At 41.0% G+C, this 144179-nt stretch overlaps 1 protein-coding gene across 1 annotated transcript; it reads left to right on the top strand.

Annotated features, from left to right (window-relative positions):
- Positions 1–50002: 50002 nt before the first annotated feature.
- On the top strand, positions 50003–135379 carry LOC124789806 (methionine--tRNA ligase, mitochondrial). Its single transcript, XM_047257287.1, has 7 exons — positions 50003–50159; positions 50236–50513; positions 67525–67756; positions 90681–90933; positions 93228–93439; positions 133791–133982; positions 134147–135379. Exons 1-7 carry the CDS (start codon positions 50021–50023, stop codon positions 134497–134499), a joined length of 1659 nt encoding a protein of 552 aa, XP_047113243.1. The 5' UTR covers positions 50003–50020; the 3' UTR covers positions 134500–135379.
- The last annotated feature ends 8800 nt before the right edge of the window (positions 135380–144179 follow it).

Here is a 144179-nt window from a genome sequence, read left to right as displayed (position 1 = left end):
TTGAACTTCACTGTACCCAAGCGCTGGATAGGCCGCAAGGGGCCCAATGACAGAGCTTGCTTTGCATGGTCTCCACGTTCACCCAACCTAACGCCATGCGATTTTTTCCGTTGGGGCTTCATCAAGGATCATGTGTACGTGGCTCTGCTACCAGCAGACCTCCCTGAATTAAAAAACTGGATTGAAGCAACTGTTGCTACAATCACTGAAGACACACTCATCATTGTTTGGGAAGAACACAGCTATAGATTTGATGTGTGCCATGTGACAAATGGTGCTCACATTGAACATTTATAAGGTTCTTGGTAAAATTGTTTGAGTTGCTCTTTCATTTGAGATATCATTTATAACTGTAAGTTTAATATAATAAATATTATAAAGTGTTAAAACCCCAATATTCATTTACAAACACCCTGGTGTTTTCGGAATTTACATTGCAGGTTTAGTTAATTTAATAATAGCATATTCTATGATATTCGATGTTGTTCACATATAATATCACCTTCCAACATAATCTAGAACTCGGGTTAATCTACAGACCAGTGTCACCACAAACAAGATTTTCAGGGGATGAGAGAGGGGTAAATACTTCATTCTAACCAGTTTTCATTGCAACACAAAGATACAATTTTTGCAGATTAATTAAAATGTCAGCCAATGGAAACAGTTTAGGTCATTCAGATTTAAAAAATGTGTTTTTTTCTCACAGACCCATCAGTGAGTATTCACACAGTCTGTCATGTCAAGTCAACTTAAGTCATATGATCTCAACTTCTATGGCTGTTCTCCACCGGTTTTGCGCCGGAATTACAGTCTTTGCAAGATGATTCTCAACAGATTTTACGCACGAAGCACACATACAGAACACAATAGCTCATATTTGTGGATGCTGGAATCCACACTGGTACCAAAATGACATTTATTGGAGGATAATGCTTCGTAGCTTGCGGCAGGAACAGCTTGTATATTAAAGAAGGAAAACAGAAGTGTGAAACAACGAAAAATGTCACATGATCAGAAGTGAATTCCAGGAAGACGAATCTGCATTTTACAATTTTTTTTACAAAGTCGAGCACCAATTTTTTCATTTCTTACGTCAAATTGCATCCAGAATTACTAGCAGGAACACAGTTTTGCCAGCTGCTACCACACCACCTGAAAAATTGATTTCTTTAAAATTAATAGTCTTTTTTTTTTATCATCACTCTTCCGATCGGTCTGCTGCAGCCCAAAACGAATTCCTATCCTTTGCCAATCTTTTCGTCTCGGAGTAGCACTTGCCACCTACATCCTCAATTATATGGTTTATGTATTCCAATCTCTATCTTCCTCTATATTTTGTACATTCTACAGCTCCCTCTAGTATCACACAACCAAACCAAATTTTAAGAGAGGTTAGGACTGAGACAAACCTTCAGTTTGAGAAAGAAACCAAAAAAGAATTCTAGCTTATTTCATCAGCATAAACAGTTATTGGTTAAAAATTTTCAACGGTCTGCAGATATTTCAACTCTACCCAGTTTTAAATCAGTCAATGTGAAATGTCAGATATCTTAATTGCATCAAAATATTCGAGAACTGGGAAATAAAATTAATGAACTAATTATCTGCATAGATGAATTAGAGTCCCCCAACCCAGCTGACATAATCTGACTCTCTGAACATCATGTAACCATTCGTATTGGACTTTTAAGTGTTACAGGTTTAGGTTAGCATCTCACTTTTGCAGAGAAGAAATGGAGAAAGGAGGAGTTGCCACATTCACCAGGAACTGTCATAAATTTAAGAACATTTACATTCATAAAATTTGCCTAGAACAGCGTATAGAAGCATGTGCAACAGAAGTAGAATTTCACAAAAAATCCTTCATAATATTAATTGTATATTGAGCACCTGCAGGTAACTTTGATCTGTTCGTAAACCACCTTGAAACTGTACTGGCCCATTTAACGACCAAAAACAAAGAAATAGTGGTTGCTGGTGATTTCAATGTAGATTTCTTTAAAGACTCTACCAATAAGAACTTATTTGAGTTAGTTACACTATCATTCATCTTAATTCCCACTGCAATGTTCCCCACTAGTGTAGCCAATTGCTCACAAACAGCCATTGGTAATATCTTTATAGAAAAGTCCAATGAACAAAATTATATTACAAAGCGAATAGTCAATGGCCTCTCAGACCACGACATGCAGTTCCTTCTGTTAAATGTTAATATGGAACAGGACATAAAATCTGTTAAACTTGAGCTCAAGAGGGTAATCAATAAGCCAAAAATTGATTATTTTAGGACACTCCTCAGAGACATTCACTGGACTGATGTATACAGTCCTCATGGCATTAATGAAAAAATGAACACTTTTCCTAATAAAATGGTTACCTTTTTTGAACACTGTTTTCCCCCAAAACTAACCAAGGTTAGAGCGAAGTCTACAAAGAAGCTATGGATTACTCAAGGAAGAAGGGTATCATGTAAAACAAAAAGAAAACTGTATATGTCAATCTGAAACAGTTCTGATGTTGATGCTATATCACATTACAAGAAATACAGCTAAATATTGAGGACTGTAATACGGACATCAAAGCAAATATATACAAATATATTAGAAGGAAAAGATAGTCATATCAGATAACAAAATAAAGACAATATGAAACTTCCTGGCAGCTTAAAACTGTGTGCCGGACCGAGACTCGAACTCGGGCACTTTGTCTTTCGCGGGAAAGTGCTCTACCAACTGAGCTACACAAGCACGACTCACGCCCCGTCCTCACAGCTTTAATTCCACCAGTACCTCGTCTCCTACCTTCCAAACTTCACAGAAGCTCTCCTGCATACCTTGCAGAACTAGTACTCCTGGAAGAAAGGATATTGTGGAGATATGGCTTAGCCACAATATGGGTTATAGTGAAGGAGGAGACCGATAGAACCAGACATGAAGAGGGACAAATAGCATTAAGAATAAATGGTACATTGGTGAAAGACGTATATAGTGTTGCAGAACTTTTTGAAAAACATTTTATAACTGTTACTGTAAAGATGGGTTTGTCAGGTTCTGCAGATGCTGCTATGGAATACCTCAGACCAGACATTTAAAGTAACTTCCATAATATGAATTTGACCCTACCCCAGCAGAAATAATGTCCATCATAAAATCTTTAAAATCAAGAACATATAATGGGTATGATGAAATATCAACAAAGTTAATTAAAGAATGTGATTCTGAGTTAAGTAACATATTAAGCTATCTGTGTAACGAGTCGTTTATCAGTGGAATATTTCCTGAATGGTTGAAATATGCTAAAGTGCAGCTAAGGAAATAGCATCAAATTTCTGTCCAATTTCACTTTTGCCACCATTCTCAAAAATTTTAGAATAAGTAATGTACTTTATAACCGTCTTATCTCAAATAACATACTGTCAAAGTCGTTTTTCAGATATCCAAAGGGTTCTGATATTGAGGAGGCTATCTACACCTACAGTGAAAATGTGCTTAATTCATTACACAAAAATTGCAGGCAACTGGTATCTTTTGTGATCTGTCAAAGGCATTTGACTGTGTAAATCATAATATAATTTAAGTAAATTAGAATATTATAGTGTAACAGGAAATGCTGCAAAATGGTGCAAATCTTATATCTCTGGCAGAAAACAAAGGGGTTATTAGGAAAGAGACATGTATCAAGCTATCAGGCATCATCCAACTGAGAATTAATTACATGTGGGATCCCACAAGGTTCCATTTTGGGGCCTTACTTTTTCTTGTGTATATCAATGACCTTTCATCAGTAACATTACCAGATGCCAAGTTCGATTTGTTTTCCAATGATAATAAATTGCAATAAATAGCAAATCAAGTGTAGTCTTAGAAATATCGGCTAATAAAATACTTGTGGACGTTAATCACTGGTTCCCAACCAATTCCTTGTCACTAAACTTAGAAAAGACACACTACATGCAGTTCAGAACTTGTAAGGGGCTTCCCACTAGTATATGCCTAACATACGATGACAAGCAGATAGAAGAAGTGGACAGTGTTAAATTATTGGGATTACAGCTTGATGATAAATTCAACTGGGAGGAGCACACCGCAGAACTGTTGAAGCATCTTAACAAATCTCTATTTGCAATGCGTATTGTGTCAGACATAGGGGAAATAAAAATGAAAAAGCTGACATACTATGCTTCCTTTAATTCCATAATGTCATATGAGATTATTTTTTGGGGTAATTCATCAAGCAAAGCTAAAGTTTTCCGGGCACAAAAACGTGCAGTATGTGTTATATGTGGTGTGAACTCAAGAACATCCCCATTCCCAATATATTTATTCCTTAATAAAATTTGTCATTAAAAATATATCACTTTTTCAAACCAACAGCTCAATTTATGGAATCAATACTAGAAATAAGAATAATCTTCACAAGGATTTAAAGTCACTTAGTGTTGTAAAAAAAGGTGTGCATTATTCAGGAACACACATTTTCAATAACTTGCCAGCAGCCATAAAAAGCTTAAGAGCCAATGAAATTCAGTTTAAGAGAAGCCTAAAGGATTTATTGGTGGTCTACTCCTTCTACTCCATTGATTAATTTCTCAGTAGAACCAACTGAGGTGCAATATATCTTCTGCCCAATTTCAGTGCAGTAATGTGTTCATTGTAAATAAGTATTATAGTAGTTGTATTACCTTATAAATAAATAAGAACTTTTTTATTTTAAATTCAGTTTATTAGTGTTTGTAATATTATTCTTTCATAGAGTGGTCATTAAAAAATGACGATCATTCCACTTGGGATCTGTCGAATGATACATTAACTTATTTGTTTGAGTTGTAAATATTTGTAACGTATTGATGTTTTTCTGAAATGTTCTACATCATCGATGACCACCTCACTATGGATCAATTCGATTGAAAGTAAATCTAATCTAATCTAAATTACCTGATGTCACAACAGATATCCTGCTATCCTGTCCCTTCTTCTTGTCAGTTTTTTCCATACATTCCTTTCCTCACTGATTCTGTGGAGGACCTCCTCTAGCTTACCTTATCAGTACAACTAATTTTCTACATTCCTCTGTAGCACCACAATTCAAATGTTTCGATTCTCTTCTTTTCCGGTTTTCCCACAGTCCACATTTCACCACAATAAAATGCTGTATTCCAATGATAATAAATTGCAATAAATAGCAAATCAAGTGTAGTCTTAGAAATATCGGCTAATAAAATACTTGTGGACGTTAATCACTGGTTCCCAACCAATTCCTTGTCACTAAACTTAGAAAAGACACACTACATGCAGTTCAGAACTTGTAAGGGGCTTCCCACTAGTATATGCCTAACATACGATGACAAGCAGATAGAAGAAGTGGACAGTGTTAAATTATTGGGATTACAGCTTGATGATAAATTCAACTGGGAGGAGCACACCGCAGAACTGTTGAAGCATCTTAACAAATCTCTATTTGCAATGCGTATTGTGTCAGACATAGGGGAAATAAAAATGAAAAAGCTGACATACTATGCTTCCTTTAATTCCATAATGTCATATGAGATTATTTTTTGGGGTAATTCATCAAGCAAAGCTAAAGTTTTCCGGGCACAAAAACGTGCAGTATGTGTTATATGTGGTGTGAACTCAAGAACATCCCCATTCCCAATATATTTATTCCTTAATAAAATTTGTCATTAAAAATATATCACTTTTTCAAACCAACAGCTCAATTTATGGAATCAATACTAGAAATAAGAATAATCTTCACAAGGATTTAAAGTCACTTAGTGTTGTAAAAAAAGGTGTGCATTATTCAGGAACACACATTTTCAATAACTTGCCAGCAGCCATAAAAAGCTTAAGAGCCAATGAAATTCAGTTTAAGAGAAGCCTAAAGGATTTATTGGTGGTCTACTCCTTCTACTCCATTGATTAATTTCTCAGTAGAACCAACTGAGGTGCAATATATCTTCTGCCCAATTTCAGTGCAGTAATGTGTTCATTGTAAATAAGTATTATAGTAGTTGTATTACCTTATAAATAAATAAGAACTTTTTTATTTTAAATTCAGTTTATTAGTGTTTGTAATATTATTCTTTCATAGAGTGGTCATTAAAAAATGACGATCATTCCACTTGGGATCTGTCGAATGATACATTAACTTATTTGTTTGAGTTGTAAATATTTGTAACGTATTGATGTTTTTCTGAAATGTTCTACATCATCGATGACCACCTCACTATGGATCAATTCGATTGAAAGTAAATCTAATCTAATCTAAATTACCTGATGTCACAACAGATATCCTGCTATCCTGTCCCTTCTTCTTGTCAGTTTTTTCCATACATTCCTTTCCTCACTGATTCTGTGGAGGACCTCCTCTAGCTTACCTTATCAGTACAACTAATTTTCTACATTCCTCTGTAGCACCACAATTCAAATGTTTCGATTCTCTTCTTTTCCGGTTTTCCCACAGTCCACATTTCACCACAATAAAATGCTGTATTCCAATGATAATAAATTGCAATAAATAGCAAATCAAGTGTAGTCTTAGAAATATCGGCTAATAAAATACTTGTGGACGTTAATCACTGGTTCCCAACCAATTCCTTGTCACTAAACTTAGAAAAGACACACTACATGCAGTTCAGAACTTGTAAGGGGCTTCCCACTAGTATATGCCTAACATACGATGACAAGCAGATAGAAGAAGTGGACAGTGTTAAATTATTGGGATTACAGCTTGATGATAAATTCAACTGGGAGGAGCACACCGCAGAACTGTTGAAGCATCTTAACAAATCTCTATTTGCAATGCGTATTGTGTCAGACATAGGGGAAATAAAAATGAAAAAGCTGACATACTATGCTTCCTTTAATTCCATAATGTCATATGAGATTATTTTTTGGGGTAATTCATCAAGCAAAGCTAAAGTTTTCCGGGCACAAAAACGTGCAGTATGTGTTATATGTGGTGTGAACTCAAGAACATCCCCATTCCCAATATATTTATTCCTTAATAAAATTTGTCATTAAAAATATATCACTTTTTCAAACCAACAGCTCAATTTATGGAATCAATACTAGAAATAAGAATAATCTTCACAAGGATTTAAAGTCACTTAGTGTTGTAAAAAAAGGTGTGCATTATTCAGGAACACACATTTTCAATAACTTGCCAGCAGCCATAAAAAGCTTAAGAGCCAATGAAATTCAGTTTAAGAGAAGCCTAAAGGATTTATTGGTGGTCTACTCCTTCTACTCCATTGATTAATTTCTCAGTAGAACCAACTGAGGTGCAATATATCTTCTGCCCAATTTCAGTGCAGTAATGTGTTCATTGTAAATAAGTATTATAGTAGTTGTATTACCTTATAAATAAATAAGAACTTTTTTATTTTAAATTCAGTTTATTAGTGTTTGTAATATTATTCTTTCATAGAGTGGTCATTAAAAAATGACGATCATTCCACTTGGGATCTGTCGAATGATACATTAACTTATTTGTTTGAGTTGTAAATATTTGTAACGTATTGATGTTTTTCTGAAATGTTCTACATCATCGATGACCACCTCACTATGGATCAATTCGATTGAAAGTAAATCTAATCTAATCTAAATTACCTGATGTCACAACAGATATCCTGCTATCCTGTCCCTTCTTCTTGTCAGTTTTTTCCATACATTCCTTTCCTCACTGATTCTGTGGAGGACCTCCTCTAGCTTACCTTATCAGTACAACTAATTTTCTACATTCCTCTGTAGCACCACAATTCAAATGTTTCGATTCTCTTCTTTTCCGGTTTTCCCACAGTCCACATTTCACCACAATAAAATGCTGTGTATCAAACGAATATTCTCAGGAATTTCTTCCTCAGATTACAGTCTATGTTTGTTACAAGCAGATTTTTCTTGGCCAGGAATGCCCTGTTTTCCAGAGCTAGTCTGCTTTTTATGTCCTCCATGCTCCATCTGTCATGGATTATTCTGCTGCCTACGTAGCAGAATTCATTAACTTCATTATTTCGTGATCACCAATCCCAATGTTATGTTTCTTGCTGTTCTCATTTCTGCTACTTCTCATTACTTTCGTCTTTCTTCGATTTACTCTCAGTCAGTACCCCACACTCATTAGACTGTTCATGCTATTCAACACATCCTATAATTCCTTTTCATTTTCACTGAGAACGGCAATGTCATCAGTGGATCTTTAAATTGATATCTTTTCATCTTGAACTTTAATCCCACTCTTGTATCTTTCTTTTATTTTGGCCATTAGTTCTTTGAGGAGTAGAATAAATAATAGGAACGAAAGACTGCATCCCTATCTTACACCCTTTTTAATGTGAGTTAGTTGTTTGTATTGTACATAAATCATTTTTTCCTACAGCTTAACCCCATTTTTCTCTGAATTTCTAACATCTTGCACACTGTGACACTGCTGAACGCATTTTCCACATCCTCAAATCCTGTTTGTGTGTCTTGATTTTTATTTAGTCTTGCTTCCATTACAACCACAGTGCCAGAACTGTCACTGTGATGCTTTTACCTTTCCTGAAGCCAAACTGATTGCCATTTCTACATCTACATCTACATTTATACTCCGCAAGCCACCCAACGGTGTGTGGCGGAGCCTCAATTTTCTTTCCCGTTCTTCTGGGTATTATTCTTCTCAGCAGCTTGGATGCATCAGCTGTTAAACTGATTATGCGATAATCCTTGCACTTATCGGCTTTTGCAGTCTTTGGAATTGTGTGTATGATATTTTTCTGAAAGTCAGATGGTATATCACCAGATTAATACATTTTAAAAACCAATGTGAATAGTCGTTTTGTTGCCACGTCCCCCAATGATTTTAGGAATTCTGATGGAATGTTATCTATCCCTTCTGCCACATTTGATTTAAAGCCTCCCAAAGCTCTTTTTAATTCTGATTCTAATACTGGTTCTCATATCTCTTCTATGTCCACGCCTACATTTTTTTCTATTACCTGATGAGACAATCCCCCCCCCTCCCCCATAGAGGCCTTCAATCTATTGTTTCCACCTATCCGCTCTCTCCTCCGCATTTTAACAGTGGAGTTCTTGTTTAACTCTTGTTGTCCACCCTCAATGTTCACTTTTCTAGATGTCGAGTCTGTCCTTCCAACCATCATTTCTTTTTCGATTTCTTCACATTTTTCTTGTAGCCATTTCCCCTTAGCTTCCCTGGACTTCATATTTATTTCACTCCAAAGTGACTTGTATTTCTGTATTCTTGAATTTCCCTGAACATTTTTGTACTTTCTTCTTTCTTGATCAACTGAAGTACATATTCTGTTGCTCATGATTTCTCCACAGTTACTGTCTTTGCACCTATAGTTTTCTTTCTCAATTTCTATGATTACCCTTTTTAGAGATGTCTGTTCCTCTTCAACTGAACTTCCTACTGAGCTATTCCTTATTGCAGCATCTATAGCCCCAGAGAACGTCAAGCTAAGCTCTTCATTCCTTAGTACTTCTGTATCCAAGTTATTTGCACAGTGATTCTTCCTAACAAGTCTCTTACACTTCAGCCTACTCTTCATCATTTCTAAATTGTGATCTGAGTCTGTATCTGATCCTGGGGTACGCCTTACAGTCTAGTATCAGGTTTCAGAATCCTGCCCGACCATGATGTAATTTAACTGAAATCTTTCCATACCTCCTGGCCTTTTCCAAGTATACCTCTTCTTTTTATGATTCTTGAACATAGTATTCGCTATTACTAGCTGAATTTTGTTGAAGAACTTAATTAATCTTTCTCCTCTCTCATTCCTAGTGCTTAGCCCATATACTCCCATAACCCTGTCTTCCATTCCTTACACTACAACTACATTCCAACCCCCATGACTATCAGATTTTCATTTCTCTTTACGTACTGAATTACCTGTTCAATATCCTTGTAAGCTCTCTCTGTCTCTTCATCTTTGGTTGTCAGCCCAGCATGTATGCCTGAACTATCATTGTCGGTGTTGGTTTGCTGTCAACTCTGATGAGAACTACCCAATTACTGAACTGTTGACAGTAACTCTCTGTTCTACCTTCTTATTTGTAACGAATCCTACTCCCGTCATACCATTTTCTGCTGCTATTAGTATTACCCTATACTTGTCTGATCTGAAGTCCTTGTCTCCTTTCCATTTAACTTCAGTGACCCCCACCATATCTAAATTTTCAGATTTTCTAGCTTCCCTACCACATTCAGACTTCCGACATTGCATGCCCTGACTAGAAGAACATTATCCTTTCGTTGATTATTCAGTCTTTTTCTCATAGTAACTTCCTCTTGGCAGTCACCTCACAGAGGTCTGAATGGAGGACAAGTTCGGAATCTTTTGCGAATGGAGAGTGCATCATCAATTACAGGCTACGTGCCCTGTGTATACACATTAAGTGTCTCCAGTGGAGTGGTTTTCATTGTCTTCTGCACCCTCATGCCATTGATCACTGATGATTCTTGAACCTTTAGGAGCAGTTTCCCATCCCAAAGGTAAGTGAGTGCTCTAAACCTCTGTCCACTCCTCAGTGCTCTATGAGAAAGTCATTGGCTGAATGAGGGGTGACTTATTATGACAGAAGTCTTTGGCCGCCATTGCTGACGATTTTTATTCAAAATTTAAGCAGTGGTGAGGTCAAACACAGGACTGAAGGAGTTTTGATTACAAATCAAAGATGCGCCCCTAGACCGCAAGTGTATATCTCCATCACAATCTTCTCCTTCAAGAATTATAGGTTCTGTTTACATATAATATTTGACTTAAATAGTTCAAGTGCATTATATGTTCCGGGGTTAGCTAGTGAAACCATATAAGTACTGATCTCTGGTGCTTGCAAAACTTCCACACAAAATTCAGAGAGCTACTTAACAACAATAAGCCTACCACAAACACATATTTAAACAAACAACTGTAATACATGCTTCACAGAAAAAGAATTTTGACACCATTGCATTGGCAGAAAGTTTCAGTCCATCTCTCTGTCAAACATTAAAAATACCTGACAATATACAAATAAATTCCTTTTAATAACCTACCTTATTCCACTCACAGTAATTTTATCACTTAAATTAGCAGCCATATTGAATCCATGCCATTGTAAAATATTAAGAATGTTACCAGTATGTTTAAAAAACCACTTTATAAATGTAGTAGAGGGCACGTAATTTAGTATGTTCATGTGATTCAAGTCAGACTGGCATCTCACTGCTTCAATTAACCATTCACCATTCATTATAAAATTAGGAATTTTAGCAAAAGAAATAATGAAATAAAACCATTTATAACTAATAACAAAAATAAGTAATGACAAAAACTGATATCAACCACAAAGGGCATGATGAAAATAAGTATAGAGATTGTGGTGGTACACAAAAAAAATTTTATTTGGTGGTGGGTATAAGGGCTCCTTTGAAAAAAAATATTTTTTCTTACTACTACTACTAGGCTAATAACTGTTTAGCTCTACAGGACCTTTATACTGAAATGTTTCCCACACCACCTTGTATTGTCTTTCTATGTGTGTGAGTAACTGTATGTTCACTGTTTTGGGTAAATACATACAGCATACACAGGGCGATGTGTGAAACTGATAGCGATTACATGGTTCTGCTGCTGTAGAAATCTGCTCCAGATGCTGCAGATACCGTGTTGAGCTGAAAATGGCAACCAAAGTATGGAGAAATATTCTTTGGGGCTCTGTTGCATAGCAATAAGATTGCTTTCAGTTCTGAGAAATGTCCAGGTACTATTGTGGATTTGAATGATCCATGAAGTGACTTCTTTTCCGTAGAAAACATCGAACTATTTCACTAGAACTGAACTCTCCCATCAGAACTGTTCTCAAGCTGGTATTTATTATTAAATCACAATAGAAGTATACACTTGGTGTAGAATAACACATACCTTCTTGAAATGAACAATATTTTATTGTTCTATTAACTGATTTCCTTCCATATACACATATATTTTACAATTTGAATAAAAAACTCGCAATGGCGTCGATTTTTACATCACAAGAATGGCTCTCTTCTTGTAAAATTTACTCTTAACAAGAACAAAAGCTCTATATCCAAAGAATAATTATGTGAGCGCTGACCGCCACAGAGTAATAAACAATATCTTTGTCTCTCTCTCTCTCTCTCTATCGCACTGTCACAGCAAGTTACGCTGCATGATACATCATATATGCCCCTCTTGTGAACGAATGTTTCTGGGAAAAAACAAACATAACGTTCACACAATACTATATCGGTGATTGTTCATGACACTGTATTAATGTCCACTAGAGTATTAATGTCCACTATATTTCTTATGATATTTTGGTATTAGTGAATGACTATCAAAATGGAAATTATAGATTTGGGTGCAAATACTGCTGACAAAGCCTGTGCTGCATGAAAATTACTGATGCAGCTTATATGCATAGCTTACTTGCTTGCTTTTATTCATTTGTTGAGGATGGCATGAGATGTGATCATTAACCTTTTTCATCATCACTCAAAGCTTGTGTCACACGCCTTGGGATGTCTCAAATGGGTAATCTAGCCATTCAGCCAAGCCCCACAAAGGAAAACCAAGGAAAACCTCGAGGTAGATTTACCATCCTCGTATTTCTCATTTTCAAAGAAAATTAATTGAATTGTAATGGAAAAAAGTATTTACAATATGAATTTTTTTAAATAAATTTAAACACTGTTCACAAAAGAAACACAACACTGTTAATTTCCTGTGTCTTCAGGTGAACTGTCGATGTGTTGGTTTACGTCCATCTACGATTCCCTTCTATCTGTCATCTCCGGGTAACTGATTGAATTCTATTCCCATTTCACCGTATCCTCGTGGGTATTATAGTTTTCCGCATATGGTTAACATGAAGATAAGAGTCAGTGTAAGTTCCGTGGAGAAGGTGTTTTATCTACGCTGAGCTGAAATAGAATCTAAGCTAAAGTTCTTTCTAATTCTCTGTCCTGAATTCGAAATATTCGCAAGTCGTAAGGTGTTCTTCATTTCTATCAACAACCATAGAATGCACTATACACTAATCCAACTGGTGATGCCATCTCAACTTATGCTCGACATCTTTCAGATGGACTTTAACACTTGTTATGTGCTTGTAACTGATAGTTCAGTTGGTAACTACGTGAGCAACAATTGACATAATATAATTTACATAGACAGGTATGTTACAACAATAGTACAATTATAAACACAATGTCCATCACAAAAGATTGAAACAAAGTAATAGGCGTTTTTTTTTTACTGAGAACGGGTTACCCCTTCTGAACAGCATGACTTCAGCTCAGCAAGTAAAAAAAAAAATACAAACACACACTGACATTATCAAATTGACATAAGAAAAAAATCTTGGCATCGATCAGATTCATTTGAGTCACTACCCATGGTCATTATGCATTGTGAAACCTGATTGAAGTTACTGTCAACTAAATAAAAAAAATTTAAAAGAAATCATTCATACTATACCTAAATTCTTTGCATACTGAAAAAAAACTTATCATTACAGTGGAAAACAAATACATGATGTCTGCATATCTCTCGTACATTACGCCTGAAAAAAAAACTAACTACTAAATTGCAAAAAGAAAGAAACTATCGTAAGTATGATTCGTAGGTTTTATGAAAATTGTCTAATCAATATTATTTGATAAGAATAGTATCTTCAATCTTCAGAGTCTTCAGTTATCATGAAATTGCTTTAACAAGTGATGAGGATACATTCCTTTTACCTTTCAATTCTTCACATCCTTCAAAACATAAGTTCCTGGATGGGGTATTTTGGTAATAACAAATGGTCCTTGATACAATAATTGCCATTTTGTGTTCTTCCTCTGTATAAGTGAAGCCTTAGGATGAGTTTTTACTAAAACTTGGTCTTTCACTTTATATGTTTTTATTTTTCCTTGCCTTGTCCATTATATTGAGTAAAGATTGTTGTACTTTATTTTAGAGGTCCATTTCGTTAATAGCTACTTTAGTAATTGGTCGAATACAATCATTCTGTTCCTGTTTTCCAAACATCAGTTCGTATTGTGTGTATTCTGACGTAGTATGTGGGATATTGTTTACAATTTCCTGAAAATCGTCCAGATAATCGATCCATTTGGGTTGCTGGTTGTGCCAATATGTTCTCATGAACCGGTTTAATTCACGAAAAATTCGTTCCATGGGATTCGCCGAAGGATGGTACACTGATGTCAGAATTTGTTTTATACCACAACTGGTTAATGTTTGCCTCCAACGAAATCCAGTGAACATTGACCCATTGTCAGAAAGAATAGCCTCTGGTTTGACTACCTTGACTATATAATCCTTGACCAGCTTCTTGGCTATGGATGCACCAGTAGCTAATTTTAACGGATAAAGTTTGACATACTTAGTGAATATATCAAGAAGAGCTACAATATATTTGCATCCTCCCCTTGATGATGGCAGAGGACCACAGACATAGACCAAAATGATTGACAGCGGTTTAGTGGGTATAATAGAGTGTAGGAAATCTTTCATACAAAAATTTCCAGGTTTGGCTAGCTGACAAATTTTACATGTCGTTAACTGCCTGTGTACTTTCCTGCGAATATTTGGGAAGTAGCAGTATGCTTGAATCTTCCGAGTACACTGTGCGTGTTCAAAATTAAATCATTCTCATTCTTCTCGGGAATACACACCTTCCAATTATCTTAATCAAGATGCCCTTTGAAAAATAAGACGTCGTCCTCAACTTTGTACAGTCTCTTCAGATCATCGTTTCCAGGCTTTGCTGAAGTTTTCTCTATTGAATACCAACAAGGACCTTCATTCTGTAGTTTTCCCATGTTGTTACACATGTCAAGAAAATGTTTCCTGTATATTCTATCAGTCATTATAAGATCTTTAAATTCAGATGGATTGTTCATGATGATAGTTGACAAATCTCCATCTGGCATTTTAGACAGTGCGTCGGCGATGAAATTATCCTGTCTGCTTATGTATTTAATTTCAAACTGAAACTCTTGAAATGAGAGCGTCCATCTTGCTAGTCTTGGACGTAATAATTTACATGTTTGCAAAAAACTTAACGCTTTGTTGTCACAGTATACTGTTGTCTTCGCTCTGTATAAGTAATAGTAAAATTTCTTAAATGACCAGACTACGGCCAATGCTTCCTTTTCGGTAGTCGTATATGTTCTTTCACAAGCAGTTAAGAGTCGGCTAGCAAAAGCTATTGGACAGAAAGTTGACTTTCTATCTATCATCTTTACTTGGAAGAGGCATGAACCTATTCCAATTTCCGAAGCATCTGCCATTAAACCGAATTCTTGGATCATATCTGGATGATATAATATTTGTGAATTGACTAAGGCATGTTTTATTGCTCCAAATGCATTCTGACATTGTTGCGTCCACACCCACGGAGTATTTTTGCGCAACAAGCTGAACAACGGTTTTGCATTAATGGAATGGTCGTAAATGAAATGCCTGAAAAAAGAGACAACTCCGAGGAAGCCCTTTAATTGTCTTTTTGTTGTTGGAACTGCAAAGTTTTTGATTGCCTTTAGTTTCTCGGAGTCCGGTAAGATGCCTTTTTCATTTATAAGATGACCCAGAAGTTTGGTTTTATCTCGAGCAAAATCGGATTTTTGCAGATTTGCGGTTATGCCTGCTTCCTTAAAACGTTCTAACACTCTTCTCATTAAATCAACATGTTACTTCCATGTGGTTGTAGCTATGAGCATGTCGTCCACAAACAAAGTTATATTGCTTTGAAGTGCAGGTCCCAATGCGTAATCTAGAGCATTTATAAAAACTCCTGAGCTCAAGGATTGATAGCTTCTACTTGCATGTACAAACGCAGTGTACTTTTTTGATGGTTCGTCTAGTGCCACCTGCGAAAATGAACTTTCCAGATCAATATTTGTTACGTATTTTGTCCCCTCGAACTTTTGAATTAACTCATCGATATTTTCCGGATGAGTTCCCACAGGCACGATAATCTTATTTATCTGCCGTGCGTCTAGCACGAGACGAACTTTTCCTCCTCTTTTTGGGACAACATGAAGCGGACTACAGTATGGACTCGTCGAAGGTTCGATCAAATCCCATTCAAGCATCTGTTGGATTTCCGCATCAACTGCCTTTCGTTGGTACCACGGTACTGGATTAAAAATACGGCAGAAAACTTGGTGTGCAATCACATCTATATGGCACGTGTATCCCTTGATTACACCAGGTTTTTCTTGAAAGACTTCATGATATTCCTGTAGAAGATCATATAATTGCTTTCTTTGATGTTGTTGCAAATATTCAGGTTCTTGCACCTTTTCGTATACCATATCTTCAGGTTTTAAGACTGGTTGCAAGTAATTAATTTGGTAATCCGTGCAGGTTTGCTATGTATCCACTTTATTTGCAGCTTTCGTCCCTGACAATACTTTCCATGGGTACTACATTCCCTGGGAAGATTCACTTGATGTTTCTGATCCATTATTGTAAAACTGGCATGGCCTAGAGAAAAATTGATATGCCAATTTCTCTCTTTAAATTCATCTATACCCAGGATACAGTCCTCAACCAATTTTTCTATTACAAGGAATGTGCAATTTATAGCTACATTTCCTATATCTAACTGGAGTTGAGTCTGCACTTTAACCTGAGATGACTTATGAGCAATAGGGCCTACAATTCTACAACACTGAACAGGAAAAATCGGTGGATTTGCTTTCTGAAGTATTCTTTGAAATAACTTCTCAGAAACGACATTTACTGCTGCTCCTGTGTCTAAAGTAACTTGCACAGTAATGCCTTCAATTGCCACCTGAATTCTTGCAACAGGTTCAGTGATATGTTCTTGTTGACAAGGCATCATATCTTGCTGAAGTTCTTCTATTAATAATCTGCCATCATTGTACCGAAAAAAATTGACACTTGAATTTTCGCCCCTCAAAACTTCCTCGACTGCACCGTCGGGGCTTCTGACAGTCGAGTTTAGTTTGACGATTGTCCATTATTAGTAGATGTCTGCTCCATTACGTCAGTTATTATTGGTGGTTGATTTCTCCATTCGTTTGCATTAGCATTTGGTACCCAACCTGAAGTTTGTGGTTGGATGTGATATTCTAGGGTTGGTTGCTGATATCAGCGTTTTTGCTGATAATTCCCTTCTTGATAGTATCCTTTCCTCTTCTTATTATTCTTCCTACATTTCCGTTTATATGTTTGTTCACATCGTTGGTCATGATTACACTGGTAGGGATTTTCGTTACCAAATTTCACGTTCTTCTGGAAATAATTCACCTGTGGGTTTGGTGAATTGTGTGCAAAAGGTTTGTTTCCATACTGTTTGTTGTTACTATTGTATTTGTTAGGTTGGTAGCTTGGTTGGTTATAGCGCACACGTGATTCTTCGAACAGAATGCCTATAGAATCCAATGTGGCTAGAAAATCTTCCACATGCTGTTCAGGCACATGTAGAAGTTTTTCTTTAACTTCAAGTGGAAGTTTGCCCTCTAATATTCGAATGATATCCTGCGTCGGGATTGGTTCATTGCTTTTATTTATATTCTTCTCGAAATACTTTCTTAAAGATCCATTTTTGAAAGAAAAAGGTTGTGGGTCAAAAACCTCCTTACATAGTCTTTCATGTATTCCCTTATTCCAGTATTTGTGCAAGAAAGCACGTTCAAATTGGTTATAATTTTGACACCAATCAGATGCTTCTGACGCCCACATCGTTCCATCTCCATGTATGAATCCTGCAACGTACATAATTTTTTGTTGCTCAGTCCACATTCGTGGCTATATGCCTCTAAATTGCTTGATAAATACCACGAGATTGATCGACTTACTTTCGGGAATAAATATCTGGAATTGACGATATTTAAGCATTTTTTCTTCATTCATAGTCACAGGTGTATTCTGGTGGCTACTTCGCGGTGAATGATAATCTTGATAATTTGTTTCTGGTTGATTACGTGAATATGCACCAATACATGGATATTGTTGCGTGGATTCGGATTCACTGGTTTCATCAGGAATAATGTCTGCTTTTGATAAACTGCAAGTAGTATGTGCCCCTTTAGTATTAACTAGACCCTGCTGGCATGCTTTTAATGTATTTTCTATCTTTGCTTTCCAAGCAGGGAATTTATCTCCTGTATTCTCCTTAATCTCTTTAACTTCTGCTTTAAGTTGTTCTTGTGCAGTTTCGTTGTTAACTTGCACATTAGCAACCGTTTCCTTCAAGGTTTGGTCAGCATAATTTCGCACTGTCTCGGTTTGCTCTTTCGCCCAGTCTTCAATGTCCTCAGAGATAGCGATCTTATGTTCATTGAAAAGTTTCTCTATGTGTTTCTCGCCTTCGAGACTGAGAGTATCTATCCTTCGAGTAAGCTCAATGACAGTTTGCTCGTTATCATGCTTAATTATATTCACGTCATGTACGATAGTGTTCTGTACATGAATAACTTCTTGCACTTGATAATTTAATGTATCTTGACGACATAAGATGTCTTTGTATTTGGTTGTTAATTCCTGATACTGTTGTTCTTGCGTAACTATGAGTTGTGCCTGACTGGCAATCAAGTGACTTTGCTTTGTTTCCAAACTTTGGAATTTTTCAGTCATCTTATCATTTATTTCTTTTAGTTTAGTAGATTGCTCCTGAGCCAAGTTAACATTGCGCACTCTCCAATACTTGGAATTTACGATTCATGTCATTTGCAAACGTGGATTGTGCCGTTGCAAGATTAGATTGCGTGGTTTCCAATGCCTGAAATCTACGATTCATGTCATTTTCAAACGTGGATTCTGTCATTGCAAGATAAGATTGCGTGGTTTCCAATGCCTGGAATCTACAATTCATGTCATTTGCAAACGGGGATTACATGGTTTCCAATGCTTTTATCCCTTGTGTTATTACAGCCAAACTTGACATCAGATGGGATAACAAATCGGTATTGTCAGCAATTGACGTTTGCACTGGGCTTAATGAGGATTGTACCGCCACATTTTTCGGTACAGTCATTTCGTTCTCGCACGCGTCTGTGTCAGAGATGAAATTCATGTTGTTTGTTGGTTGCTGCATATTTCTCTGGAATTCATTCGACATATGAATGTCGGAACTAGCAACCGTTTGTGTCGACGGCGTGAGCGCATTAATTACTGCTGGTTGCTCTTTGTCTCTCTCTCTCTTGCACTGCTGCAGCAAGTTACGCTGCATGATACATCATATGGGTAAAACTATTACGTAAAATTGTAATTTCGTTTTTCTATTGTGGCACTTGACTTAAAGAGAAATGGTCATCATTAGCTTTGGGTTCTAATTTTGGCTAATATGAGACTGTTAAGCCAGCTCAATACCACCAGAAGCTTTTACACAGACCTTGGATTTTCTGCAGTACATACATAACAATTTTTGAAACACAGTGTGCGACTCCTAGCCTTCTACAGTTAGGTTTGCGTGAGTGGCTGGTATTATTAATAAAAATCTGCATATATTACGTGGAATGTTGTAATAAAAATTAGTTTCAAGGGGGCCTGATGGCAACTGCTTTAATTATGCACCAATTTTAAAATGACAATTAATACCTCAGAATTGCCGTTTTCATGATAAGTAATAAATTGCTGTATTTATTTTTCATTAGCAAGGCAAATCTTAGGAGATTCTCGTCATCTACCAGACTCAATAAAGCGATGATTTTAATTATTGAAGCTTTAATTTAATTTGGAATATTGGATGAGAAAAACAGAGAACTCTCCTGCATTTACATTTACATTTAATAAATGATTTAGTAAGAGTAATTGTTTTGCTGGCGTAATGGCCGACCTGTGCTGCAAGAGAAATGGTGGTCCCATCTGAAGCACACGCTAATACAACAAATTTACACAAAATATTTATTAACTTACATGAGAGGTGCGAGCTGTACAAAAAGTAAATGTTATTACATGGAAATGTTATTTATATTCTGAATAGTTTTACAGAACTTATACACAATTATATGCAGCGCACAATGGCTCCTATTATCCATATAAGAAACGAAGACAAGAGAGTGAGTCACATGATACAATGTCTCTGGTCTTTTTTCATTCACCAACACAGACAAAATAAAGAAGGTTGGATATCATTATATTTAGTTCTCTAGATTTTTTTCCAAATGTTACTGTTTGGTGCACAAAACAAATCGCACTTTAAAACTTCTACCGTCACATGACGAATTATTAATCAGAATACATAAACTCCATTTGTTTTTTTAATAAATATATGTGGCGTTCCACCAAAAGTTGATTGCATAGCTGTGTATGAGGAGGAAATCCGCCTTATGCAAACACAATATGCCAGAGCCGCTGGATTCAAATCTCCACAAGTGACATCAAATTTTTATTTTTAAATCATAATCAAAATAACTATGCTTATTATCTCGATTCAGTTAATTTGTTTAAAGTTAATTATTTTCATTTTTAATCCTTAAATATGTAATTTTAATCATCATTCTTTATTTCCTTTCTTCTTTTTCTGTCGATCATTCTTCTTTCATTCTGAATTATTGCCCATTTGATTATAAGTATTTTTTATGTATTAGCTTCAATTTCATTTCTTCCATTTCATCATTTTATATTTTTGTCCATATTGTTGCATTCGATATTTATATTCTTCATTTTGCTTGAGTTCTGTTTCATTCATAGTACCTTCTTTCAGTTAAATCATTATCTGGGTTGTTTTGCTGTAGAGGAACAAGAAGTTACGTTTTAAATGTTTTTATAATGATTAGCATCCAAAAATTCTCAGTTTTCAGGTCTCTCTTCTCATTCTCATTTCGTCGTTCGCACTTCTCAGTTTTCGTGTCTGTTCTCGATTTTCAGGTTTTCCTTCCCTGTTCTCATTTCTTAATTCTCGCTTCTCAGTTCTTTCTGTTTTCGGTCTCAGTGTCACTTCCCATTTCTCATTTCTCAGTTCACACTTCTCAGTTCTTATTTCTGTTCTCAGTTTCGGCTCTCGCTTCTCAGTTCTTATTTCTTAATTTTACTCCAGAGCTCTGAGTTGTGTATTCATGCCGGCCGCAGTGGCGAAGCAGTTCTAGGCGCATCAGTCCAGAACCGTTCGACTGCTACGGTCACAGGTTCGAATCCTGCCTCGCGCATGAAATTGTGTGATGTCCTTAGGTTAGTTAGGTTTCAGTAGTTCTAAATTCTAGGGGACTGATGACCTCAGATGTTAAGTCCCATAGTGCTCATAGTCATTTGAACAATTTTTTGTGTATTCATTTCCTTTGTCTGAAAGGAGACAAACATTTCTGGTACTTAGACTTTTATTTGTGCCTGCTGCCTTTTATTACACGCATTCAAGCAACATCACTGATGTTTTATTTGTTAAACAAATTAGAACATTGAAATGAAATATGTCTTAAAACATACAATATTTTTTCAACATCAAAATCATAAAAATACAGAACATAATATACGATTAACTTTCAAAAAATATGGTGTAAATGCAAGTCAGTAATATAGTTTGGCCGGCAGGAGTGGGAAAGCGGTTCTAGGCGCTACAGTCTGGAGCCACATGACCGCTGTGGTCGTAGGTTCGAATCATGCCTTGGGCATGGATGTGTGTGTTGTCCTTAGGTTAGTTAGGTTTAAGTAACTCTAAGTTCTAGGGGACTGATGACCTCAGCAGTTAAATCACATAGTGCTCAGAGCCATTTGAACCAATATAGTTTGCAAATAAGTTTTCATAAAATAGTGAAGTTGATTAAGACTAACGATATGGAAAGTAACAAAAATCTCTGTGGGTGCCTCACAAATGCGATCAAAAAAGCTGCTGCTAAACATAATTGTCATTGGATCTCTGTAAGTCCAGATGTCGAAAGCGAGCTATGAGCAGACATTTACAGTGTTGGGGTAGGGTCAGCACTTCCTGTAATTTAAGTTGCTGTTTGAGTGTTACAGGAATATGGATTTTAATATCTGTTATAAATGGACTATCAGATCATGACATGCAGCTCCTTGTTTTAGATGTAAATTCTAAGCAGATTATCAAGACTGCTAAATCTGAGTACAGGAGAGTAGTCAATCAACCAAAAATTGAGTGTTTTAGAAAACTGCTCAAAGATATGAACTGGAAAGATGTTTATAGTGCTCATGACATGAATGAAAAATATAACACATTCATGAACAATTTCAGTACCATGTTTGAGAACTGTTTTCCTCTAAAAAAAAAAAAAAAGGCTCTGAGCGCTATGGGACTAAACATCTGTGGTCATCAGTCCCCTAGAACTTAGAACTACTTAAACCTAACTAACCTAAGGACATCATACACATCCATGCCCGAGGCAGGATTCGAACCTGCGACCGTAGCAGTCGCGCGGTTCCGGACTGAGCGCCTAGAACCGCTAGACCACCGTGGCCGGCTCCTCTAAAAGTTACTCAAATTAAACAGAAGTCTATAATAACACCATGGATTACATAAGGAATAAAGATTTCCTGTAAGACAAAAAGGAAAATGTATCTGTCGACCAAGAATAGCTCCAATGCTGATGATTTAGCTAAATACAAGGAATACTGTAAAACATTAAAAAAATTAATTCAGACATCTAAACAAATGCACTACGAGACGAAGATAGCAATGTCAAGGAACAAAATAAAAACAATATGCGATATAGTGAAAGAGCAGACTGGTAGAACCAGGAAGGAACAGGAGCAAATAGCACTAAGGGTAGATGACACATTAGTAACTGATGGGCATAGTGTGGCAAATCTATTTAACAAGTACTTTATATCCGTTACTGATAGAATGGGACTTTCAGGATCAGTAAATAATGCCCTTGAATATCTGAAACTAGCCTTCACAAATAGCTTCAAGTACATGAATATATCACTCACTTCACCAAAAGAAATAACGTCCATAATAAAATCTTTAAAAACAAAGCATTCTAGTGGGTACGATGAAATATCAACAAAGTTAATTAAGGCATGTTCTTGTGAGTTTAGTACAATTCTAAGTTACTTGTGTAATCAGTCAATTATAACTGGGGCATTTCCTGACTGGCTAAAATATGCAGATGTTAAGCTTCTATTCAAGAAAGGGGATAAAGAGATACCATCAAACTACAGACCGATTTCACTTTTGCCAGCATTCTCAACAATTTTAGAAAAAGTAATGTACAGGCAGCTTCTCAACCATCTGACCACAAATAACATATTATCAAGAAGACAGTTTGGATTTCTGAAGGGTTCTGATATTGAGAAGGCTATTTACACCTACAGTGAAAATGTACTTAATTAATTAAATAACAAATTACAAGCAGCAGGTATTTTCTGTGATTTGTCAAAGGCATTTGATTGTGTGAACCACAACATCCTTTTAAGTAAATTAGAATTCTATGGTGTCACGGGCAGTGCTGCAAAATGGTTTAAGTCATACCTCACTAACAGGAAACAAAGGGTGTCAGTGCAAGGGACTAGTGAATTAAGTCATCAGTCATCATCAGAATGGGAAGAAATTACATGTGGTGTCCCACAAGGATCCATCTTAGGGCCATTGCTTTTTCTTGTGTACATTAATGATCTCTCATCAGTTACACTGCCAGAAGCAGAGTTCGTTTTGTTTGCAGATGACACAAGTATTGCAAATAAATAGTATGTCAAGTGTAGTTCTAGAAAGATCTGCTAATGATATTTTCATGGATATTAATAAATGGTTTAAAGCCAACTCACTGACATTAAACTTCGAAAAGACTCACTATATGCAATTCAGAACGTGTATGAGGTTTCCACCCAGCATATGCATAAAGTACGAAGAAGAGCAGATAGAAGAGGTTGACAGTCTTAAATTCCTGGGACTATAACTTGAAAATAAATTCAGTTGGGAAGAGCACACCACAGAACTGCAGAAACGCCTTAACAAATCTGTATTTGCAATTCGAGTATTAGCAGACATAGGCGACATAAAAATGAAAAAGCTTGCATACTTTGCCTACTTTCATTCCATAATGTCATATGGTATAATATTTTGGGGTAACTCTTCAAGTCAAACAAAAGTTTTCAGAGTCCAAAAGCGTGTAATACGTATTATTTGTGGAGTAAATTCACGGAACCTCTTCAAAGAACTGGGTATACTAACTACTGCCTCTCAGTATATTTACTCATTAATGAAATTTGTCCTAAATAATATATCTCTTTTTCCAACAAACAGCTCAGTTCATACATACAATACCAGGATTAAAAATGATCTGCACAAGGACTTAAAAGCACTTACTTTAGTGCAAAAAGGGGTCCACTACTCAGGAACACTCATCTTCAATAAATTGCCAGTAAACATAAAAAATTTTGTTACAAATAAAGATCAGTTTAAAAGGAGCCTGAAAGACTTACTAGTGGCCAACTCCTTCTACTCCATTGACGAATTTTGTAATAGAAACAAATGATGTATATATTCATACTATTAGTATTGTTATTTCAGCTTTTTAAAAAAAGAATTGACATGTTCCACATCCACGAGGATCTCCTCAGCACGGATCTATGGAACGAAAACTAATCTAATCTAAACATTGATAAGAAAATCCTTTGGTGTACCAGAATGATTATAATAACCACCAAATTTCTAGTCGTGCGGTATTTGTACATGAAAACTAGTGCTAACAGAAATAACACATGACATGTGATACGTAAAGATCAGTTCACACTGCCATCAAATCGCATGGTTGTCCTCAACCGTTTTTTTCGTGGCAACTGCGGTCTGTGCAAGATTATTGTCAACTATACCTATGTGCTAAGTTCACATACACAACACAGTAGCTTATGTATGTGGATGTTGGAGTCCACATTGGTACGAAAATGACATTTACTGAACACAAATGGCTTGCAGCTTGAAGGGATAGCCTGTGTATTAAAAGAGTTAAGCATAAGCGCGAATAAATGTGTGGTGTGATGACTGGCAGTTATCTCTCAATATTAGTAAGTGTATCCTACTGCATATAACAAAGCGAAAATCCCCATTAACGTACGAGTGCAAAATAAATGCCCAGTCTTTGGAAGCAGTAACATCTGTCAATTATCTGGGTGTGACTATTCGAAATGAGCTCAATTGGAATGATCAGATTACACAAGTAACAGGCAAGATGAACTCTAGATTGCGGTTTATTGGTAGAATCCTGAAGCGATGCAATCCTTCAACAAATGAAATTGCTTACAATACGAAACAACCTGGCAGATTAAAACTGTGTGACCGACCGAGACTCGAACTCGGGATCTTTGCCTTTTGGAAGGTAGGAGACGAGATACTGGCAGAAGTAAAGCTGTGAGGACGGGGCGTGAGTCGTGCTTGGGAAGCTCAGTTGGTAGAGCACTTGACCGCGAAATGCAAAGGTCCCGAGTTCGAGTCTCGGTCCGGCACACAGTTTTAATCTGCCAGGTTGTTTCATATCAGCGCTCACTCCGCTGTAGAGTGAAAATTTCATTCTTGCTTAAAATACATTAGTTCGTCCAGTAGTAGAGTATTGTTCATCTGTATGGGACGCTTACCAGTTGGGTCTGATTCAAGAGATTGAGAAGGTCCAAAGAAGGGCTGTAAGATTCGTGACTGGTACATTTAGCCATCGCGAGAGCGTTACAGATCTCATTGAAAGTTTGAAGTGGGACACACATGCTGATAGATGACGCTCTAAATGGAAGGGGGTGCTCACTAAATTCCGAAATCCGATCTTCGCCGAGGATGTAGAGCATATATTATTACCACCAACTTTCAAATCGCGCAATGATCACCATTCAAAGATAAGGGAAATTAGAGCTCGTACTGAGGTGTTCAGACAGTCGTTTTTCCCTCCCGCGATCCGCATGTGGACCAGTGGGGGGGGGGGGGGGGAAATATGACTTTGGCGCGAACTGTGCCCAACGCCACACACTGCTTGGTGGCTAGCGGAGTATATATGTATATATGTAGAACACTATAAGGAGAGAGGGACTGAAAAATGTCATTATGCCGTACAGAATGGGAATTTCACACACTCTTCAACCAGCGAGAGGAAGAGAAATCTGCATTTTATAAATTTTTTAGAAAGTCGAAGCACCAATTTTTTTTCATTTTTTATATCAAAATACAACCAGATTTACTAACGGAAACACAAGCTGCTGTCACACGATCTAAAAAACTGGTTTGTTTGATATTAAGTTTAATTACGAGGCCAGCAAAAATTTTTGTGCATTAATCATGTCTCCCTCAATACCTTTTACTTCAGGATTTATAAATTTTCTTTACACCTTGTATTTGACTTAGCAGTTTAAGTGCATTATATGCACTGGGGTTAGCTAGTGAAACCACATAAATATTGACCACTGATGTGGGTTCATCCACTTTCCCGGTGTAATAAGTCTTGCAAGTCTCTTCAGGTTTGCTGCCGGGTCCTAAACTCAACTTGATTCAATATTTCGGTGCTGAGCGGGACTCAGCAGCAGAAGCAGCGTTCTTCTGAATCTGGCGAACAGTTAGATCACCAAAACATTGAACTGAGTTCATTTTAGGATCTGGCAGCAAACTCGAAGAGACTTTCATTGACCACTTGTGCTTTCAATACTGTTTCACTCACAATCCAGAGAACTACTCAACAATAAATAAGCCTGACACAAACACATATTTAAACAAAGAACTGTAATACATTACTTGATGTGTACTTCACAAAAAAAAAGCATTTTGAAACTGTTGCAGTGTTTGAAGGCTTCAGTTCCTGTATTTATCAAACGTTACAAACGCATGACAGCATACACACAAATTGTACTCACTAATAAATCTGATTCTATCCTCAGAATTTTTTTCATTTAAAGTTGTAGGCATACTGCCATCCATTTCATTCTAAAATATTAAATACAGTACCGGTATATATAAAAATCCACTTTATAAATTTAGTTGAAGGCAAGTAATTTAGGACGCTGATGGCATACAATTCAGACTGCTGCCTCACAGCTTCAATTAACCTTTCATTTTTCACTATAAAATTGTATATTTTAACGAAAGAAATAACAAAAATGAAAAAATCATGACTAATAAAAGAAACTTAGAATAACAACTGATGCCTGTGGTATGCCACAACGTAGGTGCGCTCTCGTAGGTTAGCACCACGATAGCAAACAATGGATGCTGACCACCACACCCTCTAGCCGGCGCTGTGCAGCTCTACGAGCGCCGCTCCAGATTCAGCCCATTCGATCACGAGTAGATGGCCAAGCAACATTGTTTCTATTTCATAGTGGGTGAGCCACTACAGATTTGCCTTTGTAACTTCTAGTAGCTGTTAGCTTTGATACATGAACAGCTTCACACCTACATGCTCATCTGTACGAAGTTAAGTAATATTATAATTTGTATATGTTCATACACCAGTAAAAGAGCTTTAACCTATACTCAGTACCGAAGTACGTCATCTTTTCCTGCTCCTACTCACGTCCTTCACTCTCAGCCTATTTTGCAGAAGCAGTTCATAGGAGCAGATCCACGCGCCGCCTGTCCAGGCGGGATACAAAAGAGTGGCGACGAGCAGGGACACAATTTTTTTTTCCTCTCCTCTTACGTTTTTTGCTCGGTACTGCTTTATTTTATTGTGATAGCCCGGTGTGACTGCGTGTATGATTGCTTCCACTCTTCGCTCTAAGACTTTCATTTGTATCAACCATGGCTTCGCCACAGGAATGGGCTTTGCTGTTCGATCTCGTACTTTTTCAGGCTCAGCAAATGACGCAGCTGCTTGCTGCCATAAATGGACTGGTCACACTGCAAACTGCAGCTACTATGGCGCCTCCAACGTCTCCGCCTGTACCACAGCCGACGACGCCTCCGGCGCCGCCATTTCGTGCCTTCAGTCCTGACTTTGAACGCTGGCCAGAATGCATCGCCCAGCTCGAGGCACATTTTGCAATATACAACAGACCAGGTACAGAGAGGTTTGCCTTTTTCATTGCCAACGCGGGTGTTGTGTTATACCGCGTGCTCGTAAAATTGTTTCCCACCACCCGCCCAGAAACTAAGACTTACGACAAAATGTTTGATGCTTTGAATTCCCTCTTCCGTGACAGTGTAAATGTGGTAACTGCACGCTGCAAATTCTTTCATCTCCGGCGTGGCCCTACTCAGTACAATAAACCTTGGTTAGCGGACCTTCAGGGACTAACATCTGATTGTGACTTTAATTGCTCATGTGGACGCTCATATGCGGATATAATGATTAGAGATGCTATTGTGCAGAATATGGCGGACCACCGCATCCGCGAGCAAATCTTACGATTTAAAAACCCGTCTTTGCAGGAAGTAGTGGACTTGCTAGACAGACAAAATACGTTAGATATGGCTACTTCCGCGTTCGACGTGACCCCAGGAGTGTTACTGTTAGTACGACACAACACGTGGCCTTCCGCCCGGGTCCGGCGCAGCACGCCACGCTGCGCTGCTCGCTCGCAAGTAAACAAGTTTCCAGCCTGGCACCTACTCAGAAACTGAAATCATGTCCGAAATGCTTTCGTGCCCACGCACGGAACAGTTGCCCATCCCGTCAAGCACAGTGTTATTTTTGTAATAAGAAAGGACATGTGCAAGCTGTGTGCAGTAAGAGAAGCTCGAATTTGCAGCATGTTTCCGTTCGTGTAACTCGCGTGGGCGTCACCACAACAGAAACCGCCGTGATCATGATTCATATCAGCCTATGGACGTTAATGCCATTTACTGAAAGCCTTCTGCTTCACGTGCTTCTACATCTCATTGTGTGAATCAAGTTTTGCCAGACACCCTCTCACATTCAGCGCGATGCGAGAAAACGTTTTGTGACTTTGAACATTTGTGGACGTTCCATCAACATGCAGCTGGACATTGGTGCGTCAGGTTCTTTACTGCACAAATCAACATATGACTTGCTTGGTTCGCCCCCGCTTCGTTTCTCGCATTTCACGCTGACTGCATTTACTGGACAGGAAGTGTCAGTGCTCGGCGTGTGTAGTTTGTAAGCCACGTATGGTGCAATGACATGTACAGTGTCTTTCCATGTGCTCCACTCTAGTGATGCTCCAAACATTTTTGGCATGGACGCATTTGAACTTTTTGGCCTCGCAATTCACTTTGCACTAACGCTACTGACCTAGCAGACAGTGATGCCGCACTATGTGATGATTTTGATGAACTCTTTTCTGATGGCCTTGGTTGTGCCACCGACTTTGCAGCGCATGTTGTAGTTAAAGACAATGGCATCCCTGTTTTTTTGCACGCACGCCCGGTACCGCACGCACTGTGCGACACCGTCGCTGCTGAACTTAAGCATTTGTAAGACAGTGGTGTCATTGAACCTGTTTCTGCTTCGCCAAGGGCTTCGCCCATAGTATGTGTGACAAAACCACACGGTCGTCTCCGTATTTGTGCTGACTTTAAGTCTACCTTAAATCCCCAAACAGTGGTCGCTACATTTCCCTTACTGCGTTTTAAAGATATTTTTGATAAGCTTGGTGCGGGAAAATTAATTTCCACGATTCACTTACGGGACGCCATACTTTCAAATTTCGCTCGACTAACAGTCGCAGCGCTATTTTGTGATCAACACCCACCTTGGCTTGTTCAAGTTTCGCCACCTTCTGTTCTGCTGTGCTTTGGCGCCTGCTATTTTTCAGTCTTACTTGCAGCAGTTGTGTGCCACTGTCCCTGGTTGCTCAAATTATCTGGACGATATAGTTGTGTCGGGTGGAGCCCGTGACGAACATTTGCAGAATTTACGTGCCTTATTTACTGTACTTTTGCACGCAGAACTCAAGTGTAACAGAGACAAGTGCAATTTTTTTCAAAATGAGATTCGGTATTTAGGACATGTGATTAATGGACAGGGTATCCACCCCTTACCGTCACATCTCTGTGCGATTAAAGACTTGACAGCACCACGGAACTTGAAAGAACTTCAGTCTGTGTTGGGTAAAATTACATATTATATTCGGTTTATACCAAATGCAGCACAGATTGCAGCGCATTTGCATCGCATTCGGCGTAAGAACGTTCCTTTTGTTTGGTCTTCGGAATGTGACGCTGCTTTTCACAAGCTCAGATCTGCTTTGTTGAGTGACCGCTGTTTCATTCCGTTCGATCCCTCCAGACCAATTGTTTTGGCTGTCGATGCATCTTCCCATGGCATCAGAGTGGTTCTCTCGCACCGCATTAATTCTGTCGATCGCCTGATCGCTTTTGCGTCTACGTTGCTCAGTTCTGCCCAGCAAAACTATCCTCAAATCGAGAAAGAAGCTTTAGCTATTGTATATGGAGTGACAAAGTTTCATGATTTTTTGTACGGTCGCAGGTTCTATTTGGTCACCGACCATATAAGCCTTTGACGATGTTGTTTCACCCGTCAAAGCCAGTTCCGGCCTGTACTGCACAAAAGTTGCAACGTTGGTCTTTGTTTTTGCCCAACTACAATTAAGAAATTTTGTTTCGGCCTATGGTCCAGCATAGCAAAGCCGTTGCTTTGTCTCGTCTGCCTATCGGTCCTGACGAAGTGTTTGATTCTTCCGAATTGTCATGCATGTTTATTGATTCGCAAGATAAGGAATTAGCTGATGGTTTTCTGGTGCATTTTCGTCGCATTGCTTCTACTACAGCCGCCGATGCTTCTGTGCAGATTCTTTTGCAGTATATTCGTTCTCAAAGGCCTCCATCTGCTACCCAGATTAGTTATCCCCTTGTTCGGCGTTACTTTGCGCAACTTCACAACTTGTCCGTACACCACAGTGTTATTTTGTTACGAACAGACAATGATCAGCCTCGTGTGGTTGTACCTCGCTCGTTGCAGTCGGAAATCCTCAGATTGCTGCACGCTGCTCATTGGGGTATTGTGCGGACGAAACAATTAGCGCGTCGTAACTGCACATAGGTCGGCATTGATAAACAAATTGAGACTTTGCTTGCTATCTGTCGCTCTTGCGTGGATCATCAATCTGCTCCCCGCCAGCGCTTCTTTGCGTGGTGACGCCTACTACGCCTTGGCAGTGCGTTCATATTGATTTTGCTGGTCCTTTCTGGGACACCCGCTGGTTGATAGTTATTGATGTGTACAGTAACTTTCCTTTTGTTGCACCTATGTCTTCTACCACATCTGCCAGTACTATTCGGGCATTGACATCTATTTTCTGCATTGAGGGCCTTCCTGAAGTTATCGTCTCCGACAATGGCCCACAATTCGTGTCCTCAGAGTTTGAAGCGTTCTGTGCGGCTAATGGCATTTGCCATCTGACGTCAGCCCCGTTCCACCCCCAGTTGAACGGCGAGGCTGAATGCTTTGTGCGTACATTTAATTCGCAGATGAGCAAGTTGCGTGCCACGCACTCTCACGAGTGCTCACTCTGGACTTCCCTTGCTTCATATTGCACCCAGCCGCGTGGCACCGGTTCCCCAGCGGAATTGCTACACGGCCGAGCCCATCGGTCGCTCCTGCAGCTGTTGCACCCACCGCTGCGCGCTCTCGCTGTTTCGCCTTATTCTGGCTTGGCGCCGCATGCTTTGGTGTTCTATCGCGTTTTCTCTGGCAGGCAGCACTGGGAGCAGGGGCGCATTCTTCGCCAGCTTGGACGCACCTTATTTTTCATTTCTGGTCCCTCTGGCACTGTCAGGCGACACCGGAACCAGATCCATTTGTGCCGCCCTCGATTTTCTGTCGCTGGTTCTTTTCCGACAGAATTGGAGGCTTCGCGGCTTCCCCCACTTCAGCCCAGCGCCTACGCCGCCGCCGCTGCCGCCTCCGCCGCGGGCTCTCCTGCCACCACTGCCACCGCTGCTGCCGGTCCGGACTTCTGCACTGTGTGGGCGGCTCTCGCCGCCGCCACGGCCCCACCTCCAGCTGCCGCCGCCGTCGCAGCCGCTGTGTTCCTCTGTGGTGCTGGAACCGATCGACACTGAGGCTGCCGTCACGCCGGCGCCGCCGCCGTCGCCCATGGTGGTTGTTGCTCCACCTCCTCATCCGAGCATACCCAGTGGCAGTACACGGCCTCGGCAGGTTCTCCACAGGGCGTTTTCCTCGCCCCCTCAAGAGCAATTCAGGGTTGTGGGTGGGCAGCACGTCCCGGCAGTTCTGCTGTCCGCCCCTTCAGCTGCGCCACCCCTGGGTCCCTCCATCCGCCGTCGGAAGCCATCTCAACGACAGTGCACCGTTTCAGGGGGAGGGGTGTGGTATCGATAGCTATGATGCTACAACGTAGGTGCGCTCTCGTAAGTTGGCACTATGAGAGCAAATGATGATTGCCGACCAGAGCGCCCTCTAGCCCGATGCTGTGCAGCTCTATGAGCGCCGCTCCAGATTCAGCCCATTTGATCATGAATAGACGACCAAGCAACATTGTGGGTGAGCCACTACAGATTTGCCTTTGTAACTTCTAGTAGCTGTTAGCTTTGATACATGAACGGCTTCGCACCTACGTGCTCATCTGTATGCAAAGGTAAGTAATATTATAATTTGTATATGTTCATACACCAGTAAAAGAGCTTTAACCTATATACAGTACCGAAGTACATCACCTTTTCCTGCTCCTACTCGCCTCCTTCACTCTCGGCCTATTTTGCAGAAACAGTTCACAGGAGCAGATCCACGCTCCACCTATCCAGGCGGGATACAAAAATACCGACCTCGAAAAGCGTGACGAAATGAAGCCTGGAGATGAATGCATTGTTGTGTATGAGGAGGAAGAGTGCTTGGGAATGATAAAAAAAAGTTGATGACATCAGCCATCAAAACTTGCTTCCCAAGAAACTTCTACAGTGCTGTGACATGTTGTGTTATGTGGTGGCCAATGTGGATGACACCATTTGAAATGCATTGCAAAATGTTTTGACAGGACACGATGTGACGTTATGTGACAACCAGTGTGAATTAGCCTTGAGATTGCAATAGTATGCAAGTCCAAATGAATCTATGGAAGTATATTTCAGCATATGTTGGGTAGGTTTTGAGCAGTTTTAACCTGACTACATACCATCTGAATAAATTTACTATAAGATCGTCCTAGAACAGTTATGCGGGGCGAGGGCCTGGTGGTAGTTAAAAAACACTGACATGTTACAAAAACGACCGATATTAGTGTCAGAGCCACAATTTTTTAATGCCTAGGCCAACCGATTTAATACTTGAGCTTATTCAAACATAATAATAGAACATTCTAAAAATATTTGCAAATAAACAAAAATTCTTATAGAACATTCTCAGAATATTAAGAAATGAACAGAATTCTTTACAGAACGCTTCCTTGTTTTAACTTTAACTCAACTGCATATGGAGACGCAAGTATGTGAGTGGATTACTATAAAAAAAGTGTGCTGTATTCACCAAAGTCCTCAGTTCTTTGGTGTTACTTGATTCCTTTCGATTCTTGAGAAGTGAGTTCTCGATTTCTTGAAATTCTCGTTTCTGTCCTCCAATTAGGGCAAATAAGCTTCGGAGCCTCTTGATAAACATCAGATGATGATGTTAACCATCAAAACTTTTTCCCAAAGAAGCCTTAATCATGCCGTGATGTGAAGGCCAGTGTTGGTGCCACCATTTGAAATCCTTTCAGCTGAGTTCACACACATAACTAATGTGATGGCAAAGCTCGTGGCTTTCTGTAGTGACGCCATGGCCACCATTAATACAGGATGCCACAAATTGTAGGTAGTTTCACTGTGTTCACCATGGCATCAACTGAAATCATATAGGCAGGTATTAACATTACAATGCAGGGGAATACCAGTTCACATTGGCAATCATGTTACATCATGTATCGTCCTATTAAAATATTATGAATTCCATTTCAAATGGCGGCATCCATCATGTCATGTCATGTCATGTCACTGCACCATCACGGTTTTTCGGGAAGAAAGTTTTAATTGTTGACTTCATCCATCCATTGTTGATCATGTGACCCCAAGCTCATTTCCTCCTGATATATATTTCGTTTTGTCGTGTTTTTCATGGTTGATATCAGTTGTTTGTTGCTTGTTATTTGTTTTGTCTCGTTATTTATTTTGTTAAAATTTATAATAAATGACGCGAAATTAATTGAAGCAGTGAGGCAGCAGTCTGAATTGTATGACATGAGTGTACTAAATTTCTTGACATACAATACATCTATAAGGTGGATTTTTATACAAACTGAAACTCTATTTAATATTTTAGAATGAAATGAATGGCAATATGGCTGTAACTTGAAGTTGATAGAATCAGATTGATTAGTAGGGTTAATTTATTTGAATATTGTCAGGCATTTGTAATGTTTTATAAAGAAATGGACTGATACCTTCAGACATTCAAGTTGTTTGTCTAAATATGTGTTTGTGGCAGGCTTATTTATTGCTAAGTAGCTCTCTCAGTTGTGTGTGAAACAGTTTTGCAAGTATCTGTGGTCAATATCTATGTTGTTTGACTAGCTAACACCAGTACAAATAAGACACTTGATCTATTAAAAGCCAAATACAAGATGTAAGGGAAATCTATAGAACTTGAAGGGAAAAGTGTTGAGGGAGAAATGACTATCGCACAGAAATTTGCACTGGACTGGAACTAAACTTGACCTTAAACAAACGCATTTTTCACTGACTGCATGGCAGCTCGTGACACTGTGTTCCTTTTAGTAATTCTGGGTGCAATTTGACTAACAAATGAAGAAACGAATGTTTTGACTTTCTAAATTATAAAATGCAGATTCCTCTTCCTCGAACTCCATGTACAGCATGTGAAATTCCTCTTCTGTACCACATAATGCAATTTTTCGGACACCCAGTCTTTCTTTGTGTTGTTTTGAACTCCTGTCTTCCTTCTCTAACACATAAGCTATCCCTGCAGGCTGCAAACCATTTGAGTCCAATAAATGTAATTTTCATACTAATGTAGGCTCCAGCATCCACTTGTGTAAGATACCGCGATGTGTATGGGCACAACACGCGTAAAAAGAGTTGACAGTCATCTTGCGAAGATCGCAATTCCCCTGAAAAAAACTAAAAAAAAAAACAGTTGAGGACAGCCATCTGAGTTGAGATCGCGTGGTCTTGAATTAATTAACCTAATGCGCCATGACTTGATGGTGCCCTGATGGCCAGTATGAATTGGCCTTTATGGGTTTAGAGCTATGACAACAGTTAAATACAAGGAAGCCGGAAACCAAATGTTAGATCAGGAAATAGATTTTGCACAGGGATAAATCAGTGGCCACAAACACATTTCAAATGACATTTGAAGGTGTAAATGATGTGTGCTATGGCAAGCTAACCAACAGCAGGCATGTAAATATTATATGCAGACACTTCACACTTCCAAGATTTTAGAATCTTATTGTATTCATTGATCTAGGCATTCTGAATAACCAGTGTTTTGTTTCACATTTGTCACATCACACTCAGTGGCTATTTCCCACAATTTATACAGTGCTTGGTCTCACAAACCACAAAGTTTAAAAGACTCCCTTTTTTGGCTACATATTAAGTTTATTTATTTGTTGTTGTTGTTGTTGTGGTGGTGGTATTCAGTCCTGAGACTGGTTTGATGCAGCTCTTCATGCTACTCTATCTTGTGCAAGCTTCTTCATCTCCCAGTACCTACTGCAACCTACATCCATCTGAATCTGCTTACTGTATTCATCTCTTGGTCTCCCTCTACGATTTTTACCCTCCACTCTGCCCTCCAATGCTAAATTGGTGATCCCTTGATGCCTCAGAACATGTCCTACCAACCAATCCCTTCTTCTGGTCAAGTTGTGCCACAAACTTCTCTTCTCCCCAATCCTATTCAATACTTCCTCATTAGTTATGTGATCTACCCATCTAATCTTCAGCATTCGTCTGTAGCACCACATTTCGAAAGCTTCTATTCTCTTCTTGTCCAAACTATTTATTGTCCATGTTTCACTTCCGTACATGGCTACACTCCATACGAATACTATCAGAAATGACTTCCTCACACTTAAATCTATACTCGATGTTAACAAATTTCTCTTCTATTCATACAAAAATCTTTCAAAGTTGTGGGGTAGGCCTACATCATTAGTATACGTACACACACACACACACACACACACACACACACACACACACACACACACACAGTAAATTAGACATAGACTTTTGTTGTTGTAGTTCAAGAAGCTGCTAAAGTGTACCTGCAGACCACTGTTTTGATTTTTTCAGTAATAAATCGAAAATACACTGTAATCGAATGGAGTACAGTAGCAGTTATCCATGACAACTGCGACACAATGCTCCTATTTCGAAATTCAGTCACCCAGAAGTAGTGGAGGAAGGAAAGTACAATGAAGTTGAACTCTTTGTGGCATGACAAATGTTGGGTCTCTACAGGTGCACCACTAAAAACTGGAAAATCGCACGTGCAAATGCAGTATCCCATTATTTATTTATTTTATTTTACTTGAGATACATGTTCCATAGATCCAGTATGGCATGATTACGCATGGATGTGGAACGAGTCAAAGCAGATACAATATAGATATCATACAATACAATACATACTGGTATATTACACATGGTAGATGAATGATTCAAAACTGGTGCAATACAACAGAGATATAAAAATACAATAGTGATAAAAAACAATACAGATACAATGACAAAGGAAATAATCTGAATTAATACTCAAATTATTTATTTCTGCTGAAGAATTCATCTAAAGAGTAGAATCATTTTTCTAGTAGGAATTCCTTTAGATTTTTTTGAATAACGTTTTATTTTCTTTTAGACACTTTATATTACTCGGGAGTACATTAAAGATTTTTGTGTTTGTGTATTTTACCCCTTTTTGTACCAGAGAGATTTTTCCGTTCACAGTGCATATCATCTTTCCATCTTGTGTTATAATGATAGTATGCCTCATTTGTTTCATATTCAGAGGAATTGAGAAGTGTGAAAGCCATCAGTGAGAGGAGATATTGTGAGGTAGTAGTTAATATACCTAACTGTTTAAAAAGATTTTGACATGAGGTTCTTGGAGGAACACTACAAATAATTCAGACTACTTTCTTCTGGCTTACTAAAATTTTTTTGAAAGTGGTGAGTTGCCCCAAATATTATTCCATAACACATCACTGAATGAAAGTAGCCAAAATGTGCAGACTTTGATACGTTGATGTCTCCAATTTTGGAGATAATTCGGATGGCAAATGTTGCAGAGCTAAGCTTTTTTAGTGTTTGCTGTATGTGGAATTCCCAGTTGAGCTGGTTATCTGTGTGAATGCCTGGGAACTTTGTGCACTGAACGCTCTGTAACTGTTGTCTCTCATGTGCAATGTTAACACTTCCAACACTGCCCTCTTCACACCCGGCACTTGGCTGTGAACTGGCATATTTAATGAATGTTTGAAATTAGATTGCAAAGTTTTGTGGCGGTGTTCGTAGCGACAAACACTTGGCTGTAGAAATGGCTTACGAAGTCACCGCCACACTTTTAATAGCGGCCGACCGGTCCGCTGGAACAGTAAACAGAAAGATGAAACCCCAAACACTCTGATTAAATAAGTCGGTACTTATCTTTATTCATGAAGATACAGAAACACAGTAGTGAACTCGGTGTCTACAGAAATCTGTCTAGTTCGAGTTGGAGCGGCTAGGTCAGCGTTGGCTGACGACAAACAACAACTCTGCTGCGATGAACACACAACTGACTAACAAGTACACAATTCGGTGGCGAGTATACAACTGAGCGGCGAATACAGAACTGTCCTAGCGCTCGCGACTCCAGCGCTTAAGAAGCAAGAAGCCAGCGGTGGCGCGCGCAGACTTTCCGATTTCCTGTATCGCTGGCGCTGCTTATGCGGACGGCGTCCGAACTTTGATGCTGCCAACCTTTTAGCTCGGGTGGCATTACTGGCTAGGACATAACACTCCTCCCCCCCAAATCGCCGCACCGTCGTTGAATAATGACGTGGCGAGCGTCGACGGCGGGGGAGGGGTCTGGCCGCAGGCGTAGCAGAAGAGACCGGGGCGGAGACTGTTGTCAGTGGCAGTCCCCGGTCCGCACCCCAGCATTGGCCGCGCGGGGCCTCGGGAAACACCGCCTGAAAACCGAGGTCAGGGTGCACGCCTGTGACCACGGGCGCAGCTTCTGGTACTGGACGCGACGGGGCGTCGGGACCCACCAAGGGAGGCAGCGTCTCCTGACGCTGCGTCGACGGCTGCTGAGTGGGCGCCGGACAAGGCGCTGCTGTGTCAGACTCGTTGGGGGTGCCCAAGGAAAGCGGCTGCAGGACAGGCTGCACAGCCACCGCTTGGGAAGGCGGCCCGGCTGAGGGGTCGACGTCCATCAGCTCCGAAGGCGGTGGCGACTGAAGAGGGACCGCAGGCGCCGGAGCGACCACCTCGGGCGCTCCCGAATGGAGCTGCGCGGGAGGCATCAACGGGACGGGCTGTCGGCGTGGTAGCGGCGACGGCTGCTGCTGCTGCCGCCCCGGGGGCGGCAGCGAAGTCGCAAGGCGCGGCTGGAACCCGCCGCGGACCAAATCTGTGGACAAAGAACGAGCGGCAGAATCCGGGCGGCCAGCGCGGCGCAACTGGTTCTGATGCCTCCTGTGCACCCCAGTAGCACCTTGAACAGTATAAAAACCGCGACCCTGGACACGTATCACGGTACCACGTTCCCAACGACGGCGACCGTGATAAACTCTGAAAAAAACGGCGTCGTTGCGCTGAAAACGCGTGCGATGCTCAGAAGCGGCGGGTCGATCCGGGGGGTGCAACAACCGTAGTAGGGTGCGATGACGACGGCCGTGGAGAAGCTCCGCAGGCGAAGGGCCGTCGCGTGGCGTGGTCCGGTACGACGAAAGGAACGTGATGAGGGCCTGCTGACGAGAGTGCGTAGCACGAAGGCGGTCCATATGATCCTTGAATGTGCGTACAAAACGTTCCGCTGCACCATTCGATTGAGGGTGGAACGGCGGAGTAAGAACATGGCGAATGCCATTGGCAGAACAAAAACTTTCAAATTCAGCAGAGGTAAATTGTGGACCATTGTCAGACACTAAAACTTCTGGAAGACCCTCAATACAAGAAATTGAAGTCAACGCCTGTATAGTTTGTGCAGACGTTGTAGACTGCATGGGCACAACAAACGGAAAATTACTAAATGCATCTATCACGATGAGCCAACGAGAAGTCCAATATGGACCAGCGAAATCAATATGTACTCGCTGCCAGGGACCGGCAGGGCGTGCCCACTCAAAAGAGCGTTGAGGCGGAGCAGCTTGGTGTTCGGCACACGTCGAACAATCTGTAGACATCTGCGTAATCTGCTTATCAATGCCGATCCATGTACAATGACGGCGGGCAAGCTGCTTGGTGCGGACCACTCCCCAATGACCTTGATGCAACAAGTCGAGGACCTTGGATTGGAGCACTTGGGGAACCACTACACGAAGCTGGTCATTCTCGGTGCGTAACAGCAAAACTCCGTGCGAAACAGACAACAGATGACGTTGTGGATAATAGCGACGAACCACAGGATCCGATATGTCCTTTGCCTGGGACGGCCAACCACGTTGAATAAAACGTAATAGTAAACTCAGATGAGGATCCGTAGCTGTCTCACGTGCCACCTGACGATAATCAATCGGAAAATCCCGGAGGGATCGATGCTCATCGGCGTCAATCTGATGGCAAGAGTCTTCAGAGGAATCGAAGACATCATCCGCAGCAATCGGCAATCTAGAAAGCGCGTCAGCATTTGCATGCTGAGCTGTAGGGCGATACAGTATCTCATACTGGTATTGTGATAACAAAAGAGCCCAACGTTGTAGTCTCTGAGCTGTCCGCTGAGGAACTGGTTTAGACGGATGAAACAGTGACGTCAGGGGCTTGTGATCCGTTACTAAATAGAATGGTCTACCATAGAGGTAGTGATGGAATTTTGTGACACCGAACACAATAGCCAACGCTTCCTTGTCCAACTGGCTATAATTACACTGAGCTTTGTTTAGCAATTTAGATGCGAACGCAATAGGACGTTCGGTGTTACCGACTCGGTGAGACAACACAGCACCGAGGCCGAAAGAAGAGGCATCACAAGCTAACACCAGAGGCTTGTTAGGGTCGTAATGGACCAGACAACGATCATTCAATAAAGCCTCTTTAAGCTGCTGAAAGGCTGATTGGCAATCAGCTGACCACACAAACGGAACATTCTTACGGCGGAGACGATGCAACGGTGCAGCAATCTGTGATGCATTAGGTATAAACCTAATATAATATGTCAATTTGCCAAGAACTGCTTGCAATTCATGCAGATTGCGAGGGGCGGGCAAATCACGAATAGCTGCTAAATGTGACTGGGAGGGATGAATGCCTTGATCATTAATAACATGTCCCAGATACTCCATCTCCGTAAGGAAAAATGAACATTTATCGATGTTGCAACGTAGGCCTGCCTGAGACAACACTTTAAACAAACACTCCAAATTACGGAAATGTTCAGCAGGCGTCCGACCGGACACAACAATATCGTCTAAATAGTTGCAACACGATGGCACATTAGCCAGAAGTTGTGACAAAAAACGCTGAAAAACAGCTGGAGCTGACGCACAACCAAAAGGCAAACGCAGAAAACAGAACAACCCCAACGACGTGTTTATGACAAAATACTGTTGTGATTGCTCGTCGAGGGGCAATTGCAAATATGCTTCACGGAGATCAATTTTGGAAAAGAAACGAGCTTCCCCTAACTTATCCATCAGCTCGTCCGGTCGAGGCAAAGGAAAAGAATCAATGACAGTCTGAGGATTAACTGTCGACTTAAAATCAGCACACAAACGTAACTTGCCAGACGGTTTCTTTATAATAACTAAGGGAGAAGCCCACTGGCTCGCTGAAACGGGTTGAATAACACCGTTGTTTTGCCAACGACGAAGTTCATCTTCTACAGGTGCCCGGAGGGCGTGAGGCACTGGACGAGCACGACAAAATCGAGGCTGAGCATTATCTTTTAACGTAATATGAGCGGCAAAGTTCGCAGCACAACCTAGTTCGTCTTTAAATATGTCACTGTATCGTTTACACAACTCGGTTATGCTGTCTTGAGGAACAACAACAGAATTAATATGCAACACATTGTCTTGGATAGACAGGCCAAACAAGTCAAAACAGTCTAATCCGAAAATGTTTACACTGTCTGTAGCGCGGAGCATTGTGAATGAAACTGTTTTTGTATTGCCACGGAATGTGGCTGGCACGCTACATACACCTAACACAGGAATTCGTTCTCCACTATAAGTAGCCAAAGAATGTTTTGCCGCTGAAAGTTTAGGGCGGCCGATAGCCGCATACGTAGCACTATTTATGAGAGTCACAGACGCACCAGTGTCTAATTGAAAATTGAAGGTCTTATCCTGGATGCGTAGCTTCACAAATAGTTTATGACACTGTCTCTGGATCGGTGCAGTGGAGGCGGAAGACACAAAATCAGCGCGTTTAGCGCGTGTTCGCTGCTTACGACAACTCGTGGGTTGGGAGGGTGGAACAACAACTCCCGCTTCACTTGCAGTTTGTACATTACTTTTTACAGCGTTTGAATTACGCTTGGGTCGCATAGCAGAGGGCTGGGTGGGTGGCTTATTGCGAACAAGTTTATTACCCACACGAACCGTGGAAGAGTCTTTAAACGTGACCTTCTGGGCGGGCTGGCTTTGAAGAACATGAATATCCATGGGCTGGGCAGCACTAGAATTGTTCTTGCGTTTACGCAAACATACAGTCTGGATGTGTCCTTTCCTTTGACAAAAGTGACAAACCGCGTTTCTTAACGGGCAACGTTCACGAGGATGAGCAAGAACACACTTAGGGCAAGACTTAACTCTATCATTTTGCACACGCGGCTGACGAATGTGTTTAACATGACGCGGCCGGCTAGTGTTTACAGTCTGATTCTGCCGGTGGGGCCGCGGGCGTGACATAACTTGCTTAGCACAGGCAATTTGAGAAATACATGGCTGATCTAACTCACACTCAGCATAGTCAAAAGTATCTTGGGCTTCAATGATGTTCATCACAGTCTCTAATGACGGGTCAGGCAACTTTAAGATAGCAGCACGAATACGAGAATCTGCAATGTTTTGAGTAATAGCGTCTCGTAGCATGACATCACTGTAGGAAGCTCCACACACACAATTAAATCGGCACTGACGGGTGAGGCCCCGTAAATCTGTTAACCACTGTTTATTAGATTGATGTGGCAGTTTCTTTAATCTGAAGAACTTGAATCTGGCTGCTGCCACATGAACTCGCGACTCGAAATACTCAGCAAGCTTGTTAACAACAACGTCATAGTCTAAAGCTTCTGGCTGGGATTCCGGGAACAACTTACAAAGTAGTCGATAGATTTCCACGCCTGCAGTGGAAATTAAATAAAGCTGCCGCTCAGTACCTGTGATTTTATAGACTGTCATGTGCGCCTGCAACTGCGCGAAATATTCTCGCCATTCTTCTCTGGAGTCATCAAAAGCCCGGAACTGTGGTGCTGCCTGTGCTTGTTCCTTTTGTGTTGGAGGATTAGCCGCTTGTTTGGCGACTGCTTCCACCAGACTTTGTATTTGCTGACTCTGTAACAAGATCAACTGTTGTAATTCGGCAGACATAGTGAACACAAATGAAACCAGCCCCCAAAAGTTTATCGCTATAATTAGTATAACAAGAACAAGGTGAACCAGCCCTGCACACGAGTTCGGAAGACCTCGTCGCCAGTTTTGTGGCGGTGTTCGTAGCGACAAACACTTGGCTGTAGAAATGGCTTACGAAGTCACCGCCACACTTTTAATAGCGGCCGACCGGTCCGCTGGAACAGTAAACAGAAAGATGAAACCCCAAACACTCTGATTAAATAAGTCGGTACTTATCTTTATTCATGAAGATACAGAAACACAGTAGTGAACTCGGTGTCTACAGAAATCTGTCTAGTTCGAGTCGGAGCGGCTAGGTCAGCGTCGGCTGACGACAAACAACTCTGCTGCGATGAACACACAACTGACTAACAAGTACACAATTCGGTGGCGAGTATACAACTGAGCGGCGAATACAGAACTGTCCTAGCGCTCGCGACTCCAGCGCTTAAGAAGCAAGAAGCCAGCGGTGGCTCGCGCAGACTTTCCGATTTCCTGTATCGCTGGCGCTGCTTATGCGGACGGCGTCCGAACTTTGATGCTGCCAACCTTTTGGCAGCGGGCTCGGGTGGCATTACTGGCTAGGACATAATACAAAGAACAGGAAAATGATAGGAATATGGTTCTTGCATCATTTAAAAGGAAAAAGTAAGAGCTTTACATGATAGTGAGTTTATTTTACAATATAAAATACAAATGGGTGTTATAAATAAAAAAAGATAACACAAAAATATCGTGGATAAAAAAGTTTTACATGATCTCTCTCTTGAGTAATGCCATTATTACTGTATCTAAATTTAAAACAAAATATCACTTGACTGTCTAACTGCCGATACCTGTAAACTAGAGTATTTTAATAGTTCAGATGTAGTTAGCCTTCGTGTGAAAATCCTGGAAACACTGTGGGACGCAAAGGCCAACGCCACAGTCCTTGTGCCACCATCTACTTCCTTCCTGATGCGTTTACCCGTCTCTTTCTTCCCCCTGTCTGAACATACTTTGCAGTACCTAGTAGTATTCACCTTGTTTGCAGTGGGTGGGACCTACTCTGGAAAGTGCCTTGCAAATGTCCTCTCAATTTGTGAGGATGAAGCGGCTTGTTGCTGAAAAATATTTCCGCCCTTCTCAGCCAATTTCTTCCCTACTCTGTGAATAAAGTCTACGAGGAATACATTCTTCCGAGTGTTTTCTTTATATAAAATAAAACTGTTGACAGTTGACACTATAAATAAGTGGAAAAACAGCTTTTACTACCACTCAAAGTTTTTCGGGCAAACGGGCTCTTCACTTTATGAAGAATTGAGACATATACATACCTGAATCGTCACTTGTACTTTCGTCTGGAGAGTACGAATCCTGTTTGTCAGAATCGTCGACTTCAGATCCTTCATGTCCATAAAGAATATCTAAGATCTCTGCCTCCACCAACTCGCTGCGCGATGTTTTCACGATCGTAAACACCTGTGAATGAACTGCAGGTAACTTCGACTTTGCAGTGCTCACAGCCGCCCCCAGGATGAGATAGCCAATAAGTGCTTGCCTCTTGCGGAAGAAGGATGAAATACGTCCACATTAGTTGACGAAACTGCTTCGGAGACGCGCTAAACGCGCTTACGGAGCCAAATAAAGGCTCACCCGTACGGTATACGTCAGGGCGGCCGCGCCCGCATGGCGTACGGGCACCGTGCTGTAAGTGTTAATCTCTTCTGTGCGTATGTAACTGGATTGGAACTGCATGTAATTTGTTTTACTGAGGTTTATTGCTAGAGAATTTGCTGTGAACCAGTACAGAGCATTTGCAAGTGCTTGGTTGGCATTCAACTCTACGCCAGTGTAGGTTTAGCTGGCTATCACTATACTTGCGTCATCTGCAAACATTGAGATATTGCTGACACTGTTTGAGGACAGGGGTAGGTCATTAATATATACAGGGTGAGTCACCTAACGTTACCACTGGATATATTTCGTAAACCACATCAAATACTGACGAACTGATTCCACAGACCGAACGTGAGGAGAGGGGCTAGTGTAATTGTTTAATACAAACCATACAAAAATGCACGGAAGTATGTTTTTTAACACAAACCTAGATTTTTTTAAATGGAACCCCGTTAGTTTTGTTAGCACATCTGAACATATAAACAAATACGTAACCTGTGCCGTTTGTTGCATTGTAAAATGTTAATTACATCCGGAGATATTGTAACCTAAAGTTGACGCTTGAAACCTCCGACGTTCAGTTGCGTGTTGTAACAAACATGGGCCACGATCGGCGAGCAGCATCTGCAGGGACATGTTTACGTTGACGACCGTGTTTACGAGTGTGGCTGTAGGCCACTGTTGTGGTTTGGTCTAGCTGTCGCAGTGTCCGCATGTAGCACTTGCTGCTATTGTTATATTGCATTCGTCTCCGCACGCAGACCAACTGTAGTACACCGTGTTACCAGACGTCTGTGATAGTGTAGTGTTGTAGGAACTGTGACCATGGTGTGTTCGAACTCTGAAAAGGCGGAGATGATACTCATCTATGGCGAGTGTCGACGAAATGCAACTGAAGTCTGCAGGGTGTACGCAGAACGGTACCCGGACAGAGATCATCCAACGTGCCGCACATTGCAAAACATCTGTCGCCAACTGTATGCAACAGGTATGATCGTAGCACGCAAACGGGTCCGTAACAGGCCCATCACAGGAGAAGCGGGTGCAGTTGATGTGTTAGCTGCTGTTGCCGTGAACCCACACATGAATACACGGGACATTGCGAGAGCCGGTGGACTGAGTCAAAGTAGTGTCGTGCGCATACTGCATCGTCACCGCTTTCACCCATTTCATGTGTCACTACACCAGCAATTACGCTGTGATGACTTTAATCATCAAGTGCAATTCTGTCAATGGGCATTAACAGAGAATGCGTTGCAGTTCTATCTGTTTACCGATGAAGCGGGTTTCACAAACTATGGGGCAGTGAATCTACAGAACATGCATTACTGGTCCGTGGACAATCCGCGCTGGCTCAGACAGGTAGAACGACAGCGACTGTGGACTGTAAATGTATGGTGCGGAATCATTGGCGACCACCTCATTGGTCCTCACTTCATTGCAGGGGCCCAAACAGCTGCAACATACAGAATGATCTGCCATCGTTGCTCGAAAATGTCCCACTGGAAACGCGTCGACGTATGTGGTATCAGCATGATGGTGCACCTGCACATTCCGCAATTAACACTAGGCTGACCCTTGACAGGATGTTCGACGGGCGTTTCATAGGACGTGGAGGACGCATAAATTGGCCAGCCTGTTCTCCTGATCTTACACCTCTGGACTTCTTTCTGTGGGGTACGTTAAAGGAGAATGTGTCCCGTGATGTGCCTACAACCCCAGAGGATATGAAACAACGTATTGTGGCAGCCTGTGGCGACATTACACCAGATGTACTGCGGCGTGTACAACATTCATTACGCCAGAGATTGCAATTGTGTGCAGCAAATGATGGCCACCACATTGAACATCTATTGGCCTGACATGTCGGGACACACTCTATTCCACTCCATAATTGAAAACGGAAACCACGTGTGTACGTGTACCTCACCCCTCATGGTAATGTACATGTGCGTCAGTGAAAAAGACCAATAAAAAGGTGTTAGCATGTTGACGTAATGTGCTGTTCCAGTCTCTTCTGTACCTAAGGTCCATCACCGTTCCCTTTGGATCCCTACGTAATTCGGTGTTCTCCGATACACACGATCGAACAGCAGAGGAGTGGTACTCAAGCGTCAACTTTAGGTTACAATATCTCCGGATGTAATTAACATTTTACAGTGCAACAAACGGCACTGATTACACATTTGTTTATATGTTCAGATGTGCTAACAAAACTAACGGGGTTCCATTTAAAAAAACGTAGGTTTGTGTTAAAAAACATACTTCCGTGCATTTTTTTATGGTTTGTATTAACCAATTACACTAGCCCCTCTCCTCACGTTCGTTCTGTGGAATCGATTCGTCAGTATTTGATGTGGTTTACGAAGTATATCCAGCAGTAATGTTAGGTGACTCACCCTGTATAATGAATAGGAGGGGACCAAGGACTGACCCTTGTGGAACTCCATGATATTCCAAGTCAGACTCTACCTCTCCTACTTGTAGATTGTTAACACCTAATACTATTTTTGTTGTCTGTCTTCTAGATATGATCTGAGCCAGTTACTCATTTGTCCTCAGATTCCATATTGGGCTACTTTTCCTAAAAGTATTCTGTGATTGACGCAATTGAAAGCCCTAGTCAGGTCACAGAATATGCCAACAAGTAACTTTTTACTACGGTATGTTGATGATTTTCACTTATGGACCGTCTGACAGCAACTGAATAAAACACAATTTTAGTGCCATATGCGATTAAAAAAAGCGTTCAGTGCATAGTGCTGTGGAATGCAGAAAAAACAGCAAATTGGCGCTCATAGGAAGAAGAACAAGACCAAAAATGCAACAGGAGCGTAATATGTAAGAAACTGTCTACGCAACCTGCCACTGATGATGCCTTGCAGAAAATAAAGGCGAAACGCGTATGGCACTAAAATTGTGTTTTATTCAGTTGCTGTCAGACGGTCCATAAGTGAAAATCATCAACATACCGTAGTATTACGCGCAACTGAGGAGGACAGGGCCCAAAAATTGAAGTAACTTTTTCTTGTCAAGGCATTCTAAAACATTATTTGTAAATGTGAAAATTGCTTTGGTAGTAGATATACCTGATCTGAAACCAAATTGTTGTTTACTAGTTAGTACAAATTTTTCAAGGTGATTGATGATCCTGACGTATATTAATTTTTCAAAGACTTTAGAAATTGCTGTTACAAGAGAGATAGGACGATAGTTGGAAACATCTGTGGGATCACCTTTTTTTGGAGAGGGGCTTCACAGTAACATACTTCATTCTGTCAGGGAAGATACCTTGATTGAGAGAGGAATTGAATATATGAGCTAGAACTTTAGAGAGTTGATTACAGCTGGCTTTTAGCAGTTTGCTGGAAATATTGTCTACACCCGATGAATTTTTCCTTTTTAGAGACACTTTGGTTTTTCTTACTTCTTGCACGGTTACGAGGGTCATACCTATCATGTCTATAGAGTTAGTTAAAAGTTCTTTCAGAGTTTTTTTTGCCTTTTCTGAAGAGCCTTTGCATGCTGTTTTCTCAGCAACAGTTAAAAAGTGCTCATTTAAGATTTTAGCTACAGTATCTTGATTTTGAACTAGCTTACCTTCATTGTTACGAGCACTATTTTGGATCTTGTTGGGGTAATTTGCACCAGTTTCTTTTCGTATCACTTCCCATATAGTTTTGATTTTATTAGTGGAGTTATTAATTTATGAGCACAGATACATACTTTTTGATTTCTGAATGACTTTGTTCAATATTTTACAGTATTTTTATAGTTATTTAAAATGTTAGGATCATCTGATTTTTTGAGGCAATGTACAACTCTCTCTTTCTCTTGCAAGAAATCCTAATTCCAGTGCTAATCGAAGGCTTGTTGGTGGATTTTTTAGTATGGGTTTTATGTATTCTTTTTGGGAAGGTACTTTCAAATATTAGAGCCACTTCATTACTGAAAAGGTTGTATTTGGAATTGACATTTTCTACATTATATACTGGAACCTAGTCTAGGTTTTGGAAACGTGGTTTAAAGATCTCAATAGTTTCATCAGTAGCTTTCCTAGTGATTTTCCAGTTGGGACCACTATTAATCTCACAAATACTTGAATTGTTAATGGCGAGTCTTTGTCCATCATGGTCAATGAGACCATTCAGGACTTACCTGACAGCTATATCATCAATCTTGCTTATGTCAATAAATATATTATCAATTAATGATTTTGTTCGTGAAGTTATTCTGGTGCGAAAATTCCCAACAGAAGCCAGATTATATGAGGACATCAAGTTCTCAAGATCTATTCTGTCTCTGGAGTTTGTTAGGAAATTTGCATTGAAGTCTCCAACAACTATGACACCTCTACTGAGTTTAAATATGTACTGTTAAGAGTGTACCTAACTGTTTTTAAAAAAAAGGCCAAAGTTAGCAGAAAGTGCCCTGTATAAAGCTACTACTGCTATATAAGAATTATTTAAAGCCAGCTCTATGGCACACACTTCAATCTGTTGATCTATACAAAAATTCAGCATATTAATTACACTACACGTGATGCTGTTTCTGGCATAGATCGCTACTTCACCTTTTTCTATAAATTTTCTACAATAAGATGTTGCTAAGCAGTAATTATCTATAGCAAGTTTTTTCATAGTTGACATAATATGGTGCTCAGTAAAACACAGAACGTGGGTACAATCTATACCTTGTGGCCCCTGGATATTAATTGAGAGTTCATTAATCGTGTTACTCATCCTACAGATGTTTTGATGGTAAATAGTCAAATTTTTATTTCCAGAACCACTTACACATTTATCCCTAAAAAAGAAATATGAGTTGACAGAGTGGGTTTGGTATTTTTACCTATCCATTTATACAAGTTGGTCTGTTTCCATGTAATGGGAGACTGGGAAGAATCAGCTTTACCTGGTGTTTTCAGCAACCATTTGTCCAATGTCGTCTGTCTATACCCATTTCTGCAGTCTTCTTGTGTTGTGGATGACTTATTCTTCAAATGTGTGTGTTTTGAGTCTACGTTGTTCCTAGCATTTACGAAGATTTCACAAATAATGGACGCTAAGTGACTTTTTCCGCGCCGATTGAGGTGAAGGCCGTGAGTGGTGTAATGTTCTCTACTAAAATCTTGCACGTTAACCATTTGTACATTTGCGTAACAGTTGCAAATTTCTGCATATTGACTGTTTGTATATGCTACTGCCCTGTTAACACACGAGAATTGAGGCAAGTCATACCTGTGTGGAATATCGAGAACAATGACGTTTAAACCGAGCGAGGTGGCGCAGTGGTTAGACACTGGACTCGCGTTCGGAAGGACGACGGTTCAATCCCGCGTCCGGCCATCCTGATTTAGGTTTTCCGTGATTTCCCTAAATCGCTCCAGGCCAATGCCGGGATGGTTCCTTTCAAAGGGCACGGCCGACTTCCTTCCCCGTCCTTCCCTAATCCGATGAGACCGATGACCTCGCTGTCTGGTCTCCTTCCCCAAAACAACCAACCAACAATGACGTTTGAGCCATTTAGGTGTGCAGAGACTTTTGTTGCGAGTATATAGCCAGCTTGTAATATTTTGACGGAAGGTGACGTTACGTGACGCCCAATCTGAATTGATCTAAAGTTCTCTGCACCACACACTTTTCAGGATATCCGTGTTTGACAAGATACCATAGTCTGTCGTCGACCGCTCGCTACTTGCTAGCCGTTGTGCACAATCGATATTGCTACATTGTGTTTGTTTATATGTGGTGCGGTACGATGGTGAATGTCAGGTGGTGTAAATTCAGTAATTGTCACAAAGGGTATAGGAATCTTTCGTTATCAACAAAAAACAACAAAGATTGCTATTTTATAACAACACCGATATTCTATGTAAATGCTTGTAAGTGATGAGTACGTACATGTCGGTGTGGTTACACCTGTTTGAAGCAGAGTAGCTGGTATGTGTCTTGTTACAGCACCTCACCTCGGACATTTGTACACTGCTGTCATAGCGGACGCACTTCAAAGATTTCAGCGGTTGGTGTATGGCACAAAGTGCATTTTCAGCACGGGCACTGACGAGCATGGCACGAAAGTACAGCAAGCTGCCGCTTCTGCCAAAATGGATGTGCCGACTTACTGCACTTATATATCGAATAAATATAAAGCTACATTTCATCAGTTCGATGTTGGTTTTACCGATTACGTAAGAACAACAGATGAAAGACATAAAGCAGCAGTTGAACATTTCTGGGTGCGTGTGCAAAACTGTTAATTCCTAAGATGCTAGTAATAGTATCTGCATATGGTTGCTTTCACATGGCAGTAATATAAGAAATGCCTTTGTCAGTTGAACTCTCGTTCTTATGCCGAGCCGGCCGGTGTGGCCAAGCGGTTCTAGGCGCTTCAGTCCGGAACCGCGCTGCTGCTACGGTCGCAGGTTCGAATCCTGCCTCGGGCATGGATGTGTGTGATGTCCTTAGGTTAGTTAGGTTTAAGTAGTTCTAAGTCTAGGGGACTGATGACCTTAGATGTTAAGCCCCGTAGTGCTCAGAGCCATTTGAACCATTTTCTTATGCCGACTGCCCCTTGTAAACGTTTGTTTGGTCTGTGTCGTGGTAGTTTGCATAACAAGATATTGTAGGCCAGGATGCTATTGCCAACTCGCTGTTCATAGTGAATGTATTCTTTGTAATAGTTTAAGATTGCCTATAAGTGTAATTGAAAGCAGTTTTGCTCTGTGACAGGGCGTACTTCTATGGTTTTTGTGTGTGGGACAGCCATCAAAAGTATCTGATTAAGATTTTTCATTCTAAGTAAGCACACTTCATTTTATGACTGCTTGTAAGCTGCACCAGAGTTAGTATAATTCACAGATACTGTTATGCAACAACTGTTTTAAAGTTGGTGTGCAGCCACTTCTGTCATTTTACTGTGGAACTGTTCATCCTTTGTGGTTGAACTGACATTACATTTATTTAAACAGTTTGAAGAATATTTGGAGCAAATCATAAGCCACTATAATCTGCCAGTCACTGTGTCATTTTATTCTAGTTATCACCTTTAGTCCTAGTCAGTAAGTGACTGCAAATGGGTTACTGTAGCCTCCCCAGGCTTCACACAAAATATCAATCTGCATAATGGTAATGATGTGGCGCATGTGCAATGTGACATTATATTTATGTGATTAAATTGCTATAAACTTAACTTAAAGTAGAATGTGCAAACTATGGTTGGTCTGTTCCTTTCAAATGGCACTTTAAGGTACAACTGAAATTATTATTGAACATCAGGTTACCTTCCATTATTGAGCATATTAATATGAATATTGTCATATGCCAACAGCCATTGAGACTGCAGAGAGGTTTCAGATTTAATCTAGTGATGATGGTGGTGAGGTGGTCCCATACTCCGAGGAGCGCAGGGGACGATATGTGGGAAACCCGCACTGCCTACTAGACAAGGTCCTAGCGGAGGTGGTTTGCCATGGTTCTCCTGCACCGTAATGAGGATGAATGATGATGATGACGATGACACACCACCACCCAGTCATCTTCAGGCAGGGAAAATCCCCGACCCCGCCGGAAATCGAACCCGGGACCCCATGCGCGGGAAGCGAGAACGCTACCTCAAGACCACGAGCTTAATGTAGTACATTGGTACAAATAATGGTAATCAGAAACTTATCATCACTTGATACGTTCCCAAACCAAATACTTCTAAGAAAAATTTCTGTGACTATCAGCAGCAGAGAAAACTTGTGTTGAGTTTTATTGCATTGAGTCCCATTCTTCCACTAGTTTGCATTAGACCTGTCTGTAGAAGTGGCCATTTGATTATAAATTCTGAAAAAGAAGTGAGGAATTTGGAACATAAAAAACTCAAGTGTTTTTCCCTCATTCCCCAAAGTCAACCTTCTCATTGTCGTGAGACTTGGGAACGCTGTTTAAAATACCAGCATCAAAAAGTAGCAAAAGATGTCGCAAATCAACTGCCTGTCTCATTGCAGGCTAGCAGTACTAATGACTGACTAATTTCAAGAACCATTTCTGTCTTTGATCAGTCAGTCTTTTTTTCAGTTGAATGTAACTAGTCGCTGCAGCCATGTCAGATATGAATGCTTCACACTCATTCGCCAGGTGTGGGTAGTTTCACTTGATGTGAGACAACCTACTGACACAAGTCTTTCATGGTTACTTCAGCTACATGAATGTTTTCAGTCAGTCTTTTGGAAGGCTTTTTTTATGTTTTGCCAAAACGAGTGGTTGACATTGTTAAAACTTTACCATCCACTGCTGGTGGTGGACTACAGTCAAGCTTGTGGCTGCAGATTGTGTGCACCTGGCGTGTCAAGGGCTTATGTGTGGTTATTTCCAAAGTGGCCCTCCCCTTGCTACCTGCAACAGTTTGTTGCAGCATGGGAAGCCAGGATTCATTCACATTTAAAGTTTCTTCTTTCTTGTTGAAGCTATTTTCGTGTATGTGTATTTCTATAGCTTCTCCGAACAAGTGGGTTTGCTAGCTCTTATCTATAGCAAGAACTTCCTTGTTGGCGAGTTTTACTATGTGCGCTCCCACACAGCATGTGCTCCCTATGGCTGATTCCTCCACCTGCCACAACGTACAGTGCCACCTATGTTCAGTGATTGATGGTCCAGTCATTTCAACATAGACTTTCTCGCATGTATAGGATGACAGAAAAACTGGAACATTTCCACAATCCAATAAAACTAGAAATGATGAAGGAAAGAAATTGCATTGACAGTAATTGAAACCTTGCAACTTTGCCATTTATGAAACAGTGATGGCATTTATCATTTTTTAATTCCTTTTTTACTTCCTTTAGATGGCATTCTCCTGAACGAATACACTCATGAAATTTGCTGTTGAGATTCCTCATTGACCCCTGCGACATCTCAGCTGGGATATTGTGAATTGCATCCCAAATTCTCTGTTTTAACTTATCCAAGGTTCTTGGATGAGTCGTGTAGACTTTGCTCTTGAGGTAACCCCAGAAGAAAAAAATCACAAATGGATAAATCTGGCAATCTAGGGGGCCAAAGAATGTTACCAAATCGTGAGATGACACAGTTGCCTAACAGTTCTCGCACACATGCCCCTAATTGCCATGCAATGTGCGACGTTACTCCGTCCTCTTGAAAGCAAGCTTCTTGGACATTTGGAAAGTTGTTCAATGCAGGTATAACAAAAGTTCGTAATATCTTCACATAACGATTGGCATTGGCAGTTATTGTGTTTCCCTGTCCATTTGTGAAAGAATACGATCTGATAATCCCATGTGATGAAACACCACACCATACTTTCACTTTATTAGCGTGTAAAGGGCTCTCGTGAACGTCATTAGGATTTGTGTTTGCCCAGTAACGGTAGTTCTGTTTATTCACATAACCTGTAAGATGAAAATGTGCCCCATCTGACATCCACAGCTTGTTTAGAAATTCGTCGTCATTGTTTATTTTTGTTATCATTTGTTGACACAATCCTGATCGTAACCGGTAATTGTTGTTCTTCAGTTGTTGCACCATCTGTAGTTTGTACGGATGAAATTTTAAATCAAGATGAAGAATTCTGCGAACATACTCCCGGGACATTCCAACCACTGCTGCTTTTTTACAAATTGAATGCTGTGGGCTCCCTAAGGCAGACTTATGTACAACATCAAAGTTCACTGGAGAACACACACTTCTTGGTCATCTTGTTGGTTTCTTCTTAAGGGCAGGTCCAGTCTCTTCAAAGTTATTAATCCAACATTTTATCACGTGTTTTGACGGAAGGGCATCATTACGTCCTAAATTCTAAAAATGTCGAAACTCCCTCTGCGCTGCTACCAAACTATCATTGTTTTCATAAGCCATTTTTATGGCAAATGCATGCTGTTGTCCTTTCCACTGATCCATGATTACTGAAATGGCGGATATTTACTCGCTAATTGTCACGAACCTGCAGTGCAGCCACCTGCCCATGGCTGCCACTACTCATTTCAAACATTCACCTTATTCTGTGTCACCGTGTACATGGTATGTTACATATTTCTGACATCACAAGTGGGTCCCTTTTCTCCTTTGCCAATATGAGATACTGTTTGATCATCTTTGTCAGTTTATAAATAGTCTTTATGCTGCATTTGCACAATACATGGCTGATTCTGTCCATCACTCTGTGAATGTTTGGTGGAAAGGCCATGAGGAGCAGTGGGTACTCCACCAATTGCATAAGAATGTGTCACAGAGTCAAACATTCAACGAAGTGACACATCAGAAAAAGAAATGTTGGGTATGGCCTTTCTGCCATACATTGCCAGAGTGATGGACAGAATGGGCCATATAGCACACAAATTGACAAAGAAGATCAAAGAGTGGTTCACATCGGCAAAGGAGTAAAGGGACCCACTTGCAATGTCGGGACTATACAGCATGCCACGTACACACGGAAAAGTCTATGTCGGAATGACTGGATGATCAATCAACTCAAGGATCACTGAACATAAGTGGCATTTTAGGTTGGGGCCAGTCGAGAAATTGGCTGTGGCGGAGCACGCACTGTGTGGGACAGACCACGTAGTGAAACTTACTGACAAGGAAGTTCTTGCTGTAGATAGGAGCTATCACCGCTGCTTGTTTACAGAATCTATAGAAATATGGGAACATGAGAATAGCTTCAACAAGGAAGAAGAAGGCCTCAAGATGAACAAATCCTGCATTCCTACGCTGCAGTTAATAATCGTTGCAGGTAGCAAGTGTAGAATTGCACCAGCAATGGCCACAGGAATGCCCTGGGATGTGGCCACAAATTTGACTCCAGGCCACCACCAGCTCTGACAATGCTGGCTAAACATCAGAAAAATCGTCAAACAAAGTTCAGTGTAAGAACCTGGGATAGAAGCCAACAGGCAGTTTGTTGCCCAATTTGTCTTAGAGGTAAAAAACTGATTATATTTCAAGGAGAGGTAAAAAAGTAGTATATAAAAATGTACATTCTTTACAAATAAGCGACAGATGCAATATTTGTGAACAGATGATGTTTCCATTAGATTACTGGATTAACTGTGGGAATGTATTTCCTTTTGACAGATTGTGCAGACCACAACAGCTTTTGTCAGTTTATGTGAAAAATTCCCATAGAACTGAGCATTTTGGCCTATGGATCATTGTTAAGCAAATGGACTCCTTACAAAACACTGAACTGATAGCTACTAAATGTAAAGCTAATATTAGACTGAAAGTAATGGTGGTGATGGGCAATAACAGAGCACAGTCAATAGTAATGATTAAGACCACGAAAATGATTGATTGCTTCTGCTGTGAGATTAATGCATCAGAGTCAGGCAGATCCAGGCTAGCAAGACAGGGAGGTGAGGTAGACCCAGGTCAGATCCATGTGGTGGATTAATGTGTCTTGGTTCGGACCGCTGGTCAGCCTGACAGGTGTTTAGGTAGCTTTCTAAGCTCATGTAACAAGTGGTGGGCTAGTTTCTGATTTCTACCTCAGAAAATGTAATACACAAACATTCAAAAATACGAAAACATGCAGAATTAAGTATACTTGATTCAGAGATAGGTATTGTCCAAGACTTCCCTCACTGCGAACACAGAAAACCAGCAACCGACCACAAAGTTAAAATAAATTAAAATTGCCATATCGTGAGAACACTGGACATCATACAATGAGATAAATTTTAGCAAAGTGAAATTCCAGAATGAATTTTTCATTCTGCAGTGAAGTGTGCGCCAATATGAAACTTCCTGGCAGATTAAAACTATGTACCGGGCTGAGAATAATTGTCTGCATGCAGCTGACATACTAAATGCCCACAAAACAAGCAAATCATAGGAAGTACAACCTGTCATCTATGCTGTGGATATTGGAGCTGTCTGCAGGAATGCAGTACCTATGGCTAATCTGTTGATGAACTAACTGTTCCTGTCAATGGAAAACACACACATTTTATGAAAAGCTTAATGGCCACTCCCCCAGTCCCAATAAACCATTAAACTATGCTATGTCGTGCTTCCATATTGGAAGCTACGTATAGAAAGTACTACATTGTTCGATGCACTATTCTCATTGATACTTCAATCCTTCTATATCACATGAAAAAAATTAAGAAATTTTACTTCAGATTGTGCTACACTAGTCGCAACAATTAGACAACCAGTTAGAATGTCTTGATATGTCACGTGTGTTTGAGATTGTTTTGATTACAACTAGCCCATTATACTACAGACAAACAAGTCATGCTCACATATACACATTGCAAAGAGCAGTGTACCTTTAAATAGTGGCACTGCAATGTCTTGGGATTAATTTTATCACACTCCATGGACTGATGAGCCACTGTTATGACAGAAGCTGGTTATTCATATATCAAAGTATCAAATTCCTTATGAGTTTGGAAAGTGTAACTTCACAGAATCTGCTGTGAAACAGCAATAAGAAAAGATCCCTTAACGATTATAACCAGATACATCAGTTGTGTATTTCTCTCAGCACGTTGGAACTAGGGGGAGAGTAAGACTTCATAGCAGCAAGCATTCCATACTACACTACATATAACATCAAAATAAATGGCTGAAAATTTGTTTAGGCCCATTGTGTGTCCCATTAACAGCATGACACCGTGAAGCACCAGTAGACTAGCAAGTTGCATATTTAGCTTCTCTGTTTGTTTCCATAGTTTAATTCTCTAGTTAGTAGTAGTAAAATGGTTAGGGTTAGTGCATCTTGTGTGTGGATGCAGGAGCAGCTGGCTGCAGTTTGAAAACAGCTGAAGATGTGAAGATGCTTCTGGTCACAGTCAGCGATCTCTAGGCTGCTGCCTTGAGTTGTGGTGCAGCAGAGGAACTGGTGCATCATGTGGGGCACCTCAGGTGTTGCTTGTTTCACCCATGGACTCTGCTGTTTACATCTACATTTATACTCTGCAAGCCACCCAACGGTGTGTGGCGGAGGGCACTTTACGTGCCACTGTCATTACCTTCCTGTCCTGTTTCAGTCGCTTATGGTTCGTGGGAAGAACGACTGCCGTAAAGCCTCCGTGTGTGCTCAAATCTCTCTAATTTTACATTTGTAATCTCGTTGGGAAGTATAAGTAGGGGGAAGCAATATATTCGATACCTCATCCAGAAACGCACTCTCTCGAAACCTGGACAACAAGCTACACTGCAATGCAGAGTGCCTCTCTTGCAGAGTCTGCCACTTGAGTTTGCTAAACATCTCCGTAACGCTATCACGCTTACCAAATAACCCTATGACGAAACGTGCCGCTCTTCTTTGGATCTTCTCTATCTCCTTTGTCAACCCGACCTGGTACGGATCCCACACTGATGAGCAATACTCAAGTATAGGTCGAACGAGTGTTTTGTAAGCCACCTCCTTTGTTGATGGACTACATTTTCTGAGGACTCTCCCAATGAATCTCAATCTGGCACCCGCCTTACCAACAGTTAATTTTATATGATCATTCCACTTCAAATTGTTCCGTATGCATACTCCCAGATATTTTACAGAAGTAAACAGCTACCAGTGTTTGTTCCGATATCATAGAATAATACAATAAAGGATCCTTCTTTCTATGTATTCACAATACATTACATTTGTCTATGTTAAGGGTCAGTTGCCACTCCCTGCACCAAATGCCTATCCGCTGCAGATCTTCCTGCATTTCGCTGCAATTTTCTAATGCTGCAACTTCTCTGTATACTACAGCATCATCCGCTAAAAGCTGCATGGAACTCCCAACACCATCTATGAGGTCATTTATATATATTGTGAAAAGCAATGGTCCCATAACACTCCCCTGTGGTACGCCAGAGATTACTTTAACGTCTGTAGACGTCTTTCCATTGAGAACAACATGCTGTGTTCTGTTTGCTAAAAATTCTTCAATCCAGCCATACAGCTGGTCTGATATTCCGTAGGGTCTTACTTTGTTTATCAGGCGACAGTGCGGAACTGTATCGAACGCCTTCCGGAAGTCAAGGAAAATGGCATCTACCTGGGAGCCTGTATCTAATATTTTCTGTGTCTCATGAACAAATAAAGCGAGTTGGGTCTCAAATGACCGCTATTTCCGGAATCCATGTTGATTCCTACAGAGTAGATTCTGGGTCTCCAGAAATGACATGACGTGCTGGCAAAAAACATGTTCTAAAATTCAACAGATCGATGTCAGAGATATAGGACTATAGTTTTGCGCATCTTCTCGATGACCCTTCTTGAAAACTGGAACTACCTGTGCCATTTTCCAATAATTTGGAACCTTCTGTTCCTCTAGAGACTCGGGGTACACGGCTGTTAGAAGGGGGGGCAAGTTCTTTCACGTAATCTGTGTATGTGTAGAATCGAATTGGTATCCCGTCAGGTCCAGTGGACTTTCCTCTGTTGAGTGATTTCATTTGCTTTTCTATGCCTTGGACACTTATTTCGATGTCAGCCATTTTTTTTGTTCGCGCGAGGATTTAGAGAAGGAACTGCAGTGCGGTCTTCCTCTGTGAAACAGCTTTGGAAAAAGGTGTTTAGTATTTCGGCTCTGTTTCAATGCCATTATCATCCCAGAGTGTCTGGATATGCTGTTTCGAGCCACTTACTGATTTAACATAAGACGAGAACTTCCTAGGATTTTCTGTCAAGTCGGTACATAGAATTTTACTTTCGAATTCACTGAACGCTTCACGCATAATCCTCCTTACGCCAATTTTGACATCGTTTAGCTTCTGTTTGTCTGAGAGGTTTTGGCTGTGTTTAAATTTGCAGTGAAGCTCTCTTTGCTTTCGCAGTAGTTTCCTAACTTTGTTGTTGAACCACGGTGGGTTTTTCCCGTCCATCACAGTTTTACTCGGCCCGTACCTGTCTAAAATGCGTTTTGCGATTGCCTTGAACTTTTCATAAACACTCAACATTGTCAGTGTTGGAACAGAAATTTTTGTTTTGATCTGTTAGGTAGTCTGAAATCTGCCTCCTATTAATCTTGCTAAACAGATAAACCTTCCTCCCTTTTTTTATATTCCTATTTACTTCCATATTCAGGGATGCTGCAACGGCCTTATGATCACTGATTCCCTGGTCTGCGCTTACAGAGTCGAAAAGTTCGGATCCGTTTGTTATCAGTAGATCTAAGATGTTATCTCCACGAGTCGGTTCTCTGTTTAATTGCTCGAGGTAATTTTCGGATAGTGCACTCAGTATAATGTCACTCGATGCTCTGTCCCTACCACCCGTCCTAAAAATCTGAGTGTCCCAGTCTATATCTGGTAAATTGAAATCTCCACCTAAGACTATAACATGCTGAGGAAATTTATGTGAAATGTATTCCAGATTTTCTCTCAGTTGTTCTGCCACTAATGCTGCTGAGTCAGGAGGTCGGTAAACGGAGCCAATTATTAACCTAGCTCGATTGTTGAGTATAACCTCCACCCATAATAATTCACGGGAACTATCCACTTCTATTTCACTACAGGATAAACTACTACTAACAGCGACAAGCACGCCACCATTGGTTGCTTGCAATCTATCCTTTCTAAACACCGTCTGTGCCTTTGTGAAAATTTCGGCAGAATTTATCTCTGGCTTCAGCCAGCTTTCCGTACCTATAACGATTTCATCTTCGGTGCTTTCTATCAGTGCTTGAAGTTCTGGTACTTTACCAACGCAGATTTGACAGTTTACAATTACAATACCAATTGCTGCTTGGTCCCCACATGTCCTGACTTTGCCCCACACCCTTTGAGGCTGTTGCCCTTTCTGTACTTGCCCGAGGCCATGTAACCTAAAAAAAACTGCCCAGTCCACGCCACACAACCCCTGCTACCCGTGTGGCCGCCTGCTGTGTGTAGTAGACTCCTGACCTATCCATCGGAGCCCGAAACCTCACCACCACATGGCGGAAGTCGAGGAATCTGCAGCCCACACGGTCGCAGAACCATCTCAGCCTCTGATTCAGACCCTCCGCTCGGCTCTGTACCAGACACTCCATTCGGCTCTGTACCAAAGGTCCGCAGTCAGTCCTGTCGACGATGCTGCAGATGGTGAGCTCTGCTTTCATCCCGCTAGCAAGACTGGCAGTCATCACCAAATCCGATAGCCGCCGGAAGCCAGAGAGGATTTCCTCCGATCCACAGCGACATTCATCATTGGTGCTGACATGAGCGACCACCTGCAGATGGGTGCACCCTGTACCCTTCATGGCCTCCGGAAGGACCCTTTCCACGTCTGGAATGACTCCCCCTGGTATGCACATGGAGTGCACATTGGTTTTCTTCCCCTTCCTTGCAGCCATATCCCTAAGGGGTCCCATTACGCACCTGACGTTGGAGCTCCCAACTACCAGTAAGCCCACCCTCTGCGACCGCCCGGATCTTGCAGACTGAGGGGCAACATCTGGAACAGGACAAGCAGCCATGTCTGGCCGAAGATCAGTATAAGCCGGAGACAGTCTGAAACTGGTTTGTCAGACAAACTGGAGAGGCCTTTCTGTTCAGCCCTCCGGAATGTCTTTCGCCCATTGGCAACAGCCTCAAGCTGTGTGACTGAAGCCAACACTGCCTGAAGCTGGGAGCGAAGGGATGCCAACTCAGACCGCATCCGAACACAGCAGTCGCAGTCCCTATCCATGCTAAATACTGTTGTGGAAAGAACGTCTGAACTAATCTACAGAGAGCACAAACAATTTGACACAAAATTTAAATGGTTATTAAAATACGGCTGAAACCAAGGGGAAACTACAGCCGTAATTTTTCCCGAGGGCATGCAGCTTTACTGTATGATTAAATGATGATGATGGTGTCCTCTTGGGTAAAATATTCCGGAGGTGAAATAGTCCCCCATTTGGATCTCCGGGCGGGGACTACTCAAGGGGATGTCGTTATCAGGAGAAAGAAAACTGGCGTTCTACGGATCGGAGCTTGGAATGTCAGATCCCTTAATTGGGCAGGTAGGTTAGAAAATTTAAAAAGGGAAATGGCTAGGTTAAAGTTAGATATAGTGGGACTTAGTGAAGTTCGGTGGCAGGAGGAACAAGACTTTTGGTCAGGTGAATACAGGGTTATAAATACAAAATCAAATAGGGGTAATGCAGGAGTAGGTTTAATAATGAATAAAAAATGAGTGCGGGTAAGCTACTACAAACAGCATAGTGAACACACTATTGTGGCCAAGATAGACACGAAGCCCACGCCTACTACAGTACTGAGCGAGGTGGCACAGTGGTTAGACACTGGACACGCTGTCGGGAGGACGACGGTTCAATCCCGCGTCCGGCCATCCTGATTTAGGTTTTCAGTGATTTCCCTAAATCAGTCCAGGCAAATGCCGGGATCGTTCCTCTGAAAGGGCACGGCCGTCTTCCTTCCCCATCCTTCCCCAATCCGATGAGACCGATGACCTCGCTGTCTGGTCTCCTTCCCCAAAACAACCCAACTCTACTACAGTAGTACAAGTTTATATGCCAACTAGCTCTGCAGATGATGAAGAAATTGATGAAATGTATGATGAGATAAAAGAAATTATTCAGGTAGTGAAGGGAGACGGAAATTTAATAGTCATGGGTGACTGGAATTCGAGAGTAGGAAAAGTGAGAGAAGGAAACACAGTGGGTGAATATGGATTGGAGGAGAGAAATGAAAGAGGAAGCCATCTGGTAGAATTTTGCACAGAGCTCAACTCAATCATAGCTAACACTTGGTTCAAGAATCATAAAAGAAGGTTGTATACATGGAAGAATCCTGGAGATACTAGAAGGTATCAGATAGATTACATAATCGTAAGACAGAGATTTAGGAACCAGGTTTTAAATTGTAAGACATTTCCAGGGGCAGATGTGGATTCTGACCACAATCTATTGGTTATGGACTGTAGATTAAAACTGAAGAAACTGCAAAAAGGTGGGAATTAATGGATAAACTGAAAGAACCAGAGGTTGTACAGAGTTTCAGGGAGAGCGTAAGGGAACAATTGACAGGAATGGGGGAAAAAAATACAGTAGAAGAAGAATGGGTAGCTTTGAGGAATGAAATAGTGAAGGCAGCAGAGGATGAAGTAGGTAAAAAGACAAGGGCTAGTAGAAATCCTTGGGTAACAGAAGAGATACTGAATTTAACTGATGAAAGGAGAAAATACAAAAATGCAGTAAGTGAAGCAGGCAAAAAGGAATACAAACATCTCAAAAATGAGATCGACAGGAAGTGCAAAGTGGCTAAGCAGGGATGGCTAGAGGACAAATATAAGGATGTAGAGGCTTATCTCACTAGGGGTAAGATAGATACTGCCTACAGGAAAATTAAAGAGACCTCTGGAGAAAAGAGAACCACTTGTATGAATATCAAGAGCTCAGATGGAAACACAGTTCTAAGCAAAGAAGGGAAAGCAGAAAGGTGGAAGGAGTATATAGAGGGTCTATACAAGGGCAATGCACTTGAGGACAATATTATGGAAATGGAAGAGGAGGTAGATGAAGATGAAATGGGAGATCCGATACTGCGTGAAGAGTTTGACAGAGCACTGAAAGACCTGAGTCGAAACAAGGCCCCGGGAGTAGACAACATTCCATTAGAACTACTGACAACCTTGGGAGAGACAGTTGTGACAAAACTCTACCATCTGTTGAGCAAGATGTATGAGACAGGTGAAATTTCCTCAGACTTCAAGAAGAATATAATAATTCCAATCCCAAAGAAAGCAGGTGTTGACAGATGTGAAAATTACCGAACTATCAGTTTAATAAGTCACAGCTGTAAAATACTAACGCGAATTCTTTACAGATGAATGGAAACACTGGTAGAAGCCGCCCTCGGGGAAGATCAGTTTGGATTCCGTAGAAATATTGGAACACGTGAGGCAATACTGACCCTACGACTTATCTTAGAAGAAAGATTAAGGAAAGATAGACCTACGTTTCTAGCATTTGTAGACTTAGAGAAAGCTTTTGACAATATTGACTGGAATACTCTCTTTCAAATTCTGGAGGTGGCAGGGGTAAAATACAGGTGGCGAAAGGCTATTTACAATTTGTACAGAAACCAGATGGCAGTTATAAGAGTCGAGGAGCATGAAAGGGAAGCAGTGGTTGGGAAGGGAGTGAGACAGGGTTGTAGCATCTTCCAGATGCTATTCAATCTGTATACTGAGCAAGCAGTAAAGGAAACAAAAGAAAAGTTCGGAGTAGGTATTAAAATCCATGGAGAAGAAATAAAAACTTTAAGGTTCGCCGATGACATTGTAATTCTGTCACAGACAGCAAAAGGACTTGGAAGAGCAGTTGAACGGAATGGACAGTGTCTTGAAAGGAGGGTATAGGATGGTACATCAACAAAAGCAAAACGAGGATTATGGAATGTAGTTGAATGAAGTTGGGCGATGCTCAGGGAATTAGATTAGGAAATGAGACACTTAAAGTAGTGAATGAGTTTTGCTATTTGGGGACCAAAATAACTGATGATGGTCCAAGTAGAGAGGATATAAAATGTAGACTGGCAATGGCAAGGAAATCGTTTCTGAAGAAGAGAAATTTGTTAACATTGAGTATAGATTTACGTGTCAGCAAGTCTTTTCTGGAAGTATTTGTATGGAGTGTAGCCATGTATAGAAGTGAGACGTGGACAATAAATAGTTTAGACAAGAAGAGAATAGAAGTTTTCGAAATGTGGTGCTACAGAAGAATGCTGAAGATTAGATGGGTAGATCGCATAACTAATGAGTAGGTATTGAATAGAATTGGGGAGAAGTGGAGTTTGTGGCACAACTTGACTAGAAGAAGGGATCGGTTGGTAGAACATGTTCTGAGACATCAAGGGATTACCAATTTAGTACTGGAGGGCAGCGTGGAGGGTAAAAATCGTAGAGGGAGACCAAGAGATGAATACACTAAGCAGATTCAGAAGGATGTAGGCTGCAGTAGGTACTGGGAGATAAAGAAGCTTGCACAGGATAGAGTATCATGGAGAGCTGCATCAAACCAGTCTCAGGACCGAAGACCACAACAAACAAACAATTAAAATACAAGACTGCCTAGTAAATGCAGTAGTGTTGCTACTTGCGCGTTGGTGACACACTGCTCGGCGGCAGAGGGCTAACTGTACAGTCAGTAACGTACAAAGACTATTTGAAGGAAATAAACAATTGACAGACGACTAAGTGAGTTTACACATCATGGATAGTAAAATGCAAATCTGTCCCTGTTAAATATGAAACTACACAATAATTTGAAACTTCCTGGCAGATTAAAACTGTGTGACCGACCGAGACTCGAACTCGGGACCTTTGCCTTTCGCGGGCAAGTGCTCTACCATCTGAGCTACCGAAGCACGACTCAGGCCCGGTACTCACAGCTTTACTTCTGCCAGTATCTCGTCTCCTACCTTCCAAACTTTACAGAAGCTCTTCTGCGAACCTTGCAGAACTAGCACTCCTGAAAGAAGGGATATAGCGGAGACATGACTTAGCCACAGCCTGGGGGATGTTTCCAGAATGAGATTTTCACTCTGCAGCGGAGTGTGCGCTGATATGAAACTTCCTGGCAGATTAAAACTGTGTGACCGACCGAGACTCGAACTTGGGACCTTTGCCTTTCGCAGGCAAGTGCTCCACCATCTGAGCTACCGAAGCACGACTCAGGCCCGGTACTCACAGCTTTACTTCTGCCAGTATCTCGTCTCCTCCTTTTTTTCAGGAGTGCTAGTTCTGCAAGGTTCGCAGAAGAGCTTCTGTAAAGTTTGGAAGGTAGGAGACGAGATACTGGCAGAAGTAAAGCTGTGAGTACCGGGCATGAGTCGTGCTTCGGTAGCTCAGATGGTAGAGCACTTGCCCGCGAAAGGCAAAGGTCCCGAGTTCGAGTCTCGGTCGGTCACACAGTTCTAATCTGCCAGGAAGTTTCATATCAGCGCACACTCCGCTGCAGAGCGAAAATCTCATTCTGGAAACATCCCCCAGCCTGTGGCTAAGCCATGTCTCCGCTATATCCTTTCTTTCAGGAGTGCTAGTTCTGCAAGGTTCGCAGAAGAGCCTCTGTAAAGTTTTGAAGGTAGGAGACGAGGTACTGGAAGAAGTAAAGCTGTGAGTACCGGGCGCGAGTCGTGCTTCGGTAGCTCAGATGGTGGAGCACTTGCCCGCGAAAGGCAAAGGTCCCGAGTTCAAGTCTCGGTCGGTCACACAGTTTTAATCTGCCAGGAAGTTTCATATCAGCGCACACTCCGCTGCAGAGTGAAAATCTCATTCTGTACACAATGATTTGGTAGATTTAACTAAACAAGTGCGCTAAGAACACTCAACCAAATTTTCAACTTGACTACAACACTTATATGAACGCTAAATAAGCCAATTGCTGCTACTTGCTACTGCCCTGCCAAGGCACCTTCCTTTGTATCTGAAGCATGGGATCTACACTCACTGTGAACGAATGGTAGCGGTTATGCGGTCATGTAGCTTGAAGCGATGTGTCAGTGTGGAGGCTGGCCATGTGGTGTTGCCCATTCACTTTTTGAGTGGACAGGTGGCCCACTCCTTCAGCAGGGTCTGAGCAGGCACACAGGGGGAGGAGTTTACTACTTTTTTAGGAGCTCCAGTGTTGGAATAGCATCCAGGGCTGAAATGCACTCGGTGTGAGTATTGGGGGGGCCTCATCTGAGATGTGGAGGTGGCTCTATCGAGGGTGGAGGGTGAAGTAATCACCAAGTTTTTACTCTTGTCGACGCCAATGATGCACATCTCTTGTATTCTGAGGTCATCTTCAGTTCCTGGCAGAAGTGGTGAAGACTGCTGGCTTTGTTCACTGGATGCAAGCACTGCTTACAATTTGCGACATCTTACCCAGTAGGGTCCTTTGGTTTGGAGATGATTGAAGTGTCTCAACCAGAGGCTCCAATTATTCTCTAATGGTCATGGCTGCAGATTTCTGGATCTTTGTTATGGGGTGGAGGGTTGTAGGACTCCCTTGATGGACAGGGGTGCACTACACAAAGGAAGTAGTTACTCGGGTAACAGAGTACTTTTGGAGGGCTTGTGGGTTGTTTTTTTCTTTTAGGCTAGGCAGTTGTTTGAGGTCCTCTGATGAATGCTCATCACTCAATAAGCAGAGAGCAAAATCAGATCACGTACAAAGTAGTTGACTGTCAAAATTTCAACAGTAAATTGTCAGAGTATTCGTAACAGTGTTCCTGAACTCACTACCCTCAGAAAAGTAGTTGTGCTCAAATTATTCTTGGAACTGAGAGCTGCCTGAAAACTGAAATTTTTAGCAAGGTATGGAACATATATTGAAAAGACAGATTAGACGCCATGTGAATGGACGCATTCATTGCTGTTGACAAAAATATTGTTTCTGTCAAGGTCAAACTTGAGCCTGTTTCTGAAGTTACCTGGACAGGATTAGCATGCCTAAGTTCCTTGATTCTCCCTTACCAGTTGTAGAATCATTTATGGAAAGCCTACACTCAGTAGCGCACAGAAATACCCAAATCATGTAGTATTAGTGGGAAGTGACTGTAATCAACTGAGTATAGATTAGGAAGTCTGGGGATTCACTGCAGGTGGTATGCACAGACAGTCTTTGAAAGTACCTTTGAACACGTTTCCTGAAACTGCTTTGAACAACTAGTTAGACAGCCCAAATACAATGGAAACATTTTAGACCTTATAGCTGCAAACTGGCCTGACCTTATTGACAGTGTCACTGTAGAGACAAGGACTAGTGAGCACGATGTTATCATAACAACAGTGCTTACGAAAGTTAATAAATCCATTAGGAAGGCCAGGACAATATTTATTCTGGAATAAAGCAGTTAAGCTGTTTTTAGCATCCCCACTTACACAATGAATGGACATCATTTAACTCCAGTCTTGTAGACAGTCGTTTTTCACTTGGTCCATTTGCAACTGCAACAGGAAATTGTAGTGGTTTATGGTTCCCTCTGCCACGCAATGCACGATGGCTTGCGGAGTATGTATGTAGATGTGTTGTCTGATGCAATCATTGATAATTCAAATGACTTTCACATTATACATATGGAATTTATCTTGCATTATCAAACTAAAACATTCAGAATATTTAGTTAGATGGTTTATAATGATCTTTGTTACCTAACTGCTGTTTTACCAAAGTCCAGACAGTTTATAGGATGTGAATGTCTAGATGCCTTGTAACTTGTGTTCAAAGTAATATTGACTTACTGTTTTTAAAATAATATGGCAGAAAAGAAATATAATACAGCTATTGTGGTTTGCTTATGGACAATTATATGATTTTTCCATTGTTTCAGAATGATTTAAGGAAAGGTGGATACATATATAAAGGTCAGTATCATGGCTGGTACTGTGTGTCTGATGAGACATTTCTGGCGGCATCTCAACTGCGGGAGGAAGTTGGTCGTGATGGGTCCTTATGCAAAGTGTCTGTGGAATCTGGCCAACCTGCTGAGTTTACAGTAGAAGATAACTATATGTTTCGCCTGAGTAATTTTCAGCAAGATTTGCTTCACTGGCTTCGTGATGGTAATATGCGTAAACTGTTTGATTTTGTGATTCAAATACAGATACTCACAGTATGTTACCTCACAGAGTGCAACATGTTACCAGGGTGACTATGTCAAGTTACGAATTTTACAGTCCTCATGACTGGGTGTAAAGAGTAGGCAAATGTGGTGAAAATTGGAGAATGTGATTGACATATTTTGGGTATTTTTAATTGTAACTGTTTTAACCACATTCATCTCCGAACTTTATTTTTAGCAGTTACACTAATAATCTTGCTGTTGAGCACCCTAAAATTCTCTCTCTCTCTCTCCCTCTCCCTCTCCCTCTCCCTCTCCCTCTCCCTCTCCCTCTCCCTCTCTCTCTCTCTCTCTCTCTCTCTCCCCCTCTCTCTCTCCCCCTCTCTCTCTCCCCCTCTCTCTCTCCCCCCCCCCTCTCTCTCTCTCTCTCTCTCTCCCCCCCTCTCCCTCTCTCCCCCCCCCCTCTCCCTCCCCCCTCCCCCTCCACCCCTCGAAGTCACACTATAGGCATGTGACTGGTGCATTCTAAGCGGTCAGGAGAGGCTGCGTCGTGACATAAATCTATAAAGATGTTGGTGCAATATTTGTATACTTTTGTCATCCTTGCAAGTGTTGAACATACTGGATTCTTGATGAGGAGAAGCAGTATTCTAATTCTCTCTGACCCACCCAGATTTAGGTTTACCTAAACCCATTGTTCTTCTAAAAAGTACATAGTCAATTTTTCTCCATCCTTGTCCAATCCGAGTTCGTGTTTCATCTCTAATGCTCTTTGTCATTGATGAGATGTTTAATTTTAATCTTCGTTATGTTTTGTTTCCTCGACTTTGTCTCATTGGAATACATTGCATTTTGTCCTCCACTTATCTTGAAATTTTTGTTTCCTTTTGTTGAAATAAGAATTAAGTGTGAACAACTGCACAGTGTCTGAAACCCTCAATCACCACCACCATTATTTTCGTTTATCATCATGATCGTAATGTTGATTGAGGTATAGTGTTCACTGCTGAATATTCCCCTGGTATTACATTCTTTTCAGTGCAGTAAGAAACCATTTTACTTGCTGATAAAAAAATTTTCCAGGTTCCAGCCACATCATGTGGTTAAAAACAAATGAACATTTGTCAAAGTGCTCCTTGGTCATTGTCAGTTGTTGCCTGTTGTGGTTGAGGACTCATATAATTTGATGACTTATATAATTTTTCTATCGCCTGTACATCGCTGGTGCCAAGTCCAGCACCACATAAGTAATGATTTGGTTGCAAGACCACTGTGCCCTCATAAAACTTCAGTGAACCAGTCCCAAGGATGGCACTACACTATCAAATTTCCAGATATATTTGATGCAGTGTAATTTGGAACTTTTGTCAGTTGTTTCCTTTTGTCAAATTTATTTGACCAAATGTAGCACCTTGCCTTAGACTTCATCAGTGAAATCAATTGTCATTTGTTTACCACAAGGATAAAAGTAACTGCCTGGAGCACCAGCGCTGCTGCAGCCGTTTGATGCCTAATGTAGTGTTTATAAACATGGCTGCTCTAAATTTTGCTTGGTGCATCTCATCAACAACTAAGTTGTGTGAGATGTATTTTGATGATGAAGTACTTTACAATGTTTGCCATCCTGAGTTTAAAAATTAGACTGAGAAGAAGCAAAAGCCATTGGCTGTGGAGACCAGCCATGATATACTTCAGAAGATATAAAAATGAATGGCCTCTGCACTAGTCATTCAGATAAGTAGGCAAAAGTATGTAAAGGCACTCTTATGTAATTCACGATGATGTAACTTACCAAACGAAAGTGTTGGCATTACCTTATGTTGCTGGACTGGACATTAGCGGTGTCACACGTGGTAGGACTGAAGCAGCAATGACACAATAGTCACTCCTTGCGCAGGTGGGAGCTTAAGAAAATTTTATTGGCATGTACATCATGAAACAATGCATTTGTACAGTTTTATTTACTGTCTTTGAGAGTAATCCTATATGCTATGTGGTGAATTAAATTTCATTTTTGTAGAGTTATACTTTAATTACTGTTTGTACATTAATATGAGATTAATAACAATCATTTATATGATATCATTTTGGAAGTCTTTGTGGGAACATCAGCAGTCTCTTCTTGTAATGTAACAAAAAACAATCCTTCCATTTCAAAAATAGTGTTTCATTTTTAATGGTATGGTAAACAGTTTCATTCATAGATAGACCACCTTCAGACCAGTAACTCTCCGTTTGCGATGTGAGGAGTTGATGAGCAGAGTTGTTGTAAATGCTAAAGGACACCTAGCCTCAAAAGCAGTTGACAATAAGTGCCCTTTAGTGCTTACAAAGACTTCGTACATCGACTCCATGTGCCCAGTCTATGTATGACTGAAACCAGTTATCATATGATAGAATTACACACATTTTGCTATCTGGAGTGATTACTTTTTGTCACATTTGTTTGATATTTAAGAAAATAAATCTGTTTTGAGAGAAACTTGCAGTTTTGAGTGGTTATTCCTAATAATCAAGAACATACTATTTTTACAAATATAAAGGCGAGATTGTTGAATGGAGGCAGTTGTTTTAAACTTTTAAATTAAGTTGGTCTTTGTGTGAAGCATTGTCTAGAAAAGAGGAATATATACAGTTACAGACTGAGAATGAGCGGACATTCAGAATATATGAATTCATTATCAGGAAAGGGAGCATGTTACGAGAAGTGTAATTCCTTAGGGGAAACTAGTTGAATTGCTAATGATTGATTATAAAATATACTGGTAAAACAGCAGAAGATGTAAGAGTGTAATAGGTGTAGTATGAGCACTGTTCAAGGTTTTACCAGGATTTATGTAGCCAAAATACCATTATATTTTGACAGTAGGATTCTTAAATTAGCACAGAGTGAAGTTTCAGAGACTTTCGTCATATTGCTTATTTGGTGAGATCTTGCAGTCACTCAACATTTTAAGATTTTCATAAAAAATGGAAAAATTTTGGAAAGGGCCATGATAAAATACTTCAGTTTTGGAGGTTTAACATGCAAGAATATGTATGGCAAGTGAGATTCAGTCCTAAAGGATTTCTGCCCTCCATTTTAAACGATTAAGGAGTAGGTTCCTGAATTGGAGTGCTTGTCCATCCACTGAAGATGGACAACACACAACAATGTACCAAGGTACACAGTTGTCACGGATTGACATTACAAAGATCTCAGTAGGCTGTGTCCAGCCCATTTTTCACAAAGTTTTGGCTATGACAAAACTTTTCACTTGATCTGTTGAAACACTCCTATTCCAAATTAAGATGAAAATGATTGTAAGTTTCAGTTATTACATTTGTCATCCTCTCTTTACCATACAGAGATACTTGCAAATAATAGAAAGTTTTTGGGGCTAAAAATGATTTGTTGGCATACAAATACTTACCTGATAAATCAGTGGTGACAATGATTGTAGATCAGAATGAGATTTTCAGCCTACAGCATAGTGTGCACTGATATGAAACTTCCTCAAAACAGTCAGTTATTCCACACTATATTGATGCGCTGGATAGTTCTGAAATAATTGTGGTATCGTAAGATTACAGTATCTATTCAAGTTGAAGGTTCCTTGCCGCAATAAAATATAAAGACTCTTGGCCACAGTAGAATACCGTGTCTCAGACATAGACAGAACATAGAAACACCATTAACAAATTCATCGGCTACGGGTTACCATACCTTAAAATGGCTCATCTTAGCAGACTCAGAATAACTCCTTGCATATGAGGAGCAATGCAAATATTCTGCTCTCCAGTTGTGGGCCAGCTGCCGAGCACAACTGTACTAGGGGCCCCACTCATTGCCTCTAAGAAGTCCACAATAACTCTGTGCATGCGAATGGCCAAGTAGGAACAAACCTGCTCCCCCACTCATGAGCAGGCCACTGAACACAACTTGCTTCTACACATCTACATCTGTAATGTGCAAACCATCTTGAGGTGCATGGCAGAGGACATGTCCCATTGACCCAGTTATTAGGCTTTCTTCCCATTCCATTCACATATAGAGCAGGGGAAGAATGAGTGTTTGAATGCCCCTGTGCATGCAGTAATTATTCTAATCTTATCCTCATGATCCCTATGTGAGCAATACATAGAGGATTGTAATATATTCCTACGTCATCATTTAAAGCCATTTCTTTAAACTTTGTTAATAGACTTTCTCAGGATAGTCTGCCTTTCTTCAAGAGTCTTCCAGTTCTGTCCCTTCTGTATCTCCGTGACACTCTCCCATGGATCAAACAAACCAGTGACAATTTGTGCTGCCCATCTTTATATAAGTTCAGTATCACCTGTTAGTCTTGTTTTTTATAGGTCCCACACACTTGAGCAGTATTGTAGCAGCAGTCACACAAGTGGTTTTTAAGCAATCTCCTTTGTAGACTGATTGCACTTCCTCAGTATTCTACCAATAAACTGAAGTCTAACACCTGCTTTACCCTTGACTGTGACTTATGTGATCACTCCATTTCATATCTCTACAAATTATTACATCCAGTATGAGTACGCATTGGCTGATTCCAACAATGACTCATTGATATTATAATCATAGGATACTATGGTTTTTCGTTCTGTGAACTGCACAATTTTACGTTTCTGAAAATTTAAAGAAAGGTACCAATCTTTGCAGAAACTTTAAATCTTATCATGTACTGAAATGCATACTTCTGCATCTTCTTTCAGACAGTAATTCATTGTAGATAACTGCATCTGCAAAAAATCTGAGGTTACTATTAATATTGACTGTAAGGTCATTAATATACAACATGAACAACAAGAGTCCCAACATACTGAAGTTACTTCTCCATCCAAGGTAACATGCTGCGTCCCCCTTACCAAGAAGTCCTCAATCCAGTCACACATTTCACTTTGTACCCACATGACCATACTTTCAACAATAAGCATAGGTGTGATACTGAGTCAAAGGCTTTTTGGAAATTGAGAAATACTGCATCTACTTGACTGTCTTGATCCAAAGCTTTCAGTATCTCAGGTGAGAAATGAGCAAGTTCGGTTTCACATGATAGATGTTTTCAGAATCCTTGCTGGTTGGCATTGAAGAGGTAAGTCTGTTCAAGATCTCTCATTATGTTTGAGCTCAGAATGTGTTCTGAGGTTCTACAACAAATTGATGTTCCCTCCCATTACCACAACTGTATCATGGTCACTGATACCTGTTACTATGTGGACATCCTCAAAATGGTCAGGTCTATTTGTTGCCATTATATCCAATCTATTTCCATAAGGAGTTGGGTTCTGAACCATCTATCTTAGGTAGTTTTCAGAGAAGGCATTTAGTAATGTTTCACAGGATGTCTTATCAAGCCCACTACTAATAAAACTGTAATTTTCCCGGTTAATTGTTGGATGATTAAAGTCTCCCACAATGATTACAGTGTGACTGGTTAACTTAAGGACAACTGAACTGAGGTTTCCTCTAACGTTTTCGGTTACATCCGGAAATAAGTCTGGTGGGTGATCGAAGGATTCAGTTACCATTTTATGCCCAATCTGATACTGAGTTGTGTCCAGACAATCTCATTCATCTTTTCAGCGGTATGAGGATCAAATTGGGGCAATTTACTTGGGTTTGCCTTTGTAAAGAAACATTTGAAAATGGAGTTAATTATTTCAGCTTTTGCTTAGCTACCTTCAATTTCAGTTCCTGTCTCATTTGCAAGAGACTTGACACTAACATTGGTTTCACTGACGGCCTTTACATATGGCCAGAATTTCTTTGGGTGTTGTGTGAAAATATCGTTTGACAATATTCTGCTGTGGTTGTCGTGAAAGGCATCAAGCATTGCATGTTCAGTTTCTATCTCAGTGGATTTGAGTTTATTGTGTACTGTGACAAATACACCATCTCCATTTTCTTTTTGCCTGTCCTTTAAATATGCACTAAAATTTTCAAGAAAAACCTCACTGCTACCAATTCAGGTTTCAACCAGCATCCTGTACCTAGTATTATGCGAGCCTCACTGCTTTTCATGAGCACTTCAAACTCTGGCACTTTGTTGTGAATGATTCGGTAGTTAACCAGAAAGGGTTTTAATCCTGTCACCTGTAGGAGACATTTGTTTCGATCTTACACTGATACTTCTGGGTTTCCTACACCTATCTTTATCTGGATTGGATGGAGAGTCGCCTAATCTAAAAAACCCTTGTGTGCACCCCATTCACAGTCAGCTACCTGAGTAGCAACCTCTGATGTTTTGTGCCCACCTGACCAATTTATGGGGACCCTATAGTTTTCAACCTTATGGGTGCAAGTCCAGGAAGTTGCAACCTAGCTTGTCAGTCATTCCACTTGACTCAGAACCAAAGGGCCACAATCAGTTCTGGGAACAACACTGCAAATTGTGAGCGTCATTGATACTCCATGCACAAGGCTGGTCTTCTCAACCTTCTCCTACAGTCGCTGGAATGACCCAAGTGTGACTGATGACCTTAGAAGTTAAGTCCCATAGTGCTCAGAGCCAATGACCCAAAGTGTGACCTCAAAGCCCAGATGACAGGCTTTGTTTGTTCCAACAAGTGCCACAATCTGCAGTTGGTTACACCCTGTTCCCTCGATGGCCCGGAATAGCCTCAACAACATGTTGAATGAGGCCAACAGGCATACACACTGAGTGCACCTGGTGTCCTTTCCTGTCCCTTGCTGCCATTTCCATCAGGTGGACCATCATTTGCTGTGCATTCGAAGTGCCAATGATTAATAGACCCTACACTTTTGTGTTTGTCTCGTCTTGACACTGGACAAAACATCTTTCCTCTGAATAGATGAAGTGGCTCCTACTGGCTCAGTTCCAGCTTTAGTGAAACACATATAAAAATACAATTAACTTGGCGACAGAGAAAGGTGTGATGATAGTATCGTACTCAGCAGCGCCTATTGATTGGAGAAGTTTTTCTTCTTTTACACAAACGCCATGCATTACATTATGCTAGGTACTGCTTTCAATCTTTTGCAGCATGAGCTTGAAATGATTAGTCTTGAAAATTCTTTTCCTATTAATAATAATTACCTCTTCTCCCTCTTAGTATGACAGTGTCTATGGGATGCGGCAATCATCATCTTGAGGATTATTCCCGTGCATCCAAAGATTTGCTGCAGCAGTTCATGATGCATGTAGAGAGGAATAGGTGTGCTTGAAGGTCATAGAACTAAAATACTTCTTTTTCATGAGCTATCCACTTTTTAGTTGTTGACACCTAGAGAACAAGTATACGTCCGTACACCACGGCTTACAAGAACACAAGAGCTATGTTACAAGTATTAAAACAAGAGAGGTGTTGTATAAAAATCTGAAGGTACATCATTTTTAATTTTTCTGCCACCCTCTCAGATTACATTGATGCAGCATAATACAAATTTAAATATGTTTGGCTTATTCCCAACTGGCACCTCTATGAATTAATACATCTCGTTTGTCTGTGCAGATAAACCTTATAGGTACCTGTACAACTGCCCCGCTACTGTACACTACCACGGTCCACTATTACTGGACAACAGTATGCAGTAGTGGTACAATCCAGCATCTTCAGTTTTCTATGTTAAACATTTTAATTTATGAGTTTTGGCCTGTATGGGTGCAAAAGATCTCTATTGGTGGTCAAGTTCTTAATTTGTTCTTTGCACAGGAAGTGTCAGTGTTATAATATGTACAGTTATGTTTACAAATAATTTAGAACAAGCACATTTGGAAGTCAAAGCATTTGCTATTCTTATTAGAGTATAACCATTACTTGCCACCAGCATGGTTAAGAACATGCATGTCATGTAGTATACACTGTGCGCACTCTTTCTTAGTTCATTGGTACTGCAGCTACAGATAGGCTCTCCAAATTTGTGACACCATTTCATTTTTCATCATAAAGTTGCTTCAAAGTGGTGTGCCATGGCTTGTGCATACTTGGATTATCAATGCTGTGCTGAGCAGGCTCATCATTTTCAGCGCAAGGCAGTGATTCCTAGACGTAATTCACATAGTTCAGTGATTGAACCCAACTCATGCATTCAGCACTGCATCGACATTTGTTTGAGGTCAAGGTAAATTTACACTGTTTTCTACTTTATTCCGAACCCTCCCTTTTGTAAAATGTGTGTCGTTCCACTACTCTACTTTACTATTACTAAGCGTCCACTTTTGTGTAATTGATTTTGATACTGAGAATGACCAGTCTGACCATAACTTTCGAAAGAATTCAGTTTCTCAGGTAATATACTTCCTGTGACATTCAGTCGAAAGCTTCTCGGAGTGAAACAGTGTGTATTCGCTTAAGTTAGGGACTTTGTGTGCAGTTTGTATGGCAGACAATAGATTGCCTAGCTCAGCACTGCAGTACCCCATGTCTGCCCTACTACTTACCATATATTTAACAAAAGAATAAATGTACTGCAGTAATATGTCTTTTCCTTCGAAACCAAATTAGATGTGTTGAGGTTACACTAACACCACAAATAAATTGCACATTAAATTTTTTCAACCTTTTACGTAAACAAGAATATTTCATGTGAGCCCCTCTCATGAAAGCAACACAAACATAGACCTAAGATATTATATACTCACAAATGTCACTAATAACTAATCAGAAAACACAAAAATTAGCTTGCAAGGCCACCTTGTTGTCTTAAGCCATATGAATGTGACAGAACAACTGCAGGTACACCCTGCTCCACTTTCCTAGCTCTACCTTCCTTTCTCTAACCACTTCCATTCCGTCTTTGGTAGGAGCTGCTGGTAATCTGGGCATTGCATCCAGTTTACCCTGGAAAGGACAAAGTCTTCCCATATGCACCACCATACTTCAGATTGGAAGTTGTAGTTTGACATTAACTAGAGTTGTCACCTCGACTACCTGGTAAGGTGCTTGACAAAGCTAAATAACATTTTAGTTTTTCCTTACAGCATGTAAGGCTAGATAACATTACCCACTGCCCGATGCTGTGCTTATGCAATTTCACTTTTTTGTTGTGGGTGCCTTCCTGCTGTTTTAGAATCTTTGTATTCATCTTTTTAAGCTGACACTGGATACTTTGTAACTTTTTAGCAAAATTTTGAGTGAAGGGTATAGCCTTTCCCAGGGTAGGTTGGCATAATTTGAAAGGGGAGGGCATCTTTTGGCCAAAAACTCTTGTAGATAGATAGGCCAATGTTTTCATGAATTTTCAATTTGTATGCAGCCACAATGAATGGTAGGAAAGTGTCCCAATTATCATGTGTACTATTTACATCATAACTTAACATTTTCCCCACTGCCTTGTGAACCCTTTCATTTCTGCCATTCAGTTGCTGCTCTGGTGCATTAGTTCATAACTTCTTTGTGTGTACTAGTCGGCATAATTACCTCGAGAACTCTGACATAAAGTTAGTGCCTGGGTTAGTTTTTACAGTTTCTGGTGTTCCAAATTTCAATGACCATTGATAAACAATAACCTGTACCACTGTTTCCTAATGTCGATAATGGCCAAGTAAAGTGAAAAATTATTAATTATAGTTAACACGTAGGAGGGCTGTCTAAAAAGTATCCCATCTTTGTCCAGAGAAAATATTTCGGATACCTGACGGGGCTGGGACCATAATCCCCTTCAAAGTAGGCCCCTTGTCCTTGCACACACTTAGACCACTGATCCTTCCTCTGCTGGAAACAGCTCTGGAAGTCTTATTTTGGAATGATGTTCAGCTCTGTTGTCATGTTCCACATTATCTCTTCTCTACTCTCAAAATGGGATCCTTTCAGTGGTGTCTTCAATTCTGGAAACAACCAGCAGTCACAAGGAGTCATGTTTGGAGAGTAGGGAGTTAGGTGAATGGCTGTACTTCCATGTTTGGCCAAGATATTTTGGATCAAGTGGGATGAATGTGCAAGGGCGTTGTTGTGGTACAGTTACCACTTTTTCGCTGTCCACATGTCTGGTCTTTTGTGCCGAACTGCGTCTCCGAGTCATCGGAGAACATCTTGATAGTACTCCTTTGTCACTGTCTTTCTGGTGCGTATTCATAATGCACAATTCTACAGACATCAAAGAAGACAGTCAGCATCACCTTGATTTTGTTTCTCAGCTGCCCTACTTTCTTCTGCCTTGGAGACTCGGGATGCTTCCATTGCGATGACTGTCTTATTCTTTCTGGGTTGTACCCATACAGCCATGACTCATCTCCAGTTATCACGGTGTTCAGAAACCCAGGATCAGTGTTGGTGGTGTCCAGAAGGTCCTGTGCAATGTCAAAACGGAGGTCTTTTTGTTCTGGTGACAACAGCTTGAGCACGAATTTTGCAGCCACTCGGTGCATGTTCAAATCATCGTGCAAATGCAAAATCTTTACTCACTCCAACCTCTTGGGCAATCTCCCGCACGGTCAAATGACAATCTGCCATCACAAAATTTTGCACCCTCTCAACAACATCTGCACTCCAAGCAGTTTGGGGCCTGCCAGAACACTGGTCACTCTCTGCTGATGTGTGGCCATTTTTGAATCGGTTGAACCACTCCTTAATTTGTGTTACACCCATCGCATCTTCTCCAAACACCTGCTGAGTCTTATGAATTGTTTCGCTTTGAGAATCATCAGGCTTTTGACAAAATTTGATGCAGTATCTTTGCCCAACATGTTCGGTCACCTTGAGAGAATCGGTTATCTGACAAACATTTTGCATAGCACCTCAGTCAGCGACCGACAAGCAGCGACTGATGCACTAGAATGCGGGGACAAAATTCACGCATGCGCATAGAGGTCTCTTCCTTAACTGTGTACAGTGGTGCCGCACTATCGTCTCAATTTTGCGCAGGAGAATCAAAGATTGGATACTTTTTTGACAGACCTCATATTGATTCCATGCTGGTGCTGATGTGAAGGGGCTGTAGACATCTAGTTCAATCATTTGGAATAGTCCATCCACTTGTGGTAATCTGCTGACAACTTACGTCAGCTCTTTGAGCACACATGGAATGGTGTTCTTTATGTAGTACTTTACATCTTGTTACATTTTTAGCTACCGGAAATTTGCTGCAATGTAGCACTCTTTGGCATGTTGTACACTGTGTTCTGCTAAGATAGAACTGTGAGCCTGCTCAGTACTTTTTTCCCAAGCTTGCTGGCATGACTTATGTATGGGCTGAAATGTTTAAAACCCTTGTGGTAAAATGACAGCATTGCCCCAGATTTGATTATGTCCCTGTAATGTTTGGCATGGGGTTTGCATGAGATGTTATCTAGTTTACGTACCTATAATCACAGCAAAGTCTGAAAGCCTTCTTACCATCAGAGAATTTCTTTGGCTTGATGACTACTGGCACTGGTCAGGTGCTGGCACTTTCTTCTATAATTCCATCCTGGAGCTGTTGATCAATAAACTCCTTCGTCAATGGTTGTAGATGATGGGGTTCCCAGTATAGTTTCTTGCGGGAATTCTGTGCTGCACTACTGACATAGCTGAGTAATGGTCTAGCTGGGTTAAATAAAATCACATATTCCTCCAGCAATCTCTTTATGTACACTCTATTACTTCTGTTCAGATGCATCATCTTTCCCCTTAGTCCCCCTGCGGGTTCGGGGGTAAGAATAGGCCCGCAGTATTCCTGCCTGTCGTAAGAGGCGACTAAAAGGAGTCTCAAACATTTCGGCCTTATGTGATGGTCCCCTGTTGGGTTTGACCTCCATATCTCCAAATTCTTCTGAAGAGCGAACCGATTGGGGAAGGGCGCCTTACTTGGTACATTGTGTCCATTTGCGATCAGACCTTTCGCCAGCTTATTTGTCGTTGCATTGCAGTCCTGCCCACTCTCCATCTCTTGGGCATGGATACGTTCCTGCGTGCACTTTCCACCTTTCGCTGTGCAGTGCGTCTTTCTGCACTGACAGCGACCATGGACCGCATGTTACCTAACATCCAGCATGGTAGCCAGTCCGTTGTGGTGGGGCCGCCATGTACCCTGTTGGTTGTAGCCCCCTGACAACACAGGGATCGCTCTACTGATGCCTGCGCCGTTAACTCCCCACGTATGCCAAGGAGTAGATGCCTATCCTCCTGGAGTATCAGGACTCCTGGCAATGGCCATCCTACCAGGTGGCTCTTGCTGAGGCTGGGTGGCACCCGTGGGGAGGGCCATTGGTTGGAGTAGGTGGCATCAGGGCGGATGACCCGCAATGAAGCTCTCGCTGGTGGCCAGCCGCCAGCAGTCTCTAAGCGTTTGAGGGCTCATTTTAAAGCTAATGTGAATGACCCCAAATCGTTCCCCTCCCTGGCCACGCCGTGGGAGGAACAAAAGTCTATGAATGCCAGTGAAACGTATTCGCCCCGGTATCTCGTCTGTACCAGAGCTGATGGTGAATCCTTTGTATCTGTGAAGCCTCAGTTCTTTGTTGACCATTTAGAGGACAAGTTCGGGGAGGTGGAGGGCTTGTCCAAAATGCGGTCCGGTTCAGTCTTGATAAAAACAGTATCCCCTGTGCAGTCACGGGCCTTGCTCGCTTGTAAACAGCTGGGGGATGTTTCAGTTAATATCATGCCCCATAAAAGCTTAAATATGGTCCAGGGCATTATTTTCCACAGGGATCTCCTTTTACAGTCCGATGACGAGCTGCGCGCCAACTTAGAGCGACGAGGTGTCCATTTCGCCAGGCGCGTCCACTGGGGTCCGAGGGATCATCAAGTTGCCACCTGTGCCTTCATCTTGGCCTTCGAGGGTGACACATTACCTGAGAAGGTGAAGATGATGGTGTACCGTTGTGATGTCAAGCCATATATCCCTCCCCCCAATGCGGTGCTTCAAGTGTTGGAAGTTCGGCCATATGTCTTCACGCTGTGCTTCAAGCCTCGTATGTCGCGAATGTGGTCGACCATCCCATTCTGATACTCTGATACTCCCTGTGCCCCGCCTCCCATCTGTGTCAGCTGCGGAGGGCACCATCACCCTTGCTCGCCGGACTTTCCGATTCTGCAGAAGGAAAGGAAAATAATGGAAATCAAGACCCTGGACTGACTGACGTACACTGAGGCTAAGCGGAAATATGATCGGCTTCATCCAGTGCGTATGACATCTTCTTATGCTGCAACTGTCTCCTGCTACAGCTCCAGTACTTCCAGTCAGCTCTCAGTCGAAGGACCACACCTGCCCGCTTGATGGTGGGGGCACTAAACTCCCTGTTGCTCCTGCTCCATCTACTTCAGGAGCAACACCCCCCCCCCCCCCCCCAACCATCAGGGACATGAGTTCCCCCTTCCCAGCCGGAGAAGCGTAAGTCTTCTTCGGCTCCTCTCGCCAGGATGGGGTCCCTTGGGGACCTCCCTTCGCAAGTTTCGATCGGTATAAAAGCGGTCACCCGCAAGTGGCTCAAGCAACCACCGGTCCCTGGTCGTAGGGCCTCACGGTCGTCGTCCGTCCCTGAAACTGACCCAGTGAAGCCCTCCCAGCCTGAAACACAGAAGGCACAGCGAGATAAATTTAAAAAGAAAAAGGTTCCGAAGAATACCGACATTGCGGTGGCACTCGTCCCACCGCTTCCTACAAGCTCAGCGTCTGAGGACTAGGTCGAGACTCTGGCGTCTGCTGAAGACCTGGATCTCGCTGGTCCCTCAGCCGCCATGGATGTCACACGCGCTGGTGCTGAATCGGTGGCAGCGAGTGAACAAGCGGCGTAAACTGCCTTCCCAGTCCCTTCACGCCTTTCAGAGCCATGGACAATTTCATCCTCCAGTGGAACTGCAGCCGTTTCTTCCATCATCTAGCTGAGCTCCGACAACTTATCAGCCTTCACCCTTTCTTCTGCATTGCTTTTCAGGAAACTTGGTTTCCCGCAATGCGAATCCCCGCCCTCCATGGCTATCGGGATTATTATAAGAATCGGGCAGCTTATGAAAGGATGTCTGGTGGCATCTGCATCTATGTCCTTAACTCTCTTCACAGCGAGTCTGTCCCTCTACAAACAGCTTTAGAGGCTATTGCTGTTCGGGTGTGGACGCCACAGGCTGTTACCGTCTGCAGTATTTACCTTCCACAGGATGGTGATATCGCGCAGCATGTCCTGGCTGCGCTGATAGCCCAATTGCCACCACCTTTCTTGTTGCTGGCCAACTTTAACGCCCATAACCCTCTGTGGGGTGGGTCAGTGGCAACAGGTCGAGGCACCACCGTTGAACATTTATTGGCGCAGCTCGATCTTTCGATTTTAAATGATGGTGCCTTCACACACTTCAGTGTAGCGCATGGCACATACTCCGCCATTGACCTTTCGATCTGCAGCCCTAGCCTCTTACCGTCTGTTCAATGGAGTGTGCATGACGACCTGTGTGGTAGTTACCACTTTCTGATCCTTCTGTCACTGCCACGGCGTCACTCTTCTGGGCGCCCCAGCAGATGGGCTATGAATAAGGCTGACTGGGACTTGTTCTCCTCCATTGCCACTATTGAGCCTCTCTCTAATGACGACATGGATGCGGTGGTTCACTCTGTCACCACCAGCATCGTTACTGCTGCAGAATCTGTCATTCCCCGTTCTTCTGGGTCCCCTCGGCGGAGGACTGTGCCTTGGTGGTCGCCTGAGATCGCTGAAGCGATTAAAGATCGCCGGCGGGTGCTCCAGCGTCAAAAGGACATCCCTCTATAGAACACCTCATCGCCTTCAAACGGCTGCATGCGCGGGCCTGCCGCCTTATCTGCCAACGCAAGCAGGAGTGCTGGGAGTGGTATGTTTCCACCATTGGCCTCCATGTCTCTCCATTGCAGGTCTGGGCCAAGATTCGATGCCTCTATGGCTATCGAACCCCTGTCAGCGTCCCTGCGCTCTCATTGAATGGAGCAGTTTGTACTGACTCCGACGTCATTGCAAACCTCTTGGCAGAGCATTTTGCTCTGAGTTCCACTTCCGCGAATTACCCCCTGGCCTTCCGCTTCATTAAAGAGCGGATGGAACGACTGAGCCTTTCGTTTCGCACCCACCATCCAGAATCGTACAATGTTCCATTCAGTGAGTGGGAATTTCGCAGTGCCCTAGCCGCTTGCCCTGACACCGCTCCTGGGCCAGATTGCATCCACTGTCAGATGCTGAAACACCTTTCAGTGGACTGCCAGCGACGGCTCCTTCACCTTTACAGCCGTATCTGGGTCGAGGGTGAGTTTCCGTCGCAATGACGGGAAAGTATTGTTATCCCCAATCTGAAACCTGGCAGGAACCCTTTGGAGGTGGACAGCTACCGTCCCATTTGCCTCACCAATGTTCTTTGCAAGTTGCTTGAACGGATGGTGAGCCGGCACTTGAATTGGGTACTGGAGTCTCGGGGCCTTCTGGCTCCGTCTCAGGGTGGGTTCCGTAAAAGCCGCTCCGCCGCCGACAATCTGGTGAGCCTGGAGCCGGCCATCCGTACTGCCTTTGCCCACCGTCAGCACCTGGTCACTGTCTTTTTCAACATGCGGAAGGCGTACGATACGACATGGCGTCATCACATCCTTTCTACGCTTCATAGATGGGTTCTTTGGGGCCCTCTGCCGATCTTGATCCGAAATTTTCTGTCGTATCGTACCTTCTGCATGCAAGTCGCGGCCTCCCATAGTTCCTCCCGAGTCCAGGAGAACGGGGTACCACAGGGATCTGTCCTCAGTGTCTGCCTGTTTTTAATTGCAATAAACGGGCTCGCTGCAGCGGTGGGAAATTCTGTCTCCGCTTCCCTGTATGCTGATAACTTCTGCCTATTGGCATTGCAGCTGCTGAACATCAGCTACAGGGCGCTATCCGTAAGGCGCAGTCTTAGGCTGTAGCGCATGGTTTCCAGTTTTCGGCTACCAAGACCTGCGTTATGCATTTCTGCCGACGCTGAACAGTCCACCCTGAGCCGTGGCTTTATCTTGCTGGTGAACTTCTTGCTGTAGTGGAGACACACAGGTTTTTGGGAATTGTTTTTGATGCCCAGTTGACTTGGCTGCCTCATATTCAGCAGCTTAAACAGACGTGGTGGTGGCATCTAAATGCTCTGCGATGCTTGAGCCACCCCAGCTGGGCTGCTGACCGATCTACACTCTTACGGCTCTACCAGGCGTTAATCCAGTCCTGTCTGGATTATGAGAGCCTGGCTTTTGGTTCAGCATCCCCATCTGCGTTGCGGGTGCTGGACCAAATCCTCCACAGCAGGATACGCCTTGCCACTGGTGCTTTCCGGACCAGCCCTGTGGACAGCATACTTGTGGAGGCAGGTGTTCCTCCACTGCGGTTACGACGCCAACAGTTACTGGCTGCTTATGCTGCCCATGTTTTTAGCTTGCCCGGGAATCCAAATTATCGTCTCCTGTTGCCGCAGTCAGTCGTCCATCTCCCAGAACGTCGGCCCTGGTCAGGTTATCCGATCGCCGTCCGCATCAAAGAGCTTCTCTCTGAGCTAGGGGTTTTCCCTGTTCCACCTCCTTTCCGGTCCCCTCTGCATACACCCCTGTGGTGTGTGCCTCGCCCTTGCCTTCGGCTCGAATTGGCACAGGGCCCGAAGGACTGTCCCTGCGGAGGCCTTCCGCCGCCGCTTTTATTCCATCTTAGCCACGTATCAGGGCTCTGGCTTGTTTTACACTGACGATTCGATGGTTGCTGGTCGTGTCGGTTATGCGCTAACTCTAGGGGACCATTCCGAACAATGTTCATTGCCGGCTGGCTGCAGTGTTTACACTGCTGAGCTGGTCACCATCTTTCGAGCCCTAGAGTATATCCGCTCCTGCTCAGGTGAGTCCTTCATTATCTGTAGCGATTCCCTGAGTGGTTTACGAGCTCTCGACCAGTGTTTCCCTCATTCTCATCTGGTGATGGCCATCCAGGTGTCCCTGCATACTCTTGCCTGTTGTGGCCAATCTGTGGTCTTTGTGTGGACCCCCAGCCATGTTGGGATACCCGGCAATGAAAATGTTGACCGCGTGGCGAAAGAGGCCACCAGTAAAGCATCTCTGGAGATTGGCCTCCCGGAGACTGATTTGCGGGCAGTCTTATGCCGCGAAGTTCTCTCGCTTTGGGACACTGAATGGCGCAATCTGCCCATGCCAAACAAACTCCGTGCTATCAAGGCGACGACGAGTGTGTGGCTGTCATCCATGCGAGCCACTCGCAGAGATTCAGTTGTTCTTTGTCGGCTCCGCATTGGCCACACCCGGCTGACACAGTTATTTACTGCGTCGAGAGGACCCTCCTCTGTGTCGTTGTGGGGTAGCTTTGACAGTGGCCCACATTTTGTTGGCCTGTCCCCTTTTAACTGTGGTCAGGCAGACGTTTGGGCTGCCTGATACGTTCCCTGCCCTTTTAACTGATGATCTGCCATGGCATGCTTGGTTTTACGTTTTATTCAGGCAGGGGTTTTTTATCATTTAATTTGAGGGTTTGTTATGTTTTTTGTGTTGATTCGGGGCTTTGGTGTATGATTTTAAACTGAGTTTTTAATGTGTTTCTCGGTGGTTGGCTTCTCCTTTTTTTGTTCCTATGGTCGGCCAACCACCGTCACACTCTGTGTGCTTTTATTTCGTTTTGTCTGGTCCTTGTCTACGTTTCTTTTGTTCTGTGTCATCTGTCTACTATTCTGTTGAATGTTTTTTTATTCTCTTTGGGTATTTTTAGTATTTGGAAAAAGGGACCGATGGCCATTGCAGTCTGGTCTCTTGAATCCCCTAAACCAACCAACCAACCAACTTTCCCCTTAGTGCAGTTAAGCTGACAGACTGTCCTGGTCTACAAAACTTTTTACCAATTCTTGTTTTTGTTCTATTCAGGTAGGTTGTTCACTATAATACCTAGAAGTATCTTCGTTCTGTAACTATCTACTAATCCATTCTGGAGTGTAAGGGACTGAGTATCCCGCAGTTTCCCATTGTGCATTGCCTATGCTCTAGCATTCTGTACTTTTTTAAAACAAGCCACACTTAACAACTGCTTGCTACTCCAGTTCCCTAACTTAGTGGATGCATGTAAACTATCAAAATAGATAAAAAACATCTTCCTCAGACTTATTTGTAAATGGAGTCACCAATAAGGCAGTACTAGCTTTGAAGAAGGGCGGAGACATGCTAGAAGTTGACTTTTCTCTTTTTTCACCCTTTAGTTGATATTCTTTCTTATGGAAAGCCTCATTATCCGCTTAAACTTTACCTGCATTATCCAGCAAATGCTGAATCACCTCCTGGGTTGTTACTTTCTCACCATAGACATTTTCAATTGCTATTACCACCACAGGCATATAATAAACACAAACAGAAAGAAAAGGAAAGAAATAAAACAAGACCTGATAGACCCAAAAAACAACTTAACGTTGACACTCATTTGAAAACTTGTGCTAATTGCCACTGCTGCTGCATCATCTTCAGTTCTGCCCTCTGCTGGTCCACCGTTACAGCCTCCAACAGTTGTTCTGACAAGTGTAACAGATTCTTGCTTTGGGAAGGTGTGGGCAAGTAATTCTCTGCTGGAGATGGATGGAGGTGCAGACGATGTAGTCAGCCAATCTGTTACCAAAACCCTTTGTTAACAATCATACGTGAATGCAAACCAGTGCATGTGTAGCAAGCAGCTAGTAGATGGTGGATGGCCATGAGCCAGGTATTAGCCAAGGTTACACTTGGACGGTGAATATGGAACTGCAGGCTCGAGAGCCGTAGCAGGCAACGGCCATTGCTGTGTTGCCTGGAACTCATGGTTTGGTCTGGACTATGCAGGTAGCGGGAAGTGTTGTTTTCTCTAAGCTCATGTAGTCAGATGGCAGTCGCTACTTCACGACCCAGAGATGGCAAACGTAACTGTGTCAAAAGTGCAGCGACAACTGGCACAGGCTGTACATCAAAGTTGGACCCAGCTGCACTAATTGACGATGGATTGGGCCTGTGGGTTTAAATACTGCAGCCCAGGTCTGAGTTCATGGAAGAGCTGTGTTTTTGTCTTGCCTGGCAACTTTTGGACAGAGGCCGATGATTGGGATCTGGCTGTCGTTGTGTGACAGTTGTTCAAACTGCTGAAGCTTTCTGAAGGCTATTCTACGCCCAGGTCATTGACACATGGGTGTGGTATGGAAGTGGCAGCATCTGCTGAACTGCAGTTTTGGCAGGGACGTTGTCTGGAGGACAGACCGTGGCTGCGACCTGGTTACGGTTCTGAGCTGCTTTCCATGCTGCTAGAGCTTTAGGTTGCTAGGGTTTTGTTAAAATTATTAGTTCATGTAAATTATAATGGTGAAACATTTGTACATGGTCAGCAGAAAATAAAAATATGTTTTAATTGATTGATTTATAAAATGCAAAGCTTTCCATACTGAATTTCATGAAATAAATCTCTTTAACAGTTAATATTGAAACATGTAAATATTCGTTAAAAATACAGTGCATTTCAAAATAAATATGAGTTTTAAGACTTTGTAGCTCATATTACATTCACCTTATAATTATAAATAATACACCAAATGAAAGAGAAACACAAACAGTTTTTCTTACAATTATTCAGTGTGAACACCGATCAAACATCAGGTCGATAGGCAAGTTGTGAAACCTTGATCAATGTGTCAGGAGTAACTGTTGCAATAACACTGTCTCTAAAGTCAGATAGATCAGCTGGCATCGGAAACACATACTCATGATCACTTCAGATTGTGTGTGAATGTGGAGGCCATGCATTAAATGCTGTCTCCACCAGCCCCTCGTGCCCAATCCACCGGTCAGATACAACATTGTTTAACCAGTCATATACTGAGTTTCCTGGTGAGGCGGTGCACCATCTTGTTCCCAAATAAAGATGTGTTGTTCAGCTTCTTCCCATTGAGGCACAGGCCATAGTTGTAGCATATCAAGATGATAAACATCAGTTACAGTTGATTCACTGAAAAAGGAAGGCCCATAAACTTTCCACAGTGATATTTCTTGGGGCTAAGCCTGAAAGACCAGCACTTGTTCAACATGTTTCTCAGTCACTCTTTGACGTTCCATACTCTTCCCATTGTGCATAGGTATACAAACAAACCTGTTTGAGTTGCTCTTTCATTTGGTGTATTATTTACAATTGCAAGTTTAACATAATAAATGCTATAATGCCTTAACACTGGTAGGTTCATTTTGAAACACCCTTTAGATTGGTATTCTGCTTTGTTACAATAGTGGTGACTCCAATGCTAAAGCATTATCTTTTTGTGTGAAAAATAGTGTTTCAAGTCATACTGAAGACTATTAAAGTAAAAACTGTTTACAAGTTGATCATATAGCTCCATTGTCTTGTTCCATCCTACTAAAAATCTTCTTGTGTAAATAATATATTGTTTCGAATGTTGTTGTACAGCAGTTATGTAACAGAGTTACAGTATTTAGGATGTTTTTTAATGAGATGTATCATATACTATAATACGTGGTATCCAGCTGCCACATTACACTGTTATGAATAGAGCTTAAAAGTGTCCATGCTTATTAAAACACAATTCCAGTGAGTTTCTATAATGTTTCATAACAGTAAGTGAAACGAGGATTCGTCACTACATGCCAGAGATGAAGGAGCAGTCAAAATAATATGTTATAAAACAAGAAAGAAAGCACAAACAGTTCTATCTTTGGGAGAAGCTATGGCTACAGCTACATGGTATTCACATGGTGTAGTGCTCCGAATCTACTTTCACAAAGGCGGACCATCACCGGGGAGTATTCACATCACTACTGGACAGACTGAAGTATGTCTGTAAGTGTCTGCATCTTGCAGTGAAGAAAGCTATCCTGCACCTTAATAACATACTTGCCTGTGTCTCGTACCCTTGCCACAAAGTTTTGTAGATTTCACTATGAAGTATTTGGCTCCCAGTGATGAGAGTGAGAAAATATAGATGTGCAATTCTCACATCTCCATTTCCAGTTAGCTGGTAAAAAATATACCATTAATGTCCTAGAATATGTTCTCATAACCTTTTCAGTGCCGAAAAAATTTTCAGTATGTTTGGTACTCTTTTCAAAGGTGAATCTTGTCTTTGGCTATTCCTTGCTCGTGGTCTGGAAGTAATGAATCAACATTTCATCCACTGTGAAATGGTGCCTTAAAATTTTACTCAGATTTGACTTGAAAATTTACTCAGATTTGACTTGAACATCAGCAAATGCTGCTTAGATATGATCACATGATAACTGCCTGTTGTAAATGGTTAGAAATTGTAGCTACTGTCTTACTGATATATTGAGGCATTGCATGTTCAGTCAGATATCAGTGTCATCCATGCACAATACTTCAACAACGTGACTTGTATTCATCAGGTGCTACCTGACACTATTAGTTGACTGGAAAAGGTTCTGCTGTTCTCAGAAGACCTCTAATGGGAAAGGACTGTAGACAGAGCACCTAGAACCGACCATGGTAGGACAAGGCAGAAGGTATAGAGGTTGGACCTGTTCCACTATTGATTATTGGTCTCAGATAGCACCTAATCAGGAAAATTAGTCAAATTTTTGAAATATTGTGCGTGGACGATGCTGATATCTAACAGAACACCTGACTCTCAGTATGTCAACACTTCAATACATACTCAAGCTCAGAAAAGGATTCCTCTGAAAGCTGTCAAGTTTTAGTCCTTTTTTTTAAGTGTCTGTCAATGATCCAATGCCTCTACTATTTGCTGTTAAATTATCTGTATTCTACCAGGACTTTCCATTAACATATTTGTCTGCCAGATACGTGGTTTGCAACAAAATTCATTGAACCACTCCTGGTTCATAACATGATGGGGTGAAGTCCTCTTCACACTTTCTCAACTTTTTTCAGTATCATTCATTGGATAACATGCAAAAGGTAGTGATTTGTAAATTCACAGAATTCTTTTTTTTCTATTTTTTTTTTCATGTCCAGTTGCTGAAAGATGTATTAATGAAAGAGCGCAAATTGAATTTTTGTTGGTACATGGAAAAAAAGGTATCTGCATAGAAGGTAAATGAAATGTGATTTCTTAGCAAAGTACATTACTTCAACTACCTCTCAGTTATGACAAAGGAGCAGTGATACATCTTGTAGATTGCCCTCTACATTTGTTTCATTCACCTGAAAATGCATGTACACTATAAAAAATATTATTTTCCATCTATTGTGTCCATTGTAAATGGCACTTGTAGTGGAGTCTGCTGGGAGTGGAGTACTCAATAGAATGTAGTTGAGTTGGGTTAGTGTTGACCTGTTTGCATTCACTGCCAGTGTCAGCTAGCAACATGTCTATATATATAAGGCCATTTCAATCAAACACAGCATTTAAGTATTTGTTATAACCACATGTCACTTCTACTTTGAACAAAATACATTAACCAGAGGCTATACAGTGAGTGAGGAAGGCACTGCACTGTTCTGCTCATCACAGAAGTGTGTATGTGGGGGAGGAGGCACACTCTTGATATCCTTCCAGCAGCACTTACAAAAAATGTGGCCTCACTGTACTGCCATTTATTTGGGTGCTGCATCAAACCAGTCTCAGGACTGAAGACAACAACAACAACAACAACAACAACAACAAAGTTACTACTATCACCTCAAAAAAAAAAAGTTGCATTAAAAAAAAGTTGCATGTTAATAATAATAATAATAATAATAATTATTATTATTATTATTATTCAGCAGCTGCAACATTTCCAGTGCTGTTGAAAATGGATTACTATGTGATACTCCGCTTCATCAGTAGCTTCACTGTTTTGTTTTGGCTCCTTTAGTGCTGCTGCTGCTGCTGCTGCTTTACTCTGACATCAGGACTGCAAACATGTACCTGCAATTTTGGAGATCGTACATTTATAGTAAAAAGACATTACTTTGATTTGATGTACGTAGTGTGAAAGATTTAAACATTATACATTGCATCAGTTTACATTTTAAGAATATTTAATCTAATATTTAATTTGTGCTGAATTGTTAATTTACTGCAGTTCAAATATTTTATTTTCACAGAAAATTCTGTACAGCCCTCCAAATTCAGAAAACAACTGGAAAAAATGGTCCATGAAGGTTCAGTGCTGCAAGATCTTTCAGTTTCTCGCCCAAGGGAACGTGTTCCATGGGGCATACCTGTACCAGATGACCCTAATCATACAGTTTATGTTTGGCTAGATGCCCTTGTAAACTATCTCACTGTTACGGGTTATCCTGAACATGACTTTGCTTGGCCGCCAGATGTGCAGGTTGTTGGAAAAGACATACTGAAGTGAGTAACTCATGAGGGAAGAATGGTTGTGTTTGCAGATGTGTAGTTAGTTTTGTTTGTTTCATGTTCCATTGATAATTATGCACGAAAAATCATAATGATGTGGAGAGAGTAATCTTACATTCACATAAAAAATTAATTTGTAAATATGGCTACATGCTGAAAAGTTATAAGATTTTTATAAAAATATGTAGATTTGAGTTAGTAATACCTACTTACCGCCTTTTAAACATTAGAATAGAAATTTTCTACAGAATAAGAGGAGCTTTTGAGGGAAATGTTTGCAGTTTATTTTCAAATTGTACTTTGCTGTCTGTCAGACATTTTATACCACTGGATAAGTGATCAAAAATTTTAGTTGGGGCATTGTGCATCCTTTTTTGTGCTAAAGACAAACTTAATGTGGACTAATGAGTGTCTGTTAGTATAATTATATATGTCATTGCTCCTTTTGAAGTGCTGTGGATTATTTACAACAAACTTTATGACAAAATAAGTATATTGTGAAGCAGAGAAATTCATTTATCAATACCAGACCAAACGTTTTGAAATTTATCAAAATTGGTTTTAGTCCAACTTATATTTTCCTCAAAAATGCTTCAGAAAATGATTTTATGTATCTGATGCTTGCAAGGTAAAGACAATCTGAAGGATTCACAGACATTCTGTGCACTGTGTGGTTACCTGTTAAATGCTGAAAGTAATTGACTACCCCAATACAGAGGAGCTGCATGCAGTTTCTTATGCTTAAGTTTGTCCTTGTTTTCAGTAGACTTTTTCTTATTGAGTATCTCTCAGGAATTGTGGTTGCAAAAACTTCCAAATCTTGACATAGCACTTCAATGGTAGCAAGTGGAATATTAACTGCTTCCCTGCCACTGATGATGCTACTACATTTACACTAAAACTGCAGCAATCTTAGGAATCTATCTCATCACTGTACAATATAATGAAATATTTTCGGCTAGAAAAAAATACTGCAGTAAGTCACAGTTTTAATGGCCTCTGTTTCTCCCAGGCAATTAAACAGCATATTATGCACCAAATCAAATACTATCAAAAATGCACAGTACAAAAACATCCTCTTAACTGCTGTTGTGACAGTACAGTGTAGAACAATATGGGAATAGTACGGAGAAGCGGCAGATAACTACTGCGGTGAATTGTAATCAACACATCAACAATGGACTGCTAAACTCATGTCGGATCATGCTGAAAAAATTGCAGTTTATAGTTAAGAAACAATTGAACAATTCTTTGGTTTTGCTGATACTGTAACTCAACTCCAGAGAAGCTCCAGAGTCAGAAAATAAGTGTTGCAATAATTTTTATACCTAAGTATTTATTTACTTTCAGCAGTGACAAACTTCAGGGTGACAGTAATATCCAGCTCAGGGTAATGTATGACATGTAGATACCTCAGCATCAGGTAGCAGCCCAGTCACAAGGCACTTACTTAGTCCAGGTGCCTGGATTGTGCGATAATGTCATGGTGCTCAACACAGCATAAAACAAGCATATCTTGCAGCAGCCAGAGAGTTAAATTATAGTGAAAGTACCGTGCGAGGTGGCGCAGTGGTTAGCACACTGGACTCGCATTCAGGAGGATGACAGTTCAAACCCTCGTCTGGCCATGATTTCCCTAAATCGCTTCGGGCAAGTACCAGGATGGTTCCTTTGAAAGGGCATGTCCAATTTCCTTCCCCATCCTTCCCTAATCCAAGCTGGTGCTCAGTCTCTAATGATCTCGCTGTCAACAGGACATTAAACGATAATATCCTCCTCCTGTAGTGAAAGCTTCTTGTGTCAGCTTATAATTTCTCTCTTGTTTCATTGAGGCCTCTTGACCTGTAATTGAACTCGCATCTTATAAAATGAAGTATGCAACAGGCTTTCTTACCAGGAAACCCTAAGCAACAATATCAATCCCTCAGAGCAGTGAAATAAGAATTTGAAAGATTTGAGAATCCTTGGGAAACTAAACACTTTTGCATATATAGTTATTTTGCAAAAAATTCATTCAATACATATAAATTTTGCAATACAATCATAATTAGTTGCTGCTATCAAGTCAATCTTAAATCTCTACTTTAACATAAAAACTACTAAGCATGATAGGTTTGTGAGACGGTTAAGAACTTTGTAAGTCAAGTTTCTGGAATTACTTTTGTGCATTACTCCCTGTATGTTTACAAAAACAAGAAAAATTTGAAAGCCTTTGTCACTGCTGCTTTTAGCTCTGTAACTTGAATTTGTCATAAATGTTTTCCTCCACAGTCCAACCTGACCTGCAGGTTTCATGGTGTCTACTGGCCGGCTTTCCTCATTGCTGCTGGTCTTCAGCCACCACGCACGTTACTCTGTCATTCACATTGGACTGTTGATGGTGAGAAGATGTCGAAGTCTCGACAAAATGTGGTTGATCCTACTGCACTAATTCACGACTTCACTTCATGTGGAGTACGATACCTGTTGCTCAGGGAAGGAGTGCCACATTCTGATGGAAGTAAGTTACAAGTTATATTATTGTACAGTGTTTGTTTTATGTGTCAAAATAACATTGTTGCAACAATCTGTGATACATTTGTCACTTGATCCTAGAAGTAATTACTGCATTTCAGCAGTCAAAGGTTTTTCTGCTTTGTGGTTTCTCTTTCTCAGGCTGGTGTATTTTGTGTAATATTTTCTGGTAATATGTGTCGAGGAAAATAAAATAATACACTTCACAGTGACACGTCATATATGATACTATTTTTCAGCATAGTTACCACGTTCCTGTACACAACAGTCAGAACACTCTACCAATTGTTCAATTCTTCGTGATAATTGAAATCAGCTTCTTCATCTGGAGCCACTAAAGAAACACTGTGTGAATGACTTCATGTTGGAAAATCTTTCCCCTAGATATGTGTGTTCAGCTTGCCAAAGAAATAAAAATTGCAAGGTGCAAGATCTGGACTTATTGGTAGGCATCACCCATTCTATACAACCTTAGTCTAATTGTTGACACTGTTTCACTGTGGCTGGACATGAAATTGCATTTGGTCTGTACCCCATCACGATTTCACAGTGAATCTGTGTGCAATTTAGACATTTTGCCCTAAAAAATCATACAGAAATGATAATATGGCATTATTGGCGGAAAGACCTCCCTGCCGCCGTTGGATAAGCAGCTGAGCAGCAAGTCGTATACTCCTAGCTCACTCATTTGTTACATAGTTTAATTCTTAATTTCTTTGCGTGTTTTTGGTACTTGCATTGTTTAATTCATAAATTTTGGGCGTATTATAGTATCTGAGAGTTGTAGCATCGCGTTTTAGTACCTGAATAGTGTAAATTCGCGTAGTCGTTTGTCTACTGTTTTTGTTTTGAACGGCCAGTGTCGGTTGGTCAGTCAGTGTGCTCCCTGCCGCCGTTGGATAAGCAGCTGAGCAGCAAGTCGTATACTCCTAGCTCACTCATTTGTTACGTAGTTTAATTCTTAATTTCTTTGCGTGTTTTTGGTACTTGCATTGTTTAATTCATAAATTTCGGGCGTATGATAGTATTTGAGAGTGTAGCATCGCGTTTTAGTACCTGAATAGTGTAATTTCGCTTAGTCTCCTTCCGCCGCCGAGCTGTGTCAGCAGTGCGCAAGTAGCAGCATTACTGCATTTACTAGGCAATCTTGTATTTTAATAACCATTTAAATTTTGTCGATTTGTTTGCGCTCTCTGTAGATTAGTTCAGACGTTCTTTGTAAAACAGTTTTTAGCATGGATAGGGACTGCAACTGCTGTGTTCGGATGCAGGCTGAGTTGGCATCCCTTCGCTCCCAGCTTCAGGTAGTGTTGGCTTCGGTCACACAGCTTGAGGCTGTTGCCAATGGGCATCACTGTGGGGGTCCGGATGGGGGTTTGTCGGGGACGGCCAGCTCGTCCCACGCATCCCCTGATCGGACTACGACTGTGGTTGCCCGGGATACTGCCCGCATTGAGGCTGATCCCTCACCTGTGGTAGAGTGGGAGGTCGTTTCAAGGTGTGGCAGGGGGCGAAAGACATTCCGGAGGGCTGAACGGAAAGCCTCTCCAGTTTGTCTGACGAACCGGTTTCAGGCTCTGTCTCAGGCTGATACTGATCTTCGGCCTGACATGGCTGCTTGTCCTGTTCCAGAGGTTGCCCCTCAGTCTGCAAGATCCAGGCAGTTGCAGAGGGTGGGCTTACTGGTAGTTGGGAGCTCCAACGTCAGGCGCGTAATGGGGCCCCTTAGGGAAATGGCAGAAAGAGAGGGGAAGAAAACCAATGTGCACTCCGTGTGCATACCGGGGGAGTCATTCCAGATGTGGAAAGGGTCCTTCCGGATGCCATGAAGGGTACAGGGTGCACCCATCTGCAGGTGGTCGCTCATGTCGGCACCAATGATGTGTGTCGCTATGGATCGGAGGAAATCCTCTCTGGCTTCCGGCGGCTATCTGATTTGGTGAAGACTGCCAGTCTCGCTAGCGGGATGAAAGCAGAGCTCACCATCTGCAGCATTGTCGACAGGACTGACTGCGGACCTTTGGTACAGAGCCGAGTGGAGGGTCTGAATCAGAGGCTGAGACGGTTCTGCGACCATGTGGGCTGCAGATTCCTCGACTTGCGCCATAGGGTGGTGGGGTTTCGGGTTCCGCTGAATAGGTCAGGAGTCCACTACACGCAACAAGCGGCTACACGGGTAGCAAGGGTTGTGTGGCGTGGGCTGGGCGGTTTTTTAGGTTAGATGGCCTTGGGCAAGTACAGAAAGGGCAACAGCCTCAACGGGTGCGGGGAAAAGTCAGGACATGCGGGGACCAAGCAGCAATCGGTATTGTAATTGTCAACTGTCGAAGCTGCGTTGGTAAAGTACCGGAACTTCAAGCGCTGATAGAAAGCACCGAAGCTGAAATCGTTATAGGTACAGAAAGCTGGCTTAAGCCAGAGAGAAATTCTGCCGAAATTTTTACAAAGGTACAGACGGTGTTTAGAAAGGATAGATTGCATGCAACCGGTGGTGGAGTGTTCGTCGCTGTTAGTAGTAGTTTATCCTGCAGTGAAGTAGAAGTGGATAGTTCCTGTGAATTATTATGGGTGGAGGTTACACTAAACAACCGAACTAGGTTAATAATTGGCTCCTTTTACCGACCTCCCGACTCAGCAGCATTAGTGGCAGAACAACTGAGAGAAAATTTGGAATACATTTCACATAAATTTTCTCAGCATGTTATAGTCTTAGGTGGAGATTTCAATTTACCAGATATAGACTGGGACACTCAGATGTTTAGGACGGGTGGTAGGGACAGAGCATCGAGTGACATTATACTGAGTGCACTATCCGAAAATTACCTCGAGCAATTAAACAGAGAACCGACTCGTGGAGATAACATCTTGGACCTACTGATAACAAACAGACCCGAACTTTTCGACTCTGTATGTACAGAACAGGGAATCAGTGATCATAAGGCCGTTGCAGCATCCCTGAATATGGAAGTTAATAGGAATATAAAAAAAGGGAGGAAGGTTTATCTGTTTAGCAAGAGTAATAGAAGGCAGATTTCAGACTACCTAACAGATCAAAACGAAAATTTCTGTTCCGACACTGACAATGTTGAGTGTTTATGGAAAAAGTTCAAGGCAATCGTAAAATGCGTTTTAGACAGGTACGTGCCAAGTAAAACTGTGAGGGACGGGAAAAACCCACCGTGGTACAACAACAAAGTTAGGAAACTACTGCGAAAGCAAAGAGAGCTCCACTCCAAGTTTAAACGCAGCCAAAACCTCTCAGACAAACAGAAGCTAAACGATGTCAAAGTTAGCGTAAGGAGGGCTATGCGTGAAGCGTTCATTGAATTCGAAAGTAAAATTCTATGTACCGACTTGACAGAAAATCCTAGGAAGTTCTGGTCTTACGTTAAATCAGTAAGTGGCTCGAAACAGCATATGCAGACACTACGGGATGATGATGGCATTGAAACAGAGGATGACACGCGTAAAGCTGAAATACTAAACACCTTTTTCCAAAGCTGTTTCACAGAGGAAGACCGCACTGCAGTTCCTTCTCTAAATCCTCGCACAAACGAAAAAATGGCTGACATCGAAATAAGTGTCCAAGGAATAGAAAAGCAACTGGAATCACTCAATAGAGGAAAGTCCACTGGACCTGACGGGATACCAATTCGATTCTACACAGAGTACGCGAAAGAACTTGCCCCCCTTCTAACAGCCGTGTACCGCAAGTCTCTAGAGGAACGGAGGGTTCCTAATGATTGGAAAAGAGCACAGATAGTCCCAGTCTTCAAAAAGGGTTGTCGAGCAGATGCGCAAAACTATAGACCTATATCTCTTACGTCGATCTCTTGTAGAATTTTAGAACATGTTTTTTGCTCGCATATTACGTCATTTCTGGAAACCCAGAATCTACTATGTAGGAATCAACATGGATTCCGGAAACAGCAATCGTGTGAGACCCAACTCGCCTTATTTGTTCATGAGACCCAGAAAATATTAGATACAGGCTCCCAGGTGGATGCTATTTTTCTTGACTTCCGGAAGGCGTTCGATACAGTTCCGCACTGTCGCCTGATAAACAAAGTAAGAGCCTACAGAATATCAGACCAGCTGTGTGGCTGGATTGAAGAGTTTTTAGCAAACAGAACACAGCATGTTGTTATCAATGGAGAGACGTCTACAGACGTTAAAGTAACCTCTGGCGTGCCACAGGGGAGTGTTATGGGACCATTGCTTTTCACAATATATATAAATGACCTAGTAGATAGTGTCGGAAGTTCCATGCGGCTTTTCGCGGATGATGCTGTAGTATACAGAGAAGTTGCAGCATTTGAAAATTGTAGCGAAATGCAGGAAGATCTGCAGCGGATAGGCACTTGGTGCAGGGAGTGGCAACTGACCCTTAACATAGGCAAATGTAATGTATTGCGAATACATAGAAAGAAGGATCCTTTATTGTATGATTATATGATAGCGGAAGAAACACTGGTAGCAGTTACGTCTGTAAAATATCTGGGAGTATGCGTGCGGAACGATTTGAAGTGGAATGATCATATAAAATTAATTGTTGGTAAGGCGGGTACCAGGTTGAGATTCATTGGGAGAGTGCTTAGAAAATGTACTCCATCAACAAAGGAGGTGGCTTACAAAACACTCGTTCGACCTATACTTGAGTATTGCTCATCAGTGTGGGATCCGTACCAGGTCGGGTTGACGGAAGAGATAGAGAAGATCCAAAGAAGAGCGGCGCGTTTCGTTACCGGGTTATTTGGTAACCGTGATAGCGTTACGGAGATGTTTAATAAACTCAAGTGGCAGACTCTGCAAGAGAGGCGCTCTGCATCGCGGTGTAACTTGCTCGCCAGGTTTCGAGAGGGTGCGTTTCTGGATGAGGTATCGAATATATTGCTTCCCCCTACTTACACCTCCCGAGGAGATCACGAATGTAAAATTAGAGAGATTAGAGCGCGCACGGAGGCTTTCAGACAGTCGTTCTTCCCGCGAACCATACGCGACTGGAACAGGAAAGGGAGGTAATGACAGTGGCACGTAAAGTGCCCTCCGCCACACACCGTTGGGTGGCTTGCGGAGTATCGATGTAGATGTAGATGTAGATGTTGGGATAGTTCAGTGTGTGGTGAGCCTTTCTATTTGACACCACTTTGATGACTTGCATGTCAATGAAGATGAGAAGAAGTGATTGGGACAACATGGGCACCCAGTCCCCGAGTGAAGAAAAAATCTCTGGTTTGACCAGGAATTGCACTCGGGACTCCACAATCCAGAAGCAGCTACACTACCCACTAGATCACAAGCTGCAGACAAGAGTCATTCTGTTCCACATTCTTAAACTTTGGAGTATGTTACCAGCTGCCATGCTATTTCCGTTGCACATTGTGATGCACCTGTTATTTGTTCTGCAACTGGACTGTGTTTGCAGGAAACCCATCTGGACCATCTACAGTGGTCTTTGCATGGGATGAAATGTGTAACTTACTTTCTGAAGTTCCTGCATACTCAAGCTCTCAGTAGAATATGTTGTTAATGGATGTTTAGCTGAAGCTGTCATGTATACATGTTGTTAAATTGGATGTGTACCTGAAGTTGGTACCGTATTTACTCGAATCTAAGCTGCACTTTTTTTCCGGTTTTTGTAATCCAAAAAGCCGCCTGCGGCTTAGAATCGAGTGCAAAGCAAGTGGAAGTTCTGAAAAATGTTGGTAGGTGCCCGCCACAACTAACTTCTGCCCTCGAATATATGTAGTGCTACACAGGCATGCTGTGTAGGCACAAAGACAAATACTGGCGCCAAAACCTCCGCGTCAGTAAATAAATTTTTTAAAAAAAGATGGAAGACGAGCTTTTTTCTCCGCCCCGTGTTTCGACCACTGCATTTTCATACATTATCCAACGAAGTAAATACAAATTCCGTATTGTCCATCTTTGAATGTAGCAGAATTTCAATGTACTACGAAAATCCGACATGCAAGACTGTTTGGGATGTTTGTCAATATGGCCAACTCTACTTCCTGAATTTTTTCCTACCTAGGAACCTGATGAAATGTGAATCACATGCAGTATTCTCTTCACCATAAGAATAATACGAATATCAACATTTTGCCATGTATTCTTTCGTGTTTGCTGCTCTCTCATTTAAATCCTGTCTGCCTAATAAACTACGAAACTAGAGTGAGACAACAGCAAACGCGGAAGAATATACGTATCGTGTCATGTTTATATTCGCATTATTCTTATGCCTAATAGTGATACAGTCAGAAATGAAGCATGGCAACTGACTAGATTTTTAATTCTAAGATGACTAATTTCTGTGCAGAATTTGATGTACTAAAGAAGCGGCCGCAAAGATTTTCAAACGGTGAAACATTTTTGCCTAACTCTCGTTCAGAACATGTTCTATCATAGGCAGTCTATTATTTGGTTCTTGTTGATCATTATCAAAGAAAGCAGCAATGTAAGTAACAACAAATAGCAGTCTCTTGCCATTGTTTCGCTAATGAGACAATTACTCTCTCTTTTTTTTGAATTGTAAGCGGCGGTAGCGCGCACAAAAGCAAGCCATGCCGTGAGCGGCGACAGGCCGTAAACACGCACTATCAGTATGCGACAAACAATATGTGACACAGTACAGTAATGCATTTTCAGCTTTGAGTGACGTGAACACCTATAACAAAGAAAACAGCACTTATCAGATCAAAGCAAAATAAGCAATCAATTCAAACCAGACGAAGCACGTGAAAAAGGAAGGGTACCCGTATAAATACGGACGGAGCGCCTGAAGCATAGCAATGGCTACCCGGTAAAGCTTAACTGCTAAGCTTACGACTCGAACCAAACTACTGTAGCTCTATCGTCATTCATTCGACCTAAATTGTGTCTCATATTACAATGGACCAACTTTGTTTTGATTTGGAGGTGCGGCCTAAAACTTTACTCTCCCCTTGAATTTCGAGTCTCAAATTTCCGGTGCGGCTTAGATTCGGGAAATTTTTTTTCCTTTATTTCGAGTCTCATTTTTCAGGTGCGGCTTAGATTCGAGTGCGGCTTAGATTCGAGTAAATACGGTATGTATTGGGAACTGCTATAAGTTCACAGGATCTCACCTCCCATTTAGCAACATATAGTACCCTTTATTTAGCATGACCAAGAGTTGCAGTAATAATGTGTCAGCAGAATTATTGTTAAGTGAAGTGTAAAAACAATTTGTGACAAATTAATTTTGTCTTTGACCAAAGTAGTTCATAATTGTCATGATGAAAGAATCGCCTTACCTCTGCAATTTGAAGCAGGCATTATTGTGCCATCAGTTCATTGTAGAATATTTTTGAGAGTAAAATGCTAAAGTTCCCGATTGTGGATTGGAATTTTCACACTCAGTAAAAAATACTATAGTGAGATATGCATACCGTACTGCACTCAACATAAAAACACAAAACCATGGCAATTAAACACATATACGTAATATTGATTGTAATGACTGTGAAAAATTCTGTGTGGGCCAAACAGGATGAAATTTTGTGATCAGATATCGAGAATACGAAGCCCTTCACATTTTTCTACCATTTGAAAATAGAGGACCATAACGTAAACCAGTTCGCCCATGCAGTGAAAATCATATATATATATATTAGCCGAAGACCCAATAGTGATCCTTTCAGAAGAAGAAACACACACACACACACACACACACACACACACACACACACACACAGAGAGAGAAAATCATAAACGAACAAATTGAACTTAAGTGTGAAAATGTTATTGAAAAGTCTGCCAGAATTTTAGAATGTGGTAATAGATAACGTGATAAGCAGAGACTACTCACACAAGCCTTTACAAGGACTCTATAACCACTACACAATTCCACAGATAATAAGATTAACATTTAACCATACAACATTTGACTCCTACCAAGTAACGCTGTCAGATTATAGAAAATGAAAATTTCAACCAATATTACTCAACAATAACTTTTACTGTTGAGAAAAAAGTTATAGACAAACAAAAAAACTCAATCTTAGCTACAAATACAATAAGCAGAATGATGAGAAATGGAAATAAGTACTCAATACACTGTTACAAAACCAATTAGATACATACTGTAAAAGCCATATATACTAATAACAGCAATATATAATTGCGGATTGCTTGGAAATGGCAATGCGGTTGAAATAAGCTTATTGCCTAACTGTATAACTCCTGAATAAAGCTTCAAAAAATAGCAGCATTCTGGTATAATATACATAAAAAAACATTAATTTATTATTTGTGCTTCCACTTGTGACTGTGGACATCATCATTTGTGTTGGTGCAATGTGTGCCACATTGACATTTGATAAATCAAATGTGACCCCCCCCCCCCCCCCCTGTGTTTGCTAAATGGGGAGCACCTAGAGAACCCAGCCAGTATTGGCTGTGTATGGGTTTGGCAAACACAGGTTTCTTGAGGTGGCCCTGGTGAATGCCACCAGTTTTTTTATAACTATAAGCTCTGTACTCAGTGACCACTGTGTGGCATGGTGGTGGAAAACTGTATTCACAGGAAATGGAAATATTGGCGTAATTGCCCGGAAGATCTAAAGGTGCACTGTGTGCTGAAATAGATGGCTGTTGAGGCAAAATTACCACTAGAGAGAAACAACTGGGCTGTCTGGTGCATCCCAGTTGCGTAAGGTTTGTCCAGACAAATGGGACTCATATCTTGGTGGACATGAATATCTCTGGCTGCTTGTGAGAAAACATGTTATGTTCAATAAAAATCTTCCAGCACTTCAACTGGATTATAGTGTAGTTCTTATATCCAACATATCAAGAGAAGTTGTGAATTCAGTCCCCCAGTCACATATGGTCAAGAAAGTTAGTAAACAGTAACAGATCACTAGCCCGAATTTGTTTTTGATTCTCAAGAGGGATGTTAAGAGAGAAGAAGGTGCATTGGAGAAAAGTTGCCACCTTTCTACATTCGGGAGGGTTTGTGTGGTGGAACAAAAACCCTGAAATCAGTGAAGTGTCTCAGAAATGGGACACTGTTAGTGGAAATTGCTACCTAATATCAAGCAAATCTGTAGCAGAATGTGAAGTTACTTGGTGAGTACCTAGTCACGATAGAGCTGCACAAAACCCTAAATTTTACCAAAGGTGTTGTGAATCACAGGATATGAACTAAAAAGAAAGAATGGGATGGCAATGAAATGACTTGATGTATATGACATCGTGTTAAAAGGCAGTGGGAAATGGAAAAGTCAACTAGATTTGTTTGGACTTCTAATACCGGTTCTTCCTGCAAGCAGAACATTTGAGTTTATCCATATAAAAGTCCAGCTTAGCATACGAAAGCCTTTAATGTGACTTAAATGTTAATATATGGACAGACTAGTCTAGTATTTAAAGGCCAGGCAGCTTCTGGAAATTGTGGGTAAGCTACCAATGAGCCTGGGCATCACATGTGCAAATCGGGCCTCCTTCATTAATTGTGTGGAAGTCACCCAATCTGCAGTCAAGATTTTCCATTTACATGGAGAAGAGGTTGATAAAGAAAATGAAAGTGATTAAGCAGGTACCATGTAGTGAATCATGCACAGCAAACCAGGCTTACACAAAGAACAGATAAAGATAAATGTACTTGTGTTCGTATAATAATTAAATCCTCACCCTGGTCGCCAAAAGGTAAGCAGGGGGTAAATAATAGAAATCATAAAAGACTGAATCCACAGCCGTCAGATCTCTCAAAACTAGTTTTATCTGGTGGGTTTAATGACACTCCCACAGATGTTATAAACTGTTAAATTTGTCTGACAGAACCACTTCATTCCTCATCCAATCCACCATCTTATTTAGTACCCAACCTGATGGAAGGATAAGGGGAAAGACAAAATAAGCCTCACCATTAAAATGGTCCTCATGACACAGTAGAATATTGATAGGTTCAGGACAATTTTAAACTCACTGAAGCCCCTGTGTTCAGAGGTATACCCTCCACTACATGGGTGATCTGATTTAGGAGTGGGCTAAAGAAGGGATAGTTGTGTTTGTAAGCAACACCTACAACCTCTCTGTTATACCTAATTACACACCTCCAAGCAGTTCTATTGAAATTCATGTAAGGCAACAGATTACATTATACTTTCTGTACTTAACACCAAAAGAGGCTCTCAAATACCTTATTATACAACTCCCCCAACCATTTCTCCTGCTAGGAGATTTAATGCACACAGTGCATTATTTTTTCAGGTATTACCAGTCTCAGGGTTTCAGTTTTAGAGAATCTCATGGTATTTCAGGAGCTGTGTAACTTTAACACTGGAAACCTCACACATTTCAGCAATGCTATTGGCTCATTTTCAGCCATTGACTTCTAATTTTGCTTGCAGATTCTGCTCCATGGAAAGTTACTGATAACCTTCATTACAGTCACCATTTCCCACTTTGGCTTCATCAGTCGTAACTGACACTGCTACAATTTAAATAATGTGGAAAACTGAATCTAATCTAATCTTCGTAATTGTCTCGATTGCAATGATACATTAATTTACAGTTTATCAAACAATGGAAAATCCAGGATGGAATGTAACAATTACAAGAAGGAAAGTTGCTACGCACCATATAGTGGAGATGTTGAGTCGCAGATAGGCGCAACACAGAGACTCTCACAATTACACAAGTAATTCACAGTTGGTTGATTACTGGTTTCAGTTGCTAGATGGCAATCATCAGACCTGTAAAAATAACAATAAATAGAAAATTATCTTTAAGTTAAACTGAAATTTACTATTTTGAGTATCAAACGATCTTTAGAAATAATAAAATGTATCCATATTAGTTGTTGTTGTTGTTGTTGTGGTCTTCAGTCCTGAGACTGGTTTGATGCAGCTCTCCACGCTACTCTATCCTGTGCAAGCTTCTTCATCTCCCAGTACCTACTGCAACCTACATCCTTCTGAATCTGCTTAGTGTATTCATCTCTTGGTCTCCCTCTACGATTTTTACCCTCCATGCTGCCCTCCAATGCTAAATTTGTGATCCCTTGATGCCTCAAAACATGTCCTACCAACCGATCCCTTCTTCTAGTCAAGTTGTGCCACAAACTTCTCTTCTCCCCAATCCTATTCAATACCTCCTCATTAGTTACGTGATCTACCCACCTAATCATCAGCATTCTTCTGTAGCACCACATTTCGAAAGCTTCTATTCTCTTCTTGCACATACTAGTTATCGTCCATGTTTCACTTCCATACATGGTTACACTCCATACAAATACTTTCAGAAACGACTTCCTGACAGTTAAATCTATACTTGATGTTAACAAATTTCTCTTCTTCAGAAATACTCGATGTTAACAAATTTCTCTTCTTCAGAAACGATTTCCTTGCCATTGCCAGTCTACATTTTATATCCTCTCTACTTCGACCATCATCAGTTATTTTACTCCCTAAATAGCAAAACTCCTGTACTACTTTAAGTGTCTCATTTCCTAATCTGATCCCCTCAGCATCACCCGATTTAATTTGACTACATTCCATTATCCTCGTTTTGCTTTTGTTGATGTTCATCTTATATCCTCCTTTCAAGACACTGTCCATTCCGTTCAACTGCTCTTCCAAGTCCTTTGCTGTCTCCGACAGAATTACAATGTCATTGGAGAACATCAAAGATTTTACTTCTTCTCCAGGAATTTTAATACCTACTCTGAATTTTTTTTTGTTTTCTTTACTGCTTGCTCAATATACAGATTGAATAACACCGGGGAGAGGCTACAACCCTGTCTCACTCCTTTCCCAACCGCTGCTTCCCTATCATGCCCCTCAACTCTTATAACTGCCATCTGGTTTCTGTACAAATTGTAAATAGCCTTTCGCTCCCTGTATTTCACCCCTGCCACCTTTAGAATGTGAAAGAGAGTATTCCAGTCAACATTGTCAAAAGCTTTCTCTAAGTCTACAAATGCTAGAAACGTAGGTTTGCCTTTTTGTAATCTTTCTTCTAAGACAAGTCGTAAGGTTAGTATTGCCTCACGTGTTCCAACATTTCTACGGAATCCAAACTGATCTTCCCCGAGGTCCGCTTCAACCAGTTTTTCCATTCATCTGTAAAGAATTCGCATTAGTCTTTTGCAGCTGTGACTTATTAAACTGATAGTTCGTTAATTTTCACATCTGTCAGCACCTGCTTTCTTTGGGATTGGAATTATTATATTCTTCTTGAAGTCTGTGGGTATTTCGCCTGTCTCATACATCTTGCTCACCAGATGGTAGAGTTTTGTCAGGACTGGCTCTCCCAAGGCTGTCAGTGGTTCTAATGGAATGTTGTCTACTCCCGGGGCCTTGTTTCGACTCAGGTCTTTCAGTGCTCTGTCAAACTCTTCACGCAGTATCGTATCTCCCATTTCATCTTCATCTACATCCTCTTCCATTTCCATAATATTGTCCTCAAGTACATCGCCCTTGTATAAACCCTGTATATACTCCTTCCACCTTTCTGCCTTCACTTCTTTGCTTAGAACTGGGTTGCCATCTGAGCTCTTGATATTCATACAAGTGGTTGTCTTCTCTCCAAAGGTCTCTTTAATTTTCCTGTAGGCAGTATCTATCTTACCCCTAGTGAGACAAGCCTCTACATCCTTACATTTGTCCTCTAGCCATCCCTGCTTAGCGATTTTGCACTTCCTGTCGATCTCATTTTTGAGACGTTTGTATTCCTTTTTGCCTGCTTCATTTACTGCATTTTTATATTTTCTCCTTTCATCAATTAAATTCAATATTTCTTCTGTTACCCAAGGATTTCTATTAGCCCTCGTCTTTTTACCTACTTGATCGTCTGCTGCTTTCACTACTTCATCCCTCAGAGCCACCCATTCTTCTTCTACTGTATTTCTTTCCCCCATTCCTGTCAGTTGTTCCCTTATGCTCTCCCTGAAACTCTGTACAACCTCTGGTTCTTTCAGTTTATACAGGTCCCATCTCCTTAAATTCCCACCTTTTTGCAGTTTCTTCAGTTTCAATCTGCAGTTCATAACCAAGAGATTGTGGTCAGAATCCATATCTGCCCCTGGAAATGTCTTACAATTTAAAACCTGGTTCCTAAATCTCTGTCTTACCATTATATAATCTATCTGATACCTTTTAGTATCTCCAGGATTCTTCCAGGTATACAACCTTCTTTTATGATTCTTGAACCAAGTGTTAGCTATGATTAAGTTATGCTCTGTGCAAAATTCTACCAGATGGCTTCCTCTTTCATTTCTTCCCCCCAATCCATATTCACCTACTATGTTTCCTTCTCTCCCTTTTCCTACTGACGAATTCCAGTACCATGACTATTAAATTTTCGTCTCCCTTCACTACCTGAATAATTTCTTTTATCTCATCATACATTTCATCAATTTCATCATCATCTGCAGAGCTAGTTGGCATATAAACTTGTACTACTGTAGTAGGCATGGGCTTCGTGTCTATCTTGGCCACAATAATGCGTTCACTATGCTGTTTGTAGTAGCTAACCCACACTCCTATTTTTTATTCATTATTAAACCTACTCCTGCATTACCTCTATTTCATTTTGTATTTATAACCCTGTAATCACCTGACCAAAATTCTTGTTCCTCCTGCCACCGAACTTCACTAATACCCACTATATCTAACTTTAACCTATCCATTTCCCTTTTTAAATTTTCTAACCTACCTGCCCGATTAAGGGATCTGACATTCCACGCTCCGATCCGTAGAACACCAGTTTTCTTTCTCCTGATAACGACGTCCTCTTGAGTAGTCCCCTCCCGGAGATCCGAATGGGGGACTATTTTACCTCCGGAATATTTTACCCAAGAGGACGCCATCATCATTTAATCATACAGTAAAGCTGCATGTCCTCGGGAAAAATTACGGCTGTAGTTTCCCCTTGCTTTCAGCCGTTCGCAGTACCAGCACAGCAAGGCCGTTTTGGTTAATGTTACAAGGCCAGATCAGTCAATCATCCAGACTGTTGCCCCTGCAACTACTGAAAAGGCTGCTGCCCCTCTTCAGGAACCACATGTTTGTCTGGCCTCTCAACAGATACCCCTCCGTTGTGGTTGCACCTACGTTACGGCCATCTGTATCACTGAGGCACGCAAGCCTCCCCACCAACGGCAAGGTCCATGGTTCATGGGAGGGTCAGTATTAGTAGAGACTCAATTTCTATGTAATGTAGGCTACAGCACCATTGCCATTAAGTGTATCTTGGAATTCTGTAAATAAATGTAAAGTAATTATCAGTTGAAGTGAATTGTAATAGTTTTTAAAACATACATTATTTAAAAGGTATTAGAGTGTAAAAGTAGTAAATATGTGCCATGCCCACTGAAGAGACGAGCTTTAAATACGCTTTTGGTTACATCAACAAGGTTAACATGTGAAGACTACATAAGACTTGGTTAGAAGACATCTGCAACTGAGCTGCTTCGTAGAGACAGATAATTAACTGCCTCAGTTGTAAATAGTTTTATCAGTTCAAGATCACGACTGATTTTGCACAATTATAAGCCCATCTTCAGGTGTATATGACAGCAAAAAGGGAAAAAAAATCTCTAATAAGGGCATGTCTAAGACTTGATACTTGTTTATATAACAACGAAAACAATCAACTATTGATGAAATTATTTAATTGGATAGATAAAACTTCTACTCACCAAGTGGCAGCAGAACACGTAAGACTGGTGTAATAATACTTGTTTGATATAATGATAGAGGGATTAACTGTCTAATTATAAATAAGAGATTGATACAGCCATGTTAGTAAAAAATGCAAACATGGGTATCACACCAGATAGCTATGAAACAACCATAGAAAAGTGAGAGGTCGAAGCAAGAAAAAGGTAGAGGGATACTAAGAGAACATCACCAAACAACATAAGATAACTTACACCGTGAGGTGTGTGGCTGCCGCTCACTGTGAACACTGGGTTGCAGGCATGTGACAGCCACATGTGAAGCCAAGACTCTGAATGACCCGTTGGTAGAAGGCAGATGCGCAATAAAACTAGTGGCCATCATATTACGGGGGAAAGTGAAGCCACGAAGTGGTGACCAGTGTGCCGTTGGTGGGGAGGCTTGCGTGCCTCAGCGATACAGATAGCCGTACCGTAGGTGCAACCACAACGGAGGGGTATCTGTTGAGAGGCCAGACAAACGTGTGGTTCCTGAAGAGGGGCAGCAGCCTTTTCAGTAGTTGCAAGGGCAACAGTCTGGATGATTGACTGATCTGGCCGTGTAACAATAACCAAAACGGCCTTGCTGTGCTGGTACTGTGAACGGCTGAAAGCAAGGGGAAACTACAGCCGTAATTTTTCCCGAGGGCATGCAGCTTTACTGTATGATTACATGATGATGGCGTCCTCTTGGGTAAAATATTCCGGAGGTAAAATAGTCCCCCATTCGGATCTCCGGGCGGGGACTACTCAAGAGGATGTCGTTATCAGGAGAAAGAAAACTGGCGTTCTACGGATCGGAGCGTGGAATGTCAGATCCCTTAACCGGGCAGGTAGGTTAGAAAATTTAAAAAGGGAAATGGATAGGTTGAAGTTAGATATAGTGGGAATTAGTGAAGTTCGGTGGCAGGAGGAACAAGACTTCTGGTCAGGTGACTACAGGGTTATAAACACAAAATCAAATAGGGGTAATGCAGGAGTAGGTTTAATAATGAATAGGAAAATAGGAATGCAGGTAAGCTACTACAAACAGCATAGTGAACGCATTATTGTGGCCAAGATAGATACGAAGCCCACACCTACTACAGTAGTACAAGTTTATATGCCAACTAGCTCTGCAGATGATGAAGAAATTGAAGAAATGTATGATGAAACAAAAGAAATTATTCAGATTGTGAAGGGAGACGAAAATTTAATAGTCATGGGTGACTGGAATTCGAGTGTAGGAAAAGGGAGAGAAGGAAACATAGTAGGTGAATATGGATTGGGGGACAGAAATGAAAGAGGAAGCCGCCTGGTCGAATTTTGCACAGAGCACAACATAATCATAACTAACACTTGGTTTAAGAATCATGAAAGAAGGTTGTATACATGGAAGAACCCTGGAGATACTAAAAGGTATCAGATAGATTATATAATGGTAAGACAGAGATTTAGGAACCAGGTTTTAAATTGTAAGACATTTCCAGGGGCAGATGTGGACTCTGACCACAATCTATTGGTTATGACCTGTAGATTAAAACTGAAGAAACTGCAAAAAGGTGGGAATTTAAGGAGATGGGACCTGGATAAACTGAAAGAACCAGAGGTTGTACAGAGATTCAGGGAGAGCATAAGGGAGCAATTGACAGGAATGGGGGAAATAAATACAGTAGAAGAAGAATGGGTAGCTTTGAGGGATGAAGTAGTGAAGGCAGCAGAGGATCAAATAGGTAAAAAGACGAGGGCTAGTAGAAATCCTTGGGTAACAGAAGAAATATTGAATTTAATTGATGAAAGGAGAAAATATAAAAATGCAGTAAGTGAAACAGGCAAAAAGGAATACAAACGTCTCAAAAATGAGATCGACAGGAAGTGCAAAATGGCTAAGCAGGGATGGCTAGAGGACAAATGTAAGGATGTAGAGGCCTATCTCAATAGGGGTAAGATAGATACCGCCTACAGGAAAATTAAAGAGACCTTTGGAGATAAGAGAACGACTTGTATGAATATCAAGAGCTCAGATGGATACCCAGTTCTAAGCAAAGAAGGGAAAGCAGAAAGGTGGAAGGAGTATATAGAGGGTCTATACAAGGGTGATGTACTTGAGGACAATATTATGGAAATGGAAGAGGATGTAGATGAAGATGAAATGGGGGATATGATACTGCGTGAAGAGTTTGACAGAGCACTGAAAGACCTGAGTCGAAACAAGGCCCCCAGAGTAGACAATATTCCATTGGAACTACTGACGGCCGTGGGAGAGCCAGTCCTGACAAAACTCTACCATCTGGTGAGCAAGATGTATGAAACAGGCGAAATACCCTCAGACTTCAAGAAGAATATAATAATTCCAATCCCAAAGAAAGCAGGTGTTGAAAGATGTGAAAATTACCGAACTATCAGCTTAATAAGTCACAGCTGCAAAATACTAATACGAATTCTTTACAGACGAATGGAAAAACTAGTAGAAGCCACCTCGGGGAAGATCAGTTTGGATTCCGTAGAAACACTGGAACACGTGAGGCAATACTGACCTTACGACTTATCTTAGAAGAAAGATTAAGGAAAGGCAAACCTACATTTCTAGCATTTGTAGACTTAGAGAAAGCTTTTGACAATATTGACAGGAATACTCTCTTTCAAATTCTAAAGGTGGCAGGGGTAAAATACAGGGAGCGAAAGGCTATTTACAATTTGTACAGAAACCAGATGGCAGTAATAAGAGTCGAGGGACATGAAAGGGAAGCAGTGGTTGGGAAGGGAGTAAGACAGGGTTGTAGCCTCTCCCCGAGGTTGTTCGATCTGTATATTGAGCAAGCAGTAAAGGAAACAAAAGAAAAATTCGGAGTAGGTATTAAAATTCATGGAGAAGAAATAAAAACTTTGAGGTTCGCCGATGACATTGTAATTCTGTCAGAGACAGCAAAGGACTTGGAAGAGCAGTTGAATGGAATGGACAGTGTCTTGAAAGGAGGATATAAGATGAACATCAACAAAAGCAAAACAAGGATAATGGAATGTAGTCTAATTAAGTCGGGTGATGCTGAGGGAATTAGATTAGGAAATGAGGCACTTAAAGTAGTAAAGGAGTTTTGCTATTTGGGGAGCAAAATAACTGATGATGGTCGAAGTAGAGAGGATATAAAATGTAGGCTGGTAATGGCAAGGAAAGCGTTTCTGAAGAAGAGAAATTTGTTAACATCCAGTATTGATTTAAGTGTCAGGAAGTCATTTCTGAAAGTATTCGTATGGAGTGTAGCCATGTATGGAAGTGAAACATGGACGATAACTAGTTTGGACAAGAAGAGAATAGAAGCTTTTGAAATGTGGTGCTACAGAAGAATGCTGAAGATTAGATGGGTAGATCACATAACTAATGAGGAAGTATTGAATAGGATTGGGGAGAAGAGAAGTTTGTGGCACAACTTGACCAGAAGAAGGGATCGGTTGGTAGGACATGTTCTGAGGCATCAAGGGATCACCAATTTAGTATTGGAGGGCAGCGTGGAGGGTAAAAATCGTAGAGGGAGACCAAGAGATGAATACACTAAGCAGATTCAGAAGGATGTAGGTTGCAGTAGGTACTGGGAGATGAAAAAGCTTGCACAGGATAGAGTAGCATGGAGAGCTGCATCAAACCAGTCTCAGGACTGAAGACCACAACAACAACAACCTAAATTGAATGTTAGTGTGTATTGTGTTCAGATCTTGGTGGAACTGCTGTACTTCTTGTTTAGTACCACTGCAGTAAGCTGTCATCAATGTCATGCAAAACCGTATACTGTAAAATCAAAGTAAGAACAATTACAAACAGAAACTGTCTTTAGGCCTCATTTTGCTAGATCAGTTACAACCTAAAATATGTTCACTTTTTACAGTTTTTCAGTAAACAAAACCTACTGATGATGACACAGACGTGTCGAAACATGTTTGCGTAGCAAGAAGAAACAGTGTTTCGCATAAAAGGCGGAACCTGTATCGAGTGATTAAAAATCATTTTGCAGATCAGTAAGATTACCAGTCACATTTGTAGGAAAGTGACTACAACTGACAGTATAATTCACAGCTCATCAAATCACCTGCAGAAATATAAGGTGGCTGCGTCATGTGCAATGATGTACAGTGTTACCAAAGCACCCCCTAACAAAAGGAATACAACAGTGTACTTGCAATTATCAAGTACAATAACGCGAGTTCTGATGGCTACCAAATTTTACGCTGCAGACGCCCTTATGCAGCAAATACAACATAAAGGACTTTCTGGCAGTCCCTCCTGCTTTTACTTCTTCATTTGTTGATTGTCCTCACTGTCAACGTACTGCATTGCTACACTGGCTGAAAAATGTGTGTTGTGGATTCCGACACTGACTACTGTAAATTATGTAGCCGACAGGTGCACAGTTGTGTGTCACAGTACCTTAACCCAGATAACCCTGACGTCCTTCTGGAAGGATGTCGTAACTCACTGTTGAAATTATTTATTTTTGCGAATAATGCATTGTTCCAACGGACTGTGACGTATTGTTGTATGAAGTAGGTAGAGTCAGTTGCATGCTGTGACAGTCAGTTTGACGCTGTCGTTCATAGTGAGTGAGAAACTGTGTCTTGAAAATAGGGCCGATTTTACCATGGACGAACTGACTGACCTTGTCATCGATGGGTATGTATATTTTCCTTCATATTGCGTCAATAATTCTGAAACTTGTCATATAATATCTTAAAGAATTAACCTATATTATTTATGGGCTCATATTACGATTGAAAGTTTTCGTCAGTTGTAATTCAATAGTGTTTTCAACCGTCTTTCCAGAAGGACGTCAGGGTATATGTTGTCATTTTGTATTCACAGAAAACGATGTACACTTATGGAACTTTTGGACTTGTTAGAATCAAAAGATAGGAAATACCTAATACTGGTGTGAATGTAACATTACACCCTCGTCTAAATTCAACTGATGACGTAACAGATGAAGATTCGGGTGCTGAAGAAAATCCAAGTGTAGATAAATTACCAGCAAGTCAGCTCAATGCTACTGCACTACATGACCTAAAAGAGAGGGGCGTGGAAGCAACAGGAACAATAAGAGGAAACAGAGCTAAGAATTGTACTCTATCATTTGTAGATAAAATGATAAAAGAAAATAGAGGATCATATGAAATTTGTTCCCACTCAGCATCCGGGATTTCCATTGTACGTTGGAATGATAACAATGTTGTTACTGTAGCCACCAACTTTGACAGAGTGCAACCACTACGCTCTGTAGCAAGATTTTCCAGGGAACAAAAGAAAAGGATTAGCATGCTTCAACCTGACTTATTACACTCCTACAATACACATATGGGAGGCATAGATCGAACTGACCAAAATGAATCCCTATATAGATGCTCTATAAGAGGGAAAAAGTGGTATTTCCCGATCATTGCACATTTTATAGACATTTGCAGAGCAAAATGCCTGGGATCTTTACAAGCACAACGAATAACCCATAGATCATCTGACATTTCGTCGTCGAATTGTCACTGCAATTCTTGAAAATAACAAAAGAGTCACTACCAGCAGAGGATATCCTAGTAAGAGGGCAAAACTAGATTCTAGATTTGATGGAAGAGAACATTATGTTGCTGAATTACCAATGGACAAGATAACAAAAAGAAGAAGAAGAAGAAGCAGCTGAAATGTCGAAGTTGCCACAAAAAACTACTACTATGTGCATAAAATGTGACAAATCACTTCATGTTTGTTGCTTTTTGTCTTATCATACTAGTGCATAAAATATGTGTATAGGTTATTTTCTTTGTTTTTTTTTGTATTTATTAGCGGTTTTAGCCCATAATTCAAATTTATTTATGTTTATTTGAAAGTATAAAAACCAAAACAAGTTAATTGTGCAATGTCATATACTTTAAAAACATGTTCCCTCATTGTCCTGACGTCCTTCTAGAAGGACGCCCATTTTTGGAAATACAAAATAAAAATAAATACTCAAAATTGTTTTTACTTTCTTCCTTACAACTTTGTGAATGAATGTATATAAGATATAAATCAATTTTTGAAAAACAAATAATTCAAGACTATCTGGGTTAAATTTCACTGTTGACAAATGCCCCCCCCCCCTCCTCTAATCATATACAGTTATATGGCCAGTGCACTATTGTTTAAACTTTCCATAAGCCTCATTAATAGTTTGCAGGCAAAACTCCACATGCTGCTATTACAGTTTGCTGTTGAACAGCTACGAGCCGTAAAACCTAACCACAAAGTTCACAGTTCTTGAAGAATAATCAGGCACGTATGGACCAGACACTTTCAGTGTTTTTACACATGGCCTAATTGTTTAACACTTATTCAACAGTTAATTTGAAGCATTGTTGTTGTTGTAACATGCACAGGTTACTTGTCTGAAACTCGGCCGTGGACTGACTGTGTTTATGACCAAAAATCGGGCCCTTATATAGCGTCACAATAATAGCTGCTGAAACTATACATTGTTTATTGTTAAATTTGCAGAAATTACAATCAAAACATGACTCATTAAATTAACTGACTTCCTACTGCAAGGTTTAGGCTGAATTATTTGTTTAAATCATGAAATACACAAATATATTTATGCAAATAATACTTTTGACAAAACTGTACATAACTTTGGAATTAACAAAGGGCTGGTTTTGCTAACATGTTTTTGAATAGAGCTAAATAGATACTTCGAGATTACCAGTACTTCATCTTCCAAATGTGTATAATTAGTATAGAATTTATATTGGTTTACATGTCAACAATAGAATTTATGTTATGAAACAATTACTGATTTCACCCTATATTAAAAGATACTAACTAGGAATAGTCAAAATACATTAGAAAATCAATTACATACATAGAACTAAGAACAAAATTAGACATGATGTTATTTACTTTAAAACTGTGGGCCAATCTTTCTCTTCCATGGAAATGCAGATTATATTCACACGTGTTAATGATAATTAATTCAAAATTGAAAAAAACGAATTTAAGGAGGGAGATGGCAAAACGAGGGGAATTAAAATTACCCCAGCTTGCTTTGTCACAACTTCATAGTGATCATCATGGGATTACCTTTACTCCCATTGATAAGGACATTCCCTGTTATGCATACAGTAAAGTACAATGGAAAATCCAGGATGGAATGTAACAATATAATGAGAAGGATAGTTGTTCCACGCCATATTTATTATAGCTGCTGAGTCGCAGAAAGGCACAACAAAAAGACTGTCGGAAAGTTAGGTTTCAGCCAATAAGGCCTGTGTCAAAAGTAGACCACACACACACACACACACACACACACACGCGCAACTCGTACACATGTGACCAGTCTCTGGCAGCTGGAGCCAGACTCAGGCTCCAGCCGCCAGACTCAGGCTCCAGCCGCCAGAGTCTGTGATCATGTGTGTGTGAGCTGCATTTGCATGAGAGTGTATGTTGTCTACTTTGGACAATGGCCTTGCAAAGCTATCTTTGCAACAGTCTTTTTGTTGTGCCTTTCTGTAACTCAGCATCTCCATTATATTGTCATGTAGAAGGTGTAATTAGATGAACGACGATCACTAACTTCATTTAATGAAGGTTTATTCAGCACTTGCACATACAAGAGCGCCGAGCAAACTGCCTCCAGCCAGAACACATACAGCATATATACAGCTATAGAACATTCCAGTACAGTGATCCTTGACATTTGCAGATACTTCTAGAATGTACTCGAACCGAATATAGAAATTAAAATTGTACAGTCCAGGTGAGTTTTGAACTCACGATCATCCATGCCACAGTTTAGTATCATAACCACTACACCAAGGTGCTATTCAGTTTCTTCTGCTACAATAGGTGAGTAGCAACTATACTTTTCATTATATTGATGCAGTAAAATGCCCCTATTTCAGATAAAGTTGGCCAATGGCTCAAAAAGGCTGGTGTCACAGTGGTGTTTTTTATACCAAACAGATTACAGACACCATAAAGCTAGGCTCCACAACTGCCACATTCACTCAGACATTTATTAGATTAACTGTAATGATTGTCATTACTTCCATATCAGTGAGATGGGGAACATTTTTAACATCTGGTTCAAGGGACATTGGGACTGTAACAATTTTACGTCCGCTCTATCTAGTTACTTGAAAAATTATGGTTACTCTACTGGTGACATAAATACCAATTTGAGTATCCTTCATTGTCATGATACAGGCTGTGTCCTTACTTTATTAGAAGAAATTATGTACAGCTTAAATAAGAAAGCTTCATCTACCAAAATGAGCAAACCACCCTGAAGCATAAGCATCTTCTAAATAATTATTCCTGTTTGAAATAGCACTCATATCTCACCAATGTTCCACTCAGATTCTCTTCTCAAAGGAATAGTATATTTTTTTTATCCCTTTGATTTTAGCCACCCTTTTGATACTCTTTTTCCTTTGTAGATACTAAATGTCATTATGTTTATTTAATTTTCATCCAGCTTGCCACTACTGTGTTCGTTTGTAGCCGTTTCATATTTTTAAAATTTAATATTATTTTTAGTAGATGGCTGGGCACTCTCACTGTTTATGCCGAAGTACATAATTTCTCCTTATTTTATATTGTGCTGACGTACATTCAACCATCTTAGGTTCCCTTACTTATTACATATTCACCATTTGTTGATGTTCAGGATGGTCATTCAGCTCGTATGTTATCCGCCAGTAGGCGGCTTCACTTTCCCCCTACAGACGTGCCAACTCTTCCAATTCAGGCGGGAGACTCCCAATTTTTCCTTCTTCCTCCTGATCTCCTGACAGGGAAGACCTATCTCCCGATATTCAGACCAGTTTCAATACCTTCTTTACTATTTGAAAAATGCGCCTTTGATATATTGGTGGATGACAAGGTATGGCTACTACTTGTTTATGTTAACTTGGTAGATTGGTGCGGTGGCTGTCGGGAGCGGCAGTAGGCGTAGCTCACGCTTCGTATCTACAAGGAAGTAAGGAACTTCTCGTTGGCAGCGTTCGGAGACAAATGAATACCTTTCAACTAGTGCCAATTTCCTCCGCTTCTGGCAGCACCAGTGCAATCATAAAGTTATCGTGGACAAGGAGTAGTCGATAGTTGTTTCAAGCGAAGTGATTAGCATTGTTGTGTCTAAAAGGCAGTGTTGCCAAGTTAGGGGATTTCCCCCTAAATTTAGGGGTAATTAAGCTGCCCTGGGGGGAAATTAGAGAGATAGATGTTTCACGGGGGAAAATATTTAGGGTTACTACCCTCCCCTCCCCGCCTCTCTGCTCGACAATTTCATTTGTGACTCCCTTTTACCAACCCACTACCCTGCTTGCTTTCCTGACGGTGTGATAAATTATTTAGGGGAATTTGAAGTGCAATATAGGGGGAAACGGTGTGTGAGGGTTGGCATCGCTGCTACAAGACCATTGTCTAGAATGTAGGATCATTGTGTTCTCAGTTCTGTTGCGTGATTTGTGTACTCAGTAGTAGTTGTTGGCTGCATATCTTGGAGGTGTTGATTATTTTTCGTGCAGAATGGCGAAGAAATATGATGTAGTGTTCAGAAACGTGTATAAGGAAGAGTTTCCGTGTTTAAGTGAATCGAGGAAGGGACAAACTTACGCATTTTGTTGTGTATGTAGATGCAACTTTTCAGTAGCTCATGGCAGGAAATGCGACATTCTTAAACAGGTGCAAACTGAAAAACACCAGAGAGTGTCCATAGAATGGAACCAGAAACTTAACTTCTCGTGTAAACCCCAAAATGTAGATTCTGTGACGAATGCCGAGGCTTTATTTACCGCATTTATTGTAGAGCATAACTTCCCTATAAACTGTGCTGACCACGCAGTCGAATCCATTCGCTATTGCTACAGATGGTAGTAATAAAACGGACTTTAAGTTATATCCTATTATCGTATCGTTCTTCAACCCTGAACTCCGTGATATTCAAAATTGCCTACTCTCTGTGCCTAATTTATTAGGGGATGCCACTGGAGCTAATATTGCTGATCTTCTACTTTCAACTTTACGGGAATTCCGTATTCCATTAAAAAACAGTCTGGCTTTTGGTGCCGATAATACTCCTGTAATGGTAGGGCTAAAAAAGGGTGTGGCAGGATATTTGAAGCAAGAAATTGCTAACTTAATCATTGTAGACTGTTCTTGTCACGTAATTAATCTTGCTGCTGAGAAGGGGGCGGCATGTTTGCCTTTAAACATTGAAGAAAATATTATTGACATGTTTTATTATTTGTAAAGGAGTGCAAAGAGGAAAGAAAAATTTAGAAAGTTTCAAACTTTACATGACACAGAAATGAGGAAAATTCTGAAACGTGTGCCTACACGATGGTTATCGTTGAAAAAATGTTTGGATAGGATTTTGGAGCAGTGGGACCCTTTGGTTAGTTTGTTCAAGAGTGAAATTGTAAGTAAGGATTCTGAAGTGGAAACTTTGAAGAATTATAAAATTCCAAAACATACTCAAAATGTAGATGTGTCTACTTCATATCACAAGTCCAAGCACTGTGATAAGATTTCACTACACTCCTCACTTAAAAGAAAAGCCCAATCATCAGTTTTACAGAAAACCATTGACACTGTGGACCATGCTTTATCATGTGAGGAACGACTGTTCATGTTTCTGTCATCAAATTTACATAAATCTTCATGCCTTTTCCTTTCTAGTTTTATGCCTGTCTTTGAGAGCCCAAATGTAGCTCTTCAGTCAAGTGCCCCACATATCCACTTATTGAGGTCAATTTTGGAGGAACTATTGAAGAATGTGATGGCAAGATTTGTGAGACCACTCATTATTAAAACCTCCAGCTCCCTTATTGATGTAGATTATCACACTCCAGCAAATCAAAAGGATGATTATGATCTGATGATAGGGAATTCTACATTTGCTTTGGCGACCACTTTGAAGCCTGAGGAAAAGTCTATATTCTTTAAGTCTGTAAGAAAATGGTTCTTATCATCATGTGATTACATGATACACAAATTTCCATTCAAAGATGAAGTTCTAATGCGTGCAGAAGTTGCAAATATTTCTATAATTGGCAAAGCATCATTTTCCAGCTTTAGATTTTTCATAAACAGATTTTCTAATATTCTGACTAGTGAAAGTGAACACTTAGATACAGAAGTTGATATTCTTCACTCTCAGTTCTGTAACTTTCAGCTGGAAGAAACCAACTTGGCAACAGAGAGAATTGATGTTCAGTGGGCATTGGTAGGTCAGAAGAAATTGGCTGATGGGGTTCTTCAGTATGATAAACTTGCAAAGGTGATGCTGGTTATTTTGTCAATTTCACATAATAATGTGGAATGTGAGAGAACTTTTAGCACAGTTACAAACAACAAAACTCAGTTCAGGTCCATGCTTTCAGAAAAGTTAAGAAAGGCAAGTGCTTTGAGCAGAAATTTAGTTCAGAGTTTTTGAAGAAGGCTAAGTGTACGTTTACACTGCCTGCGATGCAATGCAACGCGACGCGATGCGAGGCATAATGGCCAAAGCGATACAATGTGATGGAGCGTTCACATTGCACATGATACAGCGCGCGCGCGATCTGGCCAGCAATTGAGCAGTCTCGGCACGATGTCGTATTTCCTCGACCCAGTAAATTCTTTTTTATTAGAAAACAGTGCTCTGAGAATTCAATGCAGTCGTGAATGGGTGCATGAAATCAACAAGAAGATGAGGGCTTCAGGAGAATTTCATCATTTGTACAGCGACTTGAGAAAAGATGAGGATAAATTTTGGAATTATTTCAGAATGAGTACAGAGACATTTGATTATATAGTGTCGTCTGTTTCAAATAGGTTACAGAAGCAAAACACAAATTTCAGAATGGCTATTACCCCTGAAGAGAAAGTTATGATCACCATCAGGTAAGTACACAATCATAAGTTGACAGCAATCATTTTATTATGAAAAATTTACAGATTGTGATAGGTTCAAACTTTCTTTTAATAAATTTTGACGTAGTTGACAATGAGAAGTAAAATACATCACAGTTCACTCACTTAAGTATCAAAGTCTTCAGAATCTTGATGGCTTGAAATAACAGTTTTATCAGGTTGAATTTCAGAAATGACTATTTCATTCTGCGAATTTCCAGCAATTACGATTTCAACTGGATTTTCAGGTGCATAGGGTGACATCAACTAATGTACAGTGGAAGTGGTTGATTGTTCCAATTCTTCCAAAAGAACCTGCTGAATTTTTATCCTAGCTCTCAACTGAGCTGCTGGTGATATTTTATAGTGAGTTTGCTGCCAGCAATGCGAAAACTGATAACTGTCATCTTGCGTTTCTGATTTCGACATTTGTTGCTCAATTAGCTTCAACTTTTGCTTCTCTATATTTAGCAACTCAAAGTTTGTCGATTTCTTGGATCTCTTGTTTTGGTTTGTGTGTAGGGTGGGTGAGGGAGGAGGCATCGAAACGCTACCCTCTGAACTTAGTCTTGAAGAGCTGGCTTGGTTGGTTTCATCAGGTGAAACACTCTCTCTCTTTCTCTCTCTCTCTCTTTAAGAGCTGGTGAGAATGGTACGTCATCGTGTGCGTTGTCGTGTTGCGATGCTGTTCTTTTACAATGATGAACATTAGTCTTCGTCTTCCGTGGCGTCATTATGTCAGTCAGGAAGGTCATTAGCTCGTACCACGGCCAATTGGATTGGAAAGGCGGCATGCCACCTTTGTCTCCTGAACGTTCAGCATGAGTTTTTTTGAGTTCAGAGCGAAAAGTGTCACGTAGGTTCTTCCATTTATTCTTCAGTACCTCGCCTGAAAATATAGACGTGAAAATATGCGTAAATAATTAAGTACACTGTATACTTAATACATTTTTTGTCCTTAGCACATTAACTGCAAATCCTACAAAGATCCTACACATCCTTCAATTACACTCATTTCATTCTTTTTCAAATATTTGTCAGTTGGTATGTCTTTCCATGCAACTGTCACAGTCGTTTCGGATGGGTCTAACTACAGTCGCACAATGTGTGCATGAAACGTGCGCCACAATATGTGAAATTCTGAGCCATGTACACCTGCCTTCTCCTACTATACCACTGCTTCAAACCGCTGCAAAACACATGTATGCCAACTGGAATTTTCCAAATTGTGTGGCGGCCATTGATGGTAAGCATGTTCGGGTTAAATGTCCCCCTCATTCTGGGACAATGTATTACAATTACAAAAAATATTTTTCGCTTGCTTTACTAGCTGTAGCCGATGCTAACTGCAGATTAATAGCAGTTGACATTGGAGGCTATGGCAAGCAATCAGATGGTGGCACATTTAGAGCAAGTAACTTGTACAATAATATTTTGAATGAAACTGGAAACTGGCCTCCACCGAAAGAACTACCAGATACTTCAGTAAAAGTCCCATTAGTGTTGGCTGGAGATGAAGCCTTTCCACTACTGGAAAACTTAATGCGCCCTTTACCTGGACTGTCACTGACTGAGGAAGACAGGTTATTTAACAGGAGGCTATCGAGGGCTAGAACGGTGGTGGAACGCACTTTCGGAATTATGGCCAGCAAGTGGTGTCTTCTCCGAAAGGAAATTGAAACTTCTGTAGAGCATGCAGACATTATTATTCAGTGCATCTGCGTCTTGCACAATATAGTAATCGATACAGATGGGCCTGACATTTCCCTTCAATTGTCTATTGACCAGGACATAACAGAACAAGCAGCATGCTTCCAAAATGACAGAGCAAACAGTCTTCAAGAAGAGCGAGGAGTGTCAGAGAGGCCTTCAAAAACTGTCAACAGTCAGTAATGCAAATATTTTTCATGTCGAAATTATGAAATACTGTAACTATTGTGAACGTCATTTCAGTATCAAAATACTGTGACAGTATCTATACATAATTAAAATTATAAAATAAGCGAAGTTGTTTGTGTTACTTATTTCTTGGAGTCTTGTAGCTATTTATTTTACTTTTTTTGTACTTACTGTCCACAATCTTCAGCTATTTCATTCCATGCGTGATGAACAAAATCCCTGTTGTGATAATATTTATTTTTCTGGTCCCACAACACTGTGTGTTCACACACATTGTTAATTAGTCTTTCGACGTCCATTGCAAGCAAGCAACTACTCCAGACGCAAGCGCAAACAAGCAATCGCTCCAAAAATTCGCGCAAAACGCAAACTCGGTTGCGACTACAGCGGAGTCATCGCCTCGCCCGGCCCAGCCTGCAGTCTAAACGGGCACTGCTCTGTTGCCACTGTTAAACCAAGCCTGCCCATTGTCACGCGATTTCAGCGCTTCATCGCTCCGCTCGGCTCGGCATCGCATCGCATCGCGGGCAGTGTAAATTTAGCCTAAGTCAGCTACAGGGCATTCGGGAGGACGACGGTTCAATCCCGCGTCCGGCCATCCTGATTTAGGTTTTCCGTGATTTCCCTAAATCACTCCAGGCAAATGCCGGAATGGTTCCTCTGAAAGGGCACGGCCGACTTCCTTCCCAATCCTTCCCTAATCCGATGAGACCGATGACCACGCTGTCTGGTCTCCTTCCCCAAACCAACCAACCAATCAGCTACGCGTGTGCTGAATTACTAACTACTGTAATCAGACAAATTCAGACTGATAAACTATTCAGATTATTTGCTAAGCCTAACATGTACATCCTGTATAAAATTGATTTAAATTTGGGAAAGATGTCTTACGAATATAAGATGCCATGAAAATGTGGGTTGCGTTACGAAATGAAAACGTGTGATCATTTAACAGTGATTTATTCATGCAAAAACAGTGCTAATGTCAAAACAGAAATCTGATATACGTTAATTTGTTTCCTCGGATCATAATTTTAAACTGTAGTTCTCTCGAGAGTGCATCATTTGAATGTGTGTGAATCCAAAGAAACCTGCAGAGCTCAACATTCATATTGTTCAGCATGTTGAATGATAAATTATGCAGCCCGAAGGCTCAGGTACATCCATTATTTAGTATTTACATGCAAATAATAAAGCAAATGTAATTGAATTGTTATATTTATTGAATTATTGCAACTTTAATTGTCAGGGATGTTTTGTAATTCACAATAGTACACCGCTAAAATTCTCCTGATTTTTCACTTTTGAAAGTTGGCATGTCTGCCCCTAATATGACAGTCACTATTTTTGTACGCAGCTGCTACCACTGTGTTAATTTGTATTGCCGCTGCATGTGTGGCTATCACTTACCTCTAGCTTAGAGTTCACAGTATGTGGCAGCCACACATTTCATTGTGGAAGTTACTTAGTCTGTTCAATGATGTAGTTTTAATATTTCCCTCTCTTTTTCTTGCTTAGGCTGCTCACTTTTTTTAGGTTATTTTGTAGCTATAAGGTGTGACATCTGTATCATCTTTCTGCCTAATGCAACTGTACTAGTCTTGTATTTATAGTTGTAGAGTGACAGGATGAATCATTATAACAAACTAGGTTAAGTCTTAAACAATCTCTTATTATAGCTTCATTTTTTCATGTTGGATTCTTGTACATCTGAAGATGGTCTTGTAACCACCCAAAACCAATCATGATTTTGAACCAATAAAACTGTTTACGTCTGACGTGGTTAATTGTCTGTCTTGACTATGGATACTAGCAAAGTAATACTTTTGAGTAAAAATGCAGAGATTAACCAGCTTTAAAAAGTGGAATACAATAAAAGTGTACCATTCTTACTAAGAAGGCGGTGTATTTGACAAGGGAGGACGCCTACTCATCATTGCCGAATTCATCCAAATTTATGGTACATGTAGGCCGTGGTGAGACAAGAAAGTGCCCCAAGTGGAAACTCCAGATGGCCAAGCATTTAGGAAATGAAAGGAATTTTGATACGGATCCATCCCCATGTGCACCTTATTAATTGACAGTGTGTTTAGGAAGTGGTGTTTGGCTCAGTGGTAAGAGATCAGCTTTCACATTGAAAGGGTCGTAGTTTTGACTCTGCCTGGTGGTGTTCCTTGGCAATGGCTACACTACTGGCATCAAAAACAACCACATCATCATATAGGTTGTTTTATTAATTTACATAAGCACAAGAAGTATAGCATAGGATGATATGCGGGACTCCAAATATTTAAAAAGGGACTGTAGTTAACGCGTACACGGGAACGTTGATTTACATACAAGACGTTCCCATGTACGTGTTAACTGCAGTCCCTTTTTAAATGTTTGCAGTCCCACATTCCATCCTATGCCTTACTTTTTGTGCTTATAATAATTAATAAAATAACCTATATAATGCTGTGGTAATTTGTAATGTCAGTAGTGAATCCATTGCCAAGGAGCACAAAACTATTTGCCACTGGGTGGAGTCAAACCTGCGACCCTTTCAATGTGAAAGCTGATCTCTCATCACTGAAAAAAACATGTACCATACTCCCATTACCCGTCGCCTCTCCCATCGTATGCCGCTGCTCACAGTCTGGCTTCAGTCTGTGGTCACACATGAGTTGTGTGTAAATGCTGTCTACTTTCGGTGAAGGCATTGTTGGCTGAAAGCTCACTTTCCAACAGTCTTTTTGTTTGTTGTACCTATCTGTGACTCAGCATCTGTCTTATATGGTGAGTAGCAACTAAGCCTTTGATAATACTGTTACATCCCATTTTGAAATTTTCATAGTGTGTCTGTATGGATGGATGTGAGATTGAGAGTGCGAATCTAATTTTATACAATATTTTATTCTATCCTTTTGTATTATTTTGGACAATGTAACACCCTCCCCCCTTATCCACAAACACACTTCTTCTGTAGATTTTTAAACAGTATGGAATAACGACATCATAATGAAAAGTGCAGACACCAGAGGAAATAATAAATGTGGACGGTGAGGCAATTCCAATTTCAATGGATTTGCTTCACCCTATCTACTGGTTCCCAGATGTATCTGTCAGATCCTCCATGTGCCACGTGATTCCTTTAGGTTTACTGATAGCAGACGTGGTTGAAATCTAGTTCTTCAATGAATCACTAAAAGAATATCATTCTGTAGTAATATGGATTGGGGGGAAGAAATGAAAGAGGAAGCCGCCTTGTAGAATTTTGCACAGAGCATAACTTAATCATAGCTAACACTTGGTTCAAGACTCATGAAAGAAGGTTGTATACCTGGAAGAATCCTGGAGATACTAAAAGGTATCAGATAGATTATATAATGGTAAGACAGAGATTTAGGAACCAGGTTTTAAATTGTAAGACATTTCCAGGGGCAGATGTGGATTCTGACCACAATCTATTGGTTATGAACTGCAGACTGAAACTGAAGAAACTGCAAAAAGGTGGGAATTTAAGGAGATGGGACCTGGATAAACTGAAAGAACCAGAGGTTGTACGGAGTTTCAGGGAGAGCATAAGGGAACAATTGACAGGAATGGGGGAAAGAAATACAGTAGAAGAAGAATGGGTAGCTCTGAGGGATGAAGTAGTGAAGGCAGCAGAGGATCAAGTAGGTAAAAAGACGAGGGCTAATAGAAATCCTTGGGTAACAGAAGAAATACTGAATTTAATTGATGAAAGGAGAAAATATAAAAATGCAGTAAATGAAGCAGGCAAAAAGGAATACAAACGTCTCAAAAATGAGATCGACAGAAAGTGCAAAATGGCTAAGCAGGGATGGCTAGAGGACAAATGTAAGGATGTAGAGGCTTGTCTCACTAGGGGTAAGATAGATACTGCCTACAGGAAAATTAAAGAGACCTTTGGAGAGAAGAGAACCACTTGTATGAATATCAAGAGCTCTGATGGCAACCCAGTTCTAAGCAAAGAAGGGAAGGCAGAAAAAGGTGGAAGGAGTATATAGAGGGTTTATACAAGAGCGATGTACTTGAGGACAATATTATGGACATGGAAGAGGATGTAGATGAAGATGAAATGGGAGATAAGATACTGCGTGAAGAGTTTGACAGAGCACTGAAAGACCTGAGTCGAAACAAGGCCACGGGAGAAGACAACATTCCATTAGAACTACTGATGGCCTTGGGAGAGCCAGTCATGACAAAACTCTTCCATCTGGTGAGCAAGATGTATGAGACAGGCGAAATACCCACAGACTTCAAGAAGAATATAATAATTCCAATCCCAAAGAAAGCAGGTGTTGACAGATGTGAAAATTACCGAACTATCAGTTTAATAAGTCACAGCTGTAAAATACTAACGCGAATTCTTTACAGACGAATGGAAAAACTGGTTGAAGCGGACCTCGGGGAAGATCAGTTTGGATTCTGTAGAAATGTTGGAACACGTGAGGCAATACTAACCTTACGACTTATCTTAGAAGAAAGATTAAGAAAAGGCAAACCTACGTTTCTAGCATTTGTAGACTTAGAGAAAGCTTTTGACAACGTTAACTGGAATACTCTCTTTCAAATTCTGAAGGTGGCAGGGGTGAAATACAGGGAGCAAAAGGCTATTTACAATTTGTACAGAAACCAGATGGCAGTTATAAGAGTTGAGGGGCATGATAGGGAAGCAGCGGTTGGGAAAGGAGTGAGACAGGGTTGTAGCCTCTCCCCGATGTTATTCAATCTGTATATTGAGCAAGCAGTAAAGGAAACAAAAGAAAAATTCAGAGTAGGTATTAAAATTCCTGGAGAAGAAGTAAAAACTTTGAGGTTCGCCAATGACATTGTAATTCTGTCGGAGACAGCAAAGGACTTGGAAGAGCAGTTGAACGGAATGGACAGTGTCTTGAAAGGAGGATATAAGATGAACATCAACAAAAGCAAAACGAGGATATGGAATGTAGTCAAATTAAATCGGGTGATGCTGAGGGGATCAGATTAGGAAATGAGACACTTAAAGTAGTAAAGGAGTTTTGCTATTTAGGGAGTAAAATAACTGATGATGGTCGAAGTAGAGAGGATATAAAATGTAGACTGGCAATGGCAAGGAAAATCGTTTCTGAAGAAGAGAAATTTGTTAACATCGAGTATAGATTTAAGTGTCAGGAAGTCATTTCTGAAAGTATTTGTATGGAGTGTAGCCATGTATGGAAGTGAAACATGGACGATAACTAGTATGTGCAAGAAGAGAATAGAAGCTTTCAAAATGTGGTGCTACAGAAGAATGCTGATGATTAGGTGGGTAGATCACATAACTAATGAGGAGGTATTGAATAGGATTGGGGAGAAGAGAAGTTTGTGGCACAACTTGACTAGAAGAAGGGATCGGTTGGTAGGACATGTTTTTGAGGCATCAAGGGATCACAAATTTAGCATTGGAGGGCAGCGTGGAGGGTAAAAATCGTAGAGGGAGACCAAGAGATGAATACACTAAGCAGATTCAGAAGGATGTAGGTTGCAGTAGGTACTGGGAGATGAAGAATCTTGCACAGGATAGAGTAGCATGGAGAGCTGCATCAAACCAGTCTCAGGACTGAAGACAACAACAACAACAACAACAACAGTAGTGGCAACACTACATAACAAAAAATGTAAAATCACTGTCAGTTAAACCAGTTAGACAATATAGGGACCTTTTAAGGTATTCTGCATAGTAGCACTCAAATATCGCTGGAAAACTGTATTGAAAAAACTATAAAATTATGGGACAAAATTTCTGGCTATTACTTATTTTCAATAGATTATATATTTAGTGTTGCTGGTTGACACATATAAAAGTAGAAGTACATGACATTATCCCAGCTTTCAGCACAATTAGTCTCTTCCCAAGGAAAGGAAAGTCTCAGGTTGCAGGTCACACAGACCTCAAGGATAAGAGAGACCCACTTGTAATGAGAATGAACATAGACCATACACCCTCGATACAGGTGGATCCCTCTCATCTTGGCATCTGTGGACCTGCCCTTCCTTTTTAACTTACTATAACTTGGGATCTCTTCTCTTTAAAGAAGGGACTTCTTCTTTTTCTTCTTCAGAATTTTGTCAGTCCACTGCTGGGTATAGGCCTCTTCAATATGCTACCATTGTCTTTTGATTTTGAGTCACGTATTCCGTTGTGTTCCAGCCACCAGCTTCATGTTATCAAGCCAGTCTCTTTTGTGGTTTTCCAGTGCCTCTCATTTGGTCTCATAGTTTTCAGTGAACAGTTCTAGGAACCCACCTACTGTAATCTTCCAAGCTATGTTCTCTGTAGTATGTCTGTTACCTCTTTTCTCCTTCTAATAATCTTTGATAAAGTAATATCTGTGAGGAGACCCCCTATCATCTGTCGCTCCGTAGCTCATTTTTTGTGCTGTACTTTTGAGCACTTAGCTTAGTCAAAGTCATACCGGTAGTTTACAGACCATACATTGTAACTAGTAGCATGCACATATTATACACCTTACTCTTCAGGTTATTTGGGACATCCTTGTTGGTCAGAATGAATCTTAGTTTCCTGAATGCTGCCCAGCTCAGTCCTCTTCTGTAAGGAATTTCTGCATTTTGATCATTTTTCCCTATTTTGATCTCATGCCCAAGGTAGATGTATTTATCAATAGCTTCTATAGAGTGTTTTTCAACTATGACTTTTTGATGGTCTGTGCTTAATATTTTTGCTTTACTGATGTTATTTTACCAGCCAATCTTTGCAGAGATTAGTTTTTGTTCTTGGATTCTTACTCTGTAGCTCTTCCAAAACTTCTCATCATTGGCAGAGTTCACATATAAGCATTGATTTTTATTTCTTTGTCATTTCCAGTCTAGTGTTATGAATACATCTTTCAATGCAAGGGTGAAAAGTTTTGGAGAGATGGTGTCACCTTGGCAAACTCCTTTGTTGACTGATGATAGGTCTTCATCCACCCTGACTGTCATTGTTGTCTACTCAAGATGTATTTCAGGAGATTTAGGTATCTTGAATTTATCATGGCATTTTCAAGAGCCTTCATGATTGTCCAAATATCCAGAGTCAAAAGCTTTTTGATAATCTACAAAGGCCAGTTTTATCAAGAAAAAAGGCAAATAGTTTGGATGTGATCCGTAGTCAAAAAAAAGTTTTGAAATACAACTTGCTCATCAGGTTGAGAAAAATCCAGATCTCTTCTTAGATAATTTGTTACAATTTTAGTCAGGAACTTATAAAGCAGTTTTTACATTTTCTGGTATTGTTCCATAGTTGATGCTCTTGTTGATTAGTACCCTCACAGCTTCCAGCGGGTTACTTCTACCTACTTCATGTCAATTGTTATCATATCATCTCCAGGGGCTATTTTATTTCATAGTTGTTCAAGTGTATTTTCAGCTTGAGCAGTGGTTAGTTCCAGTGTTTCTTCTTGTGCACCATTCAGGGATCCTGGGTGGTCTTTTACTTGTGTGCACCTGCAGTACTGAAGTATTTTGCCTCATGAAGATAATTAATTACTGGGTCAGGTCTCTCACTTAATGTAATAGTTTTCGCATCTGAATTTTCCTTTTGATACAGAAACTATATTGAGCTATTTGAGATACAGAAACGGTTTTTCTATTCCCCAATGCATGAATTATGCACACTGAAGACTCCATCATATGATTATAGCACATATGACAGAAGATTGTTCTGCAGTGCATTATCATTAAAGCGTACAAGTTTGTCGTTATAAATATAATCATCAGCTTTTATTGCCATGGCCATTGTAATTGAGGATGTGTACAACTGCAGTTCATTTAGCACTATCAAAATAAAACTGTGGTGTGTGACAATATGTGCAAAACCTTGGATGTTTTCTTTTTCAGTTCATCTCAAGTCACTGAAAATCGTTCATCTCTGTTGTGAAATATTTGATTATCTAATGCAGATTAAAGTTTCAATAGTATTCTAGTAATTCAGCTGTTGGTTTTGAAATACCAATCAACCAAATTTCGTAATACATAGAATTATAATATAGATGGAATTCAAACTAATCTGCATAATGAACAGAAGAAACTATGGATACACAAGTACCCATCAGTTTAGAGAAAGTGTCACAAATGTTCACTTAGAGAAATTAGTTAAATACATAATTTTCTGGACAAGTGGTTATGTTAAAAATACGAAAACAAAAGTGTGGGACTGTAATATTTCCACTTAACTTACTTGCCTTCAAAAATCCAGAAATTTTACAAATAAAAATGTTGTGAACTATGATTGGAAAATGTGAATTTCCCAGAAACATTGATGTATATTCAGAAACCTCCAGAATGAGTGCTGCCTGTTCAGTATTGGATGACTATTAGTTCAAGAGATGAATTGTTCTCCCACATTATGGCTGTCTATGAATCTTGGGCTTTTTATATTACTGAGCAGGTCAGACTGCAGTTTGTAAAGGGTGCTACAATAAGAGCATAAAATTTGAATATTAAATAAAACATGGTTTTCTGTAACAAAACATGGTAATATTTGTTGATTTATAATGTAGGCATTGAGAATTTTGTATGCCACAAAACATCAATAAATGGTCATCCCAGCTTTGGTGGCACAGGTGTATTCTTATGGTGAAATGTTCAATAACAGTTTTGCATAAATGTCATGGTATTTTGGTGATACAATGTCAAATTTTGTCCATTACTGCTTGGGTAGATGTGGGCTTTTTGGCATAAACCTGAGACTTCAGAAAACCCACAGAAAGAAGTCCTTCAGAGTGACTCACAAGATCTTGGCAGCCAATTCAGGTCACCAGAACAGGAGATAACACAATCAGCAAAAGACTCTTGCAAAACTGTCAATGTTTTACGGGTGGTGTAGCAAGTGGCACAGACCTGCTAAAACCAAATGTCTTCAGGAGCAATATTTTCCAATTAAGGAACAAAGAAATGGGTTATCATGTTACAATAAAGTTCACCATGTACCATTATTGGTTGACGTGCCTTGTTTTCAAATAAAAAGTGTCCAATAATTCCTCCAGACCATTATGCACACTAAACGGTGACACATTGGGAATGTGTTTTTTCCCTCATTAATCATTTGTGAATTTTCTGATTGTCAAACATGGTAGTTCTGCTTATTAATAAAACCATCGAGGTGGAAATGGAACTCATTTGCCCAAAAAATTGGTATTCAGTTCCTGTTATCTGATGATCCACTTGGTGAATTCTCTTTGCTGTTCATGGTCTATTGACAGAAGTTGTTGAGTCAATTGGATTTTGGAAGCATGGAGATTGCAACCACTCCCATGCTTTTTTAATAGTTCTCTTCGCTATTGAACCAATGAGAAAAGATGGGTGTGACTACTTGCAGTTCTACCATATGCCTAAACTGACCTATGCACTGCTTCCAATGCTTCTAGTAATATACATCTGCTATACTTAAATTTTAGGCATGCCTATCATTGTGGAATATTTTTAATGGCATTTGAGTTAACAATTGTATGATCGTTAAAGATTCCTCTACCTACACATTATTCCATTGGCTTTGCGTAGTATTCTTAAGCCTCACATTTACAGTTTTATTGTTGTTGTTGTTGTTGTTATCCAGAAGGTTGTTTGGCTAGGCAATGAGTTGAATATTTCTTATGTTGGTGGAATATAGGACCGACTTAAAAAGTGTGAAGCTAACCAGAGTTGTAAGCTAATTATCAGTTTATCAATTCCGTTATAGTTTTATATCCATCTGGACAGAAAGAACTTGTCCTTTGGAGTAAAGTCTAATGCGAGTGAACATTATCTTATGTTGCTGTTGGGTTATAACTGTAATCATTAAATGGTGAAACTGTGTAAACAGGCTTCCTGTCACTCGGCACTAGTTTCTCTGAATTTCAAAAATGGAAATTTGCTCTCCAACATATTCTCACACCCCACCACCCTCCTGGGATTAATCTCTGCTAATAAACTCTCCACATTTATTTATATTTTTAATTGGTAGTATTTCCTTCCGAGCATAACTATTTACCCTCTTTCTTTTCTCTGAAGCTGACACAGTGCTTAAGTCTTCGGCACACGGACCGTGCTGTCGAACATTAACAATGAGCAGGAACGATGTGACTTGTGCATACGGTACATGGGCCCCAACATGGTATACGCGATCGCAATGCACTCCAGCGGCAGTTTTGGGATGTTTCTAGTTCATAAATCACACTGTTTATTCAACAGGTGCTTGTAAAATTCCCACGTTAGCTCTATTAAAATGCACATTTACTCCATTGTTCATATTCTAGTCACGTTGTTCTATATGTAATATACACAAATAAAAACTTCAATATCGATGTACATGTTTTAAGACAAAAAGGAAAGTACCATGTCCAATCAATAAGGACACAGGCTTATAAAAGTTCCATTACAAACAATGTGACACAAACTTGCAGTAGTTCTCCACATAATATAAACACTATTTTATCTTTCCCCACATTTTAGTAAAATCAGAAGATCATTCTTACTTGATCATTGTTCCTACCCAGTAGCAGAATCTTTACAACATGTAAATTACGAAACCCAAAAGAAAAAGGAACAAAATATCTTTATGCAAGTAACGCAAGCTGTCCTGTAGATTAAGCCAATCGAACAAACTCACTCCTCAAACAAAGGTGAACTTATATTTACATAACATCAAATATTGTAGAAGATACTTACATTAAACTACTAATTATGCATCAGAACGTATTATATACGTGAATGTTAGGAAAAAAATATTTAGACTTGGTGAGACACGAACCATCATCAGATCAATTATCTGGTCATGAATCATCAATGCTACTCACTATGCTAAAGTGACAACAATTCATTAATGGCCAATTTTAATATGTTGCAACTTGCTAAATGCTTTAATCATAGCTATGTTACTAACTGAAATTTAATTATAACAAATTGTACCAAGAACAATGTGTTTTTTGGTGGATCCTCAGTGTGTCACTGCTTTCAAATGACACTATCATAATACGCAAGTTACAATAATTCTTTTACCACGAATGTGATGTCTCTCATTATTTTATTGCAACAAATCACGCAGTTAACAACGGGTTTTCGAGTGATTCTCAATTTGCTGGTGTTCAGAAACAACAAATATATGCATAGGCTTGAACTGTATGCCAATATGGCGCCTCACAGCTCAATGCTGAAGAGAGATGGCGTGCATGTGATGTAGGTGGCGTTTAGCCATCTGATTGGTCAACGCTCAGACGCACGCTCAGAATATCTAACATGCTAGATATTGCTCCTGTACGTTTGGAAAGACTCCCGAACGTGCTATTTCACACTACGATGTCAGAAACTCAGCACGCTCAGCGCTAAATGTTCGGATGCGTGTTCTGTGTGCCGACGGCTTTACCAACATTTTTACTTTGATCTCCTATTCCCTCTGATGCTTTCCATTTCACCTTTGCTGTCTTGTCTTTCCATGTTCACACAACAGGATAGTTCCTCCTAAGCTGAGGTTTGAGTGACCCGCTCTCCTACCCGCTTAATCCCACTTTACTCCCTGAGGAAGGAACTAACAGTTTTGAAAGCTAGAATTTTTGGAATTTGGCATTTCTGACTAGAAGATAAACTAACTTTATCATAACTTCTGTAAGTTTGTATCTGAAACAGTTACTGGCTGCAAGTCAGTGATTACACATGTTGCCCTTCTGTTTCATTGTTTCATTAATTCATAGCTTTCTGCCAGGTATTAGTCTCTCTTTGGTTATCTCTCAGATATTTTAAAGGAAGTGAATGTCGGTTGTGGCACTGTCTCTACTTGACAATGTGCCACATTCGTATCATGAATTCTGTTGACTGATTGAATTGTGTATGAATTTCACATAACAGATGTTTTGCTTTCTGCAGATTACAGTACAACAAAGGCTGTGCGCATATTGAATTCTGAACTTGCTGACACACTTGGTAACTTGTTGAATCGATGTTGTGGTATGGCTATTAATCCTGATCAGATATATCCACAATTCTGTGACGACACGTACCGACAGTACTGTGTGCACAATGGAGCTAAGCTAAAAGATAGAGCCACACATCTGGCAGGTGAGTATGTGTTGTTATTGTTAGAACATTAAATAGTGTACTACATAGTTGACCTCTGTGTCATTTTAGGCAACAGTTGCTACAAGGTTAGTTACTTTGTGCCAACTACTATTAATAAGGGTATAAATACAACAAAAAAAATTACTTCATTCTTTTTTTTGCAGGTGTGGTTAAAGAGCACTTTGAAGGATTTAATTTTCATCGTGCCATTGACACAATTATAGGAACCTTACATGAGGCAAATCGGTTTTTTGAACTTCAGCGGCCTTGGGAAGCACATAGAGAAAAGCGCAATGCAGAAATTCACATGGTAATGGAAACACTGAGAGTGAGCAGTGTGTTACTGTTGCCAATTGCACCACGTCTAGCAGAACAGGTGTTAGACAGATTGGGAACTCCACCAAGTGCCAGAGATTGGGCAAGCTTACAGACTCTAAGTTGGAGTGGTGGAAACATTGGAGGTTGGAAGCTGGGAACAGATCGTTCAGCACTGTTTAGGAGGCTACAGTTTAAGTAATAAAATGGATTATTAAGTTCTTCCTGCTGCATGTGATGAAGCATTGTTTTAACCTTCACAGAAGTTAAATTGGAGGGGTACAAAGAAAGGGTGACCAGATGCTCATAGAAACAGGCACAATTGCTGCTATTGTAAATGGAAATATTGGGACATACAGTTCTGTTGCATTACTGTAACTGTCATAGTAGTTGATGTACAGGGATCCAATTGTTCAGTTGTACAATGAATTTCCTTGTTGTGTGCGATTTCAGATACAAAGTAGATTGTTCATTACCAACAGATGCTGTATTTCTTTGCTTCTTTTTATGAAAAGTAGGCAATAAACTATTATCTTTTTTAAATAAATATTTCCCCATAATTGTGAATAACTGTGTGTCAACAGAAAATTGACAACTTGCGATTTTTGTAGACCATAAGGCAATTAAGAGTGGAAAATACATAACAAATAATTGAAGACAGTGGTACTGTGAGATGAATAGATTGTCACAGGAGAGGAAATCATGATGGGCTTCAGCAAATCAGTCAGAATAATGATGATCCCTTAAATAATATGCTGTCAAGATTTTGATCTGTGTTACCTCAGGTCAAACTATTAAACCATCTCCACTAGCAGCCTGTGCAAAATAACAATAAAGGAGTCTCACACTCTACCCATGAGCTTGAAGCCTAAGTGCAGAATTCTAATCTGATTGACTTAAGCAAAGTACTTATAATTAAGAGGGGCATGAAAGTATACATACATATTTACAGAAAGATGGGATTCATTTTTAAAAATATATCCAACACCATGGCTTCTTTGATCTTCAAAATTTGGAGGGAAGAAGAATTTAAAGTGAGTTCCTCTTATAGGTTTGTTTATGTAATCATTAGGCAGTGAGTTACCATCTATTTTTTTCTATGTTGTGAGCTTTGTGAAATAAACTTGCTTCAGAGTATCTGTCACTCTGCTGTAACAAGACACTACCCAGTTGCTTACCTTAATTGATTTTAGTTACTATTCTTTATATGTTACTAATTTCTTATTTTTCAAAAGTAGAACTATCAGTGCTAATGGTAGCATGTAAAACTAACATTCTAATGGTGAATGATTTCAGCTCAGTTTATTGTGCGATGAAATTTTGTGTTTACTTATGTTAAGGACTGTATCCCCTGTGTGACTTCCTAAATTACTTAATACAAGGCAGGATAGGTGGCTGATTTCCTTTCCTAGACTGAACAGTTGACAGGACATGAAACCTTGTTCTCCTTTCCCTTTTTTAAAAAGAGAATAACACAAAACAAGACTGCTAGCTTGCTTGGATTTATTGACTTTGGTAGTGACCTTGATGCCATTCATACAAGATTTGCCTTTCAAGGCTTATAAATTTTATTATGCTTTGCTTGCTGTGGTCACCTCGTTCTCTATTTTGTGTGAGCAGGATGGAACTTCGCACTTTCTTAAGCCACTATTCCACCCTGAGCCAAATAGTGAGATGGGGATGGAGCTGATGGTTCACATGTTAGATGGCCCATGCCTAAAGCACTGTTGGCATTACCCTATATACCTACAGGTTCAACCCAGAGGTTGACAAGAATCTGTCTTAAATTTGGCTTGGCAACAACACGAGACACTCCTGCAACTATTGCACCCCAAGTGTGCAAGACTCCAATCAGTAGCTGCTCAGCCAGGAATATGTCTAGTGTCTTTCTATGTACTTGCACCATTAGGCACCAACCTGGATGGATTCTGGCCTCTATTATCTGTGCCCACAGTTTCTAGAAATAATAAGCATCCACTAAGCCCTCTATTTGTACCATTGTCAGAACCAACTTTGCCTAGTTGTCTCGCATTCTAGCAGCCTGCTACGAGATACAAGAGGCCTTGCTCTCTCTTTCCTCTCACCAGACAGCATTTCCTTCACCTCAGTTTGCTGTGCAGTGACTTGATGCCTTCACTCCAGGGGGCTGTGGACATGGTTCCTGGCAATAAGGAGGTGTCACCTGCTTAAACAGATCCCACTATCAGACACAGAGATGGTAGTGACAAGTGGATTACAAGCAGCTGGGACTCTCAGTGCATCCCAATTGCCACAGCAGATATAAAATGTTATATCCCGGTTGGAGTTAGGCACCAAAACACTGTACACTCTGCTGAACATCGCTAGGTGGCTCCAACTCGGAGGCACCGCTTGCACAACTTTTCCCTCGTGACCAATAAAGAGTGTGCTCCCATGTTGTACCAAGTGACTGCTGCTCAATCATATAAACACATGCAGAAAACTCATCGTCAGTTAGTATAACAAAGAAAGTAATCAGTTATTGATAATATAATGTAAATGGATAGTTAATGATGGAGTCATCAGCTTTTAGGGAACGTAGATCATGGAGTTCTGCAGAGGACATATTGGGGTCACATTAGTAGGAATCTGAGGAAAGGTTGTGATGCAATGCTGGATGTGAGGAATTCTTGGAAGGCATGTAAGGGATGATTCTGAAGTAATGGTAGTGGGTCAAGTTGGGATTGTGGTCAGTACTGTTCAAGGCAGGGTTCAATGTCAGGTCTGCTGTCGGAAAGGTTTTGGGATTGGGTTTGCAAAGTGAATATTTTCAGTTGTCATTATGTGTAAAGGAAAGTAGGTCCTTCACCAAAGCAGCATAGTTAAATGCAGGTTTAGGGCTGAAAGTGAGACCCTTGGATAACACAGTTAATTAGTGGGGGGGGGGGGGGGGGGGGGAGTGCTTTGGACGAGAGGTTGAGAATACTGTGCAGTTGTGACTGGTTTTTGTAATTGAGTTATTACTGATCTGGGAGGCAGTGATACAGGCTACGGGATGTTAAGGAGGTTGGCCAAGCTCAACTTGTAGGAGACGAGTGGTGGTTGATGTTGTGGCTATTTGGTGAGCTGCAGAGCACAGGAATGAAAACACCACTGTTGAGGAGATTTAGGAGAAGGTGGGATAGCTTTTTGAGGTGAAGTCTGGCATGTTGTTCCAGTCTGAAGTGGGCTTGGTGTATGATACCATCCAAGGAAATATTAGGGGCAGATAACTGCAGGATTTTGTAGAAGGAAAAAAGTCTGGTGGAGTTGAAACTGGTAGATGCGGCGTATAGGTCAAAGATTAGACGGGTAAGTGCAAGAGATTGCTGTATTTGAAACTGTAAAAGAGGCTGGTGCAGAGTAGTATTGTATCCAGAAAAAGGGACTTTCAATATTAGACCTTTGGTAGTAACTCCAAGGGACAAGCAGGTTTTAAGAAACAGTATGTGGAACCTTAATTTTGATACTGCAAAAGCATGTTCTCAAAAAGAATGCATGTAATATGTGATGGGACTCATCATGGGAAAAGGACGGTTTTGGAGTGTTAGAAATGGCGAGAGTGGAAAAACGAGAGGCAGAGGGTGCAAAAGATAGAAAAACAGAAGCAGGGAAAAATTCGCATTAAAATCGTGAGGACAGATTAAGGTTCAAAGGAGACAATGAGTGGGCAAGACCTTCTTGCCACAAGAATTGTATATATTCACCACAAAAATGATTTGCTGAAAAAATCTATAGGCAAAGTTGTGAATGGAAATGAAATTATTGGTTGGACAAAAATTTCAAGGTTGTATCTGTTGGATCTTGGTGGTTGTTATAAATTTTTGGGTAAGCTCAGGCTTTGATAATGGACATGAGACTTGTTACAGATGAGATCAGCAACTGTGTGTGAATTTGCTCTAGTTTGATCTGCCTATTCTCAGAGGTTTTCTGCTTGGGTGCATTTTGAACCTCTAGTTAATAAATAGCATCTGCATGCTATTTAGACTTCAGTTTCCATATTAGTGTTTTACACAGGGACATGTTATTTTATTAATTATCTTATAATTGCAGGTGTGCTAGTTGATGACTAAATCTTGATGAGCCTGAAGACTGAGTGACCTTGACCTCAAGTAGTACATCTGTTGGACTTGTTTTCTTCAAAAGTGTACCTCCCATCATAATGAAAGCCAATCTGTATTCCATGTTCCTTTGCAGCTTATATGGCAAAACATTATAGTAATTTTCACATACAGTCTTCATGATCTCTTCAATTTTTTTTTTAGTTACCCCAGGAGTAATAAATATCTAAGTAAATATTAGAGCAACCACAGTTAAGATAATTCAGTTTGTCTCTGCCATAAAAAAAATACATTTAACTTCTACATAACATCGTGATTAATTTATAAAACATTAAGCTTCTGTGTTCTCTTTATAGTACTACATATCAAATTAGGTAGTTTAGTTATTTGCATGTTCCATGGAGCATAACTGTGCCACGTGCGCGCTCTCTCTCTCTCTCTCTCTCTCTGTCCTCCCCCCCCCCCCCCCCCCCCCCACACACACACACACATACACAAAATGTTATTACATATTCAGAAATATTTTATGGAGTAGAAGGTGTTGTCAAGATGACGTGGATTCAGTTTTTTGTTGAAGACACTATTGCTGTCTTTGAAATTATTAACACCACTGGGTAACTGGTCAAAGACTTTTATCAGTGAATATCTCTCTTGTTTCTATAAGGCTAAGTGAAGGGTAGTGCAAGTAATTTCTGCTTCTAGCCTTATATTTATGGTTTTGAACTCAAGTTGATTATTGACAACTACTTCATTGGAGGTTAACCCTTTAAGTACACATGAAGGATATATGAGGTCTGTTCAGAAAATTCCGGGACTTTGTCCACAAAATTCTTCTGCACCTACCTTTTACCTATTGTGCATGATCTTCTTCGAAAATTCTTCTCCGTAATTGATACCCCTCTCCCAAAGCTGTTTCCATATCTGGAAGCAGTCTCGGTATGCTTCTCGCTGGATCCCACAAAGTGCCCTCTGCGAATTTTCTTTTCTCTCATCTAACGTTGCAAATCTTCATACTTTCAATGGGCCAGGTCTGGAGTGAGCAGAGGATGAGGCAGCACAGGATTTTGTTTTTTGTGCAATAGCCACGTACCAACAGAGGTGAATTTGCGGATGCATTGTTGTGATGCAAGAGCCATGAATTATCCTGCCTCATTTCAGGCTGTTTCCTTCTCACATTATCTCACTGGTGTCTCAACATGTTCCGATAGTACCATCAATTAACAGTTTGTCCCTGCAGCATGAATTCATGATGAACTAATCCTTTAAACTTAAAGAAAACTAACAGCTTGGCTTTGACATTTGACCTGACCTGACAACCTTTTCTAGGCCTTAAAAGAACATTTCCAAGATTGAACCCTGGTCTCAACATCATAACCGTAGACCCATATCTCAACACTAGTTATGCACTATCCAAAAGTTCTTCACAGATTGCGAGGCAGAAGTCTTTCTGGTCTTGACTCATGAGCCGTGGGATGAACTTGATGCCAACATGATGCATTCTGAGATGCTGCATCAGGATTTCATGACATGATCTAACTGAAATGTTACATTCTTCTGCAATCTCTCGGATAGTAAGTCTTCAATTGGCATGCACAATTTCATTGACTTTCCTGATATGGGCATTGTCTGTTGATGGTAAAAGGCATTCTGAATGAAGTTCCTCTTTAACTTCTGTCTGGCTATTTGTAACACCAAGTACAGCTTAACCACTCATCACTGTAGGCTTCCTGCATGATTTGGTGTGTCTCTGTAAAGGTTTTCACGAGTTTCATACAAAATGTAATGCAGATGCATTGCTCCTCTAACTCTCCTATCTCGAAATTCGCAAAATGGGCAACACAATATTCTACTCAAAGCAGCACTGAACAATAACTAACAGACATACAACAATAAAACTTCCGGCAGTTACACATTAAACACAGGTGTGTGTGCAGGGATACCAACCGCATTTTACTCCATTGCACCATTGGTGCAAAACTACGAATGTTACAGAATTTTTTGAACAGACCTTGTATCTACCCACACTCTGCTAATACACAATGGTTTGGATGGGTATGTCCATCCACTGCATTCTGTGGCTAGTAGCTAGTGGGAATGATGAATCATCGGTCTGCCATTGATACTGTGGTATTAGTTGAGCTTCATCCAATAGATGGTAGCCTTCTTCATGCAGCACAGTGTATTCTGGGCTAGGGCACAGCGACAGTGTGTGTCCAGTGAAGCAGCCGCATAAGCACACCTTTTCATCTGTGTTAATTGCCTCGTCACTGAATGATCTTTTGCAATAGTGAAAAGGAGTCCTTTATCAGATTCGAAGATGGAGCAGCTCCTTGTAGAAGTGATGATAATTTCAGTGACAGTTCTGAAAGCTTTCATTGTTGTATAGCTAGAGAAGGCCGAAATGCACGCGTTAAACTCAAGCAGGCTGGCGTGAGGTCTGAAACAGGATACGGAATGAATGCTATAAAGAAAAGTACGTAGCTGCTGGAATACTTAACTATAGTCCATCATTTGTATACATCGTTCTTGATGAGACATGCTTCATACGATAACTATCAATTGCTATGGCGCCTTGCTAGGTCGTAGCCATTGACTTAGCCGAAGGCTATTCTAACTATCTTCTCTGCAAATAAACGAGGCTTCGTCAGTGTTGCATCACTAGCTAAGTCGTCCGTACAACTGGGACGAGTGCTAGTAAGTCTCTCGAAACCTGCCGTGTGGTGGCGCTCGGTCTGCGATCACTGACAGTGGCGACACGTGGGTCCGACATGTACTAATGGACTGCGGCCGATTTAAAGCTACCACCTAGCAAGTGTGGTGTCTGGTGGTGACACCAGATTCCTCCCCCGCAAATCGGCGAACGGTCGTGTTATAAGGCTTCCGGCCGCCGTGGGGAGGACCCCATGTTGGCGTATGCGATGAGGTGGGGAGCCTAACAACAGGCGAGGCTGTGCCACCCGCACCCGGCCATTCGGTCCGAGGGGAGCTAGGAAACGCCTGAAAACCTAGTCCAGGGTGCACGCCAACATGCAGTGTATGCGCCCATAAAGAGACCGGAGGGGCCGAAGGGTCGACCTCCATCGCGTCGGGGTACCCGACGCGCGAAGACGCCATGTGGTCCGGAGCGGGCAAGAGGTCCATGGCGGAGGACTGCTGGTCACGGGAAGCGATTGGCGGCGCGTGACCCAGGGAGGCGCCTGGCGGCTGCAGCGACGCGTCCACTGCGGGCGGCGCCGGCGGGAGAACAGGCGGCGGCGGTGGCGGCACGTCGCCATGGGGCAAAATGGAAGGCAGCGTCGGTAACACCTGGGGATGAGGCGAGCCAGTAGATGGGTCCCCAGGGTGCTGACCGGACGGCACCGTTGGTGAAAGCAGACGAGGAGCGGCAGAACCCGTGCGACGACAGAGGCGCAGCTGATTGAGATGCCGACGCACCTCACCAGAGGCCCCCAAAACCAGATACATAGCGCGGCCGAGGCAGCGAAGAATGTGCCCTGCGAGCCAACGCTGTGAACCACAATAGTTGCGATAGTATACAACGTCGCCTGGAGCAAAAGCAGGCGTCCGCCGCTGCACAGGAACCTGATGTGGCGGATGCAACAAAGACATCAAAGTTCGATGAGGACGACCGTGGAGCAACTCAGCCGGCAAACGACCATCTCGGGGCTGAGAGCGATACGAGGACAAGAAGAGCAATAATGCGTCCTCCCGAGAATGCAACTCTTTCAGCTTCAACATCTGTGACTTGAAAGTCCGGACCAATCGTTCAGCGGCACCGTTTGACTGAGGCGAAAACGGCGTGGACATCAGATGTTGAATACCATTGGCCTTGCAGAATGACTGAAATTCTGCGGACATGAATTGTGGACCATTGTCGGAAACAATAGTCTGTGGAAGACCTTCAATGCAAAAGATAGCAGATAACGCTTGGATGGTGGCAGATGACGTTGTGGAAGACATCCGGACAACAAAAGGAAAATTACTGAAAGAATCGACCACAACCAACCATCGAGCATTCCAGAATGGACCAGCAAAATGTATGTGCAAGCGTTGCCAAGGGGAAGTGGCTTTCGGCCATGCAAAGAATTTCCGCGGTGGGGCGGATTGTTGTCCGGCACACGCCATGCAAGAAGAGCACATATTCGTAATCGCAGCATCGATTCCGAACCATGTACAGTGCTGACAAGCAAGTTGTTTCGTTCGCACTATACCCCAATATCCTTGGTGGAGAAGCCGTAAGACAGAGGACTGTAACGAACGTGGGACCACGACCCTGGACTGATCATTATCAGAACACAAGAGCAAAACACCACGTAGTACAAAAAGTCTCTCCTTGTGTGCAAAAAATCGGTGAACCAACGGATCCTCGATCCGTGACTTGGACAAGGGCCATTGCGTAGCAACAAAACGCAAAACGGTAGCAAGGACAGGTCAGCAGCTGTGGCTGTAGCTGCACAACAAAAATCAATTGGAAACGATTCGACCACGTCATCGGTTTCCGCATCAATGAACATGCAAGCAAGTTCGGAGGAATCGAATGCTCTATCCTCAGCAACAGGCAAACGGGACAACGCATCGGCGTTTCCGTGCTTAGCAGTGGACCAATACAAGATATCGTAGCGGTACTGCGAGAGGAAAATAGACCAGCGAATGAATTTCTGCGCTGTACGTGGAGGTACAGGCTTGTTCGGATGAAAAAGCCATGTCAAAGGTTTGTGGTCTGTGATGATGGTAAAGTGACGACCATACAAGAAATCGTGAAACTTTGTAACACCAAACACGAGAGCCAAAGCTTCTTTCTCTATCTGTGAATAATTTCTTTGCGCAGACGAGAGCAATTTGGGCGCAAAGGCAATAGGGCGATCATGCGATCCATCTTTGTGCGCAAGCACAGCACCGATCCCGAAATCCGATGCATCTACCATCAACAATAGGGGTTTCTGGGGATCGAATGGCGTAAGGCAAGTATTAGAAAGCAACGCCGATTTCAACTGGCGAAAGGCGCGTTCGCATTCCGTCGTCCAGACAAACGGAACACCTTTACGGCGTAAGCGATGAAGCGGAGCTGAAATGGAAGAGGCTTGCGGCACATAGTTAGTATAATAATTAAGTTTTCCCAACACACTCTGTAGCTGCTTCAAATTCTGCGGCGAAGGCAAATCTTGTTTGGCACGAAGGTGCTCTGGACTCGGATGTATGCCTTGGGCATTGATTACATGTCCCAAATATGGTAAGTCACGAGCAAAAAACACACATTTGTCCTTCCGCAAGCGAAGACCATTTTGTCGCAAGACCTGAAATAATGTTCGGAGGTTTGCTAAATGTTCTTCTTCTGTCTTTCCAGAGATCACAATATCGTCCAGATAGTTTGCTGCAGTAGGGACCGATGCACAAACAGTTTGCAGATACTGCTGAAACAATGCAGGGGCGGATGCACACCCGAATGGCAGTCTTCTGAATCGATACAAAACAAGATGCGTGTTAACCACCAATACGCGCTGGGATTCTTCGTCCACCGGTATTTGCAAGTACGCATCTGCGAGGTCCAACTTAGAAAAATATTTACCCGGGCACAGTTTGTCAAAAAGATCTTCCGGGCAGGGTAAAGGAAAAGTGGCAATCACTAGTTGTGGATTCACTGTTGCCTTGAAGTCCTCACAAAGTCTCAATTTTCCGGAAGGTTTTGGTAAAACTACTAAGGGTGAGGCCCAGAGAGAAGCCTGCACACGTTCAATTACACCTTGTGATTCTAAATCGTGTAATGTTCTTGCGACCTCATCACGCAATGCGTGGGGAACATTGCGCGCTCGGAAAAATTTCGGTT

The sequence above is a fragment of the Schistocerca piceifrons genome, chromosome 3 (assembly GCF_021461385.2).
Source record: "Schistocerca piceifrons isolate TAMUIC-IGC-003096 chromosome 3, iqSchPice1.1, whole genome shotgun sequence".
Lineage (NCBI taxonomy): Eukaryota > Metazoa > Arthropoda > Insecta > Orthoptera > Acrididae > Schistocerca > Schistocerca piceifrons.
Note: the sequence above shows the minus strand (reverse complement) of the source record. Positions and strands in the feature narration are given on the sequence as shown.

Excerpts from the sequence above, each read along its gene's own strand:
- LOC124789806 (XM_047257287.1), top strand. The coding sequence starts at position 50,021 with ATGTGGTGCGGTACGATGGTGAATGTCAGGTGGTGTAAATTCAGTAAT. Across the intron at positions 50,160-50,235 it reads GATATTCTATGTAAATGCTT|CACCTCACCTCGGACATTTG; the intron begins GTAAGTGATGAG and ends GTCTTGTTACAG. Across the intron at positions 67,757-90,680 it reads GCTTCACTGGCTTCGTGATG|AAAATTCTGTACAGCCCTCC; the intron begins GTAATATGCGTA and ends TTATTTTCACAG.